Below are 117,143 nucleotides of genomic sequence, written 5' to 3'. Positions count from 1 at the left end.
GCTAACCCAGACACGCATTGCTGCATCAAGTCGTCACTGTCTGCCAGCACGTTTGCCAGAGTAGGAAGGGATTTTTGCTGGGGATACTTTGTGCAATTCCAGCAACAACCAACTCACATTTCTCCAGCATGAAGTGAATCCATTACACCCAGGTGTTCCCAGTCCTTCCCATCTGGGTTACTGATGTCCAGAAGAAGATTCTGCCACTTCAATTCTGTGGCATCATCAGTGTGTCAGCATGTCTCCTCTCCTCAAGGGGCTGGCAAAGTTCTTCCAAGTCACATCATCCAGGGCAGAGTAGTGGCAAGTCTGGAAGGTGGCTCTGGGTCCTGGCGGTGGTGGCCACCTGCGAGGGGACCTGTAGTGTGGCTGTGGCCCCGTGGCTGTGTCTTGGGATGAGTTCTAAGTCCCCAGCTCCTTTCCCTTGGCACTGCTGAAGCAGGAAGCCAGCAGGAGTGCCCTGCAGTGTGGCTCATGCCAGTGTGGCTCGTATCAGCTTAGAGCGGGCTATGAGCCGTTCCCAGTCAACAGAGTCACTGCCTCGGTTCACCACTGTCTATGAAATGGTCCTAGTCAACTGTGGCACAATTTGTCTGGCTTTAGCATGAGCCAGAGGAGCCTTGTTCTCTCTGACCTGGACAGCCTATGATTTTCTTTGATAATAATGCTAACCCTAAAACATTTAGCGTATTTTTAAAACCTGATTTAAATTTGAATGTATACAATGTCATTAATTGTAAGCTATCAGTAAAAACCTTTTAAAAAGTGGACTCTAATCCTTAAATATATCATTTCCAACTTATATCTCATATTTAACTCTTTTCAGAGAAATTAATGACCTGTGACCTATTATAGTGCTATTTATTTATCATGGTCAACACCACTCACGTGGCCTAGACCACTTTTGGCTAAAAATATCCGAAGGAATTAACAGGACTTTTTAGAGCCATGCTTTCTTCTTCACTAAATAAAGGAATTAATTATATTATTTATTTATTTATTTTTTGAGATGGAGTTTCGCTCTGTCATCCAGGCTGGAGTGCAGTGGCGCGATCCTGGCTCATTGCAACCTCTGCCTCCTGGGTTCAAGAGATTCTCTTTCCTCAGCCTTCCAAGTAGCCGGGATTACAGGAACCCACCAACATGCCCGGCTAGTTTTTGTATTTTTAATAGAGACAGGGTTTCACCATGTGGGCCAGGCTGGTCTCAAATTCCTGACCTCAGGTGATCCACTCGCCTCAACCTCCCAAAGTGCTGGAATTACGGGTGTAAGCCACCGTGCCCAGCCAAAGAATTCATTATTAATGAGAATGTCAAATAATCATTAGGTCAAAAAATAAAAGGGAAAAAAGAATCAAATTTGAGCATGTGTATATGAAGTTCAAGAGAGTGAGGTGAAGAAATCCAGTGGAGGCCGGGTGCGGTGGCTCACGCCTGTAATCCCAGCACTTTGGGAGGCTGAGGTGGGTGGATCACGAGGTCAGGAGATCAGGACCATCCTGGCTAACATGGTGAAACCTCATCTCTACTAAAAATACAAAAATTATTTAGGCATGGTGGCGCTCGCCTGTAGTCCCAGCTACTTGGGAGGCTGAGGCAGGAGAATGGCGTGAACCCAGGAGGCGGAGCTCGCAGTGAGCCGAGATCGCACCACTGCACTCCAGCCCAGGCGACAGATCGAGACTCCATCTCAAAAAAAAAAAAAAAAAAATTCCAGTGGAATTCCAAAAGCAAGAGAATGTGAAGAAACAGTGATTTTTAGTGTTTAGACTTCAAATTACATAGTAAAGGAGAGAACAAATCAGTCATAGGAAACAGGTTTGGTTCCATCAAAATATCTGAGAAAGAAAAGCATGATTTTCTACATATAGAACCTTGTAGGCAGAGAAATTATGGTCACCATCTACTTGGGCTATAGAACACAAAATACAAATATGAAAAAACTTTTTTTTTTTTGAGACGGAGTCTTGGAGTCTCGTATCGTTACTCAGGCTGGAGTGCAGTGGCGCGATCTCAGCTCACTGCAACCTCTGCCTCCTGGGTTCAAGCGATTCTCCTGTCTCAGCCTCCTGAGTAGCTGGGACTACAGGCATGCACCACCATACCCAGCTAATTTTTGTACTTTTTAATAGAGATGGGGTTTCACCGTACTGGCCAGGCTGGTCTTGAACTCCTGACCTCGTGATCCACCCAGCTCAGCCTCCCAAAGTGCTAGGATTACAGGCATGAGCCACTGTGCCCAGCCAGAAAAAACATTTTCTTAATGACATATATTTACATATTAATGAAGCCCCAGAATGTCCTGCTATTCATAGGGAGAGACCTTTCTTTCTGAGGGTTTTAAAAGGTTTAAAAAACCTTTCCCAACAGCTGAGCTTTTTTTTTTTTTTTTTTGGAGGCAGGGTCTCACTCTGTTGCCCAGGTTGGAGTACAGTGGTACAATCATGGCTCACTGCAGCCTTAACTTCCTGGGTTCAAGTGATCCTCCTGTCTCAGACTCCTGTGTAGCTGGGACCACAGGCACGTGCAACCATGCCAATTTTTTTTTTTTTTTTTTGTAGAGATGGGGGTCTCATTTTGTTGCCCAGGATGGTCTCGAACTCTTGGACTCAAGCAATCAATCCTCCTACCTCAGCCTCCCAAAGTGCTAGGATTACAGGCATGAGCCATTGCATCCACCCCACCAACCCTGCTTTTTTTTTTTTTTTTTTTCCTGAGCAGTTTTGGTTATATCAAAAGCAAGACTTCTCAAATAAAACAATGATCTGATTACAGAACACAAACCAAGCCCAGGAAAAAACCCTTTATCCTCTATGGGGTATAATTCTCCATTTGCTTGCAGAGGCCTTGTCATGGCGCCAATACCCTTGTAGCCTTGTTAATCTCCAGGCTTTGTCTGTCAGGTGTGGGAGCCCTGGCCAGAGGAGTGCCACCCCAGACCCTAGACACTGAGTTCTGTAGGAAGACCCCCTGAAACTATTGCTATGGAATAAAAGATGAAATGCTCCTGATTATTGTAAATACAAAGTTGCACGCAGGATTGTGTAAAGACAATGCCAGGTTGGACTGCCAGAATGAGCCAACAGCATGTGATGTGCTTCCCCCTGCAGAGAGCCTATGAACGGACGTGCAGTCAGGGAGGTTTCACATCACCAAGATTCCTATCCCAGAAAAGCAGATGTTCATAGCTCTGGGAATGGAACGTGACCCTTGTGGAGAGCCTATAAACGGACGCATGGGGGGTGCCTGTTCATATGGATAAGACAGGGCTATAAACGCCCTCATCTTGCCTTCTAGGCCTCTTTAGGGTTAAGGCATACTCCCTTCTGAGAATTTCTGGTCTAACTGGCTGTCTAGCTTCATGGCCTGTTTCTATGGATTGTTTGTAACCAGCTTTTGCTGCAACTGTTACTGCTGATTAATATCTTGCTAATCATAGGTTATGGAAAGACTGTGTTTTCTGTTTTAAGGCTCTGTTAAAAATTACTGACACACACACTATATTGTAAATTCTTATCTCTGTATACTGTACTTCTGCATACAGATGTTATGTTAAAGAATTACTTCATCCCCATGTGACCATCTCACTTCATAATCAAATGACTCTAAATCCCTCACTAACCTACTCCCACCCTCACTAAACTTAACAATAAATGCTGGTAAATCCAGTGCATTGGCGGCATCGCAGGACCAGAAGGCAGTGACCCCCCAGGACCCAGCTTTCACTATCTTGTGTGTGTGTCTATTATTTCTCGACTTGCCGATCCGCCTAGGAACAAGGAAAGAGCCCCGTTGCATTGCAGGATGCTGGCCAGATCCCGCAATAGAGTTCCTTCTGGCGGGGGTCACTGACATAACAGTGATCCAAGAGTGAATTCCCTGTGGTGCTTGGTTCAGTGGATGGTTTTGACTTTACTGCCGAAAGGATTCTAGTAAAAAAAAGAATCCTGTTGTTCTCACTTGATACAGCATCTTTAGAGGAAGTGCATTATTATGGGCCAAATTGTTTCCTCCTAAAATTCATATTTGAAGCCCTAACTCCCAGTACTTCTGAAGGTGACTGTGTTTGAAGATAGGGCCTTTAAAGAGGTCACTCAGATTAAATGAGGTTATATGTATTACAGGTGGGCTCTATCAGTCTGACTGGTGTCCTCATAGGAGGAAATTTGGACACACAAAGAGACACCAGGGATGTGCATGCATGGAGAAAAGACCATTTGAAGACACAAGGACAGGGAGAAGGTGGCTGTCTGCAAGCCCAGGAGCGAGGCCTCAGGAAAAACCAGACATGTGGACACCTTGTGCTTGGACTTCTAGCATCCAGAACATAAGAAAATACATTTCTGTTGTCTAAGGCACCCATTCTGTGGTGCTTTATTATGGCAGCCCTTGCAAACTAATACATATATTAAAATAAAACGAGCCAGAAGTGGTGGCCTGCACCTGCAGTCCCATCTACTTGAAAGGCTGAGGCAGGAGGACTGCTTTGAGCCCAGGAGGTCGAGGTTACAGTGAGCTGTGATTGCACCACTGCACTCCAGCCTGGGCAAGAGTGAGACCCTGTTTCTAAACACAGACACACACACCCCTAAAACAGATCTATATTAAAATGCTTTGTCTTGATGTTTTTATCAGGTCTAAAACAAGGCTTTTGGCAACATGAGACTCATACTTGGTCCAGAACTTTGAAGCAGCTGCATTTGAAAGACTTTTAGGTTTTCTTCGCTTGTCACCAAAATCTGTTACAAATTCCAATGTGCAATAGAATTTGTGTATTAAAACAAATTTATATGACCAATGTCTGAAATAGTTTGCTTAAGGAAGCCCTTAATCACTTCTATGTGTCTTAAGAAGTTTTAAGGTTACGATTTTTATGCTTTCGTCACACCTATAGGAGGGCTTTTTCTTTTTGTTTTTTTGAGATGGAGTTTTGCTCTTGTCACCCAGGCTGGAGTGCAATGGTCTGATCTTGGCTCACTGCAACCTCTGCTTTCTGGGTTCAAGTGATTCTCCTGCCTCAGCCTCCCGAGTAGCCGGGATTACAGGCACCTGCCACCAAGGCCAACTAGTTTTCGTATTTTTAGTAGAGACAGGGTTTCACCATGTTGGCCAGGCTGGTCTCGAACTCTCGACCTCAGGTGATCCACCCGCTTCGGCCTCCCAAAGTGGTGGGACTACAGGCGTGAGCCACCGTGCCCGGCCAAGAGGGCTTTTTCTAATTTCCTGGATAGATCATATGAGCAGGTGGTTTGGCATGGATGGCTTGGGTCACGGAGGGAGATGGACAGCGCAGGGGTGTGGTTTGTGGCAGCTCTAGCAGGTTCCCCTGCGGAGGAACATGCCTGGAGCAGGGAACCAGCCAGCGTCGCTGCAGCGGTGCAGGAGGACGTCACCGCAGGCGCCATGGGTGGAGGGGGTGGGCAGGAAGCCATGGATCTGAAGACTTGGAGGATACTCGGTGACCGACTGAAAGGGGCACCCAGGGGACCTGTGAAGCTCCGCTCAGGGGATGAAGCAGCTGACGGCCCCACCGGAGACGGGGCCTCTGGGGGAGCGGCAGCTGGGGACGGAGGGCAGGTGCGCTCACTTTTGTACACCATGAGCTTAGTGTTCCCGAGGACCACGCAGGCTGTGCAGCAAGCAGGTGCTGTGAGTGGAGATGGAGGCGCTGACTCTAAACACGAGAGTGAAACTGGACAGAGAACACCAAGTGAGAAGTAGGTCAAAGAGGGAAAGATGGAATAGGGCAGCAACTCCCGCTGGGGGCAGAAGTGGAGCCCCCAGAGGAGACTGACAGAGGCGGAATTGAGGGGAAGAGAAGTGGGTAAGCAGCGTCTCCTGTTTTAACGCACTTCTCCAGAACACGTGCAGGGCAAGCACATGTTTGTGACAATCTTCTTGCGATTCTATGAGGAAGGTTCAGACCCAGACTATGAGGAACACGGCTTTCAGGACAAGGTTTCCAAGAGAGACTGAGTGTCGTGTCAGTAAAGAGCTGGTAAAATTAGGGCTGGACCAGGTGGTGGGGGCGCTGAGGAGCTCGGCAACAAGGTTACCAGCAGAATCCTCGGAAAACAAGAAGCCGATGGCAAAGCCAGGTGGGAGAGGCAAGGAGAAGAGGGAGAAATCGGTCAGACGGGTTGTTTTCACTAAAAATGAAAAAAAAAAAAAAAAACAACAACTAGCAGAAAGTTGGACGTGTTTTAAAATGGAAAGCATGGAGAGGGAGGGTTTAAACACAGAAGGGAAAATAAAGAGGAAAGACTCTCGAACAGACAGGAAGAAGGCGGGGTGAGGCTGTAACTAGGTTCGAGGTGAAGGTACAGTTGGAGAAACTGTGGGAGACACCAAGGGGCTACGGCGCTGCCCGAAAGCTTGGGCGGCCTTCTTGATGTGCGGGGCAAGGAGGCAAATGCAGACAGAATGCCGCCCTTAGCCGGCGAGCAGGACGACCCTGCGGCACGGCTGGGTCTCTAGAAATGACCTGGGCAGATAGAAGGCATGGGAATGGCAAAAGGCCATTTCTCCAGCAGGAAAACACTGCAGTTACCTAGCTTCCCGGTCTTGGCTACACGTCCCCCTCCTTCGCAGCTGCCTGCGGCTATCATGACTCATGGAGGAGACTTCTCCCCGGGGTTCCTGGTCACTGGGGTCTCACAACATGCGCAACGCAACTGTTTCTGTCCCGGGCCACACTCAAGCTAAGGAGACGGACCCCTGCTTCTAACCGCCTGCCATGCTGAGGGACGCTTTCCTGGAGAACTTTCTGGGAAAGCCGCAGCAGCGCACCCCTCAGGACGGCGGGATCCAAGCCCTGGAGAGGGGTCTTTTCTCCACCGCCCTCCTCACTTGGCAGGCCTTCCTTGTCACTGTCTCCTTCCTCGGCTTTCCACCCTCCCTCCCTCCTAAGTCTTTTCCTTTATCACTCCAATTTCATTTTCCCAACTGCCTCTCCACTGTTTACGTGTGAAATACGGTTACTTAAATATATGAAGAAAAAGGCCGGACGCGGTGGCTCACGCCTGTAATCCCAGCACTTTGGGAGGCCGAGGTTGCGGCGGGGTGGGGGGGTGGATCACTTGAGGTCAGGAGTTCGAGACCAGCCTGGCCAACATGGTGAAACCCCGTATCTACTAAAAATACAAAAAATTAGCTGGGCGCAGTGGCGGGTGTCTATAATCCCAGCTGCTCCAGAGGCTGAGGCCGGAGAATCGCTCGAACCCACGAGGCGGAGGTTGCAGTGAACTGAGATAGTGCCATTGCACTCCAGCCTGGGCAACAAGAGTGAAACTCTGTCTCACAAACAAAACAAAACAAAACGAAGAAAAAGTTACACCAACTCTATCAGCTGACTTTTAAATCACTAAGCTAACTGTTCACTAAAGGAAAAATAAAATTGAAGAAACTTAACTTTGGCCAATAAAAACTAATCTGGTGTCTCAATCAGGATTTTTAAAAACTAAAACCTTCTCTTTGTTGAGTCAACCAGCCTATCTCAACAGCTCCCTAAGAGAATTACAGTTGGCCTTCCTTATCTGGGGGTTCTGCATATGCAGATTTAAGCAACAACAGATCAAAAATGCTCGAAAATAAATTTTAAAAAACCAATACAATAAAAATACAAATGGAAAATAGAGTATAACAAGTATTTACAGAGCACTTACATTGTATGAGGTATTGTGAGTAAACTAGAGATGATTTAAAGCACATGGGAGGATGTACATAGATTATTTGCAAATACTTGCCATTTTTATATCAAGGACTTGAGCATCCATGGATTTTTGGTAACCACAAGGGTTCTGGAACCAATCTCCCATAAATACTAAGGGACAACTCTACCCATAAAAAATAAATACAAGAGATACATAAAACTGAAAGAAACTCTTCTATCTTAAATATTCCATGTTAAAAATGAACAGAGCTCCTCCTTTACTCTTCAAAACCAACAGGTCCGTTTTTTTAAAAAAGGACAGTGACATAAAATTATTCAGTAAGGCTGGGCGCAGTGGCTCACACCTGTAATCCCAGCACTTTGGGAGGCCGAGGCGGGCAGATCACCTGAGGTCAGGAGTTTGAAACCAGTGTGACCAACATGGAGAAATGCCGTCTCTACTAAAAATACAAAATTAGCCGGGCGTGGTGGCACATGCCTGTAATCCCAGCTACTCAGGAGGCTGAGGCAGGAGAATTGCTTGAACCTGGGAGGCGGAGGTTGTGGTGAGCCGAGATCTCGCCATTGCACTCCAGCCTGGGCAACAAGAAGGAAACTCTGTCTCAAAAAAAAAAAAAAATTATTCAGTAAGAACCCAGCAATATCATATAAGTGACAGCTAGTAATTTTAGTTGTAAGTTTAATGACAGTATCTGATTTGCTCTCCTAAGCAGCAAGCAGAGAGACCCTAAAATACAAATGAATATGCTCACAGATACAAGCAGACCGATACTTCAGAATCACCCCCCATTCCTATATTCTACATAAATGGATTTCAATTAGTCAGATGAATGTGAAAGACAGTGCATTTCTTAACTCTTAGAAGTAAAACTGTTTGTGAAATCTAAATTAAAACAATGAAATCATAAAGATGAAGACTTGCTAGTGATTGCTAATGTCCAGGTAATAAAACCTGACTTAAAACACTGTATTTTGAAAAACAAGTCAAAAATAGAAACTCCTTAATGACAATGTAGTAAGGCTCCACCTTAAGTACTTGCAGATAATTCATCTGTCTAGATATGCATGACTTCAACCTCCTCTACTGCCTCACAGTGAACATTTTAGACAATGCCTTACACAGTGAAATTCCATTCAGATCAAAACTCAGAAAGTGTTACATTAACAAAATCCAGTAAAATCTGATAAAATAGTATAAATCATTTCAAAACACCTTGGTAAATAGATCTGTATTTACAGAACCTCCTTGAATATATAATAGGTAATGATGCAATGAAGACATTTTTATAATATTTATTAAGATAACAAATTTATAAATTGAAAGACTCAGAGGCACATAGTTTAAAAGGCCAATACCATGGGAATAATGAAGTCAACACAGAAAAGTAAGAAGATATGAACAGTTACAACCAATAGAAGATTTTCTTTAAAAGCCACATTCCCCTGGTGAACACATCATAGGAATCATCCTTCAAAATTACCATGATAAAAAGTTATTTCCTTCAAAGAAAAATAATTCTTTCTGCCTACCGAGCCTAGAAAATCCTATTTACAATGCAGTGTCCTGCCTTTCATCAGTATTATTTAATATGGCCTCCTCTATTCTGCCATTAGAAGTATGGAAAATTTTATAGCTACTGTATTTACAAATGCACATAATATTTAAATTTGCTCTTCATTGAGAACAACCAAATATATACTTAATCAAATCACAATACAAATGCTTTATAGTGTTGAAGACACATCTTATGGGGGAAAGGTGTATGGGAAGAGGTTTATTTAGAATTACGGTGTTTCTGAAGGATTACTAGGCCAATAATTCTGATAAAACTCAAGGCAGTCACAAAAACAGGTCTTTGTTGATGAAGAGTTTAATTTATTTCTGTTTTAACTGGACACACTGGACTTCTTCAGTCAACCTTCACCACACTGTATATTTTGGTAACAAACCAAAAGCATGCAAAGAAGCCAATTGTTCCTATAAGAGAAAAAATAAAAATAAACCCCTTTTCAAAGGAAGTTTCATACTTTACACAAAAATACAGACTTACAATGACTGGTTCCTTAAAAAAGTCGCAAAACTATAAACTATTACCCACCGGGAATATACTACAGATCTATGAGCACGTCTGAAAAATATACGACCACCTCAAATCAAGTTTCTTACAAAAATTGGTAGAACTTTTTTCTACTATAAGATTACCTAAGCTTTCTACAATACACATTATTTTCCTTACTACATAGAAAAGACTGAAGGATGTCAACTGTCCTTTCCTATTTAAGAATATTTTACAACAAAATGGAAAACGCTACTAGAATTTTTTAAGGTATGAGATGAATACATTAAAACAGGTTCAAATAATGATTAAATGGGGATATTTTCTAAGTACAGTTATTGGAAGTTATCAGTCTTCAAAGAATTATAATAAAATAACTCAGTAAGTTTTTACAAAATGTTAAAAGTGACATGATTAGATAGTAACAAAAATGCATCCTAGCTGAAAATGAGGGACAGCATGGTAGCAGAGAACAGAGCAGCTCTGTCACAAACTGTGTGTGTCATCCTTGGGCAAGTCCACTGACATCTCCAAGCCCATTTATCATATTAACTAGGGAGAAATTTATCTGTCCTCATTGCCTCCATAGACTATTATGTAGAGTAAATGAGATAATTCATGAAAACAATGTATGGCTTGATTTTCAGGTATCAGTCTAGATTCCAAAGAATTTGAATGCTAGATGGGGACACTCTTTCAATGAGACAAAAATGAGGTTCAAAGGGGTTAAGTGACTGTCTCATGGTCACATGGATGGTACTTGTGGCCAGAAATCAAATGCGTTTTTTCTGACTTCAAGCATAGTACTCCTTGCACATGCACACATAAGGGACTATAAATAATCCTTGTATAAATTTTACATTTAAAGTCCCAATAGTTTTCACCATTGTTTTAAATGCAGTACTCTGAGAAAATATTAAAGGAGATTTTCTAAATCAAGAGACTATACATGGGACATTACCGTGGGAAATTACAAACATCATTATATCCATCCTTACATTGTACATGTATTGAGGCCCTACTATATGCAAAGCACAATGTGTGTTTTGGAGGACATACAAATATACCTTTTGCATAGTCAAAAGGATAATTATTCAGGCTAGGGCTGGGGTTAATTTCAGAAAAGCAATAATGAAAACTCAGTATATTTATATAACTTTGTACTTACTTGCATAAATTTCAAGATGACAAACAATATTTTAAGATGAGAAGAACATTTAATCACTATCCAGGCAACTCTAAGAAACTTAAGTTTAGTTACTTAATTTTGTTCTTAATATGGAATATATGTACGTACTAAAAGTGGCGTCTTTCCTTTTGTGACAGAATAATTACTTCTGTTTTGTAAAATGGATTGACTTAAATACAATAAAATGGCATTGCTCTGGAGTACTGAAGCAAATACAGACCATACCCTATTTTAGAGAAAGGTAAGGCATTTAAAGGGCTCACTACTCCCTTATCCAGAATGCTTCCACCTGTTCACTAAAGGAAAAATACAATTGAAGAAAGTGAAATACACTATAAGTTACTGGTTTAACTGGTTGGTTCCATTTGATATGACTCCATAATTCAGATTACAAAATTCAACTCTGAATGAATGAAAATATAACACTTTAAAAAACAAAATCAGCTGGGCGCAGTGGCTCACGCCCAATCCGAGCACTTCGGGAGGCCAAGGCGGGCAGATCGTCTGAGGTCAGGGGTTCGAGACCATCCTGGCTAACATGGTGAAACCCCATCTCTACTAAAAATAAAAAAAATTAGCCGGGCGCAGTGGCGGGCGCCTGTAGTCCCAGCTACTCGGGAGGCTGAGGCAGGAGAATGGCGTGAACCTGGGAGGCAGAGTTTGCAGTGAGCTGAGATCGCGCCACTGCACTCCAGCCTGGGCAAAAGAGTGAGACTCCGTCTCAAAAAAATAAAAATAAAATAAATAAAAATAAATAAAATTTAGGTGATGGTTAAGCTATCATTTTCTGTATCATATGTCTGGAAAAACAACAGATATTCACAATGATCGTTATTTTTTGTGTGTAGGCTAGGAATAAATTATTCTGTATATGCATTTATGGACACACAGGGCACAAAAACAGTCATTCCTTGTTTCACTGGCTACTGCTGTTTTATAGATGATTTATTAAAATTTACAGCTCTGGACCTAAATTTATCACGTAGCACCAAGACACGCACCCCACCATGTCTGATCAATGACCTGGAATACAGAATCGATGGAAGTGCCTTAAGCCTGAGACAGCAGCAGAGGCCCTTCAAAACCCGACTCCAGGCTCTGAAATGCTAACAGATGAGTGAAAAGTAGAACAGTTTTAATTGGAGGAAAAAAACTTGTTCTTTTTTCTTTTTGGCTCCTGCATTTTCTTCCATGACATGCGTGAGGAGCTAACATTTTAGATGCACGCTTCGGGCAGCGTTACTTGTGACAAAGGAAGGTGCTATAATTCCTAAGTTCAGTCACTCACGCGACAAATGTTTACCAAGCACCCGGGGCTGTGAGATACCGAAAACTTTCATCTAGTTGGATAGAGAAGATATATACATATATAAAATAAATACCAATAAAATACACACTATATCCTGTTCAATGCTTGAATTTTAAAGTGGAGATAAAAGCTTCTAGATTAAGGAATGTCCCATTATCTTTCCTTGATATCCCCTACCTACTCTCAGCCTCATCTTGACTTCACCTCCTCAATTTCTACTTACTCCTAAACTTAAGTCACTATAGCTTCTACCCTATTTCTGAAGTGGCAAAAAAAAAAAAAAGGACTGTGTGTACCTTTAAGAGGTTAACAGACGAAAACCATGAGCTGTACTGGCCCATGCGTCCCTGAACCTTTACCACAATTATGACCCTGTTTAGCCTTCTTCCCCAGCTTCTGTTTCATCATCTTTATGCAACTCACAGGTGGGCAGACCCAACTATGCCTAGTTGTGCTGAGGACTAAATATGGGAGCACTAACAGAATAAGCCTTCATGGGTTTTAAAAAAGACAAACATTTATAAGTTATTTGTCTAAAAACTTACAAAATAAAAATAATCACTTAAATTATAATTTTACCTGTAAAAAGAAAGAAGATCAAAACCATTATCATGGTATAACCAAAGTACAGAATTGTGCTTGCTGTTCCCGTGATCTGCAGTTTTGAAAAGAAGTAGTGTACTGCATAGATTAAGAAATAAACTGCAGTAAAGCCACTCGTAAGGAATGAACGCCATTGCCAATGATAATCCTAGGTAGTAAAGAAAAAAGAACAAGAATTACATTCCAATTAATAGATAAGATGTAGCTTACTAAGGTTCAAAGCAAGCATAATAAATGAGACAGCCCCCAATCTAATTTCTGCTATCAGTTCCAGGCTCTTTCTCCTATTGAACTTCACCCATTCCACTCTCCTCACTAAAGGTGCTAAGAAGCACCCACTGTCTTTGGTGGGGCTGCTTAAAAACTGGCTAAAAATGTGTGGAAGCAGCTTAAACTGTTTATGAATAATAAAACATTAGGCTGTATTTCAAAATTTATTCTTCCCAAAGAAAAGCGATGTGCAAATAGCTTACAACTTACTCACAGGGCTCGACATTAATACTACTTGTATTAAAGTCTGGTCAACTCTGTATTAGGAAGAAGATTATTCTACTAAGGCCTGGTTGGAATCCAATTTCAGCTATTACTAACATAATTTAAACAAGGCAGATGATTAAAATAGCTCTTCTTGCTTTTAAGTGGCTTATAGCTTAACAGAAGATCTTTTAAAAGAGAACACTTCACTATCTCTCTTGCCCTTTGGAATATGTGAAAAACAAATATATTCGAAAAGCAAACTGAGACTAGAAAATCCTAAATACACACACATACACACACACACACACACAAAATGCAACAGCTAATCAACAAATGCAGCAAAATTGCAGGGTATAAGATCAACATACAAAAGTCGGTTTTGTTTTTACACACCAGCAATGAGCAATCTGAGAAGAAAATTTAAAAACCCAATTCCATTTAAAATAGCACCCAAAAGAATAAAATACCTAGGAATAAATTCAACCAAGGAAGTGGAAGACTTGCACAATGAAAACTCTAAAATTCTGCTGAAAGAAATGACAGAAGACCTAGGCAAATGGAAAGACATCCCATGTTTACGTACTATTAGACTTAACACTGTTAAGACAGCAATACTCTTCAAAATGATCTACAGATCTAATGTAATCCCTATCATAATTCCAATAATCCAATGATTCAATTTTTGCAGATTGGAAAAGTTAATCCTCAAATTCAAATGGAATTGCAAGGGGCTCCAAATAGTCAAAACAATCATAAAAAAGAGCAAAGCTGGAGGACTCAGCCTTTTTGATTTCAAAACTTACTACGAAGCCACAGTAATCAAAATAGTGTGGTACAGGCCTAAGGGCAGCATATAGACCACTGGAATAGTATTGAGAGTCCAGAAATAAACCCATACATCTATGGTCAATTGATTTTTGACAAGATTGCCAAGACCATTAAATGAGGAAAGAACAGCCTCTTCAACAAATGGTGCTGGATAACTGGATATCCACACGTCAAATAATGTAGCTGGACACTACATCACACAAAATACAAAAGCTAACTCAAAATAGATCAATGACTTAAATACATGAGGTAAAGCTATAACACTTAGAAGAAAACATGGGGGTAAATCTTCATAACCTTGAATTTGGCAATAATTCTTTTTTTTGGTCGGGGGTGGGGTAGGAGACAGGGTCTCACTCTGTTGCCCAGGTTCTGGAGTGCAGTGGTGTAATCATGGCTTACTGAAGCCCTCCTGGGCTCAAGTGATCCTTCCACCTCAGCTTCCCAAGTAAGCCATCACACCCAGCTAATTTTGTTATTTTTTATAAAGACAAGATCTCACTATGTTGCCCAGGCTGGTCTCAAAATCCTGGGCTCAAGCGATCCTCCCGCCTCAGCCTTCCAAAGTGTTGGGATTAGAGATAGGCGTGAACCACCACACTCAGCCCTAATTTGATAATAATTCTTAGATATGACACCAAAAGCATAAGCAACGGAAGAAAAAAAAACAGATACATTTGACCTCATCAAAATTTAAAACTTTTGTGCAAAGGACATTATCAAGAAAGTGAAAAGGATAACCTATAGAACCAGAACTGCAAATAACAATCTGATAAAGATCTACTATTCAGAATAAATAAATAAACTCTTACAACTCAACAAAAAGACAAACAAATTTAAAAATAGGCAAAGGACTTGAATAGCTATTTCTCCAAAGAAGATATACAAATGGCTAACAAACACAAGTACAAATGCTCATCATTAGTCACTGTGGAAATGCAAATCAAAACCAGAATGAGACACCGCTTCACACCCACGAAGACAGCTACAATTTTTTCAAAAATGGAAGGTAAGTGTTGGCAAAGATACGGAGAATTGGAACCTTTGTACACCACTGCTGGTGGGAATGTAAAACGGCACAACCACTGTGGAAAAGTTTGGTAGTTCCTCAAAAAATTGAACAGAACTACCATATGACCCAGTGATTCCACTCCTAGATATATACCTCAAAACCAAAAACAGGTATTCAAACGAACACTTGTACATGAATGTTCACAGCAGCACTATTCACAACAGCCAAAAAGTAGAAACAATACAAATGCCCACCAATGGATAAATGGATAAACAAATTTATCATTCTGCCATAAAAAGGAATGAAGTGGCCAGGCGCGGTGGCTCACGTCTGTAATCCCAGCACGTTGGGAGGCCGAGGCAGGCGGATCACGAGGTCAGGAGATCGAGACCATCCTGGCTAACATGGTGAAACCCCGTCTCTACCAAAAATACAAGAAGCAATTAGCCAGGCATGGTGGCAGGCGCCTGTAGTCCCAGCTACTCAGGAGGCTGAGGCAGGAGAATGGCATGAACCCGGGAGGTGGTGCTTGCAGTGAGCTGAGATTGCACCACTGCACTCCAGCCTGGGCAGCAGAGCGAGACTCCGTCTCAAGAAAAAAAGGAAAAAAAAAAAAAAAGGAATGAAGTACTACTATACATGCCATGATATGATGAACCCTGAAAACATGCTAAGTCAAAGAAGCCACACACAAAAGGTCACATATTATATGATTCAATTTGTAAGAAATGTCTGAACAGGCGAAACAGACAGAAAGCAGACCGTTGGCTGCTAAGGCCTGGGGGAAGTGAGGAATGAGGAGCAACTGCTCAGCAAGTATAGGGCTTTAATTAGGGGTGATAAAAATATTTTGGAACTAAACAGAGGTGGTGGTGGCGCAACACTGTAAATGCAGTAAGTGCCATTAAACTGTCCACTTCAAAATGGTTCATTTTCTGTTATGTAAATTTAACCTCCATTTTTTGAATAACACACTAAGTTTAATAAAGTTAGCTTTTTCTCCAATATAGACAATATTAAATAGTAGATTTAACACAACCTAAATCTTTAAAATTCAATTCTACCTATTACATAAGGATACTATCATTTTGGTGCTGCCATGAATAGAACTCATTACAATGTGATTATAGAAACTTTTTAATGAATTTTCTTACTAGTTTACTTTTATTAAATTTTCAGTCTAAAATTTTTTTTGTATTTTTTAATAGATTATTTTATATTCTTTTATCTCAGGCATGATATAAATATTTGTATCACAAAAGTATTAATTTTTAAGTCAGTTAAAAAACAACAGTAAAAAGTTAGCACAACATACTATTCTCAGAAAATTAACAAGTTAAAGTCTCTAATAGTAATTTCCAACTAAATATACTGAACTGGGATATCTTAATCCTAAAGAAGGTTACATTTGATTTAGGAATACAGGTCAATGTCTATCATAATAAACATACATCTACAGAAATTATTTTAATTAATAATATACAAATTGCAATATGCCAAAGTTACTGTCTACAAATTAACATAAGTGAATACTGCTAATACATACCTCTGCACATAGGTGGAAATAGCAAAGAAGTATAGTTGCTTCAGAACAGGTAATAACCAAAATGATAAACACCAGAAATAGGAAGCCAAACATGTAATACATCTGGTGTGACCTATAATCAAACACGTCAAGAAGGAACTATAAATATTTTCAATTTGACACAATACATAACACAATCTTTTCATTCTTCTTGAACTGAAAAGGTTTGCTTTTTCTCTCAACTAACCAAACAAGACGAATTATCACAGGTTGGGATGGTGATGGGGTGGGGAAGGGGAGGAGTAGGAAGGATATGTCAGTATCACTGGACTTTACCTTCCTGCTCAGGGAGGCCTGAAACTTCTACTTATTTACATATGGCTAGACTACTCGTCTCCTGGTGAGCCAGAGATATTTGATAAAAAGTGACTGAAAAGGCAGAGCCAACTAAGAATAGGTAACCGTTTCTTATCACATATAATAAAACCAGTTGAATTTGGAAAATTAGTATAACGATTAAGAAGCAAAGATATGTTCTAATCATTAAAAAGCTCAAATTTAGTTCTAACTTTCTGTAACCTCCAACCTTGGTACTTCCTGTAACATACGTCAATGTGATCCAATAACAATCATGATATAACACTATATATAGATATACACACACACAGAATGGCTCAAAATGACTATTATGAGTTTTTACATGTGAACAAGCAATCGGAGAATGAAGGCATCTGAGAATTGCAAAGGACTCTGCAGGTCACCTAGACCAATCCCTTCACCAATCCCCTCCGACAAGTGCTCAGAGGATCTTCTCTGAACAGTGCAGATTAGTTAGGAACATAGGTTTGGAGAAACTTCGGTGAATTTTCTGTCACAGGGTTGCTGTGTAACACAAGCAAATTACTCAACTTACAAAGCCTCATTTACAGCTCTGTAAAATGGGGATAACACTCACCTCACAGAGAATGAAGTAGTAAGAATTAAGGAAGAGTAAGAATTAACAAGCCTTGAATTCATATTATACTAGCTGTTATCACTATTGTTCTTCTTCCAACATGGAAAAGATAAAAATAAGCTTTTGGCTTTTAAGATTTCTGGTTACTGAAGAACTGCTTACATTTACAGGATACAAATAGTAACCCATATAAACAAACAAAAAGGAAATATTACATATAATGGTAATGAGAATGAGAGGACTTTATCCTTAGCTTACCAAATACTATTCAGAATGAAGAAAAGTTGTATAAAGATGCAGCCAAAGGGCAAAATCCCTCCCATGATAATACCAGGCAAGGGCTTCGTGTAGAACGACTGTTCAGGAATCTGACGTGGAATCTGATTGGTTCGAACTGGGTGTTCAATGGCCTTCAGTAAAAAAAGGAAGGAAGAATTCATAATTACGTATCTGTCTCAAATATTCTTCTCTACACGAGATTATTTGCCTGCTTTTTTTCAGCTTCTATGTTGTCACTAATGGCAATAAAGTCTACTTAAGACATCAAACTGAAATTTGTCTTTGGAAGCCATCATCCAGGTACCATCAGGTACAATACTCAGTCTGTCTACTGGAACAAGTTAATACTGTCTCCAGCAGTGATCTACTGACTAATGGCTTTAGACACAGGAAAAAGTACACAGGAGATAAGAGAATACTTGGAAAATAATAGTTAATAAAAAGGTAGAGTTAGGCTTTTCATTTTCATTACACATGTACTGTAAGAAATCAGCTGGTTCTGGAATTTTGGTCCATGTATTTTTATTTGGAGGTGCGCAATGTCATCTTTACTAAAATTGCTCAATTTTACTAAGACTTAAGAACATGAAAACAACAATGAATGGCTGTATGAAGCTTTACGACCATAAGGAGTTGGTGATGTTCTCGACTATTCTCCCTTTCATGACACACTACATGGCGGTATAAAAATCACTGGAACCTAAAGGACACAAGCAGCCACATGAGGGGGGAAGACAGTACAGATGTAGAAAGTCATTTCCTTGTAAGAAAGTTCAAAAATATCCTTCTATAGTTTTTGTGATGATAAACCAAAATTTAAAACTTGATATTTTCATTAAGACCATACTTCCACAGACTAGATTATTATTTTACATGTAGATGCATGAGTATACAGGCAGAGAATCATGTATATCAACTTTTATTTATTTCCAAGGCTGATATTAAATAGAAATACTATAAACTTCAAACCAGCAAAGTTTTGGAATTTCAAGTAATTGTTTAATCAATGTAATTAAAAAATTCAAACCCTGTCAGTTCACTACTTCTGAGGTATAAAGTCATAAATTAAACAAAATGCCGAAGAAGTTTAAAAAAATCCTTCAGCAGCCAGGCATGAAAGTGCAGTGGAGGCTGTGGAACAGTGCCAGCTTCTGCCAGGGCCTTCCGGGTCCTGCTCACAAAGTGTACTAACCACACAGTCTTTCTTTTACCCTGTGGACTTGATATTTTCAGAGGACAGGGATACTGAAGTGCGGTTAGAGAAGGATACTGATGAGACAGAAGAATAAGATCTCGTTTTTGTTTTTCTTTTAGCCTGAGGGCAGGAGTGGGCAGCAAAGTGAGAGAAGGCCGACTGGAGGGTGAGAGGGAAACTGGAGGAAGGACTGAAACCTGATTATAATCTTCCTTAAAATCCAATATTAGCAGGGAAGCAGATACAATTTATTTCCAGCAGATACAATTTATTTCAAAGCTACATATCAACCACAAACATTTGCTACTCTTACTCTGCAGCTACTTTTCTTACAGTGACTTCTTCTCTGCTTACTTAGCTAAGCTTTGTGCACTTTGGGAGGCCCAGGCAGGTGGATCACCTGAGGTCAGGAGTTCAAGACCAGCCTGACCAACGTGATGAAACCTTGTCTCCACTAAAAATACAAAAATTAGCTGGGTGTGGTGGCACATGCCTGTAATCCCAGCTACTCGGGAGGCTGAGGCAGGAAAATCGCTTTAACCCTGAAGGTGGAGGTTGCAGTGAGCCGAGATGGCGCCACTGCACTCCAGCCTGGGTGACAGAATGAGACTCCATCTCTAAATGAATGAATGAATGAATGAATGAATGTTTTCATTAGTTTATATCAGCATTTCTTTCCCAATTAATCTATATTAGCTTCTATTCACTTAAAAAACTTTGAAACCTAAGTTTAGATCTGTAACCTCTCTACCACGCTCCTAAATAATACTACTATTTTAAAAATATTCTATGAAATCCAGATCCTAAAGGACAAGTTTACATCTTTACACACTTTTATGGTATCTTTTGAGATGGCATATGCTAATTTCTGCAGCTAAAATTCACCTGAATAAGTTAACACCTATAAACTTACATTCTTCTTAAAACCAAAGTATGCACCAATAAACGTCAGAGGCACAGATATGCAGAACCAAAGGGCCAATATGGCAACCAGTGTCCCAAAAGGAATAGCTGCTGAAGATCCTTCTCCCCAGAGGATCAGATTCATTATAAAGAAGTCAGCAAATACAATCCTGAAAGACACAACAGGCTTTTGGGTAAAACCAGAGATAACAAAATGCAACAGTAGTATGTAATTAATATGACAACTTCTATGTTTCTAATATATATATACAAAGAAAGTGGAATTGCTGCATCACAGGATGTCTGAATGTAAAACTTGACTAGAAACTACCCAATTGCTCTTCAGATTGGGTTTGCCTGAGTTAAACTCCTCCCAGCAGCCTATGAAAGTCAGTTCCTTACATGTTTTCATTACACTTGGGATTGTCAATTCTGTTGTTTTAATTTGTATTTTCTATTGAAAACTGCAGCAGGCGTCTGGTGTTTGCTGGCTTTTTTGGTTTTACCTTCTGTGACGGGCTACTGACATCCACTGCTTGGTTTTCATTTGACCTGCATGTCTTGCCAAGTCATGTATGTGAGTTATTTACATATTCTACTTACTAATTCCTTGTTAAATATCTTGTCACAGTCTGTGGCTTTTTTTGAACCCAAACATCTAAATGTGTGTAGTTAATTTCCATTCAGTCTTTCTTCTGAATACATTTTTAAAAATATGGTTGTAATCATACAATAATCACTGTACTTCCCCCACACAGTTTTTAAGCGCAACCACTTTCCCTTTTATCCTTTGTGCACTCTGCTTAAGAGAAGAAAGCCTTCCCTAACCTGGGACCATGAAGATGCTCTTCCATATTTTCACACAGTAGTTACGCCTGGTGCATTTAGGTTTGACTCCACCTAGGACTGACAACTTTCTCCCTTCATGAAGAGAATCAGCTGTCCCAGCATCACTTATCTAACAGTTCCTCTGGCTCATGGTGCCACATCTAGCACGCTGCCATGGATACAGGGCCTGCTTCTGTATTCTCCATCCCAGCAGCCCCTGGACTTTCCAAACACCTTCACAATGCTTGATCTTTTCATTAAGAAACATGGCAAATTTCCATCTCTTTCGAGTTAATAATCTTGTAGGCTTGTCATATGGATTGTGCATACTTTGAGAGGTTATTTCAGGCACTGTATGGGTTTTCTGTGAATAGAGCCCTCTTCCAGCACAACTACCACTACCATTAAAACATTTAACTGGTTAATGGTGCTGTTTAGGATCTTGGAATATTAGTTGATACCTAGCCATTTTGCCAAACTCTTTTTATTAATTCTACAAGTTTTACAGTTAAAATGTGTTGGTGTTCTTTGTATACAAATAATGTTATCTATAAATAATAAGATGAAATCCACCTTTTTGTTTCCTCCTTTACTGTGAACAGAACTTAAACAACAAGCCATGAAAGAGATTTACTGAGAATGTCCCTAGTGTTTTATTATCAGTGATGTTGGTTCTGAATTAGAGATAAGATTCTTTTTAATACAAGGAAATATTTCTCTATAAATTTTTTTTAAAACCTGAAAACAATGCTCAATATTATCAAAGGCCATTTTACTGCATCTGTTGCAGTAATTATATGCAGGTGTTTATTTATGTAGAATTGTATGACTAGATTTCCTGTTATTAAATGATCCTTCTATTCCTAGGTGAACACCAAGTCCCCCTGCCCCTGAATACTTGAGTTCTTAGCACGCTCTATTTACCTGCTGGTAAACACCCACTGTTAAGAGTAGGATGAAGAACATCAATCAGAGAAGGGTTGATCAGAGACATAAAAGAAGAACCAGCACAGGATAATTTTTATGAAGCCAAAAAAGGAAGGAGTTTCAAGAAGGTATTCCAATGTTAGACAATACAGAGAAAATCGTTTCTGGATTTGAAAATGGGAACATTATTGGCAAACTTAAAAGTTTCAGTAAAATGATGGAGAAAAATACGAATGACGTGGCTTTACACTGCAAATGTTTACTGAGAAAATGAGAAGAAAGGAGTAGAGACTATTTTTTTCAAGGCATTTTGTTGGGAATAGAAAAGAAATGAGATGGAAATAAGAAGGGAAGATGTTTATGATCCCTTTTTAGGGGAGACATGAGCCTATTTGGAGGAATAAAAGAACCACATAAGCAGAACATGTGAGAAGGGAGCAATGGAAGATGTGTGAGACTAGAGGGAGAGGTGCCTGAAAAGCAAGATTCGGAGATTCTGCAGGAAATCACAGTCTTGGTAAGGACGGACACCTTCGTGAGTTGACAGAGGGAAAGAAAACAAAGGACATGGCTTGAGAAAAGCATAGAAATTTGAATAGAACCGATAACTGAGAAGAATGTGAATCTTCGGTGGAGGTGATAGAGAGAATATTTATCCCAAATGTGTATTAAAATGCTGCTGCCATCACGCTTGCATTTCTAGCCTGCAAATGGAACAGTTCTGGTTTCTAGACTTCATCATCCTTGGCTTTCTTTATTGCTGTAGCCTGTTCACGTGTCAGTTCTTGCCCACCAGAAATGTGCAGGTTTGGGAGGAAGTGGGTTTTGCTTCTAGGACCAGAACCGCATCAGATAATCGAGAGGAGAAGCAGTTCCAGAGAGTGAAGGATTTTTGTTTTGTTTTGGATTTGTGGTGGCTGCTTATTTTTTATTTTTGGTGTATATTACTTTACTTAATGGAATAAACTCTAAAAAATGGCAATGCTTTGGATAAAAATGGGAAAACATATGCTTGCCTGAACTATCTTCAGGATTCCTTCCTGTGCCTGGCTCAAAAGCTTTAAATGCAGCCTACAGAACAACATGTCAGACTGACCACTAAAAACCAAGAAACAGAAAGACTTTGAAGAGAAGGAATTAAAACATTTCTCATGTCTAAAGGTACTTTCCCCAGATAAGACATGTGGTAATCATTTGGCAAACGTTTATAAAATATTTATTTTACCCCTTTTCAAAAATTAAATTTACTTTCTTAGGTACATGATTTAGAGACACGGAGGATTAAAGACTCAACGACTGAAAATTTGGGGACTAACATGTAACTATGTTAAGAAAGTAATTCTTGAAAAATTCACTTACCCAGGACAAAGAAATGATGTTAATAAAACATTTGTTTTCCACTTCTCACCTCCAAAGGCTATAGAAGAAAACAAAAGTTGTATAAATACAGATTTTCTTTAAAGCAAACCAAATATCCATATTACAAGTCTGATATTTGCCAAACTGTCAGACAGCAATGAGTACTCATTCCTAGAAAATGGTACTAGCAAATATAATATGATATTCCTTTATTAAATAATCCAAATCTGAGACATACAGGATGGGATTCCCTAGGTAAGTCCTGCTCTAGAGAATCAGAGGCAAGTCATCAAGATCAGTTCTTCTTTTCCCCTCACAACCAAAAGAATCCTTAAATCCTGAGCCAGTATCAATCAATGGGCCTAGGCACAGGAAGGGCACACGGGATTCTCACTTATCTTGCAGTCAGTTTCAGAATTTGTTATAAAACTGGGAACCGTCAAGCCTGATGTGCAACACATTTACACTTCCACAGTAGGCCAACTCTTCCTCTAGCACTGTGGTTTCTAGGAGGAACTGTGGTTCCTAGGAGGTGCGTGTGTCAGATGAGGCAACTAAGAAGAGTAGAAGGGTTATGACCATTTGACAGACCATGTTTGCTAATATATGTTTTACTCTCCTTTGCCCCTCTCCAACTTGCTTTTTTTTCCAGTTTAAAGAATTCAAATACTGAAGTAGCTAGAGTGAAAAATGAAAGTACACGTCTGCTCCCAGTTTAAGTCAGAAATGAAACTGGCTGAGATCTCAGAACAGCTGTGATTTTTAAAAAAGTTTTAACATAGTTGATAGGCAAGTTTAAGTGCCACTTGCCCTAAAAGAAAATAATAAAATTACATATACACATAAGATCATATATATGTATCATGATTTGAACTCACAATGTTTCTGATAAACAGACTGTTATGAAATGATTAATTCTGGGTTTACTATAATTTCAGTCAAAATTCAAGTAATACAGGATCTGCAGCTGGGAGACCTGAAGGATGGGGAGGCATTAGTGAGTGGAGTGCAGATGGGAGCAGGGTGTGGGAAAGCAGGCAGCCTGTCCGAGGAACCGACAGAAAGCCTGTGTGGCTGAAATGGTGAGAAAGGGGGAGTGTGGCATGAAGTAAGGCTGGTGTGGCAGGCAAAGGGCTGACTGTATTTTGTATGCATTAAAATCCGTATGATGGCCCTAATCCTACCTCCTTTAGTAAAGGGGAAGAAAGAACTTGACAAAATTCACAGAAATTAAAACACACTTAAAACACACATACATACAGGGCTTCACATACTCAAGAGAGAACTGTGTCTGACAAGGTCTAAGTTAATCTTTTACTGGGGGCTGAGACTACCCAACCCCACATTAAGGTTGTCCACGTAACTCTACTGTGCTTCACCTCAAAACTTTTTCACATTGCTAGACCGTGGGGAATCACTGTATATCCCAGACGAGACTGTGGCATTCCCGAGGAGGCCAGCTCTGGTCCCTGCTGACCCTGCCAGCTGCTTTCTAAGCCATCCAGTCCCATCTCAGCCTTACTCTGTGGCCGTGAGCCTTTTGTTTCACTGAACTTTATTTTACTTCTAGAATGCAAGAACACAAGAGATTGTGACTAATGATATTACAAAAGTAACTTTCCAGGTCTCCAAAATAATGAGATCTTTGTTTACTTGAAACAGTGTATTTTTATAAATATTAAATTGATACAATGTAAGTATGACTTCTCATATGTAAGAAAAGGTACACCTAGATGTACTAGTTGTTTTAGTGAAAAAAATCAGTGATACTCATTTGTATACTTTTCTCCTTTATTAGTCTATATGTGCTTCTATGAACACAGCAAATCTAAGCTGTTCAGCCCAACCTGTTAGCCAAAGCTTAAAGAAAAAAAGAGGGAGGGGATAGTGGATAAGTGGCACAATTTGCTTGTTTCACTAAACATTTTCGAACAAATAAATTTTGGGATAGTAACTCATGACACAAAAGGAATCACCAAGCAGGCTCCTTTTAACTAAGAACAGACCCCTATGAGGCACACTATTTACAAAGCATCACCATCTGATACCCAGGTCAGATCCACAGCCGCAGCAGAGTCCCTTCCTGATCAGACGCCAGTCACAGTGGCTTTGACTTACACTTATAGAATCTGGCAGCAACATAGCCTGCAGGGGTGCCCAGCAGCACCCACAGGACCACAGCACACGTCATCAGCGCTCCTCGGTTGGCAGGTGACAAAAATCCCAGGCAAGCGAAAACTAAAACACAAATCGTGAAAGGCTGTACATGTTATTACTCTGTTTCCTTTGCTGTGAAATGATAGAGAAACCCTCTCATTTTTCAAACAAGAAAAAAATACAACTTCACGCAAAACCATGTGCTCTCCTACCATGCAGCTCTACACAATCTTAGTAATATTTACTGTACTGCACCAATCTGATCATACATGAGGCAAACTTCACTTTGGAAGTTTCTTCTCAGAGTCCAGAATGAGAGATCACATCCTTCCTGTGATCAGGGGAGGCTGACTGGATGCTCAAGAGTGCATTTGACTCTTCTGAGATTCAAGTACAGCCTTTAAAATTGACATAAGTGAAAATGTTTCCACTACAAAATATTCCCACTGTTCTTTCATTAAAAAATATGGGGGTCCTCTGGGGGTAAAAAAAAAAAAACCCAAAACCTTACAACATTCAAACAGAAGAGACATATATAATCTAATGAAAGAACAAAATGAGGGAGAAAGATTTCATACGGCCATTAGCTTTTCACAAATTACGGAAGGACCTTGTCAGCAATACGGGGAAACCCTGGCCCTACCTTATTCACGTGGTTAGCTTTGTTTGCTCTTCCCTATGTAAGCCTTCCTACTAATGAGAATTAAAATGCTATATTATATTCATAGAAATTCCCAGCTTTAAGCTGGGGCTCAGAAGTTATAAGGTGCTCAGAATCCCAAGGTGAGTAGGATACTGCTGAGAACTGAGTTTCAGGAGGCTCAGCAAGAAAATCCCCATTGTTTCCCCCCCTATTGTTTCCCCTAAAACGTGCATGACCAAGCACGTATGTGAGCAAGCACGCGCACACACCTCTGACAAGCACCAGAGTCATGATGAGCAGGAAACACATCAGGGTAGCTTTAGAAGATGTACAAGATTTCAGCTAAAATGCAACCCCTTTCTCCTCCTCGACCTGAAAAATGGACTGCCCTTCGGCAGAAAGTTCCTATTTGAGGACTTAAGGAAAATTATTCCCATCGTATTCTATCCTAGACTCTCTGAAACTTTCCTTCCTTAAAAGTTCACTTTTCTAGCTGACCGCAATAAAAACCAGAGCATCGCAGAAGACAGCTCCTAATAAGATTTGAAAGCAGGAGTTGGCTGGGTGTGGTAGCTCACGCCTGTAACCCCAGCACTTTGGGAGGCCGAGGCGGGCGGATCACGAGGTTGAGAGATTGAGACCATCCTGGACAACATGGTGAAACCGTGTCTCTACCAAAAATACAAAAATCAGCCAGGCGTGGTGGCAGGCGCCTGTAATCCCAGCTACTCAGGAGGCTGAGGCAGAAGAATCACTTGGACCTAGGAGGTGGAGGTTTCAGTAAGCCAAGATCACGCCACTGAACTCCAGCCTGGTGACAGAGCGAGGCTCCGTCTCAAAAAAAAAAAGAAAGAAAGAAAGCAGAAGTTTATCTTCAAACATTCATTCTGCTCTAAGTCTAGTTTGGCTCTCTGTCACCCAGTGCCTTCACCCTACCACCCTCTGTCCAAACCTTTTTTATGACACCTTTTCCTGACCTATTCTCTTTAGTATGACTTAACTTCTCTTTAGTATGATATAGTTACAAATTCTAGCTCTACCTATCAAAATTGTATCTCCTTAAGTTGTTAGTAGATTAAAAAAAAAAGATATCCTAGTCAGTCTTCAAACTGAACCTGAAGGTGTGAGTTTGGTTCCCAAACTTATTCAGTGCCAGACATTTGAAAATGATACTGCTCTTTGCAAAGCATTTATATAATTAATTTTATCATAAAAATTTGGAACAACTTTACTAACAAAAATAACTGTGGTATTATGTATTTAATATGTAATCAAACATAAAAAATAAATGTTTACTAAAAAATTATTAAAGGTTAGTTTCTGAATTCTCCCAGTATATTCATTTGTTGCTATTTATCAGTAGCAGGCATCAATAAAGTAAAATACATTAAATAAAGGTAAAATTTAGAAAATTCTATTCATAAACCTTTTTTATCTTCCAATTAAGGAAACTGGAAGACAGTGGAATTAACATATACCCAGAGGTAGTTTCAGAACAATCCCTGTGGCTATCAATACCTCTAAGGAACATTTATTTAAAAAAAAAAATTGTCCTAGTTGGCAAAAATTTAAATACAATTTCTGAAGTCGCTGAGGTAGCTCAAAGAAGAGAATCTTTTTATGGAGGAAGGAAGGTCTTTCCTACACACTCGCTTTCCCTAGAGGAGAGAGATCCTGCTTCCCAAATCCTCCCCAGATGAGAAGGATCTACACAGTGCTTCCTGCCCCATCCCTTCTTTTCCCACCCTCCTCCCTCCGTGGAAGCCAAGAATATCCTGGAACCCTAACCAGACTGTGCCTGCCCACGATGCCTGGGTAAAAGAGACCCTAAATGGTCCCAGTTCTGGGCTGTTTAGACTCAGATGCTGATGGTCTTAAGGACCTGTTCATCTCCAGCCCAGTGCCTCCCTGACAAAGGCTTGGTCTAGGAAGAGCTGAAGGGAGAAACCAAGAGTCAGTCTTTGGGTGCAACTAAACCTGCCCCAAGTCACTTAGATTTTGAGAACCTAAAGGATGCTCAGAAATAATCTGGCTTACCTACCCACTTAGAAAAACTGTGGTGTTTTTTGTTTTTTTTTTTGAGATGGAGTCTTGCACTGTCACCCAGGCTGGAGTGCAGTGGCGCAATCTCAGTTCACTACAACCTCCGCCTCCCAGGTTCAAGCTACTGCCTCAGCCCCACAAGTAGCTGGGATTACAGGCACCTGCCACCATGCCCAGTTTTTGTATTTTTAGTAGAAAGACGGGGTTTCACTATATTGGCCAGTCTGGTCTCAAACTCCTGACCTTGTCATCCACCCGCCTTGGCCTCCCAAAGTGCTAGGATTACAGGCATGAGCCACCATGCCCGGCCAGAAAAACTGGTTTTTAAGCAATTACTGTATTTAGAAAGTATTTTCTACTTGAAAATTTTCAGTTAACACTTACATAGAGTCACAAAGGTCATAATTAAAATCTGTGTCCCGGATCCTAGAAAGACTGATAGCAGCATCCCTTTTCTTGGAGGACGGAATATATCACCATGAACAAGTTTCCAGCCAAATTCTTCCTGGGCATCTTCCTAAAAGGGGAATGAAATCAGTTCGATTGTCTCATGGTATCAACAAGACAACTATAGACAGTTTGTTCACTGTTGAATATGCTGTTACAGAAAACAGGTTTTTTTTAAACTTAAAAATGTTAGTACCTATTTCAATTTTGAAGAATACAGCTTGACTCATGGAGCTTAATATGGCTTTGCTGAACTGTCTTATATGTCAGTTTCTTAAATTTATGACATTAAGGTCTACAAATATACTTATTGAGAAACTTTACAAAGACAATGTGATTGCTACCTAATTCTACTCTAAGTCAAGCTTTGTGATCTGACTTGATGACGATTTTTAGTCACATTCTATCCTCTTCATCCTACTCTTAATGATCTCCACAATAAGCAAATGGCATTAGCTCTCATATTCTAGCTACTTTGCTAATACAGTAAGCATGGATGTAAACATTCATTGAGCACCAACTATAAGCTCGGCTCTGTTTAAAACACCAGATACCACAGTGAGTGTAACAGAAAAATTCCTACTCTCAGGAGTACATGATCTCATTGGGAAGGCAGACAATAAACAAAATAAGTCAGGAAAGTATACTGTACATTAGATGGTAATAAGCGCTGTACAGAAAAACAGGATGTATGGGTGTGTGCAGGACAGGATGTAACATATGTGATGGCTGGGAGGGGTTCAATGGGAAGATCACATTTTGTAAAGATCGGAGGGAGGTAAGGGAACTAGCCATGTAAATGAGGGGCAGACCTTCTTAGCAGATAAAACAGTGAGCTTCGTGAAGGCTCTGAGGTGGAAACCTATGTCTGCCTGGTCTGAGGAACAGCAAGGTAGCCGGCACAGGTGCAGCAGAGTGCTGAGGTAACGTGGGGCCTTAGAAGCCACTGTAAAGCCTCTGACTCTTGCTCTGACTGAACAGAAGTCCCTGGAGGGCCGTGCTCAAGAGTGAAATGATCTGACTTCTGTTTGAGCAGTTTCACTCTGACTGCTGTGCTAAGAGATGGGAAGTAGGACAGGGTTGTGGAAGCAGAGTCACCACTGGCCTGGTTCCACATGGCAACGCTGTGCAAATTAAGATAAAACTCCATTAACAGCAATTATGTGGAACAGCCAATTATAAACAGAGTATTTTAAAATCATTTTAATATTTAATAAGACATAAAATCAATAAAAATCATAGGAAAGAGACTATAGAGTACAAACGTTAAAAGCTTATGAATATTCATATATATTTTCCCCAATCAGAACAGGTCAGAGAGGTTGGGGGACAGGAGGCTGAAGAAGCTGGGGGAAGAGAATACAATAAAAACCTGAGTTTTTTGCATTCATTCCAAATTACTGTGATTCTTGTGAAAATTCTTTTATTATGCTGCCATGAAATGAAGAGTAGAAAATGTGTAACACTGTGCAACTTAAAAAGTTTGAGACTAAAGAGGCTGGAACATGCAATTATTTTAAATATATCAAAAGGTTGAAATGATACAAATTTGTTAAGATTAATTTTAAAAAATTAACCACACAAATAAAAATTGCTTAGGAGTTATTCCATTCAACTTTGTGGTTTCACAAACAGGTATGTGTCAGGGATGGAGAAACCTTACAGAGTTGTAACTGTGCACCTACACCCCACGCTGCACCAGTCCATTCCCACACAGGAGGCTGTGAACAGGTCAGCTCCCAAGGCTGTGCTGACTCCATTTCTATTTTTTTTTTTTTTTTTTGAGACAGAGTCTTGCTCTGTTGCCAGGCTGGAGTGCAGTGGCACGATCTTGGCTCACTGCAGCCTCCGCCTCCTGGGTTCAAGCAATTCTCCTGCCTCAGCCTCCCGAGGTAGCTGGGGCTACAGGTCCCCACCACCACACCCAGCTAATTTTTGTGTTTTTAGGAGAGATGGGGTTTCACCATGTTGGTCAGGCTGGTCTTGAACTCCTGACCTCAGGTGATCCGCCCACCCCGGCCTCCCAAAGTGCTGGGATTACAGGTGTGAGCCACCGCGCCCAGCCAAGAATATTAATTCTTAAGTATCACTTTCTTATTTGAAAATGTGAATTCAAGATAACTTTTGAGAAGAATTTTTTTGTTTTTGTTTTTGTTTTTTGAAGAATGTTTTAAAAGCAGATTCTAAAGCTATTATTTTACCTTTTTGCAAAATAACAATAAACAGTGTCCTTGGCAGACTAAAGACTAAAATGTTTCCACTTACCGTAGAGTCCATCTGATTATATCTAGCAATATCTTTGTGCAGTGTCCGTAACATAATCATAGCTACCATTCCAGATAAGAAGAGAACAATGACCAGGGAATTCATAATGCTGTAGAAATAAGCACATCATGAGTAATCTGTAGCTTAATCCTAGGAACAGTAAAACTCTTTTAAAAACTGTTTATTGAGTAACATTAAAACAGTCTTGATCAAAATCAAAATGAAAGCTATCTGAAATCCAACAAATTCAATGAACTGTGTTCTTTCATGTTTCCCTCCAGTAGATAAATAACATTATATACTTATCATAATACAGTTTCATAGTCTGTTTAGAACTAGAATTTTTTGGTACATGGTCAATATTATGAAATAACTACTGTGCCCAAATCACTGCCACAACAAAGGACTGGCTTGTGCCCTCAAGAAATTTACTGAAGAACAACTTTACTCAGTAAATTAGTGAGTGTCAAAAAGATCAGACAGCAATAGGAAAAGGAGAGTTATGGCAACATGAACAACTCTAGATAAAAGTTTTGAATCATGTTTGAAGGGGATAATAATAAAGTCATAGCAACAACAGCGGCTTCTGTTTCTGAACACTCTTATGTGCCAGACAATGTCCTCAAATATTCTGTCCCATGATGTCCTTTAATCCTCACAACAATCCCATAAGGTGGGTATTTCTAGATAAAGAAACAGACGCTGAGAAATTAAGGGACCTGCTGTGACTCACAATCAGTGGCTGAAAGCCAGGATTTGAACCCAAGGCCAGACTTTTGAATAAAGTAGAGAGGATTTGAGAGTAAATGAGATGTTCAAAGGGACAGAGGGTAGAAAAGTAGAAAGCAAAAGCAGGCTAACTCTGTACTCTTACCTAAACCACTGAATGTGGGTATGAGGCATAGACTCCAGAATATAGTCCCATCTAGACGCCCATCTGATCTTATCATCTTCCTAGAGGAGATTAAAAAATCTCTTTAAGTAAACATCTGCTGACAGCACATTAAGAACAAAAAAAAATCCCATTCAAAGCTTGTCCTTCCATTGAGTCAACAACTGCAATTTCTAAATTATCTAACTTTGGTTAGTCCTGAGATTTGGAGAGTTTCAGATTTACTAAAGTCTAGGGGAAATCAGAGTAAGATTATGCAACCAAAAAAAAAAAAAAAAAAGAATTCCTAGTAATACCTACTAAAAGTATTGCTTTAAATTATAACTAGATGTTTAGATGTCAACATTTAGACCTATATGTAGGTTTTTTTTTTTTTTTTAAGAAAATAATGGAATGGAATGGAATAATTATTCTTTTCTTTATGCCGGGGGCAGCTAACCAGACCAGTCATTCCAGGCACACTGAGCTCTTAATATCTAGAAATATATACTATTTACTGCACCAGGTTTGCAAAATGAAACATTATACGGGGATATTAAACATCACAACTATATTGGATTGCCAAAAGTTTTAAAAAATAGAGTTGGAACACTGCCTAAGATTCTTGCATTTTAATGATAAACTTGCATTTTAAGAAACTTCGCTAATAAAAATACTCCCTTCAATTTTCTAAGACAATCTCCCAATCGGAAACTCTTCATTTAAAGTTCATAATTAAATCTTGATTTTAAAAATGGTGAAAAAATAAAGGTAGAATACTAAGATTCTCATAACAATGAATTTGCATTTTAAGAAACTTCGTTAATGAAAACACTCCCTTCAATTTTCTAAGACAATCTACCAATTGGAAGCTCTCCATTTAAAGTTCACACTTAAATCCTTTAAAGTACGGTGTTGATTTCCCAAATGGTTTCTGAATATATCTCTGGCATTTCCATCCCGTCCTCTAGGCCTGTTTTCTACTTTTGTCTTATATGTATCTCTTATGCTTAACACTAAATCAGGCTCAAGTCTTCAACTTCCTCTATATTCTCATTTAAACTAAGACTCAGTTACAAGAGTGATTATGTTGCTTGGTACACCGACAAACTATCCTAAAAATCAGCTCATTAATAGCTTCTTTATTTGACAAGCATAATCAGTAACATTTTAATTAGTTTAAGTAGTACAAATTTAAAATCAATTTCAGAGTTATACTAAAGATAACAACAGACTCACCTCGAAGCTAACAGAGTAAGTATAGGCAATTTTTATCTCCCCAGAAGCCTTGTTACTTATGTCCATGGGGGGCCCTGAGCAGTCTGGTTTATCTATATGGGTATGTTTGAAGCTGTGGGAAGAAACATTTTGGCAAGATGCTGATAAAGTACAACTTTTTAAAAATGAGGTAAAGGTTACAGATTTTGTACGTATTTTAAAATGCTGCTGACAAAGGTGAAATTATTCATGTCACACTTAATAGCATAAATATTTACATCATATGTGTACAAAATTATAAACATACTTTTGAAAACACTATACTTGAAGAGCATTTAAATAATCTTTTTTTTTTTCTTTTTTTTTTTTGGGACAGGGTCTTGCTCTCTTACCCAGGCCTGAGTGCGGTGGTGCCATCACAGTTCAATGCAGCCTCAAACTCCTGGGCTCAAGTGATCCTCCCACCTCAGTCTCCCAAGTAGATGGGACTACAGGTGTGTGCCACCACACCCCACGCCCAGCTAATTTTTCATTTTTTGTAGAAACAAGGTCTTGCTATGTTGCCCAGGCTGGTCTTGAACTCCTGGGCTCAAGCAATCCTACTGCCTCAGCCTCTCAAAGTGCTGGGATTACAACATGAGCCACCATGCCTGGCCTTTTTTGTTTTTTGTTTTGTTTTTGAGACAAGGTCTTGCTTTGTCACCCAGGCTGGTGTGCAGTAGTGTGATCTTGGCTCACTGCAGCTTCAAACTCCTGGGTTCAAGTGATCCTCCCACTTCAGCCTCCTACAGGCACGGGCCACAGTGCCCAGTTAATTTTTAAATTTTCTGTAGAGACAGGGTCTCACTATGTTGCCCAGGCTGGTCTTGAACTCCTGGGCTCAAGTGATCCTCTCACTTCAGCTTCCTACAGGCACATGCCACCATGCCCAGCGAATTCATTTTCTGTAGAGACAGGGTCTCATTATGTTGCCTAGGCTGGTCTTGAACTCCTGGCCTCAAGTGATCCTCCTGCCTTGGCCTTCCCAAAGTGTTCAGATTACAGGTGCGAGCCACTGTGCCTGGCTAAATAATCTTATTTAAAAAAAAAAAATACTGATGAAGTTTAACTGCCATCTTATTATGGCATGTATTTCTTGACCACCAGTGCATGAGAAAAAGGCTAATTCAATGGCAGAAAAAGTCGTGAAAAAAAATGAAATATTTAAAAAAAAAATCTCATAAATAACTGATATGTACGTTCGTGATAAAAAATAATAAGTTGAAGAGATCTCTTTCAATGGCTCGTATTTCATAGTGGCATCTAACACTGCATAGGGGCTTGAGAAATCACAGTACTTGTCCACTCATTTGGGCCTCTGACCAGAGGAAAGCCACACATTATCTGAGGCAGTGTTCTTTCCACCACGAAGGGGACCACTGTCCCAACCACTCAACTTCTCCCTCCCCACTGACACGTGGAAAAGCTGTCAAAACCTCCTGACTGAAAAACAAAACACTAAGGCACCTTGGCTTGACCGCTTATCATGACAGGAAAATAACTATTGGTATGGTTTTCTGGACAACCCATAACAATAACAAATCATGCCAAAGGGAGTTTTAGTGAAATCAATCCTGAAATGTCAGAATATTAAGGAGTAATTGAGCCCCAAATACTTATTCTTTGGGTCTAAATTTCACTTATACTTGTTTACTTTTTATCATTAATATAATTACCTTTTCGGTTCAAGTTTAGCAGCCACTAATCTTGCTCCCATGGACCCAGTTTCAACAACATGATAGTATATTTTGATGTCAACATGGTTGAAGATGTAAAATGTATCTCTTTCATGGAAATCTGACTGCAGAACAGAACTTAAAAGTTAAAGGTAGAAAACTGACTACATAAGAGTCAAAACTTAAAACTTTAAAATGGGCTACAACAAGTAAGAAAATTTAAGTTTGAATGGAATTTTAAGCCTTTCACATTAACATGTTTCAATTTTATACTTAAACTCTTTTTAAGCCAAAAATTAATTGGGGAAGGTATATGCTTCTTACAGTTTTTTTACATAAAATCTAATAAGTACCAATTCAAAAGAACACTAATCTAGTATTTTCTAGCCTTTCATTTAAAATGAAACAAAATAAAATTTAAAATATTATGAGCACACTAATGCTTATACATTTAAACACTTTTCCTGCCTGGAAGCTTATAAGTTTGGACTAAACTCATAACCTAAATTATTCAAGTATCTCTGGTCAGCACTCACAAAAGCACTAACTGATATAATCAGTTTCATGATTAACTCATGCTACCTTCCACTGAATCAGATCCATTAAGAGATTTAAATCAGGTTGATCTGATTACACAAAATTCATTTTAATATATATCCCCACCTAGTTCTAATTACCTTCTATAGTAATGTCTCTATTTGATTAATCTATTTTTAAATATAATAATGGCCTCAAAGACACATAGGTCTTAAAAAGGTTATAATATCTGACTTCTGCAATACAAATTTAGTTAACTTATAATGAAGCCTTTTTTGACACTCTACTATGTACATTTTGTAATATATAAGATTTATGAGAGTTAGGACAAACTTCTAGACCTTACCATAGCATTTAACATACAACAGACAATCTCAGTAAATGTTGAACTGAATCTGAATTATTCCAATTCTAAACCTCAACTTATACATTATTAATCTGCTGTAAGTTTAAGATTGAAGTAGTTGTACTTCAGAACATCTGAACTGTACACTCATTCAATGAATATAACAATTTTTGTCCAGGTAAAGACTGAATTCTATCAAAAGCCATGTTTTAAAAAGCAGCAAAGAGTTTATCATGAACTTACACTAATAACACAGGCATCTTTTGCATGGCCTTTATCTGTAATGTAACAGCCAATAGGAAATCCAGGATTACAGAACCTCTGACCATCTTCAACATCGTAACACCACGTTACAGGCATATTATCCACAATCCTACACATGGAAAGAGGAGTTAAGTTAGAAAAGAACCCACCAAACATGACAAAGAATTACTGCCCAAATCAGTGTCATCACTTTGTAAAATTTAAATGTGTAAATGCCTTAAGATTACAAAAACCACAAAGAATGTTAATGAAATGTGCTATTTCATAAGCAATAACAATATGCCAGTATCTGATACACTGCAGTGATGGAAAAAACTACAGGCTGGTCCGAGTGCAGTGGTGTTTACAACTAATTGATCACAACCAGGTACAGCACTGCTTCATTTGACTAGCCTTAAAAAAAGAAAAAAAAAAAAACAAAAAAAACTTCGTACCTTTTTTGAAAGGATAAATGGTAGGTAGGAAAGAGTTTTATAAACTAATTTATTGTAATTGCTAATTTAACAATACTATTTAGACACTTCACTGTAATTTACCTTTAGCAGAATACTCACAGCTCTAAATAGGTACACAAAGCAATATATCTAGTTCCTCAGGAACAGTTTATTAGACAGTAGAGAAGGAAATGCCTCTTATTACTCAGGTTATTCAATAAAAAAGGAATACAATTGCAAGATATAGGAAAACATTAAACTAAAGAGCCAGGAGGAAAAGTGAAAGCTATACAAAAAAATTCTGTGAAAACTATAAATCCAAGTTATTTCTAAAAGAAATACTGTTGCAAAGCTAGCGAACCAAATCTTTCAAGTTCTATAGTGAAAAAGGACTTAAATAATAAAAGCAGAAAATAAAGTTCTGTAGCACCATATAACTACATTACAGTCCAAGCATGTGGCCCCCTGCGCCCAGAGTACACTGCGGGATACAAATAAAAAAACTACTCAAAATATAGCAGCTATATTACAGTCATAAGACGACACTCCAGGGCATGTTTTATTTGTTAATTAATGTGTGCCTTAGGAAGTAAAATTATGATTCTATATTCACCCAAGGTGTACCTTAATGACCTAATAAAACATGTCTCGTCACCTTTAAATGCTATTTAACAGTACCCAGTGTACAAAATTTTAGAATCACCTATACTATTAAACTGCTTATTATTATAATCAGCAGGCTAGTGGTTCCAATGAAAAGACTATAAAATATTAGAAGCATAAACGCATTGTTATATAGAATAAATAATTCAGATTTTCTGAAAGCTTAACGAATCCGTTAATTGCTTTAATTTTTTAGATAGAGATGAAGTTCAATTAATGAATATATACTAGCAATATATAGTATCTTCATGCTACCATACTGGAGGGAAAGTACTACATAAAAATTATAGTGCTAGTTACAAAATGAGAAATTAAAGCACAATTTAGGTTTTATAAAAGCCAACATCCTAAATGTATCATTTATATAATACCTTGACACAATAGCTTTTTCTGGTAATAGGAAGCATTTAAAAAAAAATCCCTTTGAAATAAATTTAAGAAAACTTAAAGGATATCTTTTTTTCCCTCGAGACAGGGTCTTGCTCTGTCACCCAGGCTGGAGTGCAGTAGCATGATCATGGCTTTCTGCAGCCTCAACCTCCCAGGCTCAAGTGATCCTCCCATCTGTGCCTCCCAAGTAGCTGGGACTACAGGTGCATGCCATCACACCTGGCTAATTTTTAAATATTTTTTGTAGAGTTGGGGTCTCACTATGTTGCCAGGGCTGGTCTCAAACTCCTGGGCTCAAGTGGTCCTCCTACCCTGGTCTCCCAAAGTGCTGGGATTACAGGTGTGAGCCACCACGCCTGGCCAAAGAATATGATTTTCAATTACTGTCTTCCTAAATTAACAAGTAGTATTTATTTAAATTTCTAATATCAAAAAAATTAAAACTCTTATTTCCAATCTGACAGACTGAATAATGGGAAGAAGACTCGCAAGGATAAAGGCTGAATGACTCCCAACTTTTTATCACGAAGAACTCCTTTCCTTTACTTCTGTCTGCTCTCCAAGGACTCCATTTGAAACAGTTCTACCAATCAAGCTTCACTTAGTAACTACTTGTTTTTCCAATAAATTAATTCCAAAAGTTTCTAATCAGAATAACCCATATTGTCACAATGCACTCAGAAAATTACAGCCCAAAGCAAAGAAAGTTGGCATTTAACAAGTTGGCATTTTTTTTTCTTTTCTTTTTTTTGCAGTTGCAAGATTTAATAGAGTGAAAACAGAGCTCCCATACAAAGGGAGGTGACCCAAAGAGGGTAGCCCACAGTTGGCATTTCTATGTAGTTTTAACATGAGTACATTTGGAGTATTCATTAGGATTTTGAATTTTTGAAAACAGCACATCATTCTCCTTTGCTAACTTGGTGGGATCTGGGATTGGAACTCACTAAAGTATCTTCAAGACCCCTTTATAATTCAATAAGCTATAGTCCAGTGGTTCTATGATACTAAGAAATGGTAAGTACTCTGATAACTAGTTAATTATATTTTTATAAATAAAATGTCATCAAGATTTGGAAATTCAGGCAAGAAGTATAATCACAAACCACACAGAGCACAGCTGAAGAGAGTTTTAAGTGTCCAGTGCTGGTATCAAAGCAATAGTTTCAGGAATCACAAAATAGCTTAGCAGCTACTGACAGAGTAAGCCAAAAAGATCCTCAAATTATGTGCTAAAGCCCCAAATAAGAATAAAAAGTATGGCCAGGAGCGGTGGCTCGCGCCTGTAATCCCAGCACTTTGGGAGGCCAAGGTGGGTAGATCAAGAGGTCAGGAGTTCGAGAGCAGCCTGGCCAACATAGTGAAATCCCGTCTCTACTAAAAATACAAAAATTAGCCAGGCGTGGTGGCGGGCACCTGCAGTCCCAGCTACTCAGGAGGCGGAGGTGGAGGCAGAGGCAGGAGAATCACTTGAACCCAGGAGGCTGAGGTTGCAGTGAGTCGAGACTGTGCCACTGCACTCCAGCCTGGGAGACAGAGCGAGACTCTGTCTCAACAACAACAACAAATAAAAAAATAAAAAGTATTCGTCAATTTATATAAGAAACTATTATTAACTGTTCTTTATAGTGAGAATAATAAACTACAGCACGGTTCCAATGTCATGGGTGAGAAATTATGATTGATTCATGCAGTGAATTATGAAATTATGGAAAAGACGGAGGAGGTTATAGATTTACAATGTTACTTGACCTGAAAAAAGTCCATAATATTTTCTTAAATAAAATGAGCAAGTTGCAGAATAACGTGTACAATATTTTAGTTGCATTATTTTAAAAAGGGACACACCCTTTTCTATACCTCCATATGCATAGTAAATATAGAAACACACATGAGAAATAATAGTGTTAGTTCTGTAGAATAGAAATGAGGCTGAGACTGACAGAAGACTTACTTTTACTTAATATTTTCTTGTACTGCTTGTGTTTTCTCATCGGCATGTATTGCTTTATGATTTAGAAAATGATTATGCTCTCCCTAGTATGTCTTAGTGCAAAGTATAAAATAAAATGTGCTATATTCACAAACTCCCTAACAGAATACTGTAAATTCCCATGGGTACATGGTATTTTATGTGTCAACTCTACTGTCTATGCTTAAAATCAAGTTATACAGTAAAATCTCTCTGAAATAGGTCATGGACAGAATATACTCAAATAATGGTTTCAATAAATTCATCAATGTGAATCAACATTTTCCAAATGTATACTGAACTGATTTAAGGGTTACACTTAAAATCATCAACTTTTCTGATTCAACTGCAAAATCATTATTTACCAGCACTTTCTCAGGTAATTTTTTTAAAGCAGAATAGTTGAAGTTTGCAATTGATATGCTGATTACAAATCATTCAGTAAATTTTACTGTCTGATGCTTGCTTAGTTTGTACACTACTGTATTTATTCTTTCTTGTTATTAAGCATCTTGGCATTATAATGAAATCTTTGTTAACTGCATCATAAATTAGTTAAAAATATCTCTAAGTACTTTCCTGTCAGGAGGCTACTGAAGAACTGCTTCTACTACCTTCAGGAGCAAGACTAAACAGTATTCTTTGGTTCAAGCAATTCTCCTGCCTCAGCCTCCCGAGTAGCTGGGATTACAGGCGCCTGCCACCACACCTGGCTAATTTTTGTATTTTTAGTAGAGATGGGGTTTCGCCATGTTGGCCAGGCTGGTCTCGAACTCCTGGCCTCAGGTGATCTGCCTGCCTTGGCCTCCCAAAATGCTGGGATTATAGGCATGAGCCACGGTGCCGGGCTGACTAAACAGTATTCTAAGCACAGAGGGTAGAAGAAAGAGCTAAAAAATCACCCACAAGGCCGGGCGCGGTGGCTCACACTTGTAATCCCAGCACTTTGGGAGGCAGAGGCGGGCGGATCACGAGGTCAGGAGATCGAGACCATCCTGGCTAACACAGTGAAACCCCGTCTCTACTAAAAATACAAAAAATTAGCCGGCATGGTGGCGGGCGCCTGTAGTCCCAGCTACTCGGGAGGCTGAGGCAGGAGAATGGCGTGGACCCGGGAGGCGGAGCTTGCAGTGAGCCGAGATTGCGCCACTGCACTCCAGCCTGGGTGACAGAACGAGATTCCGTCTCAAAAAAAAAGAAAAAAAAAAAATCATCCACAGACCTTAACAGTCATTCTTTCAGTTAGTCAACAAACTGATAGCTATTGCAGTAAACGCAGGTGGATAGGGCTAATATGAGAAGATAAGAACTGAGGCTTAAATATTATTTTGAAGATTACAAAGAAAAACAACAAGGAAATTTCAATTACTTAACAATAAGTAAACATATCCCAGGTTGATATGCAATTGATATGCATTGATCTAGCAAATAAGCAGTATTTCTATGGTAGTTTAGGGGAAACAAGCTCTTCGTTTACCAGAAATGAAAGAAATGGGGAGACAAAGGAGTCTTTAAAGTTCCTATTTGCACTGAGGGTCAGATGACAAAGAAGCTGACACAAGCATAACAGGCAGGTTTCTAACAGCACCATCTCCCTCCTTCCAACAGAGCCCCACTAGCCTACACAGAACCCATTCTTATGGGGTTCAGGTAGATGTTACCCAGGTCTGGTCAGTCAGAATGAATCCTTCCCATCACAAACTAGCTCATGGCTGTGCACAGGACTCAGCAACCCAGGGTTCTATGCATATGGGGGTTGGGTGGGGTGGAGGAGGAGGAAAACTAAGGGGTAGGAGGGAATGCGAGGCCACAGGATCTGGTCAGGTCTCAGCTGAGATCCACGGTTCCTAACCTTATTGGCGTGAGCAAACAATGTGATCTAATATACTGACAGGACAAATATCCAAAAGGAAGTGCATGAACACAGTCCTCCTGTTCGCCACTGAAAGCATCTTACACTTTCTAGAAAAGGCAAAACATATGTAAACTATGATCCCCACAGAATATAGGCATTTCCAAGCAAAATTACTCAGAAGAATAGCAATGGTTATACTTCAAATGTTGGATTTTGAAAGTCTTTAAAAATATTCTATGTTTGACCGGGCGCAGTGGCTCACACCTATAATTCCAGCACTTTGGGAGGCTGAGAGGGGCGGATCTCTTAAGGTCAGGAGTTCGAGACCAGCCTGGCCAACATGGTAAAACCCCGTGTCTACTAAAACTATAAAAATTAGCCAGGTGTGGTGGCGGGCACATGTAATCCCAGCTACTCAGGCGGCTAAAATGCAAGAATCACTTGACCCCAGGAGACGGAGGTTGCAGTGAGCCGAGATCACGCCACAGCACTCCAGTCTGGGGAACAGTGAGAGACTCCATCTCAGAAAAAAAAAAAAAATTCTATGTTTGAATATTGTATAATAAGTATATACTACTTTGGAAGGAAAAACAGGACAGTTTTAAATACTTTTTGATTCTGATACAAACTGGTACAGAATTTGTTAATGTTATGTCATGTTTACAAAATGAAAGGCTAAGCAAAATGTAAGCGTTTTATTTGAAGTTGATGCTATTTATCAAACAAAAGTTAAGTTTTGTTTTCCTGTGATTTTTTTCATAGCCCACAAGTATAAAACAATGTTTTCACTAGAAGACTGACCCAGGTCCTTTTCCCCAAAGCATAATATGCTACTGTTAACTATTCAGGCATACTTCGTTTTATTGCACTTCACTTTATTGTGCTTTGCAGATATGGTGTTTTTTAGAAATTGAAGGTTTGTGGCATCCTTGCGTTAAGCAAATCTATCAGTGCCATTCTTTCTTTTTTTTTTATTTTTGAGACAGAGTCTTGCTCTGTCGCCCAGGCGGGAGTGCAGTGGCACGATCTCAGCTCACTGCAAGCTCCGCCTCTGGGGTTCACGCCATTCTCCTGCCTCAGCCTCCCAAGTAGTTGGGACTACAGGAGCCCATCACCACACCTGGCTAATTTTTTGTATTTTTAGTAGAGATGGGGTTTCATCGTGTTAGCCAGGATGGTCTCGATCTCCTGACCTCGTGATCCAACCGCCTCAGCCTCCCAAGTGCTGGGATTACAGGCGTGAGCCACCATGCCTATATCAGTGCCATTTTTTCAACAGCATGTGTTCACTTTCTGTCTTTGTGTCAGCCTTTTTTTTTTTTGTAAGCAATAATGTATTTTTTAATTAAGGTACTTACAGAGTTGTTTTAGACATAATGTTATTGCACACTTAATAGACTATATGTAGTATAAACATAACTTTTATATGCACTGGGAAACCAAGAAAAACTTTATGTGACTCACTTTATTGTGTTATTTGCTTTATTGCAGTGGCATGGAACTGAACCTCAGTATCCCCAAGGTATGCCTGTATGTGAATAAAAATAACTACTCTATGTACCAGATCTATGTATCAAAAGAAGTACCAGATATTACAGTAATCTAAACACAGTTAAAAGATGATACTTTAAATGATGTTGTCATCTTTAACTAAGAGTCACTACTTCAAGCTACGACCACTAGTAACAAAAAAAAGGAAATCAATTAATTTGCTATATTTTACACAATCAAGTAATTTATATAGTCAAAGCAACAAAGATTTCATATGGAAAGGATAAACCCCAAAATCGAAAATATTCATGCCTTACCAGTGATGTTGATAATTCAATAACATGCTTTTTTTCAAGAATTCTAACTTTTGTTTGTCTTCAGCTTTCTCTGTATGGTATGTTTTTGTACAAACAAGCTTACAGGTCTCCTTCTTATTAAACGTAAACTGTATTAAAAGGAAGTGGAAAGCAAATTCAGAAAAAATATCCAGGTTTTTCATACCAATATCACAAATAGAGTAAAAGTGCTGGTCCCATTAAATTACTTAAGTGCATTAATATTGGTAATAAATAAATTTTTAAATTCCTCATAGCTCAATCAGATTTAAATTTTAATCCTACTGTGTTTCTCTAAAGACTCGTCATCAAGTTTTCCTTTGATACGTTCTTTTTGGTAATTTCAATCGACTTACCTTTTAAATGTAAATAAGTTCTAGAAGAGAAAAAAAAATCCCATGTAGAACAAAAATGGAACTTTAGTCTCTCCTAGTAATATCCCATGGTCATGTCTTAGGAATTCTGGAGTTAATGGCTTTCTAGTAACAAGCAGACAAATTTTTATGTTCAAATAATCAACAGATGTTAAGTGCCCTCCTTAAGTGTCAGGTGATAGAGATTCAGCAGTGAACAAGAGAGCATGTGACATTCAGATGTCTAAAATCAGGCTAAACATGACTCCAGAAGGCTGAAATTTACCAGCTATACAACCAGCCATAATTCCATCTTTTAATAAATTCAAACTTTATTACATAAGGTGATTAAAAAAATGGCATGGTTCACTTCTAAGCAGCCCACTCTTTTGTATGTATGTATTTATTAACATCCCTAAAGCAGGTGCAGTGAAGCAGCTAAGTGAATGTTTAAGCATAGTCCACTGCTGCCACCTGTCAGCCAATGTTTTCATTCTGTCTGCATTGCTATTTCCAATACAGCCATATCTGTACCACTAGTTGATATTTTAAACCTTATATGAACCTTAAAGATTCATTCTTAAAAAGTGGAAAATGGAAAAACAAAAAAGTATACACACTAAGAAATCAGAAGCACAGACACCAAACTTAAAATAAGTTAAGCAGAGAGACAATATTACACCAAAATGGCAAATCTGACACCTCAATCCAGTGCTCACTTCATTAGGTGAGTCAACCTGTGTGTTCAATTGTGAAGGAAATAGCAAGACTAAGGTGACATTAATGTAGTAATAGGTAACATCTGTTTAGTGCTTCCTATGTTCCATGTACTTTGTATATATCAAGCCTCATGTAATCCTCCAAACAACCCTTATTCATCTTTTACAGATGAGAAAACTGGAGCACCAAGTCACACAACTGAGCATCGGCATAGCCAGGATCTGAGCCAAGTGAGTTGAGCTCCGGAGAACATGCTCTTCAGCACAACACCCTGCAGCCTCTCCCTGTCATGTGTTTAGTTGGGAATTTTATAATATTTTAAATCATGTTTGGTTATGGATGGAATTGTATTTTATTTATGTTTTGCTAAGGATTTTTAAATATTCTTAGCTCCCAAGGGAAACAAATCCTCCTTATAACACGCAAGCACAGCACTGTTCTGTTTCTATTCGGGAAAACGTGGGATTATAATTTTTCCTAAATTATTTCAGTGAGGATTTAACCTTCTCCTTGGAATAATTCTGAAAATCAAAATATCAATCTAGAGTCAGACCTGGGTACGAGTCAACTCCATCTTGTTAGGAGACCAGGGAAAGCTGCGTAACCCTGCCTCAGCTTCAGTTAACTTATGTGTAAAATGGGCGCAGTAACTGCCTTGCAGGGTTGTTGGATTAAATACAGAAACGTGTGTGCAAAACACCTAGCATGCTGACTGATGAAAATAGGTATTCACTAAATAACAGTTATTGTTATGTATCTCACCACCAGCTTTTAGCAAATAGCAGAAAAATTATATCAAAGTCCATATCTGAGGGAAATCATATAAGGCTGCACACTTCTGGCAAGACTTCTCCTCCATGCAGCCTGAGACCATCAGGATTGATGTGGTTTGGCTCAGTGTCCCCACCCAAATCTTATCTCCAATTGTGATCTGAATTGTAATCCCCACGTGTTGGGGGAGGGACCTCGTGGGAGGTGATTAGATCATGGGGGGCGGTACCCCACGCTGTTCTTGTGATAGTGAGTGAGCTCTCACAAGATCTGATGGTTTTATAAGGGGCTTTCTCCGATTCACTCTGCACTTCTCTTTTCTGCCGCCACATGAAGAAGGACATGGTTGCCTCCCCTTCTGCCATGATTGTTTTCCTGAGGCCTCCCCAGCCATATGGAACTGTGAGTCAATTAAACCACTTTTCTTTATAAGTTACCCAGCCTCTGGTATTTCTTCACAGCAGCGTCAGAACGGACTACTACCCACTAGGACTAATGGGCAGGACTAATCCCATTATGCCCTCTACCCTCTGAATATTAGTCACCACCAGAAGTCCAGGATTTCCATGTCATCCTTCCATTCCCACATATGAATCCCAAAATGTATCCCCCCTCAACTGCTTAATCCCTTCCACTATGCCCTGAAACTCATGTGTCACCAGCAGAACACCCTCTAGTTCCTCAACCTCTTCTCAGAATGTTTTCTGGAGCCTGTTCTGATGAAAACCTGGCTGTCCCTGACGGATGCTGCCTCACTGGAGTCTTGCTGGTGGTGCCTGTTTTCTCTCATAGGCCCCAGCGCTGGGCCAGACCATTCTCCCTCCTCCAGAAACCTCTAGCTTTGACTCCCATGTGATCAGACCACACCGCCCCTACTCCTTCCTGTTCTTGTCATCTACCAACCCCAGGTCACTGGCCCTCAGCTCCTGGCTCACTGTCACTGCAACACTCCTCCTCGCTCCTGATTCTTGGTGATTACATCTATATCAACGATCCTTCCAAAACAATGACCTTTTGATCCTCTGCCCTCTCCTCCAGCGACTCTGGTCTTCATCCAATTTCAAAGCACTCCCTCCTCTGGTCGCATTCCACCCTGCCTTTATCAATGACAGCAGTCCCAGCCATTATCTCCATTTCAAGCTTCCCAGTGTCAAACCACCTCCTCCCGTTGTTCCAACTCACTGGCTCAAATGTTCATCACCTCCAACAAGCCCTGGACTCCACTTAAATCGACAGATCCTACAGTCTTTTCACTGTCTCTTACTCCTTTTGTGGCCTCACATGCCCCCTGTGCAAGCTCAAACTCCAAGCTCAACAGTATCTCCATCTTTCATAACATCCAAAGATGTCCTCACATCCTGTGTTCTTCTCTCACTTTTTTGGTATTCACTTGTTAAAACCACAAACCTGGTTAAATCCAACTCAGCAGCACAGCTGGAAATAGCTGGAGATACACAATTAAGCACGCTGGCTGCTGTTACTTCAAACCACCAGCTGGCCAGAGGGTCCCTGATGCAGCCTAGCAGCCGCTCCACACTCCTGCTCTATTAGCTCTCCTGGATCCTACTTGGCTGCTGCCTCCCTCCTCACTCACAGGTGGGGTGGCCATGCTGCCTACTTCACTGAGGAATCAGGAGCAATTGCCACATTTACCTCCCAGCATCATGCCCCATGTCTCTGCCTTCCCTCCAGTTACCACGGATGAACGAGCTCACTGAGGCCAACCTCTCCAACAGTACACTAGGTCCCATCCCTTCTTGCCAGAGCAAGGACACCCACGGCAATCCTTCCCTCTCCTAAATCATCACTTTTCCCGTATCTACTGATCACACTCATCCACATACACACCTTGCTTAAAGATCTATCACAAGTCCTCCTGGCCGGGCGCGGTGGCTCACGCCTGTAATCCCAGCACTTTGGGAGGCCGAGGCAGGCAGATCACGAGGTCCGGAGATCGAGATCATCCTGGCTAACACAGTGAAACCCCATCTCTACTAAAAATACAAAAAATAAGCTGGGCGTAGTGGCGGGCGCCTATAGTCCCAGCTACTTGGGAGGCTGAGGCAGGAGAATGGTGTGAACTCGGCAGGTGGAGCTTGCAGTAAGCCGAGATCACGCCACTGCACTCCAGCCTGGGCTACAGAGCAAGACTCTGTCTCAAAAAAAAAAAAAAAAAAAATCTATCATAAGTCCTCTTTGGGGCGGGTGCCTTGGCTTATTCCCAGCACTTTGGGAGGCCAAGGTGGGCAGATCACCTAAGGTCGGGAGTTTGAGACCAGCCTGGCCAACATGGCAAAGCCCTGTCCCTACTAAAAATACAAAAATTAACTAGGTGTGGTGGCAGGCACCTGTAATCCCAGCTGCTCGGGAGGCTAAGGCAAGAGAAGCACTGGAGCCTCGGAGGTGGAGGTTGCAGTGAGCTGAGATCACAACACTGCACTCAAGCCTGGACAACAGAGTAAGACTGTCTCTAAACAAACAAACAAACAAACAAACAGTCCTCTTTGAACCACGCCATCCTCCAGTTTCCACTCTTTTTCTCACTGCCAGTAAAATAAAAGTCCTCAAGACAGTTGTAGATGTGTCCACCTGCAAATGCTCTTTCCATTCTCTCTCCACCTGGCTATTCTATCACGGCTGCTTTCACATCAATGACCTCAACATTGAAGGCTAAACCCAAGGTCAATCCTCTGTCCTTATCTCACCTGACCCATCAGTGACAAATCAACCAATCCCTCCTCCTAGAAACACTTTCTTGCCTCGGCCTCTGGGGACCACATTCTCCGTTACCCTTCTTTCTCATCAGTGGCTCCTTCTCAGTGTCCTTTGCTAGACTCTCCCCATCCTCCCGACCTATAAAACCAGGTGCCCCAAGGGTCTGAGCCTCACGCCTGTAATTCCAGCACTTTGGGAGGCTGAGAGGGGGCGGATCTCTTAAGGTCAGGAGTTCGAGACCAGCCTGACCAACATGGTAAAACCCTGTTTCTACTAAAAATACAATACCAGGAGCCCTTGGGGCACCTGATTTTATAGGTCAGGAGGATGGGGAGAGTCCTGTGCCTCTTCGAATCTTGTCTTCTTCATCTATACCCACTCCCTTGGGGATCTCTTCAATTCTGTGGCTGTAAATACCATCTATACACTGATGATTCTCAAATATATACTGTGTATATCCAGGATGAAGCCCTTCTCCAAACTCCAAAAGCATATATTTGGCTGTTTATTCAGCATCTCTGCTTGGACACCTAATAAACACCTCTCACTTACCACATCCAAAACTAACTCTTCCCCATCCCCCAACCTGGCTCTTCCCACAGACTGCCCCATCTTAGAAAATAGAAACTCCACACTCCACATCCCATCCCTTGGCAAATTCTGTCGGCCACCTTCAAAACACAGCCAGATTCACAGATTCTGACCTCTTCACCACCCCCTCACCCTTCCCAAGTCAGATCATATTTAGATGAGGGAGAAGGCCTCCTACTGGTCTCCTGGCTTCTCCCCTCGCACCCCCACGGTCCATTCTCAGTACAGCAGCCAGGGTGACCCTGGTAAAATCGAAGCCTACTCAAAACCCTCCAGTGTTAACTAACCATCTTGCTCAGATGTAAAGGCCAATCCTCACAGTGGCCTCTGAGTCATTCTATAATGTGGTCCTGTTACTTCTCTGTGCCCACTGCCTACTATGCTCTATCTTGCTCACCTGCTCAAGTTACACACCTTGGGGCCTCTCTTCAGCTAGAACACCTCCCCCACATATTCACATGGCTCACTCCCTTACTTGCTTCAGGTCTTCTGCTCAAATGTCACCTTCTCGGTAAGGCTTTTTTAAGATTTTAAATCCACCTTTGCAGTAAGCCTATTTAAAATTAGAAATTCCCCACACACCTTCACAGATTTATTTTCAATAGTTCTTTCCTCAGTAATTGAAACATATATTCTGGTAATTTATTTTGTCTCCTTTTCCCCATCAGCATAAAAGATCCATGAGGACAGAGATTTTTGTTTTGCTCACTGCTGTATCCCATCACAGTGCCTGGCACATGAAAGGTACTGAGCAAATGTGTTAACTGAGTGAATGAATATGAGTGCTTAGATCTGAGATGAGATTTTATGGTCCTATGAAATGTGGTTCCAGCTTCACATAATACACACAATGTCTTGCACTGTTGTTTTCCTGACCTAAACAGAAGTCAAATATAAAAGACGACAAAGCAGACTGGGATTTTATTTTGTTGCTGGTTGTTACCTCAGTTTTTACAGCAGATCTAAAATAAGATAAAGCTGGGTGTAGTGGTTCACACCTATAATCCCAGAACTTTGGGTGGCTAAGGCAGGAGGATTGCTTGAGCCCAGGAGTTCAAGACCAGCCTGGGCAACATAGTGAGACCCTGTCTCTCCAAAAAATAAAAAAATTACCTGGGCATGGTGGGCATATCTGTAGTTCCAGCTACTCAGGAGGCTGAGGTGAGAGGATTTATTGAGCCTGGGAGTTCAAGGCTGCAGTGAGCCGTGGCCCAGCCCAGGCCACAGCGTGAGACTCAAAAAAGAAATAAATAAATACATACATAAAGATAAAAATCCTTGAAAATAAAGAATCAATAGTGAAATGAAAAATGTTGGTCAATACATTTATGGCTGGCTTACACCTTGGCCTTAAAATGTGCCTGCTCTGTCCCTTTAAGTTTGGGGCTTAGAGAATTTGTTTTAGTACAGATATGGATCCTGAAACATTCCAGAAGACTCAGGGAAAATGTTGGGTACACAATTTCTCCATTCTAAAGCTCTCCTTTTATTATATTTAACCTCAACTTCTACAACAAAGGATTAAATCTGAAAAGCACTAGGCCCCAAAAAGGGTCCTGTGTATGAGCAAGGAACAGTCCTTGCACAGAAACAGAAATGTGCCCAATGACATCCTACTAAGGGGAGTAACCTGCCTTCAAAGTCTGCCCCAAAGGGCAACACCTCCCCATGGGTTTGAGTATTTTGCTGGGTTTCCTTCTGTTTCCTGCTAGGGACTCCTGCTGTCTTCCCAGTTCACTAAGGGCATTACTGATATTCTTCCCACCCATCATTTCTCAAGGGCAAGACATAAGTAGAGAGATGGGGCTGAGAGGCTGCTGGAATATTTAAGATTGTAAAATTTAAAAAGCATGCCTGAAAACAGTCATCTGCTATAAGAAGAATGCAATACCATTCAAAGTAATCTTCCAAATACCCCAAGAGGGAAGAGGTGTTTCGCAAGTTACATGCCTGCCCTGCTCAATGGCACCCATGTCCATACACTTTGAGTTCCTTCCTCCTCAATGACTTCATCCCATTAGGCCTTTGAATCTACTGTGTTTAGGAAACTTTAAAAGTTACTGGCAATTTTAGGGTAGACAATTTCAGATTAGAATATTTGAAAGGGGCCGGGCATGGTGGCTCATGCCTGTAATCTCAGCACTTTGTGAGGTCGAGACAGGCAGATCACCTGAGGTCAAGAGTTTGAGACTAGCTTGGCCAACTTGGCAAAACCCCATCTCTACGAAAAATACAAAAATTAGCTGGGCATAGTGACACACGCCTGTAATTCCAGCTACTTGGGAGGCTGAGGCAGGAGAATCACTTGAACCCAGGAGGCGGAGGTTACAGTGAGCTGAGATCTTGCCACTGCACTCCAGCCTGAGCAATAGAGTGACACTCTGTCTCGAAAAAGAAAAAAAAAGTATTTGAAAGGCGTCAGACGGCGGCTCACGTCTATGTCTATAATCCCAACCCTTTGGAAGGCTGAGGCAGAAGGATTGCTTGAAGCCAGAAGTTCAGGACAAGCCTGGGCAACAGAGTGAGACCCTGTCTCTATAAAAAATTTAAAAATTGGCTGGATGTGGTGGTATGCATCTGTAGTCCTAGCCACTCAGGGGAGTGAGACAGGAGGATCACTTGAGACTAGGAGTCTGAGGCTGCAGTAACCTATGATTGTGCCACGTCACTCCAGCCTGGGTGACAGAGCAAGGCTCCATCTCTTAAAAAAAGAAAAGAAAAAAAAAGAATATTTGAAGAGGATATATTTACAGTCAAAACCAATCAACTTGTAGTGGATTAAATTTGCACAGTGATGTTTCTTTTCCCCCAGGGCTTCACAGTGTAGGTGCAGGTGCTGGAGGGAGTAAGACGGTTGGTGAGATGAATCTAGGCTTCGGGATTTGCTGGACAGATAATAAATGTTGTGCTCCATGTAATAAAATGTCGAGGGAGATGGGGGTGCCTCGTGAGAAAGCAGGGAAGGTGGCTATGGATGAGGTCTAAGACATAGCAGAGACGCGAAGCCAGGAGAGGAAGCTGTCGGGCTGGGGAATAACACCTGGAGTCAAGTTAGAGCCATCAGAACACACATTCTCATGTGGACAGATGCCCATGGTAGAGAGTTAAAGGAAAAATGCAAAGTGTGGCATATAGTATGTTAAAACAAATAAGTAAATCTAATCTATTTAATGTAAGCTTATAGGTGTATGAAAATTTTCAGGAAATTTTAATAACAAACTGTGAAGTGGAACTGCACATTTATTATTATTTATTCTTTTGCATCATTTAATTTTTTTATATGGTGATACATTATTATAATAAACTACTTTAATGTTTCTAAAAGCAAAAGACCATTGTTCTTTGTACAGTAGGAGAACAGATACAAAACAAACAGGGATTATGCAATGTGGAAGGATAATAGGCTTAAAAGATAACAGATTTAAAGGCAAAAGAATTCTGAGAGATGATGAAGTACATATGTTGAAAAGAATACCTTATATTGTGCTTAGTTTGGTTTAACTGGTGTTCGAAAAATGTACCAAAGATGTTCCAAATACATCAAAATAGAAAGGTTAGGCTAGGCATACTGGCTCAAATCTGTAATCTCAACACTTTGGGAGGCCGAGGCGGGCAAATCACTTGAGTTCAGGAGTTTGAGACCAGCCTGACCAATATGTTGGAACCCCATCTCTACTAAAAATACAAAAAGTTGGCTGGGCATGGTGCCATGCACCTATAGTCCCAGCTACTCGGGAAGCTGAGGCACGAGAATTGCTTGAACCCGGGAGGCAGAGGTTGCAGTGAGCTGAGATCTCACCACTACACTGCAGCCTGGGCGACAGAGCAAGACTCTGTCTGGAAAAAAAAAAGAAAGATTAGCTTCCAAAAATCCCAGTGCGGGAGCCCAGGCAGCATTGTACGTGCTAACGGAGAGTGTCTCTAGATACTGCTGGAAAACAGGGGGAAAGAGACACAGAGCAGCTGAGACAACCTCTCATGACTGGAAGCTGGGTTCCAGGACCCGGGTTTCAGGACCCTCTGTAAAGGAGGCAGAGCATCTGAGCCCTGCCCTTTAAGCCACCGTCTTAACATTCCTAACATTAGTTGCGTGAATGTTCATTAAGACAGACTTATCAATGACACACTGTGAGAAGGAGAAGGATCCTTCTAACTTTGATTTTAAGAACCTATTCCTAGATGAAAAAGAGAAATGAACTCCTCCTTAGCAATGATAGCTGAGTTATCTCAGGCTTTTCTTAAATAACAAAAACAAAAGCTGTAAGTAAATAATTATTATGTAACACTAAATACAAACCTTATATGGTGAAGGTTCAATTCTTTCCCCGAATAGTACCTGACCAAGATTTTCAGATGGGCGCTTTCCTTCTGATGCTTGGCAAAAATCAAACCTGGGAGAAGAATATTTAAATTTTTACACATAAAAGGGAACGATGAAATATCAAACACCTAGCCAATCTTGAGAGCAGATTAGGTACTGATCATTGTAGCAGCTCTAGTAGATGAGTAAGAAATCTATCCATACTCCAAGTCCTATGTACCACATCTCTCCTCATAAAAAAACAAAACACCTAAAATTATGCCTTCGAATATTTTTTTCTAAATAACATTCTCTTATTAGAATGCATATTACAATATCTTTTAATTGACTCATTATAATTCATTTTTGTTCACTCCAATAATAAAATTATTTAGATCCTTATTATTCAAGCAAATTTTGCATAACTTATCTCCTTGCTATTATCTAATTCAAATCTTTAATTAAAAATGACATTTCAGTAATGTATGTCAAGTCTACCTGCAGTTGTCTCATCTCAGTACACTTGCCAACACATCCCAATATGTGAAGCATGGCTAAAAAGACCCTCTGTGAAGAGTGCTGTGGAGAAGATGTAGTCAGTCACCTATAAGATTCCCTGTGTTGTAATTCCCTTGTATTACTAACCAACTTTAATAAAGTTCTGTTTAAACATTACAGCTTAATTTCAGCTTTGCCACAGAAAATTAAAGGGCAGTTCTGTGCTCACTCTGGAATGATATGGGGAATATCTGAGATCAGTACAGTAATAGTAACAGATTAGTGAGATTCCTAAAGAGGAAGGTGGGTCTCTGGTGATTAAAAAAAAAAAAAAACTGGGGCTGGGAAGTTCCCAAATGAAGATTCTCCACAGATCCACTGACTTTTCCTAAGAATATCCACAAAGATTTAAAGATGTTTAACAAAACAAAAACTGGAAAAAAATTTAAGTATCCAATAATTAGATGAATTATAGTCTACCCATTCATGTCTTCTGTATTCTTTTCTTAGACATACTTAGATATATGAATTCTTTAGGATAGTCGTAACTTTTTTGTGTATACTTTTCTCTACAGCAAACTATTTTCTTTTAAAACTCTTAAACAGCTGAGAAATTAAACTAAATTTTAGCAACAGTTTTAGACCCAATATGGTATACAATGGTCAAATGAATAAAGGATATTCATGCAGCGTTTTTCACAATATCAAAAAACTGGGCCAGGCACAATGGCTCATGCCTGTAATCCCAGCACCTTGGGAGGCCAAGGTGTAAGGATCACTTGAACCCAAGAGTTTAAGGACAGCCTGGACAACAGAGTGGTACTCCATCACCACAAAAAATTAAAAAAAAAAAAAAAAAAAAAAATTAGCTGGGCATGGTTGCACACGCCTGTAGTCCCAGCTATTCAGGAGGCTGAGATGAGAGGATCACCTAAGCCCAGGATGTTGTGGCTGCAGTGAGCCATGATCGTGCCACTGCACTCCAGCCTGGGCAACAGAGCAAGACCTTGTCTCAAAAGCAAACAAAGAACCTGGAAATAATCAAATGTTGGTAAATAGGAAACTAGTGAAAGTAAGTGTACATGGAATCTATACAATTTCTAAAATGGAAATAATAACAGCTACTAAAAAGAGTGAGGTAGCTATGTATTGACATGGAAAGATGCCCACAATGTATTCAATGAGAAAAACAAGGTGCCAATCAAAAATAATAGTATGGGCCAGGTGCAGTGGCTCACGCCTGTAATCCCATCACTTTGGGAGGCCAAGGTGGGTGAATCATTTGAGCCCAGGAGTTTGAGACCAGCCTGGCTAACATGGTGAAACCCATCTCTACCAAAAATACAAAACTTAGCCAGACGTGGTGGCATGCATCTATAATCCCAGCTACTTGCGAGGCTGAGGCAGGAGATTCGCCTGAACGCGGGAGGCAGAGGTTGCAGCAAGCCAAGATTGCGCCACTGTACTTGAGCCTGGGCAATACAGTGAGACTCTGTCTCAAAAAAATAAAAATAAAAATAAATACTATGAATCTACTTCTGTTTAAAACAAAAATGTATAAATGTGATTATATAGATTAGACTATTTATTCAGAGAAAAAATGTGGAGGTAGACATCAAAGTAGTTATTTCTGGGAACTGATTATGTGGGACATAAAAATTTTGTTTAAAAATATGTGGAGCTATTTATAATTTTAAAATGTTAAGAAAACAAAATAGCTTTTTGTTTAGTCAGATAAAAAAAGAAATCCATTGTTTAGTCAGTGCTTCTGTTGTATTACAAAGAAACATTAAAAAAAAGATCACATTTTTAACCACACCTTGGAAGAGTACACCTTAAAAAATATTTTCAGGCTTGTCCATAACTGTGAGAAAACAAAGTTCTCAATGTACAAAATTCTGATGAGTCACATAAAATTTTATATAAAAGCCAAGCTGAAAAACTTACGCTGTGTATTCATAAGGAAGAACTGATTCCACTGAATCAAGTCTGTTCACAAATAGTTCTATTTCGGCCTGAAAATAAGGAAACACAAAATTAGAATATAAACAACAGGACACAAAGCCTTAAGTCATGCTTAGAATTAAAAAAGAATTTGACATGTCTGAAATGTAAAATGTTATAATTCCAGTCAACTTTAAACAATTCTCTTACAAATCCATTCACTGACTGGATTTATATACATTTAAAATATACCAAAGTAAGGCCAGGAATGGTGGCTCACACCTGTAATGCCAGCCCCTTAGGAGGCTGAGGTGGGAGATCACTTGAGGCCAGGAGTTTGTGACTAGCCCGGGCAATACAGCGAGACCCCGTTCCTACAAAAATTTTTTTTTAATTTTTTAAAATTAGCTGGGCACAATGGCATGAGCCTGTATTCCTAGCTACTTGTGAGGCTGAGGCAGGAAGATCACTTGAGCCCAGGAGTTTGAAGTTACAGTGAGCTATGATGGCGCCACTGCACTCCAGCCTGGGTGACAGAGCAAGGCTGTGTCTTAAAATTTTTTTAAATAATTAATTTTAAAAATACACAAATAATTTTCAGAGTTGCAAATGTCTCCAATAGTTTTTAAATGCTTTCTAAATTTTCTAAAAAATTAATAAGATATTTTAACTAAAAGCATTTATCATATTAATATAGATGCTGTTTTTAAAAATCTGGTTTCCAAATTTGGTATTACACTCTGCAGCACAAAAATTTTTAAACAAATTTTTTTAGCATTTTCACAGCAAGCAACCAAGAAATGCTGCCAAGTTGGTTAGAAATTTCTAGATTAACTATACTGGAAATACAATTCCATGCACATGTACTCTTAAACACACAGGGATAGCCAATGACCACATGGTCTAACTTTGAAGGACCTCTTCCATCAATTTAAGAACACTGAACTACAAGGTAGTAGCAGTGAAGAAGGTGGCAATGACCAGATCAAGCTCAACAACAGGGTAGAGGGAGATAAGCTGTATCAACTTCCTGGGAAATATAGGCTAATTTTAAGCTACACTTTCCTACTGAAGCTTCCAAAATTTCTCCCAGGTGTAGCTGAAGTCCTACAGGACCCATAACACTGACCCACCCTCTCAAAAAAGGAGCTCAGGCTACTCATGACAGAATTTACTAGCTGAAGAAGCCAGCAAGTCACGTGTGCCCTGAAGTACCTTTGGTGCTAATCAAAAAATGATTAAGAGCTGTTCAGCTGGGACAAGTATTTATTTTATAGAGTTAGAGCTGTACACTGCCTTTGGACTAGTCATGAGGCTTCTGGGAGTGCCACGGAGCCACACTTGTCATTTTGATTTCACTTACTAGTGCTGTCAACAGTCCTCTACACTTGCTAACATCCCCCAAAGCAAGACGAGACGGTTGGTGTACAATCAAAACAAATCAATAGTCCACTGCCACCAGAAAGGCAGCAAAACACAGCAGGCAAGATTACAGGTTCTGTGGTCAAACTGCCTGGGTTCAAATCCCGGGGCCATCACTTGTCTAACTGTGTGACTGTGGTCAAATTATTAAACATTTGACCACATGGGTCAAATGTGCTTCATGGGTGCTTCAGTTTCCTTAACTGCAAAATGAGGATAACAGTATTTCTCGGCTGGGCACAGTGGCTCATGCCTGTAACCCCAGCACTTTGGGAGGCCAAGGCGGGCGGATCACCTGAGGTCAGGAGATTGAGACCAGCCTGGTCAACATGGCGAAACCCCGTTTCTACTAAAAATACAAAATTAGCCGGGTGTATTGGCACATACCTGTAATCCCAGCTACTGGGGAGGCTGGGGCAGGAGAATTGCTTGAACCCTGGAGGCAGAGGTTGCAGTGAGCCAAGATCACACCACTACACTCCAGCCTGGGCAACAGAGCGAAACTCCGTTTCAAAAAAAAAAAAAAAACCAGTATTTCTCATAGGGATAGGGAGATTAAATAAGTTAACGTTTACAAAGTACTCCAAATAGTGCCTGACACATGAAATGCTATGCATTTGTTAAAATAAAACCAAATAAATTTAGTAATATTCAGAAGAGGGAAGTGTTCATCCACTAAAATGCTCACCCAATATTCATGCTATACAACAGAGGGCATTAGCCTTTGCATGTAATACCGACAACAGCATCATATGTGGCCCCTACACCTCTACTCAAGTGAAATTATAATGCAACAGCAACACAGACTTCAACACAGCTAACAAGGTAATAGGACATGATATTGTAGCAATACAGCATGCTTGAATTAACACAAATACATACAACCGTTGTGAAGACAAAATTCCCATTTAATGGCTTCCTTTGCCAAAATAATTTCCACTAATTAGAAAGGGTCAACACTGCTATGAAGATATGTCAGAATTCAAATGATCCATTTAACATAAAGAAGACTGAAGGGTCTCCAAAATACTAGTCCAGTTCCTATCTCTCGATTTCCTTCTAGGAAGGAATGCAGCTATTATACTCTACACAACTTTTCTATGTTTTGTTTTTCAAAATCTGTACAGCACTGTCAACACATAAGCCATGTCCCTCTTGCTACAATTAAGCGTATTCCTCACTCTCAACCTTTCTCAGCACGAAATGATTAAGAAGCAAGACTCTGAAGCTAGGCTGTGTGGGTTTAAATCCTGCCTCTGACACTAGTTGTGTGATTCTAGGCAAGTTTCTTCACTTCCCTGTTCCTCAACGTTCTGATCTGTAGAACAGAAGTGATAATAATCCCTACTTCAAGAAGTTTTTGAGAAGATTCAAGAGCAGCACCTGGCATAAAGTACCGTATTTACTATTACATAGCCATGTCCAGCAGAGTTTTAAGCAATGATGGAAATGTTCTTCAAATATGGTGGCCACCAGCCACATGTGGCTATTGGGCACTTGGAATGCAGTCAATGTAGCTGAAGAACTGAATTTTAAGTTGTATTTAATTAAATGTAAATAGTCCCAGGAGGCTAACGGCCTCTGTGTTAGACCAGAAACAGAAAGAACAGCACGGGAAAGAACAGCATGATGCTCAGCACCCTTTACGGCCATGTGTCACTTAACGACAGGGATGTGTTTGGAGAAACGTGTTATTAGGGGATTTTGTTGTGGGACTATCACAGAGCATACCCACACAAATCTAGATGGTGTAGCCTACTACACACCTGGGGGTATATATATGGTGTGGTCCATCACATACTTAAACAACATGGGATTGTACTAAATACTGTGGGCAACTGTTAACACAATGGTATTTGTGTAGCTAAACACATCTAAACATAGAATAGGTACAATCAAAATGCAGTCTAAAAGGAGAAAATGTTACACCTGCATAGGGCACTTACCATGAATAGAACTTGCAAGGCTGGAAGCTGCTCTGGGTGAGTGAGCGGTGAATGAATGTGAAGGCCTAGGACACTACTGTACACAACTGTAGACTTACACACTGTAAACTTAGGCTATGCTAAATTTTTTAAAAATAAGGTAATTACACTGTGATGTTACAATGGCTATGATGTCACTAGGCAATAGGAATTTTTAGCTCCATTATCATCTTATAAGGCCACTGGTCTGTCGTTGACCAAAACGTTATGCGGTTCATGACTGTATACAGTGTTTCTTCATCTATTTAACATTTTTCCTCTAGCCACTACAATCTTTTCTTTTCCTGGAAAAATGACGCTAATTTTATTAGTCTATCCAAGAGGCTGGCAAACTTTTCCTGTAAAGGGCCAGAGAGTAATGTCTTAGGCTTTACAGGACATTGGGTCTCTGCCACTGCCGTAGTGCAAAAGCAGCCGTAGACACTACATCCACAAGTGAGCATGGCTGTAGCCCAATAAAACTTTCACTTACGGCACTGATATTTTATTCTCATGTAATTTTCACTCATCCCTAAATATTATCCTTCTTTTGATTTGTTTTCTCCAACCACTTAAAAATGTAAAAATAATTCTTAGCCTGAAGGCCCTATAAAAACAAGCAGTAAGCTGGATTAGAATTCTAGTACTTCCTTCAGCACTGTTTTCCAGGTATTTTTCACTATTATTTGAATTCAAATCTCAGAGGGTCGAACACAAGGCATAAAGTTTGAAAGCCTGAGGCCATGTGAAAAATTTTAGGACACTGTCTCAGGGCATATAAATTTAGGGTAAATGTTTCTCCCATTTCTACCCAATTGATGAAGTAATACAAATTTTTGCTTAGCTTATGATGTCCTCTCTGAAGTTTCATGGGACAACTTTTGGCTCTAAGAGTCTAAGATTGAGGGAAAACATTATTCTCATTTTCTGCACTCTCTCCTATCTCCTTTGAGTCTCAATCTTCTGAATCACCTATCTCCTTGATCATGCCAGCTGCTCTTCTCAGGACCTTGCCCTATTCTCATATCCTTCTTAAAAGGCATGTCATAGAGAATTACAGCAAAGTTTAAGATTTACATGTTAAAGTTTCATGTAAGTATAGAATAACACTGTTACTTTCATTAGCCTTTCTACCCAGAAGCTTAAATTCTTCATGGACAGTTCTTTATTTCCTTCCTATGTTCTAAACTGACAGCTTGGAGCTCATCATCTCAAAAACATGGTAACTGTTTCTCTTCAGATATACTTTCTCAATTTGTCCTTGAGCAAATTAATTTACTTTTTGCTGTCTCATATAACTTGAAGAGAGCTTCTGAAAATATATTTTCATTAGCTTTACATTATGCTACATACAGAGATTTGTACCACTAGCAAATTAAAGTATTTCATGTGCATTCTCTTTTCTAAATTTAAAACCCAAATTAGCCTCAAGCACCAGTCCTGGAAATCTCCACTGTCAGCACTCCCCATGGATTTCTCTCACTCCACCTCACTCAGCCCTTAAGCCAACCCAAGCCACACTTCCTTTAAATTCCATTTTAACCTTTAAAAAACAATGTTGTCAAAACTTTAGAAATCAAACTCATTGGCTCCTTCTAAAACTACAGCAAATCTTCCAGTAACTCTAGAGACCAGGAAAACTTCTTTTCCAGAAACCATGTTAATCTTCTGTTTATAAAACTTGGTGTCATTTAAACCAATTACTATCACTCTTATTCCATTTCAGTACATAGCCCACGGGGGGTTTTCACACCCTTTCCTCCCTCATTTTCTTATCTACATGTTATTAGTTTTTATCCATCTACGTTTGGCATTTCATCTAATATCTAATACCCATTAAATGTACCTTATTTGTCAACCCTTCCTGATCTGATGAAGCAGCTTCCAATTCTCCTTAGAAAGAATGTATCATCAGAATGCTGGGTTCACTTCAAATCCTAGGTCTACTTTTATTAAGTGCTCTTGGGCAAGTAATAATTTTGAATGTGGGAACTGAATGATATCATAATAAAATAGAAAACAGTACACGCAGAAGCTGGTCCATAATTGGCACACAATAACTATAACAAATAATAAACATAGCAGCTGTAATCTATTATCTTAAAGAAACTGCCATTCCTGAGTCTGAATAAAGGTTTATCAGCATAAGGGTTTCTGTGAAAGGCTCTTCCTTCCTCTCGTCTCCCATCCATCCAAGTAGTGCAACTAGGCTATTCCAGTGTTTTTAAAGGACACTAAGACAGTCAGCCTTCTGAACCTTATTAATGCCTATCCATTATACTTGTCCTGGCCACTAGTCTAGGGAAAAGGAAGATAATAACTATCACGCACAATTCTGATAGTAGCCTCATGAACTAGGGATTCCTTGCTTCTTTAACACGAGGAAACAAGTTAAAAAGCTGGACTGCAGAAACAAAGTAGGTAAACTCAACTGTTGCTACCGTAACTTTTTATTTCTGATGCTTTTATTCCTCTACTTTTCTTCCTTCTTGTCTCTTCTGACACCTTTCCACACTACTTTTGTAAGAAAGTCTATCATAGATATCAACACTAAATTATGGACCTATTTTTGATGTTCAGCAAAGTAATCAAACACAGCTTGAATATTCAGTTCATCTTAGCTTTCACAGCACTTTTATTCTTCCTTTTCTAAATTGTGAGGATCTGAAATTTCAAGAATTACCATCTCACACATGCTGAGGAATGTGAAGTCAATTAAAATTAAAGTCAACCTTAACACAGAATATAGAATACAGCCATTTACAATATATTTGTAAATATGCTACATTTGCAATAACTCTAAATATCAACTCTTGCAGCAAGACAAAGAAATTTCAAAAGTGTCATAAGAATGAGATCCTCCTAATATGTCAGTGGAACAATTGTTAAAAATTGGAAGAAAGGAAATGAGACTGCCGGGGAGTTTATATAGTTCAATAAAGAGCTTCAAGCTGAACCATGTGAAAGTATGCCACAGATGTCATGACATTCACCCCTATAAAACATAAATACACACAAATAAGACAAGTATGAAAAAATGTAAACAACTGTTGATTCTAGGTGGTCTAGGTGAGTGAAAGGTGATCATTACACTACTCTTTCAACTTTTTGAATTTTGAAAACTGTCACAATTAAAAGCCAGAAAAAGGGCTTTGAAGTTGAGAGTAGACCTTAGTCTCACTGTAAAGCAACAGAAGGCAAACAAAAACAATAAGAAAGATTTAAAAAGTAAAATTTAGGGTGGAAAAGTGTTCCAGGAGCAGGAACGATGATCTCAGGAGAAGCCAATTTATTAAATAGGAAAAAAATAGTAGAATTTGCAATATATTTGAAAACCAAAGAACATTTACAACAACAGATCCTGAAGACCACGAGAAACTCAATCAGCCAATACATGTATTTAATGCCCACAAAGTCCTATACTAGACATTTTGGATGACAAAATAATACAAATTCATGAACACTTGCCTTCAAAGAATTTATAATCCAGATGGAAACACAACGCATGTGTTTGAATATATGTCCTTGTCTAAATCTCATGTCAAATTGTATTCTCCAGTGTTGGAGGTGGAGCTTGCTGGGAGGTGACTGGATCATGAGGGTGAATTTCTAATGAATGGTTTAGCACCATCTCTCTTGGTGCTGTCCTCCTGATAATGAGTTCTTGTGAGATCTGGTTGTTTGTAAAGTGTGGCACCTGCCCCCACTCTCTCTTGCTCCTGTGTAACCATATGACACGCCTGCTCCTGCTTCATCTCCTGCCATGAGTAAAAGCTTCCTGAGGCCTCCCCAGAAGCAGAGTGATGTCGGTGCATGCTTGTACAGCCTGCAGAATCGTGAGCCAATTAAACCTCTTTTCTTTATAAATTACCCAGTCTCAGGTATTTCTTTATAGCAATGCAAGAAGAGCCTAACAAAGAAAATTGGTGCCGAGGATGGGGTGTTGTTATAAAGATACCTGAAAATGTGGAACTGGTTTTGGAACTGGGAAACAGGCAGAGTTTGGAGGGCTCAGAAGAAGATAGGAAGATGAGGCAAAGTTTGGAACTTCTTAAGAGACTGTTTAAATGGTTGTGACCAAAACATTGATAGTGATATGGACAGTAAAGTCAGGCTGCTGAGGTCTGAGATGGAAATGAGAAGGTTACTGGGAACTTGTGCAAAGGTCACACGTGTTACGTCTCAGCAAAGAGCTTGACTTGCATTCTATTCATGCCCTAGGGATCTGTGGAACTCTGCACTAAAGAGTGACAACCTAGTATATATGGTAGAAGAAATTTTTAAGCAGCAAAGTATTCAAGAGGTAACCTGGCTGCTTCTAACAGCCTATCTTAGCTGAAGGGTCAAATAAATGATTTAAAGCTGGAATTTATATTTAAACAGGAAGCAGAGCACAAACATTCAGAAAATTTGCAGCCTAACCATGTGGCAAAGAAAAAAAAAGTTTTTTCTGGAGAGAAATTCAAGCAGGCTGTGGGGCAACCGCATGCTACAGATATCTGCATAACTAAAAGGGAGCCAAGTGCTAATATCCAAGACTACGGGGAAAAGGCTTCAAAGGTATTTCAGAGACCTTTGCAGCAGCCCCTCCCACCACAGGCCCAGAGGCCCAGGAGGACTGAATGGGTTTATAGGTCAGACCCAGGGCCCCACTGCCCTGTGCAGCCTTGGGATCCCAGCATTCAGGCCACTCCAGCTCCAGCCATGGCTCAAAGAGGCTGAGGTACAGCTTGGGCTGCCATTTACAGAATGCAAGCCGTAAGTCTTGGTGGCTTCCATGTGGTGTTAAGCCTGCAGGCACACAGAGTTCAAGAGCGAAGAATGCTTGGCAGCCTCTGCCTAGATTTCAGAGGATGAGAAAACCTGGGTGCCCAGGTAGAAGCCTGCTGCAGGGATGGAGCCCCCACAAAGCACCTTTAGTAGGGCAGTGTGGAGGGGAAATGTGGTGTTGGAGCCCCATTCAGAGTCCCCGCCAGGGTACTGCCTAGTGGAGCTGTGAGAAGGGGGACATTGTCCTCCAGACTCCAGAATAGTAGATTCATTGGCAGCTTACACCCTGTGCCTGGAAAAGCTACAGGCACTGAACAACCTGTGAGAACAGCTGTGGGGGTTGAACCTTGTAAAGCTACAATGGTGGAGCTGCCCAAGGCCTGGGAATATTTACCCAATGCCTATAGCCCCTTTGTGTCTTGGAAGTAAGTAACTTGTTTTTGCTTTTTTATTTTACAGGCTCATAGGTAGAAGGGACTTTCCTTGTCTCAAATGAGACTTGGGCTTGGGACTTTTGAATTAATGCTGCAGTCAGTTAAGATTTTGGGAGACTATTAGGAAGGCATGATTGTATTTTGCAATATAAGAAGGACATGAGATTTGAGTATTTTTCCCCACTCAAATCTTATGTCAAGCTGTAATCCCTAATGCTGGAGGTAGGGCCTGGTGGGAGGTGACTAGATCATGGGGGTAGATGTCTAATGAATGGGTTGGCACCACTCCCTTGGTGCTGCCCTCATGATGGTGAGTGAGTCCTTGTGAGATCTGCTTGTTGTAAAGTGTGGCATCTCGCTCAACAGAAAACTCTTTCACTCCTGCTTTTACCATGTGACATGCCTGCTCCTGCTTCACCTTCTGCCATGAGTAAAAATTTCCTGAGGTTCCCACTAGAAGTCGAGCGATGTCCGTGCCATGCTTGTACAGCCTGCAGAACTGTGGGCCAATTAAACATCTTTTCTTTATAAATTACCCAGTCTCAGGTATTTCTTTACAGCAACACAAGAACAGCCTAATACAGCATATATTAAAAAAAAAATGACAGCACTTATTTATATGTTCTTGGAGTAGCTACTGAATCTCTGGGGTGTGTGTGTGTGTGTGTGTGTGTGTGTGTGTGTGTGTGTTTTGTTTGCCTTTTTTTTCCCACTCTAAACATCTTTATTCACCATCCAAAAGAGTTAAGTCCATCTCCTCCCAGAAATTTGCCTTAAATAGAGACAGATGACTCTAGATTATCACTGATGTGACTAGAAAGAACTTCAAGGTTTACTTGCTTCACATTCCCACTTTCAAACTGTCCCCACCTAGGTTATTTCAAGCATGCAAAATTTTGACAACATGAAACATTTTAAGGAAGTTGCAGAATCCTATGTCACTTAGAGAAAGCAAGACTGATTACAATCCTGTACTATGAAATGTTTTATAGAAGTGGTTTTATTTAGAACTCTACAGTCTTCCTTTTAAATTTCTCTCCTAAATGTACAATTTTATTTCTAGTCCTAATCTGCCAGTTCCATACCTGATCCCAGCTATGGTCACAACTAGTCTATTTTTTTGTTTTAACAAGGCACACGGGCCATGCCACAGGACTACACTTTTTCCCATTTCCTAGTTCGTTTCTGCTTTTATTCCCACCTTATTCTGCTATCATCACATCTGTCCCACCCCACACTTACAACTGGATTTTCAAGGGAGAAAGAAATTTCAGTGAAGAGATGTGACTGTACAAGGGTCATGGCAAATGACAAGTCACAAAAGGGTTTGAGATATGGAGGCCATAAAAAAGGAAATCTATGGAAGCTTCAACTCCTTAATATTAGAGCAGTCCACAGTGGCGCCTTCCTGAAGAAGGGAAGTCTTAACTCAGGCACAATAAAAGTCTCAAAAGCAATGCTGGGACTCACAAATGCTTATTTATGAGCTCTGAGTTATCCGATCAGCAATGCCCAGCAACTGATCTCCTAGATAATTACCAGGGTTCTTTCCCCAAAGCCCTGAAAAATACAATTTCAATTTTAGACTATATCAACGAAAGAAGTAAATATAAAACCTGACTACTTAAAAATTACACAGACACATCAAAGCTGCAATGAGTTATGACTGCACCACTGCACTCTAGCCTGGGTGACAGAGCAAGACTGTTTCTAAAAAATAAAATAAAATGAAAATTACATATAATAGATACAGAGTGTTTTCTGGAACTGTCAAAGTCCAGGGTGATAAGCGGTCAGGGATCCCCAGGGGAAAGGCAAACAAGAAGAAGAGTGCTCAGAGTAGAAGGCAGTGGCGAAGAGCCTAGGCTTTTTGGACTCAGTCTTGGGCTTGTTTGCATTCTGGCTTTAATACTTACTAGCTTTGTACACTTGAGACAGCTACTAAATCTTATTGAGCTTCTGTTTCCTCATCTAAATATCACAGAGATGTTATGAAATTTAGCTAAGGCATATACAACACACACAAATCGTAGTCTTTACCATTATTATTAGCAAAGGGCAATAAACAGGTTTGAAAAGTGAGAAGAGGAGCAAAAAGAGAAAAAATTCACAAATTTCCTCCAAAGCCTTTCATAGATAGTTAATTTTAATGAAAATAGAATGAAATTGTTGGATACATGTAAAGCAGCTAAAATTAACTACAAAACTTACTGAGAGACCATGGTGACAGGAAGCTACAGGAGAGAATAGGGAAGTAAGGGTTTGGGCAGCTGGGCTCTAAGGCTGACAGTGCACAGACCAATCTCTGTAGTGCCGATGTGTGTCTGTGTGTTTGTGTTGGGGGTGTGAGGTGTGGAACATATATCTGTGATTTGTTTCAGACGTTCCAGTTTACACCTTTGGAAGTTCAAGTTTACACCCACTTTGGTGAGGGGCCACAGGCAGAAAGACACAATTTTATTCATAGACTTTTGTTGCTTTCTTGATTCTAACTCTCAGATTCACTATAATGAACAATTACAGTCTTAATTTTACTTAAAAATCTAATTTCTGAAAGGCAAACTATCTCAGTTTAACATACCTTTTCAGAAGAAGAAGAAACAATTGCTGGAATGTATATTTACCATAGTCAAAGTAAGTCCTTCCAGTGCCAGATTTCAGATTTGAAAGAGCAACACCCAAACACTAATGAGTTCCCAGAAGCTAAGAATCAATGCTCTTATTCCAGAGAGAACTGTGAGAATGTGAAACTACATATCGATAAATATTTATCACTATACCAATAAATACACATACAGATTTTTTTTCTTTAAGTATTTCAAAATCTTCAAACTACTTCTATGGTCAAATTAAAACAGGTACATATATATTCATTCTGTGTCCGTTCAGATCAACATTCAGGACTATTTTCTTAAAGCTGACTCATTCCAATATTTATACACAACTGCTCCCAGAATAACAAACACAACTTATAAAATGCTTCTAAAAATAACTACCAAGAAAGGAAAGTATGACTGAGTAATTTTCCTTTTTATTAAAAAGTTGTTAAACTAATTCATTTAAACATTGTTTTTAACCACTAGGGGGTATAATTGGTCATTTTTCCTTACAGCAAAGGAAAAAAAATCTTAATCTTTCATCTAAGAACGTGATCTATCCATCAAACAGTAAAAAAGTGGCAGACATTTTGGAGAATTAATACTATTTTTAGTTCTTAGTTCTGAATTCTGGTTGACAACCCAGTAATTACTTGAAAGTTGAAAGCAGCAAAGGTGAACTGCTCACTAATCTTCACCTCTTAGCCATCAGAATGCCACTCGGCACACTAAGATTTGATTTAAAGCTAAAAAGCACAAAGCTAACTGAAATAGTCAAAACTTTTACAAACTAAATTAGAACTGTGGATTTTATCCTGGAATATCTAGTCACTTATAATCAGGGCTTTATTCTACTTATTTCAGTCACACAGTGTCCCTTGATTTTAAGAAAGTAAAGTGAATTCTACAGGAAAGGAATACCATAGCTCAATCTTTTATTACTATGGTTTCAAAACGTAACAAAATAAGGCAAATAAAAGAAAAATATTAAAAGACACAGAAATTTCAATAGCAATGAAAGTAAAACATTTAAAAAGTGTACAGGCTGGGCGTGGTGGCTCACGCCTACAATCCCAACACTTTGGGAGGCTGAAGTGGGTGAATCACCTGAGAGCTCAGGAGTTCGAGACAAGCCTGGCCAACGTGGTGAAACCCCATCTCTACTAAAAATACAAAAATTAGCCGGGCATGGTGGCAGGCGCCTGTAATCCCAGCTACTCAGGGGGCTGAGGCAGGATAATTGCTTAAACTCAGGAGGTGGAGGTTACAGTGAGCCAAGATCGTGCCACTGCACTCCGGCCTGGGTGATAAGAGCAAAACTCCGTCTCAAAAAAAAAAAAAAAAAGTCTTAGGGACCATCACATCACTATTAAATTGATAAATAAAAATTAAAATGATGTGGCAACACAAGGTATTATTTAGTTAAAGGAAATCAAACCTATCATTGTTGAAAGAAATCTGGCAATACTAAACAGAACTAAAAACTTCTTCTTGTCTTTACCTAGAATTTTATATTTGGGGATATGCAAATAATTACTGCTAAATACACTGTAGCAAAGCTATTCATAATAGAGAAAAATTGGGCCCAATCTAAAGGCCCTACAAGTAAGAATGGTCAGGCAAACCACAGATTGTACAGGAACAGAATGAAATAGTATCGGCTATAAAAAGCAATAAGAATGTGCACCTCCTCAATATCCAAATGCACGCACATGTAAAATAAGTTAAAAAAAGGAGGCCATGAAAACATACTCACAGTATCTATGAAGGCTAAGAAAATTAATCAGAAGTTACAGCAATATAAATAGAATTTTATATTCACTGGACTCCTGTTTCTCTGCCAGTAAATTCAACATAAGATAATTTTTAAAGAGAGAAAATTACTAAATCCTCAGCATTCTTCTGATTCTCTCTCAATTTACATCCTGAGCTAAATGCATGAGACAAACTTTACAGTACATAAAAACACTCTACTACCTAAATTATATATAAGTTGAAGATATATTTGTTTCATCTCTACACTATCACAACAATGACAAATATTGCACTTTTCCTCTAAGAAATGCAAAATACCTTTCAAGGGGAATATGTCATAATCAAATATGATTATCCCTATTTTACAGATGGAAAAACTGTTGGTAACAGTATCAATGACCTGCCCAATTTCTCCAACTTCAGATTCACTAACTTAACAGCATCTTTTGGAAAAAATTATTTCCATTTCACAACTCTCATTTCTAATTTTTAAAAGAAGTTCCTTCCACTTTTCTGAATAATGTGTACAAGACTGTCCTCCTTAACAAATACGAAATAGATGAGAATAAATTATTAACATCCTGATTGAAGTAATACAAATTTCAACTGTTTACTGTTATTTATAGCATCTTCTTTGAAAGGCAAAGAAAATAAATATTAAAGTGTATTTCAAATTCTCTACACCAGTTAGTCATATCGCAGGAAAAAAGCTGAAAGTACACCCTCCTGCTCTTCTAAGAGTTGTTTCCATTAACCAGATGTGAGTGTAGCTGGCAATAAAGATAAAAATCCAAACATTTCGGAAAAATGATCTGCTCTGCCTGTTTTATCCCTATACCTATGAAAATTAAACATCCAAAATGACTCCCAAGATTAACTAAAAAATAACTAGAATACAACCTAGCCACTTACCAAAGGACCTGTTGAGAAAACAATCATCTAACTGGAAGACCACCTATAAGTTTCACTTATTCATTTTCTAAGTCCATCTCAAATGTCACTTCTTCTTCTTTTTTTTTTTTTTTTTTTTTTTGAGACAAAGTCTCGCTCTGTTGCCCAGGCTGGAGTGCAATGGCGCGATCTCAGCTCACTGCAACCTCCACCTCCAGAGTTCAAGCGATTCTTCCTGCCTCAGCCTCCCGAGTAGCTGGGATTACAGATGCCCGCCACCACGCCCAGCTAATTTTTGTATTTTTAGTAGAGACGCGGTTTCACCATATTGGCCAGGCTGGTCTTAAACTCCTGACTTCAGGTGATCCACCCGCCTCGGCCTCCCAATGTGTTGGGATTACAGGCGTGAGCCACCACACCTGGCCCTGTCACTTCTTCTATAGAGCTTTCCCTAAAGACTCTAGTCCACTGATGTTTCCTCATTTTGTTTTAGCACACTTTGGACATCATCCTGTGTAACAGATCAGATTTCAATAATCTGTTCATAAGCTTATGTCCCTTACTTTGAGGTTCCCAGAGGGCAGGAAATATATTTTTCATCTTTGAGGCACTAGGAATAGAATATACAACTGCTGTTAAAGTAAGACCAAACACTAGGCCTTAAAGGTTGGTTACTAAAATATTTAATGGAAAAACCAGTGTACTTGCAAGTCTAGATCTTCCACTTGGAAGCACAACAACAGTCTTTCAGTCAGAATCCTCAAAAAGGAGTGAAAGCTTCTTGCACTGCAGAGTATGAACTTAAGTACTGAAACACTAACTGCAGACTTGAGTAAACCTTAAATATCCTTAGATATTTTTTCAGATACAAGGTTTTGCACAGATGTATAAACATGTCATTCAAGATAGCTGACAACCTAAAAAGAAACTGCAAAATGTTATGAAAAATTTAAAGCTTATCTAATGCCCTAAAATAACCTCAAAATTCACAGCTATAGTAAAGCTAACTGTAATAAACACCAGCTTAAAAAAATCAAACTTAATAAATAAGCCTATTTATAGATTGTAAACGTTTGTTGAACGATTATTTGAATTGTTGAAATCATTAAAGGTTTCAAAGAGATCCTCATCCCCCAAATGTTAAGTTTTAAATAAACTTAACGAAATAATTGTGTATGTATACTGTAAAGCCCTACACCATATAACCTAAAAGCAGGTTACTTTATTTACGCCTCTTTTACTAGCAATTAAACTGAAAACCTTGAGTGTGAATGTTGTAAGAGATCAAAGTTTTCAAGACTTGCCCTAGGAAAACACCAGTTTCTCCCACCATTTGCCCCTTTTAAGTGTTTAAAACCATCTCAGAGAAAATAGTGAGACCTCGTATCTTTTTTTGTGTATTAAAATCTTTTACACTTAAAACTCAGAAATCAAGTGCCTCAACCATTACAGCAACTCTTTATTAATGCACTTTGTGTGGCTCTGGGTGTTATACTCCACAAATAAGGAACCAACTTCTAATTGTGAAGCGAGATATCAAAGTCCTAGAAAGAACAAGCTCTCCTAACCAACTAGAAGGTTCCAGGAAAATGCAATTAAACAGGAAGCAATGAAGTTAAAAGCTAATGGAAACTGTTAACTAGGCTGAGTGTTGCTCACATGTAGGGAGTCGGTCACCCGCTTCCTCAGCGTACATGTTACAGGGCTGTGAGCGAACACTCACGCGTGGACCTGCATACATCCAACTCCAAAGCTCTGAGGCGTGAAGCCCAACTCCAAGGGCGCTCCACACGGTCCCTGTTCCAGGAAAACTGAATACAGCTGCTCGTGCCACTTGGCCCGCAAGACGGGAGGCGAGTCTGAGGCCCACTGCGTCCTCCAGAAACTACCCTTGCAAGGGCTGTTTCAGAGCCCCCCACCCACAGCCCAGCAGACCCCAAAAGCTTCTGGGGAAACTCAACCCCACCCGCTGCTACGCCCCCTTCCCTCGCTCCCACCCGAGGATCAGCTCCCCCGGATAGGGACGACTTCCCCTTCCAACAGTGCATCAGAGGGCTCGTCAGGCCTCACCCACCTTGCACTCGTCGCTCTTTTTTTCTTCGTCGCAGAAGTTGACGGGCGCCAGGCCGGGCAGGTAGAAAGCGCCGCTCCGGCGCGGGCCAGGAACCGCCCCCAGCAGGAGCAGCGACAGCAGCAACAGCCGCGGCCACCGAGGTGGAGACAACACCGGCAGCCTCGCGCTCATGATAGTTGTTTCGGGGAAAGGGCAATCAAACCTAGGGGGTCAAGAGGGAAGGAGGGGTGGGGAGTCTCGGAGACGACTACAAGGCCGCCAGAGATAAAGGAAGCCGGCCCCCAGAAGGCTAGTTCCGGTTGCGCTAGGAGACACCCCGGGTCCCGCAACAGAAACCGAAGCGGACCGCAACAGAGCATGCGCACCGCCGTCTGCACATGCTCAGTGAGAACGGTCGCAGGCACCAGGAGGAGTTTCCGGGAGGGAGCGGGGGCGAAATCCACTTTCCGGGTTTTCCGCGCGCCAGCTGAGGTGGTTGCTGGGAGAGGTGGTTGCTGGGAGAGCTGTTCCGGCGCTCACGTTCCAATTCCAAATTACAAATTCCGATCTAGAGCTCCCACGCTTGGGGGCTGTGGAGCGCTCGCCAGCCGCTCCCCGTTTGCTGCTGGGTCTTACGAAGTTCTCATATCCATCATACAGTTTCTTTGTCACACTGTCCGCGGCACGCCAGTCCCTATGACAGAAAGCACCTGCGGTCTGTCTGGAGGCGGAGTTGGTGGCGGAGAGAAAAAGTTCTGGAGACACCTGGTTGGGAGCAGGCTAAGGAAACAAATGGGGAGGAATTAGCCACAAATCCTCAAATAGACAGCTACTCAAAGGCATCTTCACGGACAATTTCCAAGCATTGGATGCAGTGGTGCATTCTTGCATTGGGCAGTGATTGTGTGCACACATCTCTTTAAGGGAGAGTGGAAATGGGGTGAGGAGGAAAATGGGAGTAGGATAGAGTGTAGCGTTGACATTTATTTTCTTTAAAGGAAGACCCGAGCATACCTGAGAGCTCAGTGAAGAAAGTAGTTCTGGCGAATCGGATTAATATGGTATGATCAGCCTTTAGCAAGATTCTATCACTTTTCCCACTGATGATGTGAGACGGTGTCCGCGTGTGTAAGTGCACACACGTGTGTGTGTGTGTGTGTTGCATCTTCTGAGTATTTTTCAAGGAGAAGCTTTTTAGTGATCTGAAAAAGTCAATTCAGTTAGCCACTAGAGTTCAATCAAAAACTTCGGAAGAGTGCATCATCTTAAAGTACATAAGAGAGAATCATGACCTCCAGCTCAGAATTCAAGAATAGGCAGGTTTGTGAAATAGTAAGCTCAGAAAGTTGAGGGCCAGTGAACTCCTATTTCAAGTTCTTGCGGGTGTTTGTACTTTTTTCCCAGGTAAGGTTTATAACTTTCATCAGATTTTCAAAGGGACCTAGGACCCTGCAAATTGATCCATATAGTGGGGTAGCCAAGTTAATCAAGAGAACTGGGAAGTAGAAAAGAACGTTCATCTTAAGGTTGTTGTGAAGATTAAATCAAAAATGGAGGGAAAGTGCTGAGCACATAGCTTGGCCCAAGGAATGGCACTTTTTTTTTTTTTTTTGATAACAAAAACTAATCTGGTAGGGCCTGAGCAGAAAATTGTGCCTAGGTGGCTTCCCTTTCATGTCCTCTCCCTCAAATAAATCAACATATTCGCTGAACTTTGGGATAGGGAAAAATTGTAAAATATTCTGTATTTGGAAGTCATGGAGATTTCCAATATAACAAAAGGAAGCAGACGTTTTCTCCAAATATTAAGAGGAGGAAACAAAAATTAACATTTTTGCTCACTATCTTCTTTTCCTAGCACCACTGAAACTTGACCTTCGGCCGGCGCGGTGGCTCACGCCTGTAATCCCAGCACTTTGGGAGGCCGAGATGGGCGGATCACGAGGTCAGAAGATCGAGACCATCCTGGCTAACACGGTGAAACCCCGTCTCTACTAAAAATACAAAAAAATTAGCCGAGCGTGGTGGCGGGCTCCTGTAGTCCCAGCTACTTGGGAGGCTGAGGCAGGAGAATGGCGTGAACCCGGGAGGCGGAGCTTGCGGTAAGCCGAGATCGCGCCACTGCACTCCAGCCTGGGCGACTGAGCACGACTCCGTCTCAAAAAAAAAAAAAAAAAAACAAAAAAAAAACTTGACCTTCATTATATCTCACTGCCCTCATCCCAAACATTTCCTCTCCCAGTTTTCCAGGAAACGGCATCGCTGCCCATCTCTTTTCAGGCCCCAACCCTGGAGAAGAACCTAAATTTCTCATTTCCTCACTACCTACCTCCAGTCCTTCAGCAGGTCCCGTTGGTTGGGCTGCTAAACTATGGGCTAAATCCTTTCAGTACTTTCCATGCCCACAGCTACCACTCTGGTCCAAGCCAAATTCTTAGTTCCCCTGGACTTCTTACTGCAGTAGCCTCTCAGCTTCCACTCTTGGCAAAATCAATTTTATAAAACCTTGAAATCCCTTAATACCACTCGTCTGCTTAAACCTCGGCATCCCACATTTACCACTATCAGGAAGGATCACGTTTGTTTGTTTGCTGTCTCATTCCCCCATTTATATGTGAATTCCACGGGTAAGGGCCTGCTCCTACATCCCACACCTCTACATCCACAGAGCCTAGAGACCGCAGGCGCGGGGAAAGCACTCCACGACCATCACTGGCCAGGCCACAAGAGTGCTGGATCTAAATTTGGAACCGGACTTTCAGAGCTGAAATAAACCTGAGGTTTTCCAGGGGCTTTTAACCTCCTTTTACAGCCAAGGATGCGCCTAAGAAAGGGGAGAGGCTTCCGTGACTTCCTGCAGTAACGCAGCCACTAGAGATTGAGACTACAACGACTTGGGAGTCTAAAAGTCTGCAACCTTTTCCACTCCAGAGCTCAATGTTTCCTCAATCCCCCGGGATCGGCATCAGCAAAAACCCGGAGAAGCGGAGCCTTTCTCAAAGAAAATGACCTCCAGACTCATGCTACCATCTCGACCGGTGCAAGTATCACGCATGCGCAGGGCCGGCCGCCCGGCCGCACCTCGCCAACTCCTACTCGGACACGTCATCTAGGTCGGCCTGGGTCTGGTGGGAGGGGCCGGGGGCGGGGCTCGTACGCGGGGCGAAGTGGTCCCCCTACTTCCGGATCCGGCCTCACCTGGCCAACGCCTCATTCGGGGTTCCTTGGTTACGTGGCTGCGGTGTCTACCCGGTGCTGGGGCGTGGCGGAGAGAGACCGCCCCGCCCTCCACGCAGGCCACAAAATGGAGGCCCTGCCCTGTGGGCTTTTGTGGCCTGGGCGCTGTCGTGCCGAAAGACGAAAGTGACAATTCCAGTTGCAAACTGGAAAGAAATGGAGTTTTTCCTTCATTCTCCCCATGATCGTGACGGTCCTTTTCTCAAAGTACTAATACTTTTAATGGGACTGTAAAACTTGAGGGATATGACTCTCTCCTCTCCTCTGCTTCAGATTGCATTTGCCAACTCTGATTTACCGCCAATACTATGGTGCTGTCATATTCATAGAGACAGAAAGTAGAGCAGTGGTTGTAGAGAGAGTCTGCAGAAGGAGGGATGGGGATTTACTGTTTAATGGCATACGGTTTCAGTATGGGTTGGTGAAAAAGTTGGGATGAATGGTGATGACTGCACAACAATGCAAATATGCTAATGTCACAGAAGTGTACACTTAAAAATGGTTAGACGGTAAGTTTTCTATTATGTATATTTTACCACAATTTTTTTTTAAATGCAACAGAGTCTCGCTGTTGCCTAGGCTGGAGTGCAGTGGCAGGATCTCAGCTCACTGCAACCTCCGCCTTCCAGGTTCAAGCGATTCTTGTGCCTCAGCCTCCCAAGTAACTGGGATTACAGGTGCCAGCCACCACGCCCAGCTAATTTTTGTATGTTTAGTAGAGATGGGGTTTCACCATGTTGGCCAGGCTAGGCTGTTCTCGAACTCCTGAACTCAGGTGATCCGCCTGCCTTGGTCTCCCCCAGTGCCGAGATTACACGCGTGAGCCACCACGCCGGGCCCCACAGTTTTTTGTTTTTGTCTTTTAAATTTTTTTTAACAGCATTTGTGTCTTTTTTTCTTTTTCTTTTGTTTTTGAAACAGAATCTCACTCTGTCACCAAGCTGGAGTGCAGTGGCGCCATCTTGGCTCACTGCAACCTCTGACTCCCTGGTTCAAGCAATTCTCCTGCCTCAGCCTCTCCAGTAGCTGGGGTTACAGGCACGCACCACCCCGCCCAGCTAATTTTTGTATTTTTAGTAGAGATGGGGTTTCACCATATTGGCCAGGGTGGTCTCCATCTCCTGACCCCGTGATCCACCTTGCCTTCCCAAAGTGCTGGGATTACAGGTGTGAGCCACTGCACCCAACCTAAATGGCATTTGTTTCTTCCACTCCTCTCTGCCAGAATAATTTGGACAGCCTTTTCTGAGTTTCCCATGACGACTTCTGTATAAGATTGTCGGATATAGCAAATAAAAGTACAGTATACCCAGGTAAATTTTAATTTCAGATGATCAATGAATAATTTTTTAGTATAAGTACATTCCAACTATTACATGGGACATAAGGGTATTTTATCTGATCACCCTACTTTTGTGTCAAGTTAAAATTATTAGCAAAAGTGCTTCCGTTTTTAGGAAGTGCACACTGTACTCTAGTAGTTAGGCAGGAGAACAGGGTCTGCGAGCAGGGAACCTAAGGCCGTTTCACACTGACTTCCTAGAGCCATTTGGAAAGGAAAACCCTAACTTTCCACTCCTAAGTAACAAAAGGCCCAGAGGCCACTCCCTTTGCAAACCCCCACCTTTTCTGTGCCGCAGCTGGAAAATTGAAAGTGCCTCTGATTGGTTGCTTTCTGCAACTAATCAGATGTTTGCATAGAGTGTAACTTTGTAACTTCACTTCAGCCTCTGATTGGTTGCTGTCCCCAACCAATCAGACTGATTGTGGGCCAAGGCTTCGTTTGAATAGAAGTGCAACTTTGTAACTTCACTTTAGCCTCTGATTGCAGGCCACCACTTCATTTACATGGGGTGAGCACCAAGTAAGTGGCCAATGGGAAACATCTAGAGGGTATTTGGACCCGAGAAGATTCTGTATCTGGGGCCCTTGAGCTGCTGCTCAGCCTGCTCCCACACTGTGAAGTGTACTTTCACTTTCAATAAATCTCTGCTTTCCTTGCTTCATTCTTTCCTAGCTTTACTGTGCGTTTTGTCCAATTATTTGTTCAAAACGCCAAGAACCTGGACAACTTGCTGTCCGCAACCAATCAGACTGATTGTGGGCTGAATCTTCATTTGCATGGAAGTGCAACTTTGTAACTTCACTTTAGCCTCTGATTGCGGGCCACCACTTCATTTACATGAGGCAAACACCAAGTAGGTGGCCAATGGGAAACCTCTAGAGGGTATTTGGACCTGAGAAGATTCTGTATCCGGGGTTCTTGAGCTACTGCTTGGGCTCACTCCCACACTGTGAAGTGTACTTTCACTTTCAATAAATCTCTGCTTTCCTTGCTTTGCAGTGCGTTTTGTTCAATTCTTTGTTCAAAACCCCAAGAATCTGGACAACTTGCACTCAAGACCCTCTACGGGTTTGGCGAGCCAGGTAGGAGGAAGCCCAAAGTATGGGATTTATTTTTCTCCTTTCTTCTTTTCCTCTCTGCTACATACAGGGGAATCTTTCTCTCTTTCTTTTCCTTTCCAACTCGGGACTCTTGGTGAACAGTGCCTAAGCATAGTGACAACTGCAAGTTTCTGGCCAGAGCCTCTCTCTGGTGAAACTGAAAGGCTTCCATGTGGAAGCGTCTGAGTAACACCACTGGGTTTGGGTGAGGGACCTGAGTCCTTTTCCTTGTTTTTGTTTTTCTGAGTCCTATTCCTTTTTTCCTTTTTCTGAGTTATTTCCCTTTTTTTCTTTTCCAGTCTTTCAGTGGCTGTTTTCTAGTAGCTCCTTGGCAATTGAGGGGAACTGGCTGGGACCACTCTCCAGTGCTGTCTGAAGGCCAAGGAGTGAACAGGGATGGCTGCCCTGCCTTGAAGAGGGAAGGACTCTTTTCTATCCTTTCCAGCTATAGTCCCTGATCCCTACATGTGATGCGGTTGGCAGCGGAAGCTCATCCTGGGCGAACTCACACACTTTTCAGGAGACTTAAACCTTTTCTTATGCTAAGTTCTTCCCTTCCCCTACTCATCTGGCTAAAGGACAGACTATGCAAAAAAGGTTATACAAGTCAGAGGGTCTGAGCATGTCGGAGGTGGTCTGTGTGGGGCATGGGGTGGGGGGAAAATTCATGAAAGGCAATTTATTGCCTAAATTTAAAGGGTTAAAGGGTTGCTTTAAGTGGGATAGAAAAACCTTAAGGAAAGTTCATAGTAGGTCCTCAGTGGTGGAGTGTTGTGGGAAGTCAGGGACCCTGAATGAAGGGACTGGCTGAAGCCATGGCAGAAGAACATAAACTGTGAAGATTTCATGGACATTTATTAGTTCCCCAAATTAACACTTTTATAATTTCTTACGCCTGTCTTTACTGCAATCTCTGAACATAAATTGTGAAGATTTTATGGACATTTATCACTTCCCCAATCAATACTCTTGTGATTTCCTATGCCTGTCTTTACTTTAATCTCTTAATCCCGTCATCTTCGTAAGCTGAGGAGGATGTAAGTCGCCTCAGGACCCTGTGATGATTGTGTTAACTGCACAAATTGTTTGTAGAGCATGTGTGTTTGAACAGTATCAAATCTGGGCACCTTAAGAACAGGATAACAGCAACGTTCAAGGAACAAGGGAGATAATCTTAACGTCTGGCTGCCTATGGGCCGGGCAGAACAGAGCCATATTTCTCTTCTTTCTAAAGCAAATAGGAGAAATATCGCTGAATTCTTTTTCTCAGCAAGGAACAGCCCTGAGACAGAGAATGTGTGCCTAGGGGTAGTCCTCCAAAATGGCCACTCTGGGGACGGCTGTCTTTTATGGTCGTAGATAAGGGAAGAAATAAGCCCCGGACTCCCATAGTGCTCCCAGGCTTATTAGGACGAGGAAATTCCCACCTAATAAATTTTGGTCAGACTGGTTGTCTGCTCTCAAACCCTGTCTCCTGATAAGATGTTATCAATGACAATGCGTGCCCGAAACTTCACTCGCAATTTTAATTTCGCCCTGGTCATGTGGTCCCGTGATCTCACCCTGCCTCCATTTGCCTTGTGATATTTTATTACCTTGTGAAGCATGTGATCTCTGTGACCCACACCCTATTCATACACTCCCTCCCCTTTTGGAAATCACTAATAAAAACTTGCTGGTTTTACGGCTTAGGGGGCATCACAGAACCTGCCGACATATGATGTCTCCCCTGGACACCCAGCTTTAAAATTTCTCTCTTTGTACTCTTTCCCTTTATTTCTCAGACCAGCCAACACTTAGGGAAAATAGAAAAGGACCCACGTGAAATATCAGGGGCTGAATTTCCCCCGATAGTGGAGGGAACCATCCCAAAGCAGTGCCAGCCCCCATCTAAGGTCAGAGACATCTGACAGACTAAATCAGGGCCCTAAAGTAGGGACGCCCCTGGGGACCCCAGTCTGGGTTCAGAATTTTTTCAGGGGGATGCCCTGGGTAAAGTTTGGGTCACCTAATGGGCCCTCTACTTTTCAAAGTCCTCTTCTCTGTTCCAGACCACTATGGGCAACTCTCTATCTATTCGACCTGATTCCACTATGGGCAATTCTACACCTGTTCCACCGGATTCCTCACTTGGCTACATCATCCACCATTGGAATCAATTTGACCCTGACACTCTAAAGGGAAAATGTATAATTTTTTTCTGTAATACTGTTTGGCCCCATTATGAGCTGCCCAGCCCCCAGCAATGGGCAGTCAGTGGTAGCCTTAATTATGACACCATCCTGCAATTAGACCTACTTTGCAAGAGGCTGGGAAGATGGTCAGAAGTCCCATATGTACAGGCTTTTATCAAAATATCAAAAACCTAACAATCTGTGAAACTCCCAGAACCCACCCCCCAAAGGAAAGTACTAAGGCAGAACTAGATATTATAGATGACCCTCTTTTACAAGGGCTAGCTGTCTCTCAGGGTGAACAGCAACCATCCCCATAAAGCCCCTTGCCAAGTGCTCCTGAGGCTAAAACCCAGGAGCAAACACCAGGGACCCTACTAAATCCCCCTCACACTTGGAGAGGAATGCCATATTCAATTCTCTCTCCAGCCCTGCTACCTCTTAGGGAAGTAGCAGGAACCAAGGGGCCAGTCCTAGTGCAGGCCCCCTTCTCTATAATTTATACATACAATATAAGGAAAAGCTAGGAAACTATTCTGAGAATCCTAAGAAACTTGCAGATGGGTTCCAGCGTTTGACCTTAGCCTCTGATCTATCATGGAGAGATGTTCAATTCATTCTAGCAACCTGTTACACACCCTCAGAAAAGGAATGAATCTCTGAGGCCGCCCACCTGCAAGCAATGAATTATTTGCCCAAAACTCTCAGGGCAATCATCCCGGCCCAGACACAGTTCCCACTATTGATCATAATTGGGACTATAACACTCCTGAGGAAATGAACAACCGGGCTAAATTTCTTGAGGCTCTCCTTGGAGGAATGAGAAAGGGAATAACTAAAGGCAGTAAATTATGATAAAGTAAGGGAGGTTACACAAGGCAAGGAGGAAAATCCAGCCATGTTTTATGGCAGGCTGGAGGGAGACTTTAAAAAATATACTAATCTGGACCCTTCCTCTCCCGAAGGCAAAATATTAATAGCACAGCATTTCATTAGCCAATCTGCCCCAGACATTAGAGATAAGCTCCAAAAGCTACAGATGGGGCCACAAACTAATCAAAATCAGCTTACTTATATCACATTTATGGTGTATAACAATCGTGACCTGAAGGAAGGAAAAAGGGAACAGAGTAAACAAAATGGCAAGCCAAAAGTATGGCAGCCATCATTGACGATGCCCTGAATGTACAAAGAGTGTCTAAGGGAAACCCGAAGGGCCATAAAGATAATGCCAGCAAAGGCTCTTGCTTCAAATGCAAGAAAAGAAGACATTGGGCAAAGGATTGTGCTAAGTCCCCGCCAGGCCCCTGCCGTCAATGCAAGGGCACCAGTCATGACCCCTGGCACTGGAGAATTGACTGCCCATGTTCCCACTGAGGGGCTCAGTCAGTCAAAACTCTAGCAGTGCAAAAGGAGGAATTAGATGAAGACTGAAGGGGCCTGAGGTCTTCCTCACTGCCCCTGTTCAGGAACATTGTAATTACTACTGAGGAGCCCCAGGTAACTCTGGACGTCATGGGCACCCAAATTCAGTTTCTTTTTGATGCAGGAGCAAATTACTCTGTTCTTACTGCTTATGCAGTAAGGCGTTCCTCCCAGTCCACAAGTGTTATGGGAATAGAATGGAAGCCACAAACGAGTTTTTATTTTATTTTATTTTATTTTATTTTACTTTAAGTTCTGGGATACATATGCAGAATGTGCAGGTTTGTTACATAGGTATACATGTGCCATGGTGGTTTGCTGCACCTATCGACCCATCATCTAGGTTTTAAGTCCCACATGGATTAGGTATTTGTCCTAATGCTCTTCCTCCCCTTGCCCCCAACCCCCCAACAGGCCTTGGTGTGTGATGTTCCCCTCCCTGTGTCCATGTGTTCTCATTGTTCACCTCCCACTTATTAGTGAGAACATGCGGTGTTTGGTTTTCTGTTCCTGTGTTAGTTTGCTGAGAATGATGGTTTCCAGCTTCATCCATGTTCCTGCAAAGGACATGAACTCATTCTTTTTTATGGTTGCGTAGTATTCCATGGTGTATATGTGCCATATTTTCTTTATCCCGTCTATCACTGATGGGCATTTGGGTTGGTTCCAAGTCTTTGCCATGGTAAATAGTGTTGCAGTAAACATACATGTGCATGTATCTTTATAATAGAATGATTTATAATCCTTTGGGTATATATCCAGTAATGGGATTGCTGGGTCAAATGGTATTTCTGGTTCTAGATCCCTGAGGAATCACCACACTGTCTTCCACAATGGTTGAACTAATTTACACTCCCACCAACAGTGTAAAAATGTTCCTACTTCTCCACAGCCTCACCAGCCTGTTTCCTGACTTTTTAATGATCACCATTCTAACTGGTGTGAGATGGTATCTCACTGTGATTTTGATTTGCATTTCTCTAACAACAAGTGATGAGCATTTTTTCATATGTTTGTTGGCTGCATAAATGTCTTCTTTTGAGAAGTGTCTGTTCATATCCTTTGCCTACTTTTTGATGGGGTTGACAAACAAGATTCATTACTCCTCCTTTGATTTGTCAATTTGAGAAACAACTCTTCCAACAGGATTTCCTAGTAGTACCAAGCTGCCCAATCCCCCTGTTGGGAAGAGATATTATGGTTAAAATGGAGGCACTACTACAATTTAAGCATCACCCATTGAAATTGCTGATAGTCAAAAATACAGTGTTCCAGACCACATTAATAAATAGGTTAACCCGCTGGCATTGGTATACTGGAAAACCAGGGAAGGCTAAAACAGCAGTGCCAGTCAAAATACATTTTAAAGACCTCAGCTAGTTTCCCAATTGAAAATAATATCCAATTAAGCAGGAAGCAAGAAAAGGCCTAGCACCCATAATTGAGGTATTACTTATTACATGGGCTCTTAAAATCCTGTAATTCCCCTTGCAATACCTGTTCTAAAGCCTTTGGGGGAATACCAGTTAGTATAGGACTGGAGAATACCGGTTAGTATAGGACCTGAGAATAATTAATGAGGCTGTTATCCCCGTCCACCCACTGGTGGCAGATCCATATACCCTTATGGCTCAGGTACAAGGGGATGCAAAATGGTTCTCAGTCCTGGACCTAAAAGATGCTTTCTTCTCCATCCCTCTGGCCCCAGAGTCCCAATACCTTTTTGCCTTTGAATGGGAAAATCAATATGAGGGAAAAACAGTAATATACCTGGACAGTGCACCCTTAGGGCATTCAGGATAGCCCCCATTGGATTGCCCGAGCCTTAGAGAGGGATCTGAAGGATCTGAAAGTGAAAAATGGGAATATACTCCAGTATGTGGATGACTTTCTTGTGTGTAGCCCAAACCCAGGAGGTTTCTGACCAAACTACTATAAAAACTTTGAATTTCCTGGCAGACAGGGGATACAAAGTGTCCGACAAGAAGGCACAGATTATCCTCCAATGGGTGCAATATTTAGGGTATGTCTTAACACCCAGAGCCTGACAAATATCCCCAGAACGAGAGCAAGCCATAGGTGGTTTGCCCCCTGCCCCCTCCCCAACCCCCCCACCTGCCACACCTAGTAGCAGCTTTGTTCTTTTTTGGGAATGGCCAGGTTTTGCAGAATATGGGTACCAAATTTCAGACTCATAGCAAAGCCCCTATATGAAGCAACAAAGGGGCCTGAAGACGAGCTAAAGGAATGAACCCCAGAATTGAGAAAAGCCTTTGCCAAGTTAAAACAGGCTCTCGCTCTTGGCATCCCAGACCTACCTAAGCCCTTCTCTTTGTACGTAGCAGAGAAGAAGGGCATAGCTGTGGGTGTACTAGCCCAGACATTAGGATCAGAACCCAGACTAACCACTGACTTTCCAAAGAAGTTGGATGGAGTGGCCTCGAGGTGACCAAGTTGCCTGCGGCCAACAGCAGCCACTGCTATGTTAGTGGAGGAAGCCACTGAAATCGCTCTGAGCCAACCACTGGAAGTTCTCACCCCCTCATCAGGTTAAGTCTGTCTTAGAGATAAAGGGACACATCTGGATGACAGGGGAAAGATGAACCAAATACCAGGCCATGTTCCTAGACAATCCAGATGTAACCCTTAAAACCTGCAACACTTTGAATCCAGCTTCAGTGCTGCCCACAGGCCCAATAACTGATCATTCCTGCAAGCAGGTCATTGCACATACACAATGTTAGCCAGCCTGCTTTAAAAGACAAGCCTCTCCCAGATTCTGAGGATGAGTGGTTCACAGATGGCAGTAGTTTTGTGTCAAATGGGGTTTGACACAGCACTGAGCTGGATATGCAGTAGTAATTATCGAAGCCCAGCCACTGCTCCTTGGCACATCAGCACAAAAGGCTGAAATCATTGCTCTTACTTGAGCATTAATGTTGGTACAAGGAAAAAAGCTTAACATCTATATCGATTCTAAATATGCATTCCTTGTGGTTCATGTTCATGCTACAGTCTGGAAAGAAAAGGGATTTCTAACTAGAAAACAGTCCTCTATAAAGCCTGGGCCTGAAATTCTTCAGCTATTGGAAGCAATACACTTGCCAAAGGCCGTAGCTCTAATTAATTGTTGGGGTATCAAAGGGACTTAACCCCTATAGCACAAGGGAACAGAAAGGCTGATAAAGAACCAAAGCCGCATCCCTCAGGGTGCCATCCCAACAGACCCTAGCCCTACTTCCTTTCTATGATTTCCCAACAGAACCTGAGTACACAGTACAGAAAGAACAGTTAATAGAGGAACAAGGGGGACACAAAAAAAGGATCCTGGTGGCATATGGGGTCAAAAACATATCTCCCTCAGACAGCCCAGTGGAAAGTTATAAAAGCCGTGCATGCCTCTTTCCATGTGGGGAGGGATGCAACTCTGGCCATTTAAACCAGCTCTTTACTGGGTCTAACTTAGCTTCAGTGGCTAAGCAGGTTTGCTAGGCCTGCTCCCTGTGTGCACTTAACAACCTAGGAAACAACATGCCTCCTCTAATAGAACCAGTGCAGAGGAGAGGAACTTATCCAGGGGGAGACTGGCAATTAGACTTCACCCATATGCCAGCTTGCAGAGGACATGAGTTTTTGTTAGTACTAATAGATATCTTTACTGGTTGGGTCGAAGTTTATCCTACCAGAACAGAGAAGGTTAATGAGGCTATAAAGGTTCTCTTAAAAGAAATAATCCCCGGGTTTGGGTTACCTCAGAGCCTCCAAATTGATAATGGCCCGTCCTTTATCTCCCAGCTAACTCAAGGGGTTGCTAAGTCTCCTGGAATCAAGTACTATCTACATTCAGCATGAAGGCCTCGATCCTTGGGGAAAGTAGAAAGGGCTAACCAAACTTTAAAACGAGTGTTAGCTAAGCTATGTAAGGAAACATCAGAAACTTGGGTCAGCTTACTGCCCATAGCCCTCTTAAGGACCCATAATACCCCTACAGCAAAAATTAATATAAACCCATATGAAATATTATGTGGAAGGCCATTCTTAACTAATGATTTAATTACTGATCCAGAAACAGTTGGTTTAGTAAAATACCTAGTCAATCTAGGACAGTTTCAACAGGCTTTACAAACGTTTGGAATGCAAAGTCTCCCCACACTGGGAACAATCAGCAACTTAAAATCAGGTCAGGAAATAAGGTACTTCTTAAAACATGGAAAGAGGGATCACCTGCTCAACAATTACAACCCAAACGGAAGGGACTGTTTTCAGTGGCACTGGCCATGCCTTCTGCAGTGAAAGTACTAGGATTAGATAGCTGGATACATCTTTCAAGGATCAAGAGAGTGATACCAGAAGCCCTGGACCAGGAACCCGAAGTTGCCATCTGCCTCTACACCTGTGAACCTGTGGAAGACTTCATGAAGTACCTGTTTAGAAGACAGTCAAAAGAAAAGTAAATGCCTACCAATTTTCCTTGGTGTCTTTGTTGCATAGTTACTATAGGCTGGATAATAGTGCCATTTTTAAAAATGTTTTATTTTTGCAGTTTCATTGCCTTCTTCCAAATGGATGGAATCACTTCCTTTGTAGTAATTAAGCAGAATGTTTTAATACATTTCTATAACAAACATTCCTGACGGCATAGGTATCCACCCCCAAAGTTCCCATTAAATCTTTTAACCAAATTCATTTCCTGTTGCACAGAGACCATCAAGCTTCAGATGATCATGTGACAGGGTTTCCAGCCAGTTCCAGGTGAAGACACCACCCCTGGCCATCAAGAAGTCACCCGGTCTCCACTAGACAGAGTAGGGTGAGAGTTCCGTGATCTCCAACCGGTAGTGATTATGCCCCAAGTCAGCATAAAGAAGTTACGGAAGAAAAACCATCAGTCCCTCTGTCTCACATAAAGACTTATGGGGATCACGTTTCTCAGAGGGGAGATGAGGCAGGAGAATAGGGTCTGGAGGCAGGGAACCTAAGGCCGTTTCACACTGACTTCTTAGAACTAAATTGAAAGGAAAACCCTAATTTTCCATGCCTAAGTAACAAAAGGACCAGAGGCTACTCCCTTTGCAAACCCCCACCTTTTCTGTGTGGCATATGGGAAATTGAAAGTACCTCTGATTGATTGTTTTCTGCAACCAATCAGATGTTTGCATTGGAGTGTAACTTTGTAATTTCACTTCAGTCTCTGATTGGTTGCTGCAGTCTGGAAATTCTGCAGGCCAAGTCTTCGTTTGCATAGAAGTGCAACTTTGTAACTTCATCTTAGCCTCTGATTGGTTGCTTTCTGCAACCAATCAGATGTTTGCATAGGCGTGTGACCTTTGTAACTTCACTTCAGCTTCTGATTGGTTGCTTTCCACAACCAATCAGACTGATTGTGGGCCACCACTTCCTTTACGTGAGGTGAACACCAAGTGGCCAATGGAAAACCTCAAGAGGGTATTTGGACCTGAGAAGATTCTGTATCTGGGGCCCTTGAGCTGCTGCTCTGCCCACTCTCACATGGTGGAGTGTAATTTCACTTTGAATAAATCTCTGCTTTTGTTGCTTCATTCTTTCCTTGCTTTGCTGTGTATTTTGTCCAATTCTTTGTTCAAAACGCCAAGAACCTGGACAACTTGCAGTCAAGACCCTCTACCAGTAACACTAGTTGTATCCCTGTAAATGAATGGGCTTTGAAGATTTTCTAGAAGAAAAAGATCACCTCATTGTCCTTCATTTTTTGACATAAAACTGTGATAGCCCAATAGATAAAATGTGAGTTATCGATCACCCCTGGAAAGGATTAGGATATGCCACTCCAAAATATGCCACGTTTATTTTGCACTGAAGGCAATTGAGAAACAGTAGACACAGGAAGAGCTCTCTGCTTTTCCCCTTTTTACCTAAAAGCAGAGAATAAATTTCCTTTTGGAAAGATGACATACATTTTCCTTTATAAAGGTGTTCCCTTCTCCTCTACCAGGAAGATCTGAGATGGCACCAAAATGAATCTGCCTAACAAACCTTACTGCACAATTCTTAGCTACCATACATTTCATAGTCACCTTCCCATAATTTACTGCCCTTAGGAGCCCAAGTCCCTTTCCTTTGACTATCACCTCTCCACAATTTATTGCCCTTTGTTAAAATGATATATAAGCTCCTTCATTTAACTACATCTTTGGGTTTTCACTTCTTATCTTTGATGCTACGATGCATGTAAAAATATTAATAAAATTTGTGTGCTTTTTCTCCTGTTAATTGTATGTCTTTTATCAACTTAAATTACAGGCCCCAAGTACATAATTAAGAGAGTAAAAGGCTGGGCACGGTGGCTGATGCCTGTAGTCCCAGCACTTTGGGAGGCCAAGGCAGGCAGATCACAAGGTCAGGAGATCGAGACCATCCTGGCTAACATGGTGAAACCCCGTCTCTACTAAAAAATAAAAAAAAATTTAGCCAGGCGTGGTGGCGGGCGCCGGTAGTCTCAGCTACTCGGGAGGCTGAGGCAGGAGAATGGCGTGAACTCGGGAGGCAGAGCTTGCAGTGAGCGGAGATCTTGCCACTGCACTCCAGCCTGGGCAACAGAGCAAGGCTCCATCTCAAAAAAAAAAAAAAAAAAGAGAGAGAGAGAGTAAAAGTTTTTCCTCTCCTACACCTCCTTCCCTGTTAGTCTAAATACTATAGCTTGGACATAAAACTTATCCTGAACAGTAGGCTTATAAATGCAACTAGCGGCCGGATACAGTGGCTCACACCTGTAATCCTAGCACTTTGGGAGGCCGAGGCGGGTGGATCACCTGAGGTCAGGAGTTCAAGACCAGCCTGGCCAACATGGAGAAACCCTGTCTCTACTAAAAATACAAAAATTAGCTGGGCATGGTGGCACACATGTGTAATCCCAGCTACTCAGGAGGCTGAGACTGGAGAATTGCTTGAACCCAGGAGGCAGAGGTTGCAGTAAGCCAAGATCACTCCACTGCACTTCAGCCCGGGCATCAGAGCAAGACTCCAACTCAAAAATAAATAAAATAAAATAATTAAATAAATGCAACTCATGGTAGATTGGAGCCGAGGTATGAAAAACGTTAAGCTTTAGGATAAATAATGGTTCTCAGGACATAACTTAGCTAACATACAAGCTATTTATAAGCTAACATAGAAGTTGCAACCAGAAGGGGGATTCTTTTGGCCAGCAGAACCTGGAAAAATGAAAGCCACAGAGGCAAATACTAAAGTATCACTCAGGAAAGACAAGAGTGTAGCTCTGTGACATAGATGGATATATTCTAATCATAAAACTAATTTTACTTCTTCCAAATTTATGCCCACAAACCAACTTTCTGCTTTTTTCTTGTCTCGTATGCATTTTTTAACTTAATAATCTTTAAACACTTTTATAAGAGTTTTTATATTCTGCATAGAAACACTTTGTTAGCTATATGAATTGCAAATATTGCTTTATCAAAAGATTCCTAGAGTCATGAAAGAAAGCAAACAAAGTGCTAATATTGTGGTTCATTGCTTCACTTATAAGATAAAATGCATACCATTTATCAATCTATAAACAATGTCTCAATTTGAGGTTGAATGTTAGAGTTTACCCGGTAATCTAGTATTTCTCTAGAAATGTCAAAAAAAAGGGCAAAATTATATAGTACAGAGGAGTGAGTGGCTGGAGGTTGTCTAGACAAGGTACCCACTGGATGCCATTATCTTGGTGAAAAAGAGAAAGAGAAAAGCAGTCACTGACATGAGGAGTTGGCCTGGTTCTTACAGATAGGACTTGGCATTCTCCTGTCAAATATAAGCAATTTCACAGAACATGAACATTAGACAACGCCGTGTTGTGATGTTGATGTAGCAAGACGAAAACACTGTAACCCTCTGTAATCATGTCTCAACAATCCACTACAACCCGAATGTGGTCCAAACCACAAAATAACCAAACATCCTCTGTCTTGCCTAAGAGTAGTGACTGCTGCCTCTTTAGCAATCACAACTTAAGCCTCAGACTAGTCTGCCCTCCTTCTAGATAAGAGTTATTAGATATCTAATTTTAAGAATTACCCCCTGCTTCCTGACAGCATTTGATCCAGAGCAAAGCTCCACCTCTTTAAAACGCTCCCCAAACCACAAAACACAAGCTCAATTCTTATAAATTTCTTTCCAATCCCCTCTTACTGAGATGTCCCATCGTTCCTCATAGTGTGCGTTCTCCCTTGCTGCAACAAGGAAATAAACCCAACTATAGTTGTGTTCCTGGTGGTCTTTAGCTGAAGAGCATTGACACTGCAGAATCCAGGAGAATCCAGGACAATTCAAGAGCTGGAGACAGCTTACTTGTCAGGACACTAAAAATAGACCTATCTCTCAAGGGTGAATTTGTATTAGCCACAGACACAGAAACTGATGGATAAGTAACATTACTAATTTGTTAATTAATAAAAATGAAATAAAGCCCTGGAAGAGTCAGAAAAGACAAATGTATAGAGTGAGAAAGTAGATGAATGGTTTCCTGAAGGTGGGTGTGGAAAGGGGAATTAAATGTTAAAGGGCATGAGTGGTCTTATTGGGGTGATAGAAATGTTCTAAAAACTATTATTGTGATGACCACACAGCTTGGTAAATTTACTAAAAATCATTGAACACTTAAAATGAATGAATTGCATGGTATGTAAATTATAGCCCAATGAAGTTATTAAAACAACAATGATAATCCAGAGGAGAACAGCTACTTGAATCCAGCCAGCAAATATTCTTCTTCTACAGATAGCCAATGGTCAACAAAAATGAAAACATGTTCAATCTTATTACTCATCAAGAAACTACGAATTGAAGCCTCAATGAGATGCAGCAACACAAGCATTAAAATAGCTAAAATTTGAAAGACTGACAATTCCAAGTGTTGATAAGGATGTAGAACAACTAGAATGCTTACACACGGCTGATGAGAGTGTAAATTTGTGGAAAATTGTTTGGCACACCTATTCTGTAACCCAGAAATTCCACTCCTAGCTCTAAATGCCTACATATATTCACTAAAATATATGTTCACCAAAACAGAACTGAAATGTCCATCTATAGTAGAAAGGATAAAGAATTTGTAGCGTAGTTTCGTAAAATTACTATTAAGCACAACAGCATATATCCATCTCACAAATATGATGTTAAGCAAAAGAAGTTAAACACTTGCATGATTCCATTTATATAAAATTCAAAAACAGGCAAAACAAATCTGGAATGTTAGAAGTCAAGAAGGTGGTTTCCTTGTGCGAATTACAAGGATGTAGTGAGTAGGAGAGCCTGGGGCTTCTGCAGTGCTGGTAAAGTTTACCTTTACCTTTACCTAAACCACTACCTTCATCTGGGTAGTGGTTATCTGGATGTGGTCACTTTGTGATAATTCATCAAACTATACACTTATGATCTGTATATTCTTCTGTATGTATGTTACACTGCAAAAGAATTTACTAAAATAGATATAATTATTGTGAAAAAGTTGATAATCACTGAAATTGAGTATTGGGTACATGGAAGTTGATTTTACCATTCCCTCTACTTTTGTGCATTTGAATTTTTTCATGATAAATACAAACTTCAAATATATATATATATATGTTTCACATATCTATATGCATATATGTGTATGTATATAGGAATGTGTATTTATGTATATGTATTTGTGAATGTTTAAGTTTCTCCTTGTCCTGCCAATCTATTCAAAAGTGAACAAGATTTCCCAGAGACCATAGCAGTGTGAATAGAGCCAGGTGATTCTTTTATACCAGACATATAAAGTCAGTGTGCTTAGATAACATTAACCAGCAAAAGCAATATATCTAACATGTAAGATAAAAGTCTAAGTGAACATTTAAATGCATGTATTAATATAAATATATTGACTATATATGTAACTGTAGATATAGATATAAATATATTGAATGAAATGTAGACAATCTGACAGTGTCTTTTTTACAGTCCAAATCCTATTAAAATGAACTTTGGTGGCTAGGTGTGGTGGCTCCCGTCTGTAATCCCAGCACTTTGGAAGGCCGAGGCAGGTGGATCACAAGGTCAGGAGTTCAAGACCAGCCTGCCCAGCATGATGAAATCCCATCTCTACTAAAAATACAAAAACTTAGCTGGGCATGGTGGCGCGTGCCTGTAGCCCCAGCTACTTGAGAGGGTGAGGCAAGAGACTTGCTTGAACCCGGCAAGTGGAGGTTGCAGTGAGCCAAGATTTCACCACTGCACTCCAGCCTGGGTGACAGAGCAAGACTCCATCTCAAAAAACAAACAAACAAACAACTTTGGCTAGGATTACAATTTTTTTGTTTCATGGGAATATTTTGAATGTGCTAGAAATAAATAAGATTTAAATGTCATTTATGAACAGTGCTCAAGAGAAATGAATACATCATTCTGTACATTTTGTTTTGGACTCCTGGCTAATGATTGCTTTGAAACTTCTGCGTATGAGCAGGTATATTTTGCTGAAATAAAATGTTGGGCAAACTTTTTAGAAAAGCATCCATAAAAAGAAACAATGGGCCCAGAACAGGATACTATTGCACCAGGAGAGATATGAGGCCTTCACCACCATTGCTCTCAAGTAGCTACTGAATGATCCAAAATACACAATTTTTACCAAAAGAAAAATATCTAGAAGTAATTTGAGGGTAGGATGTTTGTTGAAAGTAAAATTTAGACTAAGGGATTTGGGGGAGCATGGATTGAAGGATAACTGTATAAAAATAACTCAACGGAGTCACACTGTGGTCATGTTTTTCTTGAGAGCTGACTTGAGAACATTATGCCCATGTGAGAGGAACTTTACTATTTTATCTTGTTTAACCAGCAAAACTACCAATAAATACTTGTTTAAACATTTTAGACAGCTGATATAAAACATAATAAAGCCTGTAGGCGAGCAGGAACATGTTGACTTCCCCAAGTTTTTCCTCCTCATACCTGTGGTCACAAGAGTGAGATGGTTTGAATGACCTTTTATTCCCTGAGAGGTTCTTAACTTTATTGTGCATGAGAATTACCATATAGAATGGAAGGCGAAACTCCAAGCTGAATGTTGAAAGCTACTTAAAGAACGTTTAAGGGCAGTTTTGGCCTTCAGTATTTTTGCCAAATGTGCTGATTTTAAAACCTAATACCCAATTCAGCCACACTCCACTATAGTTGTGGCCTCTAGCTAGGGCTGTTAGAATACAGTATTATCAGTTACATTTAAATTTCAGAAAAGTCCAGGCGTGGTGGCTCACGCCTGTAATCTCAGCAATTTGGGAGGCTGAGGCAGGCAGATCACCTGAGGTCAGGAGTTTTGAGACAAGCCTGGCCAACATGGTGAAACCCCATCTGTACTAAAAATACAAAAATTAGCTGGGTGTGGTGGCATGTGCCTGTAATCCAAGTTACTTGGGAGGCTGAGGCAGGAGAATCACTTGAACCTGGGAGGCAGAGGTTGCAGTGAGCCGAGATTGCACTGTTGCACTCCAGCCTAGGTGACAGAGTGAGACTTCATCTCAAAAACAAACAAACAAACAAAAAGAATAAATTTCATATAAATAGCAAATAAATTTTTAGTATAGGTATGTCCCATGTTTATTTGGGGCATAATTAATAAACAATTTATTTGTTGTTTATTTTTATTTTCTAAATCTGGATCCGTGGTTTATAAGGTTTATAGCAAAGACTCAAAAGGGGCCCACACAATTTAGATGCATTGAAATAAAACTCTGGGAGGAAAACACTTGCAATAAAATTAAGTTATTACACAACAGTAAGAAACAGATGAACTGTCCCTATATAAAAATGCACAAAGGACATGAAGAGATAATTTACACACAAAAAAAGACATATAAATGGCAAAAAGCATTTAAATAAATATTCAGCCTTATTGTATTAACGTAATTGCATATTTTTTAAGAAAACGAAAAAAATACTTTTTTTAAAGCTACTAAGGAAGCAGTGATAATACCCAACTTATTTCACACCCTGATGATGAGTGGTTTTTTGTTTGTTTGTTTGTTGTGTTTGTTTTGAGATAGACTCTCACTTGGTCACCCAGGCTGGAGTGCAGTGATGCGATCTCAGCTCACTGAGAACCTTGACCTCCCAGGTTCAAGCGATCCTCCTGCCTCAGCCCCTCAAGTAGGTGGGACTACAGGTGTATCCCACCATGCTCAACTAACTTTTTTGTATTTTTTGTAGAGATGGAGTTTCACCATGTTGGCCAGCTGGTCTTGAACTACTGAGTTCAAGCGATCCACCTGCCTCCACCTCCTGAAGTGCTAGAATTACAGGCGTGAGCCACAACACCTGGCCTGTGACAAGTGTCTAATAGCCTTTCTGTAGGACAGTTTGGCATTACGTATTTTTTAAAAGCCTTAAGAATATGCAATTTGAAAGAACAATTATACTTCTTAGAATCAGTCCTAGGGAAACATTTAGAATATATGAAAAAATTTAGCTCCAAGTATGCTTATCAGTATAATGTTTTTATTAGTAAAAAATAGAAACTGGCCTGTGTGGTGGCCTGTATTAAGGAGTTGGTGAATGCTTCATAAAAACCTTGTTAATCTGACACAGGGGCCCATATGCTGGTCTTGCATCAGTGTGCCTTTAACATTAATGATTAATTTATAGAGAAATTGAACATATTTTATCTCTCAAAATTGGCCCATACAATCTCACTCGTCCACCTCTTCCGCAATAGTCCCTGGGCCTTGAGGAGTTGAATAGCTTTAAGTTTTGGCCCTGTATGCAGTTTATTTTGATTGGCATCTTCTACTGGACCTGAAGATGGGTCTTCAATTACTGTCAGCATTTAAAATTTAGCAGTACTTGATGTCCTTTTTAGACCCAGGAGTCAAAGCCCTGTAACTCAATGTCACAAGTACTTTAAAAGTGCATACAGAGAGATACACGGATGTAATAACCTGAATTTAAAAAAATTTTAAATCTCAGTTTTTTCCTAAGCAAACCAAAACTTAATAATAATGCGACAACTTGACCATATAAAAGTTTTTGGTTTTTAAAAAAATAAATCCTCTTATTGTGACTTACACAGATGGTTCATCATATGCTTGGACTTTCTGGTTTGTCCTGAACATCCCTCCTTCTTAAACAACCAGTCATTTTACCCTAGGACTAAATTTATCATACAAGATTCTTTCTCATATGAAATTATTTCTCTTTAAGTTTCTTACCAAAAAAAACCCTCATTATTTTTATAACTTTCTTTACATCTCTCTTATTTCCTGGTTCCTTTTACCTTGTTTTATACATGACCTTTAAATAAGCTTTGAATTAGACAAAAAATTGTTCAAATGTTTTTTTTTTTGAGACAGAGTTTCGCTCTTGTCACCCAGGCTGGAGTGTAATGGCACAATCTCTCCTCACTGAAACCTCCACCTCCCAGGTTCAAGTGATTCTCCTGCCTCAGCCTCCCGAGTAGCTGGGATTACAGGCACCCGCCACCATGCCCAGCCAATTTTTTGTATTTTTGGTAGAGACAAGGTTTTGCCATGTTGGCCAGGCAGGTCTTGAACTCCTGACCTCAGCTGATCTGCCCACCTCGGCCTCCCAAAGTGCTGGGATTATAGGCATGAGCCACTGCGCCCGGCCACTGTTCACCATTTTTTTTTTTTTTTTGAGATGGAGTCTCGCTCTGTCCCCCAGGCTAGAGTGCAGTGGCGTAATCTCAGCTCACTGTGAGCTCCGCCTCCTGGGTTCATGCCACTCTCCTGCCTCAGCCTCCCGAGTAGCTGGGACTACAGGTGCCTGCCACCATGCTCGGCTAATTTTTTGTATTTTTGGTAGAGACAGGGTTTCACCGTGTTAGCCAGGATGGTCTCGCTCTCCTGACCTCATGATCCACCCGCCTCGGCCTCCCAAAGTACTGGGATTACAGGCGTGACCCACCGTGCCCAGCTAAGTTCACCTTTTTTAAAAGGACAGATTTTTTTTTTTTTTTTTAGAAATAATGTTTTCCTATAAATATATTTTTATTGGAAAATACCCAAATAATGAAATATTTATCATTTAGTTTAATATAACTTTAGATTCTAAATTATGAGTTTGTCTACAAGTATTTATCCTATTACATTTACCTAATTATTTCATTTTAATTGTTTACCTAGATTATTTATGAAAACTGTGATAGTCATCATTTAAAGCTATGGAACCGCCATTGCAAAATTGTAACTGAGACGTGAAAAGATTTGACCTAACTGACTCCATTTTGCTTTTAACCTCCAAGGTGTCCTTGTTCATTCCTGGGCATAGGCCAAACTAACTTTGGGAGGAACTTAGTTTATATTTTAGCTTGAAACAAAGATGATAACAAACCTTACTGGCTGTGGACTAGACCACCTAAAGCCATAAGATTAGAAGTTATGGTAATCTTACTAAATTTGAGATGTAGCTATTTTTATTAAACCAATATCAATGTCTTATTTATTAAAGACTACACAAGCAAAGATCATTCTGTTTTGGGTTGGGTTTATAGTTTTGTAACCCCTATGCCAAATTTTGATGCTTTGTAGTATCTGGTAGGGATAGGTATGAAATTGAATCTCGGTCTCCAAAAAGGGAGAATTATTATGAGGCTAGACCATGTGATGCTCTTACAGTGCACTTAAAGAAAAAAACTTTTTTTTAACAAACATATTTCTAAGTGTCTAAACCACACTCTTCCTTAAAAACCCGAGAGTAACCTCTGTTGCAATAACTATTTTAGTTGAAAAACACACCAGGTAACACAATACAAAAGTAAGCCGTTTAAGAGCTGAGATGAACTTGTCTGTTTACATTCTTGGGGTTCCATAAGGAAAAACAGGTTTCTCCCTCAGAGGGAGTCTGGCGCCTTCTCAGTTTTCTTTAAGGAACCCCAGGCTATTATAAACTATTTTAGGTTACCCATGCTACAGAGAGTGCAAGAGAAAGAAGACACAGCAGAAGTAAATGAAGAAAACAGAATTCGGTCAACTGAGAAGAAAAAAACTTTTGCTGAAAAAAAAGACAAGATCCTAGGGGAAAAACAAAAGCAAAAATATGAAGGCCTTTTAAATACAAACACACACACATGCACACATACACACACACGCACACATACACACACGCACACACACACGCACACATACACACACATGCACACACACACCCACATGCACACATACACACACGCACACGTACACACACACGCACACATACACACACACGCACACATACACACACACGCACACATGCACACATACACACATGCACGCACACATACACACACGCACACATACACACACGCACACATACACCCACGCACACATACACACACGCACACATACACACACGCACGCACACATACACGCACACACATACACACACGCACACATACACACACGCACACATACACACACGCACACATACACACACGCACACACACACACACGCACACATACACACACGCACACATGCACACACGCACACATGCACACACATACACACACGCACACATGCACACACATGCACACATACACACACATGCACACACACATACACACACGTACACACACATGCACACACATGCACACATACACATATGCACACACACATGCATACATACACACACGCACACATACACACACACTTCTTGAATGTTAGCTTTTAATTAAGCTGACTTTTCATCATTGAGCTCCTTTAAAAAAAATCTTTTAAGATCTCATCACCATATTTCAGCTAGGACAAATTGCTGCTATTTCAGAAGTACAGCCATTGCTCTCTTGGTTGGGCCTCGCTAGCAAAAAGGTGGCCTTGTTATGTAAATAAAGTCCCTTAGTAGTCAAAATGAAAAATCTTTCCTCTTTTTTTTTGGTTTCCTTTTCCGGCCGTTTTTCTCCCCCACCATACCACCTTTTGTGTGTGTGTGGGGGGGGGGTGGCGGGGTGGAATTTAGCCACTTCAGAGGCCTTGTTCCCCATAATTTGGAACTTTCCTTTGGATTTGATCAAGCCGGATAGAGTTGATCAAACCCAGTGGGAAAAAGACTGAAACAACAACAAGAACAGAAACAAACGACAACAACAAAAAACGCAGTTAAGCAAAACAAATGATCGCACAACTTATACAACTATTGAGCGCTCTAGTGGTGAGGAGAAATTAAGACAAGCTGGTTGTTAATCTTAACTTTAGCCAAGACAAACCCCAATTCAGTTACTTACCTAGGGATGGGTCTCAGGCTGAAGACTGCTCTCTATCACCCTAAAAGCAGGAAAAAACCCTCATCCTTCTTGTTGGAAGTGAGCTCAAACTCCATAAAGGAGTTACCTGCCTTCCGTTGTCATGGAAGCAGGAAAAACTTGCCTTCCTTGTTGGAAGCAAGTAAAACTCAAAAGAAAAAGGGAGTTGTACAGCAAAATAAACTTTAGATCTTGACCAAATTTTGGGAGATCAGGGATTCTCTGGAGGGGGTTCTCCCAGACCTCAGCAAATTGTCCTATTGGCTTGAGCCATAAAATTAGCTCATGCTGGTTCCAAGCACCAATAGATTTGTCAAAGGTCAGGGGCACCTCCGCTCAGAATCCCTTCATGGTTACCAAAACTTGAACCCAGAAAATTTGAGACAGGTCTCAGTTAAATTAGAAAGTTTATTTTGCCAACATTGAGGACACACACTTGTGACACAGCCTCAGGAGGTCCTGATGACATGTGGCCAAAATGCTCAGAGCACAGTATGCTTTTATACATTTTAGGGAGACATGAGACATCAATCAACGTATGTAAGGTGAACGTTGGTTCAGTCCAGAAAGACGGGACAACTCAAAGTGGGGAGGGGGCGTCCAGGTCATAGGTAGATAAGAGACAAATGGTTCCATTCTTTTGGGTTTCTGGTTAGCCTCTCCAAAGAAGGTAATCAGATATGCATTTATCTCAGTGAGCAGAGGGGTGACTGAATAGAACGGGAGACAGGTTTGCCCTAAGCAGTTCCCAGCTTGACTTTTCCTTTTAACTTAGTGATTTTTGGGGCCCCAAGATATTTTCCTTTTACACACTTTTAAACAACCACATCTCGCGAGGACAGTACCAAGAGAATGATATTTAACCATTCATGAGAAATCTGCACCCATGATCCAATCACCTCCCACCAAGCCCCATCTCCAACACTGGGGATTACATTTCAACATGAGATTTGGATAGGGACAACATCCAAACTATATCAGACTGGGTCTTGCTCTGTTGCTTAGGCGGGAAGTTTGACAGTTTCCTACAAAGTTAAACATACACTTACCATATGACCCATTAATCCCACTCCTAGGTATTTAAACCCTAGAGAAATGAAAGCTTATGCTCACACGAAAATTTGTGTGTAACTACTTATAGCAGCTTTATTCACAATCACCAAAATTGGAAACAACACAAATGCCTTTCAACCAGTAAATGAATAAACAAACCATGGGAACAGTCATACAATGGAATAGTACTTAGCAATAAAAAGGAATGAACTATTGATACATACAACACCACGGATTAATGTCATACACACTGAGTCTTAGGAGGTTACATTCTCTATGACTCTATTTATACGACATTTCAAAAACCTAACACCACAGTGACTGAAAACAGATCAGTAGATGCAGAGATTCAAGGGAGGGAGGTGTGACTATCGAGGTATATAAGAGGGGATTTTGAGGGGGTGATAGAACTGTTGGATAGTCTGATTTTGGTGGGGGCCACACAAATCTATACATATCTTAAAATTCACAGGAAGATTTTTTAAAATATACATATATATTTAAACAAAAAAGAATGGAAAGACACACGTGAAAATACCAACAGTGGGTTATTTCTTTGCAGTTGAATAAAGGTGATAGTTGAATAAAGGTGATTCCCCCCTTTTGACTATGTAATATTTCTATTTTTAGAAATAATGAACACACGTTTTCTTTGTAAAGAGATGTCATCGGCCGGGCGTGGTGGCCCATGCCTGCAATCCCAGCACTTTGGGAGGCCAAGGCAGGCGGATCACCTAAGGTTGGGAGTTCAATACCAGCCTGACAAACATGGAGAAACCCCATCTCTACTAAAAATACAAAATTAGCTGGGCATGGTGGCGCATGCCTGTAATCCCAGCTACTTGGGAGGCTGAGGCAGGAGAATCGCTTGAACCCAGGAGGCAGAGGTTGCGATGAGCCAAGATCGCACCATTGCACTCCAGCCTAGGCAACAAGAGCAAAACTCCATCTCAAAAAAAAAAAAAGAGAGATGTCGTCGTATAGAAAGGTAATATATATATTTATTTACGTATGTAAATGCATTTTGCTATTGGACTAACTTGAGTGATGCCTGGCCTTGTTTCATACTGGTTCAGCCTTCTGTGGGTAAAGGAGCTTCACCCCATTACTGGAGAAACATCTTTTGGATGAGATGTTTCTTTTACTTATAGAAGAACTGGCAGTGCTCTCATCTCTCCATCAATCTTCTGCTTTGCCATGGGCCATAGCGTGAAAAGTGCTGGCCTCCACTGCCTCATTAGGTTTCCCATTAGCATCCATTAACCAACAACTTTCATTTCTTGGTGTGCAGCCAGCATTCCTTAGGAAATGAAAAAAACATCGACGTGATGATGCCATCATCGACTAAATATCGGCTTCCCGTCCTCATCAAGTCTGGATTGTCTTGCAGGACTTTCATCAAGTATTAAGTATTAGGAAGCTGCCAGGAGTTCCAATGGCACTTGGCTTATTTGATTTTGCTTCACAAAAATAAACAAAGTTACACTGGGCGAAATTTTTAAATTGTTTTATCCAAAGATCTAGAGAGAAGAATGTAAACCAAGTGCATTTGGCCTCCTTAGTCAGTTTTTGCAGCACCCACGACAGAATTCTGAGATTCTGAGGAGCAGCATGGACCTCAGATGCACACCCCTAAGGGAAGATGGCAGTCAACACTCCCAGCCACGCTGGGGGATCCCAGCCTCCCGCATCCATTCCTGCCATGACTACCAGCAGTAAGTGAGGCCACAGGCATCCCACAGGGCAATGCTGTTTTTCAAAAATCCACAGTTGTTATCAGACACTATGCTTCAAGTTGGCAATTTGGTAGAGCAATTGTCTGCCTTTGAGAATGACACCACACAGCACAAAGATATCACTAAAGCCATTAACAGGCATTTGTAACCTCTTAAAGATTTGGCCTCGACTCCCATTATTAGTTCTGGAACCTAAAATAAAATCAAATAATTCTTTTTTTTGTTTGTTTGTTTGTTTTGTTTTTTTCAGGATGGAATTTTGCTCTTGTCGCCCAGGCTAGAGTGCAATGGCACGATCTCGGTTCACTGCAACCTCCACCTTCTGGGTTCAAGTGATTCTCCTGCTTCAGCCTCCCGAGTAGCTGGGCTTACAGGCACGTGCCACCACACCCAGCTAATTTTTGTATTTTTAGTAGAGATGGGGTTTCACCACATTGGCCAGGCCACTCTCAAACTCCTGACTTCAGGTGATCCACCCGCCTCAGCCTCCCAAAGTGCTGGGATTATAGGCGTGAGCCACCACTCCTGGCCCACAATCAAATAATTCTACATGCTTCAACAGCTACCCAAATATATATGTTAGTGCACAGGAAATAATCTGGAAGGATACACAACAGCTTAGTGAAAGCAGGTATTAAGATTGGAAGCGAGAAGACTTTAAATTTATCTATAACTCTTGAAGTTATTTATATTATTTGTGTAATTTAAAATTAATTTAAAACAACCTAAGTTTTAGAATCTTTTTTTTTTTTTTTTTTTTTTGAGACAAGGTCTTGTTCTGCCCCCAAGGCTGGAGTGCAGTGGTGGGAACACAGCTCATTGTAGCCTTGACCTCCTGGCTCAAGTGATCCTCCCAATTCAGTCTCCCAAGGAGCTGGGACTACAGGTATGTGCCACCATGCCCAGCTGTCTTTTAAATTTTTTGTGGCGACAGGACCTTGCTGTGTTGTTCAGGCTGGTCTGGAACTTCTGGGCTCAAGTGATCTTCCCACCTTGGACTCCCAATGTGGTGGAATTGTAGGCATGAGCTATCACACCTGGCTAGAATCTTGTTTTTTTTTTTTGTTTTAAAGATGAATAAATTCACCATTTTCTTGTTGTATAAGAGCAGGTGTTCTGAGGAGTTAAAGACAGATAGATTTGAGAGGAGTAAGGATCTTCCTTTACTTCCTTAGCTGTGGAAGTCTTGAGGGTTACACAGCACCCAAAGAAGGAACTGGGGTTTTATTGGCACTGAATAGGGAAGGGAGCTTGGTAGTGGAGAGGACCTTGGAGAAGTGGTGCAATGGGAGTCGATTTCTGGAGAGACTCAAATAGTCCTCAGATGGGACTGTCTGTTCTTCCTGCTGAGTGAATGTGAAAAGGAAGAATACCCAGAAATAAAGGGAAGAGAAAAAAGAGCACTAGGCAAAGGAGAAGAGAGGAGATTGGGAGGGCGCCTGTGGAGGGCAGTTTATGAAGACAGGAAATCAAGCAGCTGGCCACGGTAGGGGACAGACTCAGAACCATCCCCACCATAGGAGGGTGGAGATTTCACATAAAGGAGCTTCAGGGGCTGTATAAGGCCTTAGAGAAAGAGCATCACTCAAGCTGTGTGCCAGCTCAAAGGAAGATAGTGGCTTTTCCCTCCTTCCTTCCCTCCCTTCCTTCCTTCCTTCCTTCCTTCCTTCCTTCCTTCCTTCCCTCTCCTCCCTCCCTTCCTTCCTTCCCTCTCCTCCCTCCCTTCCTTCCTTCTTTCCTTCCTTCCTTTCTTATTTCCCCTTCCTTCCTTTCTTCCTTCCTTCCATCTCCTTCCTTCCTTCCATTCTCCTTCCTTCACTTCCTCCTTCTTCCTTCTCTTCTTCCTACCTTCCTTCCCTTCTTTCTTCCTTTCTCTTTCCTTCTCTTCCTTCCTCCCTCTTCCTTCCCTCTTTCCTGTATTTTTTCCTTCCTTCCTACTCTCCTTCCTTCCTTCTCTCCTTCCTTCTTTCCTTTTTTTGGAGAATCCAGAATGAGGACGTTTCAAAGAGGCCATGCCAGATAATGCAATGATCTTTTATTAGGAAATTACAGTCAGTGATTCAGTGCAGGAAAATGAGTCACTATATTAGGCTAAAAGCAATAGAAATTCACAAAAGTAACAGGGATGAATGTTCTACCAGGAAGGGAACAAGTTACTAAAATAAAATGCCATTGTTCTTAAATATAACCCACTTCTAACTGTGCAAGATTTCCAACTGAGAAATTTGAACTCCCTGATGATGCCCTTAAATTCTACTATTGTTTTTATGCTGGGTACAATGTGACATATTTTAATAAAAAAAGTAATATAATATTTCATATGACCCTCTTTTGTATACATAATTGTATTTTCCCCCTTTATTAAAATTTAATATATATATATATATTTTTTTCTTGAGACGGAGTCTTGCTGTGTCGCTCAGACTGGAGTGCAGTGGCATTATCTCAGCTCACTGCAACCTCTGCCTCCTGGGTTCAAGCAATTCTCCTGCCTCAGCCTCCTGAGTAGCTGGGATTACAGGTGCGCACCACCACCATGCCCGGCTAATTTTTTGTATTTTTAGTAGAGACGAGGTTTCACCCTGTTAGTCAGGCTGTTCTCGAACTCCTGACCTCGTGATCCATCCACATCGGCCTCCCAAAGTGCTGGGATTACAAGCATGAGCCACCATGCCCAGCCCTAAAATTTAATATATTACTGTCCAAGACATTATTAAAATGACGTGCATACTCGGTGTCTCTCAGAAAATAAAGTTCCAAGAATGATGATGGGTCATTTGACATTTGAAGAAAAGCATCTGTTTTTGAGAAAATTTTCTTTCCTTAACACATTTATTCATTGAATTCACTCACTCTTTCAGGTGTTTTGCATAGTTCTCTCTGGTAATAAAGTGAAGGAAATTTACCTGAAGATCAAGACTGTTTCTTGGCCGGGCACGGTGGCTCACGCCTGTAACCCCAGCACTTGAGAGGCCAAGGCAGGCAGATCACTTAAGGTCAGGAGTTTGAGACCAGCCTGGCCAACATGGTGAAACCCCGTCTCTACTAAAAATACAAAAAAATTAGCCAGGCGTGGTAGCACGTGCCTGTAATCCCAGCTACATGGGAGGCTGAGGCAGGAGAATCGATTGAACCCAGGAGGCAGAGGTTGCAGTGAGCTGAGATCGCCCCAAAGCACACTCCAGCCTGGGCGACAGAGTGAGATGCTGTCTTAAAAAAAAAAAAAAAGGACTGTAAAGACTGTTTCTTGTAAGTTGCATTGTCATCATAAAGCTGGATAGGGACTCAGAGCCCCCAGTGGCATTGAGGACACAGAGCTTGAGAGAGAGAATTATATGGTGGGGGACATAAGAGAACAAGCCTAGTTCATAAAAATTACTTTCCTAGGATTCCCGATATTAACTCTTTCCAGCTCCCTGAAGAGAATTGTAAAGGTTTCCATTCTGTTGAATAGAAAACATGAACCGAGTGAGGTGCTCTGCTAGGGAGCTGTGGGAGATGCCAGGCCGGTAGTGTAGTTGTTGTCCTCTGGGAGTTTGCAATAAAATAGGGGAGAAGAAGGTTTTGGTCTGGTTTTTTTGAGACAGGATCTTGCTCTATTATCCGGGCTGGGGTGAAGTGACACCATCACAGCTCATTGTAGCCTTGACCTCCTGGGCTCAAGCAATCCTCCCAGTTCAGCCTCCCAAGTAGCTGGGACTACAAGTGCATGCCACTGTGCCCAGCGGGCTCTCACTATGTTGCCTAGTCTGGTCTTGAACTCCTGGCTTCAAGGGATCCTCCCACTTTGCCACCCCAAAGCACTGGGATTATAGGCTTATATGAGCCACCACACTCAGCCAAGAAAAGACTTTTGATCAAGACTCTCATTAGAGACAAGCAATGGAAGTGCAATAATTAGGGGCACAAACAAAGTACAACTGGTCAACTGCAAGATAAAGAAATATAGTCATTTGACCAGGTAGGTCTAGGAAGTCAGTGAGTAGGATGTTAGCAGGTCTCTGAAGGTGGTTAGAATGTTGACCGATGAGGTACTGAGAGAAAAAAGGGAAGAGATTCCTGTGCTGGATCAGGCACAGAAGATGAAGAATGCAGGGTGTAGAATGGCTTGTTTAATTGGCCTGGCCTTGGGAGCCAGATGGTGTGAAAGGGAGGGGCATGTAGTGAATGGTGATGCTGAGAAAACCAGCGGGAGGCAGATGCAGTGTCTTGAAGCCCTTTTGGATCTTAGTATTTATTGTAATGGAGCGCCACTGAAGGTTTTCAAGGAAAGAAATGACAGATTGATATGTGTTCTTTAGAAAGACAGCCCCTGGCAGGAGTGTCTAGAATAGACTGTTGCAACAGAGCCATGACTTGCACAATGCCAAGGAGACCATTCACAACTCCATGCAGTGCAATGTGAATGGTGCCTTTTGGAATTATGTGGTGGGCAGCCCCAGGGAGTGGAGATGTCAGAGACAGAGTGATAGAGGTAGCAAGTAGGGATCTTCGATTGCAAGCAACAGAAACCGACCCTAATTAACTTAAGGAGGAAAAAATACATTGGAAGGATGGGGGTCATTCAAAGAGTTAAAAGATAAGAAAATACTTAGAGGAATCAGAGCTACTTCATAGATCTAATGGAGAATCTCTTCAGGATATTGCCATGGGGACAAATTACTTTCCATCACTTCCAGTCTTTTTGACACTCTACTCAAGAGTCAAGTTCCAGGGAGAGAGGATGATTGATTTATTTAAGGTCATGTGCTCTCTCCTTGGCCAAGAGACTATAAGGGCATCTTGGCCGAGTGCTGTGGAGCCCCTGGGAACAGTTTTCAGGTGTGGTTTGGCCAATTTCTTTTTTTGTTTGTTTTTGCTTTGGCCAATTTCTGTGAGACAGCACTGCAAAGATACCATCTCAATACTTGGCACAAAGGAAGTCCTGAAAAAAGTGATATTTTCCCCCTTTTCCCTGCAGGGAATCTTTGCAAATGTACCCCTTTACTTGAGATAAAGCATTTTTATTTATTTGTTTATTTATTTATTTATTGGAGATGGAGTCTCCTTCTGTCGCCAGGCTGGAGTGCAGCGGCACGATCTCAGCTCACTGCAACCTCTGCCTCCCGGGTTCAAGCAATTGTCCTGCCTCAGCCTCCTGAGTAGCTGGGACTACAGGCGTGTGCCACCACGCCCAGCTAATTTTTGTGTTTTTAGTAGAGACGGGGTTTCACCATGTTGACCAGGATGGTTTCGATCTCTTGACCTCATGATCTGCCCACCTCGGCCTCCCAAAGTGCTGGGATTACAGGCGTGAGCCACCTCACCCACCCTGAAATAAAGCATTTTAAAACATGCTCAAAGATTGAAAAAAGCTCTATAAGGAAAAACATGTTTATCATATATATATATATGAGCGGTTGCTGTGGAGCTAGCTGAGTTCCCTCTGTTTGCAGTGACTAACTTTATTAAGGCATTAGCAAACCTTGTTCCAGGAAAGCCTTGCCTTTCGAATGAAAATATCCAGGATTGGGTGAACATAGCTTGAGTCGCCCTATTTGGGTAATGACTCAGATTAGATATCCAGCTCTCAGTAATGTTAGTGTTTGCTTGGGTTTATGAAATATTTTATTGATCTAGGCATTTTGCTTTTTTTTTTTATTCTCCACCTGTTTGTGGGTAGATTTTTATGACTGGTATCAAATTCCTTATTTTACACGTGGACCTATATTTCATGCTTGATATTTGATAAAGGAAATTGAGCTGTTCTTTCTATTGCTTTAAGAGCAGTAGATCCTGGGGGTGAATGCTGTTGTGTGACACATCAAGACCAGCAAAAGCACAAGAGAAATGAGCTTTGAAAAGAGAGGTAATTACCTAAAATTAGATAAAGCCAAAACTGTTCTGTTAGGTAAATCCTGCTGCTAAATTGCCTTTAGCAAGCTAAGCATGGGATAATATTATGTTCTACCAAAAAAAAAAAAAAAAATCTAAAACCTTAGCCACAGGAAAGTGTGCTGAATATCAAGTGTTTTCAAGCGTTCTCTTATTTTTCTTTATTACTTTCCTGACTTGAAAAAAGACATGGCAAAGTGTAGTGACAATTGATTTAGGGCATGGGAAAGGGTGACCCGATTTTTAAAAATGTTCTCATAAATCAACAAATTAGTCTCCTTGAGATCATGAAGTGATGTTTCTGAGAAATTAGTGGCCTCATTCTGGAACCTAGTGGACAGGCTGTGTTTTCAAAACTAACAGCTTGTTCTAGTTGCCTTGCTTTAGTTGAAGGCTTAGTACCTCTACCAAAAGCTTCAAAGTAACGCAGGCATTGAGCTTCCCCAAGAAAAGGGCAGTAAAACAAACAATGTAGAAGCAAAGAACCAGGTGTCTTGGCAACATTGTAATTATGGCTGCTTGTGACGTTCTACAGGGATTTCTTCTTCAGGACTATGAATTTGGCCCATCAGGAGAACTTTGGCTAGCTAATACCTGCTGGGGAAATGTATGGGATCAGATCTCTGATTTATGAGATCCCTTCCAAGTGGGATCTGATAAATTATTAAAATAATAATTTTGAAATCTGTAACAATTTGAGAAAATACTTATGTCATAATGTTCCATGAAAGAAGCAAGATTTAAAAAATAAACTTTTCCGTGATTACAACTGTGTAATAATTATGGATATGTACAAACAAAGTCTCTAAAACAATAGCTAAAAATGAAAAAGGCCAGGTGTGGTGGCTCACGCCTGTAATCCCAGCACTTTGGGAGGCTGAGGAGGGAAGATAGCTACAGCCTGTGTTCAAGACTAGCCTGTTCCCATCAGCAGTAGACTGGATAAAGAAAATGTGGTGCCTGTACACCATGGAATACTACACAGACATGAAAAAGAATGAGATCATGTCCTTTGCAGAAGCACAGACGGAGCTGGAGGCTATCATCCTATGCGAACTAACATAGGAGCAGAAAACCAAATGCCATATGTTCTCACTTATAAGGGGGAGCTAAAGAGTGAGTAGATACGGACACAAAGAAGGGAAAGACAGACACTCGGGCCTACTTGAGGGTGGAGGGTTGGGGGAGGGTGAGGATCAAAAAACTACCTATTGAGGGCCAGGCGCAGTGGCTCACGCCTGTAATCGCAGCACTTTGGGAGGCAGAGGCAGGCAGATCACCTGAGGTCAGGAGTTCAAGACCAGCTTGGCCAACATGATGAAACCCTGTCTCTACTAAAAATACAAAAATTAGCTGGGCATGGTGGCGCATGCCTGTAATCCCAGCTATTTGGGAGGTTGAGGTAGGAGAATCGCTTGAACCTGGGAGGTGGAGTTTTCAGTGAGCCGAGAATGCGCCACTGCACTCCAGCCTGGGCAACAGAGCAAGATTCCATCTCAAACAAACAAACAAACAAACAAACAAAAAACCAAAAAAAAAAACCAACAAACACACACAAACCCCAAAACCCTACCTATTGGGTACTAGGCTTATTTATTACTTGAGTGACAAAATAATCTGTACACCAAAACCCCATGACATGGAATTTACCTATATAACAAACTTGCACATGGACCCTTGAACCTAAAATAAAAGTTTTTTTAAAAAAAGACTAGCTTGAACAACATATAAAACAATTTAAAATTTTTTTTAAAAGAAAAACATTTAATTTCTGGGGAGATTTTAGAAAACGCTTAGTTGATTTTGCCTTAATTCTGTTGTAGTTGATGCAAAAAGCAAAAGAAAGGCAAGGTGACATTCAAAATATTTTGTATGCTGTATTCTACACTGTGGAGGCTGCTCTAATAAGCAGCTGTAGTAATTACAGAGGGCACCAGATGGTGGCATGTAAACACAGCTTAGAGAGCCAGGTGGGCACTGGGCTTTTCCCACTGGGGTTCCAGAGTGGCCTCTCCCCCTCCAAGGTCTGGGCCCAGTCTGTTTGGGGGAGTGTCAAATGCAGATGGGAGCTGTTGGAGGCCCAGAATGTTGCTGGAGAGGGGTAGACACCAGGGCAGCCCTTCAGAACGCCCTACCTCAGCCCAGAGCAATGGGTGTGTTGGAGGCACTTGATGTGTTCAGGCATCATCTCCAGGTTTTAACAAGTGGCACAGCTGTAACAACGCCAATGAGCTGATAGGAGCCCTGATTACCAACAGTCTTGAAAGAGAGGGCCTGAGAGAATGCTTGCAAAGTTCTTACTTAGTGTAATCCCAGCACATGGGAAAGACTCCATACACGCTGGCTGTTGTAATAGGATCACAGTCCTGCTTACACTTTTATTATTATCAATAGGCAAAAAGCACACACCCTAGAGATTTTTCGAGGTTCCTTGAGGAGAGGATGGATGTCAGGTGTGGCCATCAGCCCCAGCGCTGAGAAGGGCTTATACAGACAGAATCTTCAGGTGGTATGACGACTTAGCTTCCCTGGCCTTTCTCCCCACTTCTGCCCATCGGTCATTACCTACCTCAGGACCCTCTAGTCATTATCGTGGAGAGGGGGACAAAGGAGGAAAATGCAGGTAGTTGAACCTGAGAGATGGTGCCAAATTGTCTTTTAATAACAGTTTTTTCTTCGAAACAACACAGAAATGCATGTCTGCACACAACAGGGACAGGATCCAGGAATTAGGAAGCCCCAACAAGAGTGCCAGGGGCACCCCAGAAAACCAGACACAAGGCTATGGCTGACCTTCTAACCTTCTCACTTCGTAAAAACAGAAGAGAACAAGTTCCTTCCTCAACTTGATACGTTAGCGTTTCTTGTAAATACATTTCCTGTGTCTAGTTCATCTTACTTTATAAACACAGACATCTGCTTTCAGTTTTGTTAAGAATGTGCTAAGAAATTCAGTTGAAAAACGCAATAAAGGATCCACAGAGGTCTGTCCTCACAGAACGAATCAGTGTTCAAACTAGTTCTGGAGGGAGACATTCAACATAGAGATGCCACAGGGCTACAAGCCAGCATTCCTGCTCGCTGAAGAAAGGCAACACTCGACACCCATGACCATCGATCCCATCTATTGGGGTGGAGGGTGGGGAATGCCTTCCATTACAGACTCAGTGTGACCTGTCTTCCCCGTCCTCCCATGAGGAGTCAGAGCCTTGGGAAGATGCCTGCAGAGTCATCACCACTGCATCCTCATCATGACCTGTATCTGTAGATTTTTCTCCCTTCAAGTACTATAATTTCCCACTGAACTCCGCTCTTTCTATTGGCTGACATACAGTATGTGCTTACTATGTGCTAGACATTGTACTAAGCAGTTTACATGGATTATTTCACTCTATGCTATTAGGGAAATAGTCTTATTGTGTCCATTTTACAGATGGAAAAACTGAGGCTGTCGATGGATGGATGGATGGATGGATGGATAGATAGATAGATGAATGGTGGGTAAAGCTGAGATACAAACCCAGTCTTAACCATTAAAACTGCCTTTATGAATAATAATGTAAGACAAAATAAATTTGAACTTCTTTAATTCAAGTCTACTGATCGATAGTGATAAGTATAAAATAATAATCATATCAAACACTTATAACAATCTTATAAGATAGGAGCCATAATCATAACTGTTTTACAGAAATGCCTAAAGTATTACTGGCCCTTTCAATGAAACCACATGCAGAAGAAGGAGAAACATACACAGACACACAGGCACACAGAACAGAAGCAGTCACATGTGCATTTGGAGCTGGATGCAGAAGTATACTTACAGGCAGAAGCAGATTGCCTTAGGTTGAGCTGTTGTAACAAAATACCATAGACTGGAAGGTGTTAACCAGGTGGATAGATTATCCCTCTATCCATAGATGGCTTAAGGAACAGACATTCATTTCTCATAGTTCTGTAGCCTGGGAAGGTGCCAGCAGATCTGCTTCTTTTGAGAGCTCTTTCCTGGCTTGTAGACAGCCACCTTCCTGCTGCTGTGTGCTCACATGGCCCTTCCTTGGTTTATGTAAATGGGAAGAGAGAAAGCTCTGGTGCCCCCACTTATTATAAGGGCACTAATTTCACCATGTGGCTCCCATCCTTGTGGCCTAATCTAGGCCTAATTACCTCTGAAAAGTTCCACCTCCAAATGTCATCATATTGTGGGGTAGGGCATCAACATATACATTTTGTGGGGGATACAAACATTTAGCCCATAACATAGATCTTATGCGGAAATCACAGAGGGATAGCTACACACAGAAAGTGGATCCTAATCATCCATCCATCAATCCACCCTTCTATCCATTGATTCATATGGTCACTTACTTACCCACACATCTATCCATCCATCCATCCATCCATCCATCCATCCATCCATCCATCCATCCACCCATCCACCCATCCATCCACCCACCCATCCATCCACCCATCCATCCACCCATCCATCCACCCATCCATCCACCCATCCATCCACCCATCCATCCATCCATCCATCCATCCACCCATCCATCCATCCACCCATCCATCCACCCATCCATCCATCCATGCAATTAATGTTTGTTTGTTGTGCATCGCCCTGAAGCCAGCGAGACCACGAACCCACTGGGAGGAACGAACAACTCCAGACGCGCCGCCTTAAGAGCTGTAACACTCACCGCGAAGGTCTGCAGCTTCACTCCTGAAGCCAGCGAGACCACGAACCCACCAGAAGGAAGAAACTCCGAACACATCTGAACATCAGAAGGAACAAACTCTGGACACGCTGCCTTTAAGAACTGTAACACTCACCACGAGGGTCCGTGGCTTCGTTCTTGAAGTCAGTGAGACCAAGAACCCATCAATTCTGGACACGGCATGATCTCAGCTCACTGCAACCTCTGCTTCCTGGGCTCAAGCAATTCCCCTGCCCCAGCCTCCTGAGTAGCTAGGATTACAGGTGTGTGCCACCATGCCCAGCTAATTTTTGTATTTTTAGTAGAGACGGGGGTTTCACCATGTTGGTCAGGCTGGTCTCGAACTCCTGACCTCATGATCTGCCCACCTCGGCCTCCCAAAGCGCTGGGATTACAGGCATAAGCCACCTTTCACTACATATTCTGAAAGCTTAAACACCTGAGAGAACTCAGAAAGAAAACGCACATGGATTGAGAACAGCATTAAGTTCTTTCCCAATAAGTTATTTCCCAATTTATCTGCATTTGTCTGAGTAAAGAAATACATTTCTAGTTGCAAAGTGAAATTATAAGCAGGTTCTTTCCCTTCAAAATGATTTTTCATCCTTCCAAGAGCCAGTGGGAAAATATGGGAAGAATTCATTTCCAAACAAGGCAGTTAAAGGTTACAACTTCTAACCATCAGGAGCCAAAGCCTGCTCATGCATGCTGATGGTGGACAGGGATTCAGGGGTCCTCAGGGAACTCATGTCCCCCCTCCTCTGGTCAGTGGAGGATCATTGCATTGACCAGCGAACCTCAGCAGTTTCAATGTAGCAATGCAGATGTCCATGGGCTGTGCTGCTGAGATGGCCTTTGGGTCTTCCCTCTTATGAGAGGGCTGAGTGTGGCCCTTATCCTTCTAAAGAGAGGTCTACAAAGCAGCGGGGCTGGGGTTACAAATTCATAGAGAATAGGCAGACAACTATGGGCTGGAGATGTCCAGGAAAAAATATCCACTGGCCATTTAAAATACTAAGCCAGGAGCCAATCACATATTTATATTAAAAATAGCAAGCTGCCCAAATCCAAATGATTTATTGCAATCAAGTTGCAACAGCAGACTTCCTACCTGGAGATATCAAATACTTAGTGGGTTATTTAAGTAACCAAAGCAAAAAAGTCTCATTACAAACAGGTATTTATTATGTGGACAAAGGGGTATTGTCCTTGCACTCTCTTATTAAAATACTCTTCAGTGAAATAGTTATCATTAATCCCATATCATAGATGAATAAACTGAGGTTCAGTAAGTTAAGAAGTTTACTCAGTTGTTTTAAACATTTGTCAAATCAGATGACTCCCTTCTCTGAAATAGGCCTATTTTTTTTCTCTCTCTCTCATGGAAAGATTTAAATTACACATAAATTGGGAGAATATACAAGAACTCTCCACGTACCCATCACGCAGGCATAACAAGCATCAAGTCATGGGTCTCTCTCTGTCACCCAGGCTGGAGTGTAGTGGCGTGATCATGGCTCATTGTAGCTTTGACCTCCTGGGCTCAAGCAAGACTCTTGCATCAGTATCCCAAATAGCTGAGACTACAGGCACATGCCACCATGCCCAGCTAAGTTTTGTAATTTTTGTAGAGACAGGGTTTTTTCATGTTCCCAGGCTGGTCTCAAACTTCTGGGCTCAAGCAATTCTCCCACTGTATTAGTCCATTTTCATACTGCTATAAAGAACTGCCCGAGACTGGGGAATGTATAAAGGAAAGAGCTTTAATTGACTCACAGTTCAGCATGGCTGGGGAGGCCTCAGGAAACTTACAATCATGACAGAAGGTGAAGGGGAAGCAGGCACCTTTTTCACAAGGCAGCAGGAAGGAGAAGTGCTGAGCGAAGGGGAAACAGCCCTCTAAAATGCCCTCAGATCTTGTGAGAACTCACTCCCTATCACGAGAACAGCATGGGGGAACAGCCTCTTGCATGAGGCAGAGCAAGACCGCATCTCCTAAAAACTGGAGGGCATGGGGAGGGACTGATTTCTCTTTGCCAACCTAGGCCCTTACAATTGGCCATGGGACTTCCAGTCATAATTCTAAGTGAGGGTTTCAAGCACATTTAATGAGCACTTTCTTATTTATTCTTTAACAGAAACATTAAAACTGCAAAGGAAGAATAATGTTTAGATGGAGAAGTTTCTCCCAAAATTTGCCAAATATTATCCAGTGTCTTTTCTTACTGCAGTATGTATAACTTATCTTCTGAAAAAGAAGATGTATTACTGTGACTTAATACCAACACAACAGACACAGTTTGTTCATCCTATTTGTTCTTCACCAGAAAGGAAAGAACATTACCCATATTTAATTTATAAGCTGGAGGAACATCTGACCAAGGCCATTTCAGAACATAAATTTCTCTCAGCAAGCATAAGCGGAAATTCAGGCCCACCAGTTTTTGTATCAGTTTGCTGTAATAACAAATGGCTCTGGTAGCAGAGGAAAACTTTTTCCTCTATTCTTTCATGTTCCATGCCTGAGGCCTGTGAATTAAACTGACAAAGACAGATTAAAAAGAGGAAAACGTGAGAGTTTATTTATGCATGTAATTCATATACACACAGAAGTCAGTACGTAACTCTGATTTCGGTGAGTGACTAACTCAAAGGAGTGGATAGACAGGCTTACATACCACCTTAGAAGGGAATGAGTAGGAAAAGAAAGGCACTTATGTGAAAACAACGACTTTTCAGAGAGGTAAATGGGGCTGGGTGTGGTGGCTCACTCCTGTAATCCCAGCATTTTGGAAGGCTGAGATGGGAGGATCGTTTGAGCCCAGGAGTTCAAGACCAGCCTGGGTAAGACAGTGAAATCCCATCTTTACAAAAAATACAAAAATTAGCCAGGCATGGCGGCACGTTTCTGTGGTCCCAGCTACTTGGGAGGCTGAGGTGGGAGAATTGCTTGAGCCTGGGAGGTTGAGGCTGCAGTGAGCTGTGATCACGCCACTGCACTCAGCCTGGGCAACAGAGCAAGACCCTGTCTCAAAAAAAAAAAAAAAAAGATAAATGGGTTTTGAGGAGAACAAACAGGAGATAAGGAAGTTTGTGATAATGTTTTTCTATACAGTTATGAGTGATATGCCTCCTCTTTCATGTCTCCTTCAGGACAATGAAACTTCCCTGGAGAGAGGATTTGGGGTCGGTTTATTCACGGTCTCTTTTCTTGAAGTAGATCCACCCTGAAGAAGCATTTATGACAGCGTTATTTTCCAGAAGTTGCTGCTTTTAGTCAGATAAGAGAAGCTCTAAGAAGGCTTTTTTTTTTTTTTTCTCTAACTGTTGAACTGAAATGCCTTTTGCTTAAAATAATCTTTATACCATCTCTGGGGTTCCGAGTGGGTTTCTCCATCGCCAAATCTCATTAGCTTCTAACTGTAAAAATCTGTTTCTCACTCAGACCACACATCGGCTATGTCTTGCTGACAGTGCTGCTCCTGTGTCCTCTTCATTCCTGGACTCAGTCTGAAAGGGCAGCCATCAGACTTGTCATTTTGTTGTGGCGAAGGAAAAGAGAAATGACTGAGCCATGCTGTTTCTGAGAGCTGCTGTTTGGATGTGCAGTTTATCACTTCTACTCACTACCATTGGCCAAAGCAAGTCAGTTGGCCAAGCCCGCTATTAGTGGCAGCAGAGAGGTCTACGCCTTCTATAGACAGGTCATGGCAATGACAGGGAAACTGGTAAGGAAATCTTACTGGTAAAGGCAGTGAACAATTGGAAACAATACATTAATACAATTTATCAGTCGCCAAAGGTTTACTCTTGCCTTTCCATTCTGCTTAGAAAAGTTTCAGAGAAGTAAGGCTTGAATTGGCCTTTCAAGGATGATTCCAGGCAGGGGTGAAATAGATGCTAATGCAGGAATATTTGGAAAATAAGAAAAAATCCCAAAAGGCCAGGTCACATGGAGTGGAGAGAAATGGTGACAATAAAGTTGAAGATCTGGTGGGGCCAAATAGTAAAATTGGGACAAATGAGACATTCTGGTTTTCTGCTTTTCAAACATTTCCACCAAAGCCTTCCTGATGGCCAAGGGGAATTAGTACACTTCCTGAGGTTTAGAAAATCATCTTTGAAGGTTTGAGTGACATCTTAAAAAGTAACAAAAAGTTTGCATTCTGCTTCAGAAATATTCAATTTGGTTTTATTATGAAAACAATGTTTTACTCACCTGAAAATCTTCAAAGAAAATTGACACCTTGGGAAGTAGCCCCATGTTCAGCCAGGTCTGTGCTCTGATTTGATATGCTTTCTGGCACCAGACTGAGTGCCCCACTGGAGAAGTCTGCTTCTTTCCCCTTTTCTCCAGATGTAAACATCTTCCAAATAAAAGGAGAAGAAAAATATGTAACCTCTCTTTGTGACATACAAGTTCTGGTATAGATTAATTTACCTTCTTAGCTATATTGTTTCGATCCCTTTTTCTTGGGCTATTTATTGTTACTCCATCTGTTTGCCCATTACAAATGGGGAATTAAACTCTGTCGTTGTGATTATACTTCCACCAGCCCATTTCTCCCTTCATTCACACATGTTGTTACTGCTGTCTGGAATATATTTGCATGGTGCCTTCCACTTTGTCCCTTGTCTTCCAAATCAATCCCTATTTACCTTTTTAAACCACCTCAGGCTGAGAGCAGTGGCTCACACCTGTAATCCTAGCATTTTGGGAGGCCAAGGCGGGCAGATCACCTGAGGTCAGGAGTTCGAGACCAGCCTGGCCAACGTGGCAAAACCCCGTCTCTACTAAAAAATACAAAAATTAGCTGGGCATGGTGGCACACGCCTGTAATGCCAGCTACTTGGGAGGCTGAGGCAGGAGAATCACTTGAACCTGGGAGGTGGAGGTTGCAGTGAGCTGAGATCGTGCCACTGCACTCCAGTCTAGGCAACAGAGTGAGACTCTGTCTCAAAAACAAAACAAACCCACCTCACCACCTCTGTGAAGGCTTCCCCCATCCTGGCATGCTAGTCACTCCCATCCTGGGGAACGGCCACTGTGCTACTGTGTGAACAGAAATATGGCAGCATCTACAGAAACTAAAAATGCAAATACCCTTTGATCCACCAATTCTACTTCTAGGAATCTTTCCTACAAAATATTTGTTCCTGTGCGCGAACGTGTATGTACAAAGAATGCCCAGCGAACTGGAAAACGAAGGGACTGTCCATCAATGTGAGGATTGTGAAATAAGCTACGGCACCAGAATACTATGCAGCCATGAAAAAAAAAATGAAGTACGTATATGTACAGATCACCCAGATTTTGTTAAGCCGAAAGGTGAATCACAACATATTATATAATGAAAACATACAATGCCATGAAAGCTTCATATGAGTGCAAAGTGTTAGCAGAATGCATATTAAATTGTTACGGTTGTCACAACTATAGCACAAAGGAAGTTGAGGTTGGTGGTAACAGTGCTGTAGGACTTCACTTTTTACTGCAGGCAATTTAGGGTTGCTGAAATCTTTTATGACTGGAGTATATTTGGATATTGTTTGCCATAATTAAACCAACTAAAATGCCTAAAACTAAAGTAAAATAATACCAATTGTTTATTTTATTTTATTTTATTTCATCTTTTTAAGACAGGGTTTTGCTTTGTTACCCATATTGGAGTGCAGTGGCACCACCATGGCCTACTGCAGCCTCAACCTCCCAGGCTCAGGTGATCCTCCCACCTCAGCCTCCCAAGTAGCTGTGACTATAAGCATGCACCACTATGCCTGGCTAACTTTTTTTTTTCAATTTTTGTAGAGACAAGGTCTCACTATTTTGCCCAGGCCGGTCTCTAACTCCGGAGATCAAGCAATTCTCCCACCTTGTCCTCCCAAAGTGCTGGAATTACAAGTGTGAGCCAACAGTCCTAGCCTCCAATTTATTTTAGCATATTTATAAAATTCAGAAAAAATGAAGAAAATAATAAAAATCACCAGTAGAATTGTCACTTTCTGAAAACAAAATCATTTAAAAGTTGGTCATGTGCAATATTCTTTTCTTTTGATAAGCTTCACTCTGAAATTAAGACACCCAGAAGACAGTATTTTATGAAACTTACCTCTAAATAGCTTTCATTGGTTGACTTAATTTTTTTAGCAGCTAATAAAGTACAATCTCAAAACACTGATGGTAATCACAACTGACTATAAAACTGTTGAGGGAAAATTATGACAGAAACCTGGGCTACTAAAAGTTCTAATGCAAGATAAATTTCTGGACTTGTGTTTAAAAGAGAGTTTGACTAAAACTAATGAGTTTATATGACCTAATTCAACCAATCACATCTGGCATTACTGCAGTTTATTACCCGCTTTCATCAAATCAATAATCTTGGTTATATAAAGCATGCTTCAGTCGTTTCCATTTTCTTTTATCATCAGGAGTACTGGGTAAGAGCTGGAGTAACTAATGGAAATTCCTCTCATTCTTCATCAAGCTGAGTTAGAGGTTTCCTGAAGCTGAGTTGCTATAACCCTATAAATTGTTAAAAGCCTCACCCCCAGAAGGCTACGCACTGCAACGTTCTTCCCCAATGTACTTGGCCTTATGCATGCCCTGCGCTGCATTCTTCTTTATTAGCACTGTTATATTATTTATTTTAAAAGTCACATTCATTTTATAAAGCGTCTTGGGACTAGGATGCTTTTCCAATCCACTTTTGTTTGGATGACGATCCCATTACTGTATTTATGCCCCAATAACACCAAGAAATCATCCCTGAGGGCACCATGTAACACGTATAATGTTATCAGATTTAGAGGTGCTGGGCACTCCTGTGATCTGTAAGGAACACCCACTACTGTCCTTGTGGAGAAAATGAGGCCCAAGGCAGTTAGGTCACTTGTCCAGCTTATAGCCATCAATGTCTGATGGATTTCCAACAGCAAAAGTTGTTTTGCAGCCAGCCAGGCACTTGGTAGTGCGTGCCTATAATCCCAGCTAATGGGAGGAGTTCAATTCCAGCCTGAGCAACATAATGAGACCGCATCTCTCTCTCTCTCTCTTTTTTTTTTTTTTTTTGAGACGGAGTCTCTCTCTGTCCCCCACGCTGGAGTGCAGTGGCGCGCTGTCGGCTCACTGCAAGCTCCGCTTCCCGGGTTCACGACATTCTCCTGCCTCAGTCTCCGGAGTAGCTGGGACTACAGGCACCTGCCACCACGCCCGGCTAACTTTTTTGTATTTTTAGTAGAGACGGGGTTTCACCATGTTAGCCAGGATGGTCTCGATCTCCTGACCTCGTGATCCACCCGCCTCGACCTCCCAAAGTGCTGGGATTACAAGGGTAAGCCACCGCGCCCGGCCAACCCCATCTCTTACAAAAAAAAAAAAAAAAAATGTTGTTTTGCCCCAGCAGCAGAATGGATTCTGATTTAGGGGCAATAAGATGTCTGTTAATGGAGATAGATGAAGAGGCAGGCTGTTTCTGAATCCCTGTGCCTGTTTTAAGTCTTTCTGTGCCATTGGTTAAAAGCCTTATTGAAAAATAATTTACATGCCATAAAATTCACTCATTTTAAGTGTACAATTCAATGATCTTTACTACATTTACAGAGCTGCACAGCCATCACCACAATCCTATTTGAGAACATTCTCATCACCTTAAAAGATCCCTCATGTCCATTTGCAGTTTATTTCCCCCAGAAGAAACTACT

General features: G+C 41.0%; 1 protein-coding gene, 2 long non-coding RNA genes and 1 pseudogene across 3 annotated transcripts, besides 14 other annotated features; 3 read left to right on the top strand and 1 right to left on the bottom strand.

Moving 5' to 3' along the window:
- Positions 4,999-5,498: an enhancer, noted in NCBI's record as "H3K4me1 hESC enhancer chr13:100219097-100219596 (GRCh37/hg19 assembly coordinates)". NCBI's record gives its function as "activates a minimal SCP1, AML or CMV promoter by ChIP-STARR-seq in naive H9 embryonic stem cells {active_cell/tissue: H9 hESC(naive)}" and the evidence as "EXISTENCE:reporter gene assay evidence [ECO:0000049][PMID:30033119]".
- On the bottom strand, positions 8,293-70,869 carry TM9SF2 (transmembrane 9 superfamily member 2). Its single transcript, NM_004800.3, has 17 exons — positions 70,564-70,869; positions 54,660-54,727; positions 52,212-52,305; positions 42,747-42,874; positions 35,604-35,733; positions 34,478-34,602; positions 32,784-32,895; positions 31,548-31,627; positions 30,674-30,782; positions 28,346-28,478; positions 25,237-25,356; positions 23,119-23,176; positions 20,015-20,174; positions 17,886-18,037; positions 16,694-16,805; positions 12,807-12,978; positions 8,293-9,650 (listed from the first exon to the last, which is right to left on the bottom strand). Exons 1-17 carry the CDS (start codon positions 70,732-70,734, stop codon positions 9,583-9,585), a joined length of 1,992 nt encoding a protein of 663 aa, NP_004791.1. The 5' UTR covers positions 70,735-70,869; the 3' UTR covers positions 8,293-9,582.
- Positions 23,917-23,966: an enhancer, noted in NCBI's record as "active region_7954". NCBI's record gives its function as "activates an Ori minimal core promoter by ATAC-STARR-seq in GM12878 lymphoblastoid cells {active_cell/tissue: GM12878}" and the evidence as "EXISTENCE:reporter gene assay evidence [ECO:0000049][PMID:35858748]".
- Positions 25,914-26,063: an enhancer, noted in NCBI's record as "active region_7953". NCBI's record gives its function as "activates an Ori minimal core promoter by ATAC-STARR-seq in GM12878 lymphoblastoid cells {active_cell/tissue: GM12878}" and the evidence as "EXISTENCE:reporter gene assay evidence [ECO:0000049][PMID:35858748]".
- Positions 29,031-29,090: an enhancer, noted in NCBI's record as "active region_7952". NCBI's record gives its function as "activates an Ori minimal core promoter by ATAC-STARR-seq in GM12878 lymphoblastoid cells {active_cell/tissue: GM12878}" and the evidence as "EXISTENCE:reporter gene assay evidence [ECO:0000049][PMID:35858748]".
- Positions 29,441-29,510: a silencer, noted in NCBI's record as "silent region_5472". NCBI's record gives its function as "represses an Ori minimal core promoter by ATAC-STARR-seq in GM12878 lymphoblastoid cells {active_cell/tissue: GM12878}" and the evidence as "EXISTENCE:reporter gene assay evidence [ECO:0000049][PMID:35858748]".
- On the top strand, positions 35,945-36,022 carry RNY3P6 (RNY3 pseudogene 6; annotated as a pseudogene).
- Positions 43,642-43,691: a silencer, noted in NCBI's record as "silent region_5471". NCBI's record gives its function as "represses an Ori minimal core promoter by ATAC-STARR-seq in GM12878 lymphoblastoid cells {active_cell/tissue: GM12878}" and the evidence as "EXISTENCE:reporter gene assay evidence [ECO:0000049][PMID:35858748]".
- Positions 70,489-71,077: an enhancer, noted in NCBI's record as "H3K27ac hESC enhancer chr13:100153518-100154106 (GRCh37/hg19 assembly coordinates)". NCBI's record gives its function as "activates a minimal SCP1, AML or CMV promoter by ChIP-STARR-seq in naive H9 embryonic stem cells {active_cell/tissue: H9 hESC(naive)}" and the evidence as "EXISTENCE:reporter gene assay evidence [ECO:0000049][PMID:30033119]".
- Positions 70,489-71,163: a biological region, named in NCBI's record as "H3K27ac hESC enhancer GRCh37_chr13:100153518-100154106".
- Positions 70,984-71,163: an enhancer, noted in NCBI's record as "active region_7951". NCBI's record gives its function as "activates an Ori minimal core promoter by ATAC-STARR-seq in GM12878 lymphoblastoid cells {active_cell/tissue: GM12878}" and the evidence as "EXISTENCE:reporter gene assay evidence [ECO:0000049][PMID:35858748]".
- LINC00449 (long intergenic non-protein coding RNA 449) lies at positions 71,278-72,618 on the top strand. Its single transcript, NR_133664.1, has 2 exons — positions 71,278-71,946; positions 72,401-72,618. It is a non-coding gene; the product is annotated as a long intergenic non-protein coding RNA 449 (long non-coding RNA).
- Positions 72,619-73,034: 416 nt separating this feature from the next.
- LINC01232 (long intergenic non-protein coding RNA 1232) lies at positions 73,035-85,379 on the top strand. Its single transcript, NR_110731.1, has 5 exons — positions 73,035-73,655; positions 75,005-75,092; positions 75,797-75,966; positions 76,124-76,206; positions 84,525-85,379. It is a non-coding gene; the product is annotated as a long intergenic non-protein coding RNA 1232 (long non-coding RNA).
- Positions 73,442-73,561: an enhancer, noted in NCBI's record as "active region_7950". NCBI's record gives its function as "activates an Ori minimal core promoter by ATAC-STARR-seq in GM12878 lymphoblastoid cells {active_cell/tissue: GM12878}" and the evidence as "EXISTENCE:reporter gene assay evidence [ECO:0000049][PMID:35858748]".
- Positions 73,572-73,781: an enhancer, noted in NCBI's record as "active region_7949". NCBI's record gives its function as "activates an Ori minimal core promoter by ATAC-STARR-seq in GM12878 lymphoblastoid cells {active_cell/tissue: GM12878}" and the evidence as "EXISTENCE:reporter gene assay evidence [ECO:0000049][PMID:35858748]".
- Positions 75,753-75,882: an enhancer, noted in NCBI's record as "active region_7948". NCBI's record gives its function as "activates an Ori minimal core promoter by ATAC-STARR-seq in GM12878 lymphoblastoid cells {active_cell/tissue: GM12878}" and the evidence as "EXISTENCE:reporter gene assay evidence [ECO:0000049][PMID:35858748]".
- Positions 76,502-77,016: an enhancer, noted in NCBI's record as "OCT4-NANOG hESC enhancer chr13:100147579-100148093 (GRCh37/hg19 assembly coordinates)". NCBI's record gives its function as "activates a minimal SCP1, AML or CMV promoter by ChIP-STARR-seq in primed H9 embryonic stem cells {active_cell/tissue: H9 hESC(primed)}" and the evidence as "EXISTENCE:reporter gene assay evidence [ECO:0000049][PMID:30033119]".
- Positions 87,650-87,850: a silencer, noted in NCBI's record as "peak2103 fragment used in MPRA reporter construct". NCBI's record gives its function as "represses an SCP1 promoter by STARR-seq MPRAs in K562 erythroleukemia cells {active_cell/tissue: K562}" and the evidence as "EXISTENCE:reporter gene assay evidence [ECO:0000049][PMID:32103011]".

The sequence above is a fragment of the Homo sapiens genome, chromosome 13 (genome assembly GCF_000001405.40).
Source record: "Homo sapiens chromosome 13, GRCh38.p14 Primary Assembly".
Classification (NCBI taxonomy): Eukaryota; Metazoa; Chordata; class Mammalia; order Primates; family Hominidae; genus Homo; species Homo sapiens.
The sequence above is the reverse complement of the archived record's forward strand: the minus strand, read 5'-3'. Positions and strand labels throughout refer to the sequence as shown.

Coding starts and splice junctions, on each gene's coding strand:
- TM9SF2 (NM_004800.3), bottom strand. CDS start 70,734: ATGAGCGCGAGGCTGCCGGTGTTGTCTCCACCTCGGTGGCCGCGGCTG. Junction 23,177..25,236: donor TGCTGCCAGATTCTATAAGT/GTAAGTCAAAGC, acceptor TTTCTTCTATAG/CCTTTGGAGGTGAGAAGTGG. Junction 20,175..23,118: donor ACATCATTTCTTTGTCCTGG/GTAAGTGAATTT, acceptor TGTGTCTTTCAG/GATTGTATTTGCTGACTTCT.